Source organism: Cheilinus undulatus, linkage group 7 (genome assembly GCF_018320785.1).
Source record: "Cheilinus undulatus linkage group 7, ASM1832078v1, whole genome shotgun sequence".
Classification (NCBI taxonomy): Eukaryota; Metazoa; Chordata; class Actinopteri; order Labriformes; family Labridae; genus Cheilinus; species Cheilinus undulatus.
Window position 1 is genome coordinate 29,801,670 of NC_054871.1, and position 144,179 is coordinate 29,945,848.

Sequence of the window (144,179 nt, forward strand, 5' to 3'; positions counted from 1 at the left end):
AAGGAAGATGACTTTTCAGGAATCTGCAGGAACCCTGCTTTAACTTGTGTGGGCAAATCCATATAAAATACATGGTACAGTATGTAAACAAGATGACATTAAAATATTTACAATAAAAAAAAATCAAATCTTAGCAAGTGCATTTGTTCGATTTCTAGTCTAACATCTCTTTTCAAGAAATCTGCAATATATTAATTCTTTCATTGCTTGTAATATATTATCTGCTATTGCAACAAGCCAAATGTACTTGTTGAGTATCTTGCAAATTAGTAGTTTTATCTCTTTTTGAAGCACTCAACGAGTAAAATTTGCTTGCTGCATTGGCAGATATATGTTTTCTAATTATTACCAGCAACATGGGTCTCATTTCTTGCTTTTTATACATTGAGATAAGATGTTTATCTAGACTTTTCAGGCGAATGTGGCTTACTGCAAGTTTAATGAGATCATTTGACTGGAATAAGATAAACAGACACAACAGAGCTACACAAAGGAGAGCACCAGGTGTTTATGGTGATATAGAATAGATGTTTAATAAATCCAATGTGATGAGTGCAGTATGAGGGCAGTGGTTGGCTTTAAGTGTCCTCTCTCATTGATTTGTATGTTGTTTTGAATATAAGAATAATATGCATTAGCATTTTGCTTCCCATTGAAGCGCTTGCTATAATTAAAACAGGCATTTATTAAGCAGAAGAGTTTTACATTACATTGTATGGATAAGATCTTATTGTAAACAAACTTGAAACAACACAAAGAACACCACTCCCACAGGCTTACCGGAGGAGCTCACTATCAAACAATGTATTCTCCATTAACACAGATAGCTATTGTATGATAAGTCAAGTATCAGATGCAGCCAACAGTAAACAGTGCAGTTAATAATGATCCTGACTACAGTCTGTGCACATAATTTCATTGTTTATCTTTCACCAGCCTGACGCCTGTTTGTTATCCTGACGCAGTCTCCCTACCAGCCACGCCAAGCCCTCCTCTTTCTGGATTAAATTATGTATTCCAGCAGCCCTCGCCACACCAACAGCATGACAAAGTGCCTGGCACTTTGCTGTCTATTTGTTTCTCGCATGGATAGAGCAACCTCTTATAGGGTCATCAATATAATTCTCACTTATTCTTGTAAGTTTTCTGAAAGAGAAAATGGCAGGTTACTTTTAAAACAAATCCTGGCATGTCTGTATATTTCTCTACAGTTATTAAACGTTAAAAAAGGTTTTCATTGACTCACCCTGACGATATAAGAAGCCCCTGGTCCGGCAATCTTCTTGTCAGGATGAAGCCACCCTTGAGAGGGTTTGTGGATGAAGCTACCCTTCTGGCTGAAGTCCTCTCCCCCAAGCCACATGCCCTCCACCCTTGTCCTGCGGTTCATTCCAGACCTGGAGCTACTGGGTCCCCCTGGGCTCGCCATGGCCTCAGTGGCCCCAAATCCATGCCCTCCTGGATTGGCAGAGTTCGCTGCTGCGACTGCCCTCTGCCCCCGGATGGCCTGCAAGGAACAAGGGGTGACACACACAGGGTCACAGGAGTTAAGCACTGCCGCCAGGCTGGCCACAGGGCCACTGGCCGAGGTCACACCACTGGGCCTGTGTGATGATGAGGAAAGAGAACTCTGAGAAGGAGCTGCTGCTGCCTTCCCCGAGTCCTTGCTAGAGCTGGAGCTGGAGCTGGAGTTGGATGGGCTCCGACTGAGCAGCGAGTTGGAGAACTTCCACTGGGGCATCTTTGGGATGAGCATGCAGAAAGTAGTGGCGGCATCCTGCTCCCCATCCAGGCAGGGGGAGTCAGCCAGAGCTGCAGCCCCGGCAGAGGAGGAGGATCTGGTATTGGGATCCAAAGGAGGCAGAGGGAGATTGGGGGTGGAGGAAGGGACCACCGGCGTGGCAACAACTTTGCCACTCATGGCTAAGCTCTGCATCAGGTCGTCGGAGGAGGTTACAGACTCGTTGCGGAAGCGGTCATACTTTGGCTTAAGGAGCATGCCCGGAGGAGCCGTTAGAAGCAGGAGCTGAGAGGGGGGATGACTGCCAGAGGATGAGGAGGGGGAAAAGGGAAAAGGGGGGGAAGGGGAGGGAAGGGGGAGAGGTGTAATGGGAATAAAGGGGAGAAAACTAGAGAGGAAATCTTCCAGATGAAGTCCTATATCCTTGTCAAGTGAACGCTCCTCTCCTGCTCACACACACGCACACACACTGTCCCACACTCATGCCACGCTCCACTCTGTCTGAGCCGGCCTGCTTCCTTTTGCTGCATGAGGCTGGCTCGCTCATCTGCTCCCTCTCTCTCTCTCTCTCTCTCTCTCTCTCTCTTCTGGATGATGTCATTGGGTCTATTAGCCCTGCCCTGCCCAGCTGCTCTCATACTGTATTAGCTAAAACACATCTGCCTGAACCACCCTGACTCTGACACTCACACTTTCACATCAAGAACCAAGATATTTTTGAACCAAGAATATTCTGCAATTAATTTTGCTGAGTCAGCATGAATCAACACTGCTTTCATTCTATTAACATAAAATGCTAAGGCCCAAGAGACATCATATAAAATGCAACATAATAATTTCCTCTTGCTCTTTTATATTGCTAATATAAAGAAAGAAAATGACATCAAAAACTGAATGTTTCTCCACGATCAACCCTTACACAAAAAAGCTGTCAGTAATGGCATTTGACATGCGATACAACTATATATAATCCTCCCAAGTAATGAACTGATTTTAGGTACATGATCATGAAACCATTACAGACACACTGTGTAGTGCTGAGAGTATCACAAAATGTGTTTCTCCCCACAAATCATATGTATTCTTTTGTATTAATAAATTCGATATGTATATTTTTTTTATTTCTATGCCTTTAATAGGCATTAGGATTGCTATGAGGAGTTGAGAGCATGTATCACAGAATCTCTTCCAACACATAAAATAAACTAACCATGCAAAGCAGATGCATTTGCAAAACTCCATGTCTGTCATCAAGCTCCAATCTGCAATGATTGTGTCAGACCTGAAAACAGTTCAGATAATTGTCATTTGAGGGGACCAATGCAGAAACTACTGGTGGTGTTCAGTCGTACTGGGAGCCAACAGCAATGGTTGCCACCAGTGTAGCAACTACCTCTGATGTAGCTTTAGTACAGCTGCAGTTTAAGCAGAGCTGGACCACATTACATTATTGAAATAACGAGCAAAGAAACTACACTAAAAGCTTTTCATGACAGAAAGGTGTTTTCGCTCTTCTGCTGACCTGCCTCAGTATGAATTTGCGAGAGTTACGGGTGGGGTTTATTTGTACTGTAAGCCGATGTGGCTGCTGTTGTAGCAGTTAGCCCAGATGTAGCTGCAACTACAGTTTTATCAAAACTGTACCACATTTCTTATCAAAACAAGAGCAAAGAGCCACACTGAAAGTAGTTCTTGATGGAAAAGATGTTTTTTGCTCTTCCTTAGACCTGTTGCAGCAGGAGTTTGGGATTGTTACAGGTGGGGTTAAGTTGTACTATAAGCTGCTACCACAGCTGCAGAAGAGTGGCAGTTTAATCAGACTTTGACCAAATGTCTCTTTTAAAACAAGAGCAAAGAGCCACACTGACAGCTCCTCTTGGCAGAGAATATGTTTTTGCACGTCTCAATAGGCTTCAGCATAAATTTTAGCCACTGACAGGCTCCACCGTGCACAAGCTACAGCCCGTAGCTTAGATTAGTACTTAGATTAGTACTAGAGCTGCCCATATCTACTACCTCATTTTGTCCTGAATGTAACAGACAAAACATTCATCCAATCACAGAATTTTTTTTGAAAAGTCCTGCCCTTCCCAAACGCTTTGTATGGGAGCAGGTTTCCCAGATGAATGTGAAATCCATGCAGTGGGGATTTGAAACAGTCTATCTGAAGTGTCAGGTTAAGAATGAAATGGTGAAATTAGCTTTGACTCTGTCCCAGCTGCCAATTTTTAGCCATCTTTGTCACAGTGTGCAATAACTCACCATGATACAAACGATCATATATAGACAATCATAACTGTCAAAATTTATTACAATTAATAATAAACATTACCTAATGTTAGCATGCTTTCTCGTTCTGCATGTGAACATTGTACTCTATAAGGTGAAAGCATGTGGGTAAAATGTTTCTTTCACACCAACTTTGATTAACATACATGATATTAGCTACTGTCAGATTAACTGGTGCCTTTAGCAGTCAAAAAAAAGCTTTTTGGAATTATTTTCTGTTAAGGAGGGGCATGTTGAAAGCAAGGTAAAGTGTAAAGCAGTAGTTTTCAAATGTTTTGACCAATGTGCACACAATCAAGCCAAAATCTCAACATTCATATCAATGCAGAATAGCATCTTTGACACATGTTACATCTTACTTGGTGTATAGTTGTAGCAATAATGTATTGTTAAACAAATTCCCACAGCACACCGTTTAGGAACTACTGGTGTTAAGCATAAAAAACAGCAGAAATGTGTAGAGGAGTTAAAGAATGTATTCTTTTTTTTATTAAAGGCATCTCATATTGTTATTGCAATGTTTTAAAATGCAGTTGTGTATTTTTGTCATATTTAGTAGGCCTATTCTTTTATGTATTTTACCCATCATTGTTTTAAATCATTTTAAAAATTAACATCAGCTACTATCATGGTATAAAGAGTATTCTTCACTAACTGGAAGCTCAAAATTAATACTTTAATAATGCGCTTGACATTAAAACTTATTGCTACTGTTTTTCTTTTATTGGAATACTTTAAAAGCAGCGCTGATTTAAAAAGGAATGATAAACATCAGATAAGGCAAGTCTAACCAAAGCAATGTGACTTAGTGCATTTGAGTGATTGCATACTCGATTTGTCTTGGTAATACAAAAAAAAAACAAAACAAAACAAAACAAAACAAAAAACAAAACAAAACAAAACAAACAAACAAAAAAAAACAATGCACACAAATTCATTTGGGACTTCACCTCTTAAAAACATCCACCCAATCCCATCTGTCTGAATTCTCCTCCCAACTCCCCTCCCATCCATCTCCCCAGAGAGCAATCAGCCATTTCAGCACCATGCTTTTAGCTCCTCGCTCGCACCATAACCTCAGTCCAGTCCAACCCTTTCAGCTTAAAGAAAAAAATCATCTCCTCATGAAACACTAAGGCAATTTAAGGTATGCAGCATCAGAATTTTTACAGTCAAACAGAAGTATACTTTTTTGTTTTGTCACATATTTACACAAGCAGCACCAATGTGAATTCTTTAAATGAGAGCTGATATCTTTTGTCATGTCGGGGTTTTCTTCACTTTCTTCACAAAGGGGAGAAATTGAATCAAGATAACTAACATGAATTAAAAAAAAATACTCATTATATCTATAGAGATTATTACGCTTGACAAAATGAGGCAAAAACATTAACAAATGACCTAAAACCCATAGTGTTCAAAAACAAGCTTCTGCCAACACAAATTTAAGCAATGTTTAAATTGATTGGGAAATAGCGCAAAAGTCAGGGTCATCTGGCTAAAAGGAGGCTAATCAATTGACTATAACGCCACCTACACAGACAAGAGACTCATTCAGTTCCAGTTAAGAACTTAAATTCAGTCAAGAAAGTTAGTAATAATTGTTACATATCCAATAAAGAGAACAATTGAGCGCAAAAAAATATTCATTCAGCATACTGTTCAAAATATGCTTAACAAAGATATCTGCTGGAGCAGCATTTCTATGATAAAAGATATCTAGAAAGAAACCAGATGCAGGAAGCTTACCTCTATGTTAGGCCCTAGGGTAAAGAAAGGGATGAAGTAGGACCAAGTCTAGTGAACTTCCAATGACTGTTATCAAAGTAAAATGATATCTTCATCTGTCATGGTACAAAAGAGCTGTTGGCTTTTTCAGTAATCAGGTGACCTTACCACAACCACATTCACTGAAAAACCTGCACACGCAAACAAGCTATGAGAAAGAGCATGTCAAGACTGAAACTGGCATCCCACCTTCCTCCAAACAGCCAATCACATCTTGTTTGGGCCACAGAGTGAAAAAGTTACTGATAAACCAGACAGAATCAATGCATGTTGACAAATGTACAAGCAGCTGACTATTTTAGTATGCACTGTCCTTTTGTTGATTCAAAGCAAATATTCTGAAACAGCACACTGTTTGGAAGCATAACAAACCTAGACCTGTTATTAGTGTAAATTCAGTGCAAATACATTTTAATGAGAAAACACAATAGCAACCATTTGGATGGTGCTATATTTAATTTCCATTAATAACAGATTATTAGTCAGATGAATTCGATATTACTTTCTAGTTTGGTCACCTAACTTTTATTTTCTGTAAGTGAAAAGTTAAGATTAGCCTCCTGTCTTTTGTAGTTTGCATGTTCAAGTGGAACAAATCCTGCTGTGAATACACCACCACTCATTAGCAGCCATTACCCTGACAGCAGTGATAACAACTAAGAACAACACAGGTTGTTACAACGCAGAAACCTCTAACTGTGTCCTATTGTAAGGTTAACATGTATAGAGAAAGGTTATGTCAAGTGTGAATCATTGGCTAAAGAAAGTTATGTATCTGTTTAAGGCCTGCAGGGAAAAAAAATGAGTGATGCATTGATCCACATATGGAAAATAATTGGTAATTAGTAAAATACCCAGAAATAAAAAAATTGAAGTACTGTAAAAATATGTGAATAACAGTCGTAAAACAGATATTTATCAAATCATACGGTCTTTAGATACAACGTAATTTACTTTTTGGATTAGAACTGAAGTAGCAAGCAGCAACAGGGGGCATACAACAGCATGAAAGAGATTTAAGTTTATGTGACTATTGTTAATGTATTCTTGTCCATTTGGTTTGATAGCTACAGTTTAAACTTATAGTTGGCTTTAGGCTTTAAACTAAACACGGTTCCTACGTGTAGACAGACTTATTTAACATTAACATATATGTTTATGTTTGTATGCCATCTATTCTGTTTGTTTCGGCGTTTAATGCTAAGTTTCTTACAATGCCTTGGGTTCATAAGTAACTTTAAAAGATTCAAAGTGCATAATTATACTCTCTGTCAATATATCATCAAAAACTTACATGCTCCAGAATAATCGATATGGCCCTAGGTTTATATTCAAGTTGTTCACTTCTTACATACTACGTGGGTGCTGCAGCTGCAGAGAAGGATGAAGAGCATTTCTCGGTCAACAAAACGGATCCCGGCAACGGACCAGAAACTTTTCCAAATACATCAATTATCCGTCGTTTAAATACGTAGGCACACTTTAACCAAATCAAACCGTTAGAAATTTACCGAGTGTGTGTTTTAAAAGTGTACAGGGGAAAAATCAAACCCTCTGTTGAAAAGCAGTCTAGCCCGTTGAAAATGTATCTCAAATACGCCGAGTGCTTCATCTTTCAAAACATAGACAATCTAAGTAGACGGGAAGTCCCATAGACTGTAGACAGAAGTCCGCGTGCTGCTCCCTTGACCAATCCGATGAGAGCAAGGAACCGTTGATGTTTGAATTCGTTCCATGAAAACAGCGGCAGATGACAGCAGCAGCTTGTCGGGCTCGCCAAAATTGCCAATTATCGAGAAAGCCAGCAACTTTTCATTTCCTAAAAAGCTCTCTAGACTTCGGCGGTAACATTTATCAACAGTTGAAAATGTCTAAAAAACAAATTTTCTATTCTGACAAGTACAACGACGAGGAGTTCGAGTACAGGTATGAGTTTTCAAAGACGTTATTTTGAAGCCGAACGTTAACGTTGGTTAGCTTAACGTAACTCATATTAGCTTAAAAGGTCAACGCTAACATCGGCTGCCAGTTTCAGTGCGATTTTGTTTGTGCAACGTGAGTGAAAGACGATTAAGTTACTCAATATCATGTCAACATTATCTCTGGATTTCAAAACTAGCGCCAGCTAACAACTACCAGTCAAAACAACATAGCTAAAAGGCAAACTTCTCAGTGTTTTCTGTGGAAGTTATGTCTTAAATGTTTTGATTTTGATAGTGATGCATCATTGACCTTAACATAAGGCCAAACATTGTATTTTGAGTGTCATGGAGTTGCCTCTTTTTCAGTAAACATTAAATAGCGGCAGGGCTGTTTATTCGTATATGTTTCTGGGCCCTACTGAGTCAGTTGTAACGTCTGTTTTTACCTTCCTGTAGGCATGTCGTGCTTCCAAAGCAGCTGTCCAAATTGGTGCCCTCCTCCCACCTGATGACGGAGGAAGAGTGGAGGGGTCTTGGGGTGCAGCAGAGCCAGGGCTGGGTTCACTACATGATACACAAACCGGGTGAGCATCCAGGATCCAAATTTATCCTAAAATTGTCTCAACACAAAACTCATAATCCCAGTCGTGCCCATAAAGAGCTGCCAATCACTGAAATCATCATTCTCTTAATATCTATGGTGCGATTATCTGTCGCCTAACCTTGCAAAGCAGATGGATACGCCCATTTCCGTGTTTCTCACTGCTGAAACAAATCCATCTGGTGTGCCAGGTTATCTGTTGCCATTATATTTACAAGATATGGTTAGAATCTATACTTCTATCCTTTGCCAAATTTCATTGTAATATAAAGCAAAATTATGGTTTCAGCTGTCTTCATTATTGAAACCAAATGAATACTGCCACATTCATAGTAAATTCCCTTTGTTTTACTCTAATGCTACTGATATGTTTTAACTTACAGCAAGTTCTCCTTTGTTTTACTCTCCAGAGCCGCACATACTGCTTTTCAGAAGACCACTCCCTAAGGAGTAAAGGAGAACCATCTGTAAATCACCTGCTAGTGTTTTTGCTGATTTGGAAACTACATCTCTTCAACATACATTTTTATATGTGTTCTGAAGTATTGTTTAGAAAACATTGTTTTATTGTGTATATCTGTCTGTACTATCTTCCTCAATTTTTAGAGGTAAAGAGAGGCTTATGGCCTGATTTCACTGTGATTGGTAACCTTAAAGATCGTTTGAAGGTGAAAGTGAATCTGTCAGTTACACAATTTCATGCAATTTATTCTAAGTATTTTCTTTGATGCCATATTGTTATGATTGGCATATTTACCGATTGGCCATGCAGGCATATGGTTGTATTTTCTCAAGCCCATCAATTTTTAAAGGAAGTTTTCTGTGTTTTAAACATTTCCTGTTCTTTAAACCTGTCTGTAATATGTACTGTACATATTATTTGTAGATATTATGAATTTTGAATGTGAGTCGTGGTTGATTCAACCAGTTCTTTGTTACTGAAAGAAGAAATTAAAATGTACCATCTCATATTGATTGCTTTTGAATATTTTTTTCCACCAGATTACATGACTATGTTTGAGGATTGGAGGATGTTCACTCAGAGACATTGACCACTAGTGGAGTGATAAATTCAGAGTGTCTGATGCCCAGGGAGTATGCTGGTGCTCGAGCTTTGTGAACAATCACTTTCTCTGGACTGTAAGTCCCAGGACCTGGCTTCTTCACAGTATCTTTGGGTAAGTTGTGACGCCCCAGCATGGAAAACGCTGGCTGCCGGGTGAGATAAACATTTGGGTCCGTGCTGTTGTATCTGCAGGGCCCTGGTGTCTTGGCTAAATCCACAGATGGTCCCCCTGTGCTGTAATTAGCTGACATGGTGTAGCTTGCACTGGCTGGTTTGTTTGGGACCTGAGGGCCCATGAGTGGAGGGAGAGAGTACTTGTTAGGAGCTGGTACTGTGTCGATGCTCCTGTAGTGGGTACGGGCGCTCATAGTGTAGGATGGAGGTCTGCGTTGAAGGTTACATGGAGGGGCTTTCTCAGGACTGTACGCACCTGGACCTGGAGTCTGTAGGATCTCTTCTATGATGAACAGAAAACAGCAGAACATGACACAGAGCAAGTACCTCATTGTAATTGAGATTTTTCAGTTGTAACAGCTGACAGAGGGCGGGGAAGTAGTGTCAAAAACAAATGTGCACAATAACAAAGCTCTTACTATAACACTACTTTAAACTGATACATCCTGATGAAGAAAAACTCAGTAATTTCACCATTAAGAATGGGAACTTACTCTGAGCTTTCATTCTGCCCAACATTGAGTATGCAGGAGTGCCATCTCTTCCAAAACGAGTCAATTTTGCATCAACATGGTACTGAGGGCCAGGGCTGGAGTCAACATAATACACTGCAGGGAAATGATAAGTTTAGAATCATTAAATAAAACTTATCCTGTCAGTTGGCTGATTCTGAAATAAACTGGCTTGATGGATATAAGGTGGGAATTATTAGCTGTTGTCGCCCCCTTTTGGCTGTAACATGACAGTACATCACATAGGACACACATTTAGTGATCTAGTTTCTGTGGTATATTTGAGGAAACGGCATAACGGCAAAATGTAAAAAAATGTGCCCTTTTCTGCTGGTTTACACTAAATCAGGGGTTGTCAGACTTTTTGTGGCTAGGCACCGCTTACAGGGCAGAACTTTTTCCATGGAGCCCCACATAACCGTCATGTTGATCAAGTTAGCTGTCATTTGTACTCCTAGATGCTTTATTTAACCCCTTCAAACTTAATACAAGCTCTTGTCCAATTTAGTGTGGTTTTTGACTTTTTGCGATCCTTTGAGCAGCCAAGTAAGAAGCCCTCTGTGCTTTTCTGAAGTTGTGGTCAGGTTTACCATCCGTGTTTTCTGAAACTCTGCATGCTTTGATATCAGATGACGCTTGGCGGGCTTCATAGCTTGACATTAAAACACACAACACATTTTGGTCTTCCGTCGCTGTTCTCAGTAAAACCAAACTCCAGATAGCTGTCTTCATATTTTCTCAGTTTAGCTGGTTTGGGTCTAGCATCACTTGATGAAGTGGACGTGCTTAAATATTCATTCCTTGTTGCTAGCTGGACCTCCACACCAAATGCATCCTAAGCAAAATGACTGATGCGTGACGACTGATAGACTTACGTAATTTCTTACAATTATAACTGAGTTTGTATTGGTCCAAAGCTGACTGATGTGAGAGTGACTGGTTTAGTACGGTTGTTTTATGGTGCTGTGGTTAGGGCTGAACAATTTGGGAAAATAATATTGCGATTTGATATGTGATTATTCCTTAAGTTTCTCATGTGTTTTACCAACAAACACAAGCAAAAAATCATTCTATGTCATAACCAACACAATATTACATTTAGAAAAATAAAACTCTAATTGTGATGATTTTGACTCATATTGCAAAATGGATAGGAATTATTGTATTGAAGGGAATGATTTTTTTATGTCATGGTCATAGTTAATCAGAAAAATGTACAAACATGAAGAAAGTAGGATTGTTTTGTAGATTAATCTAAATAATGGGTTTTAAGTGTTTGCATGATACGTATAAAACCTATGCTGCAAAAAAAAAAGTTTTAAACTGGTATTTTGTCTTAAATTTCTGTGATTTGAAATTTGCAGCAGGCCATATTGCAATTTAATCTAATTTAAGATTTTTTTTTTCTTTTCACCCTTATTGGTTTTATATATCAATCAAAGTCAATAAATTCAGGCTTTTTAGACCAAAAAAATTCAAAGTCAGTGTCAAAGCAAAAACAATTCTCCAAAGTAATGCCAATTTAAAAAAGAAATATGTAAGGTAAGCCAAGTTACTGCATAAAAATGCACCCCTTTAAGTCAGTATTTAGTAGATGCACCTTTGGCTGCAATTATTGCATTGAGTCTGTGTGCAAAACTGCTCAAGCTCTAGCAACACACATTTTTGATTGGATTGATGTTTTGGTTAGACCCTGCCACTTCAAAACATTCACCTTGTTGTCTTTAAACCTGTATAGCTTTTTTTTGTATGCCTCTGGCCATTGTCTTGCTGGAGAATAAGGGTCAAACCATTTCTACCCCTTAGCCCTTCCCCCTTGGTTTTGCACGTTCATGTCAGGTGAAGGGGTATCCCAATTCTCTTTTGAATCAAGGGCTTGGGCTAAGGGCCAAGGGCCAAGGGCTACATAGCCCACTTGAAACCAACGGATGTAATGGGTTATAATTTCCCACCATGCACTGCATTCACTTGTCAAATGGCACAATAGCCTGTGAAGGAGGTGTATAAATGTAAATTTTCATCATTTATATATTATTATAGAAAATGAAACACTTGTTTTCTCATATATTCAATCTTTTGCTTCTGTATTTTTGGTATGTACATGTGTAAACCAGGGCTATTAACTGTATAGATATGTAGAGATGATCAACACAGAGATCCATACTATGAACGAGATGGCCAAAGCTTTGGTATCTCTGATGACGCACTGTTTATCGGTAATATGTGATGATGAACAGTAATCAAGCTGTGTCTCATTTGGTTTTCACCTGTACCCCTTACCACTCTGTTTCAAGGGGCAATGCGAAGGGGTAGACAAAGGGGAAGGGTAAAGGGGTAGAAATGGGACTGGCCCTTAATCTCCCAAGCAGCAGTGCTCTTACAGACTGAATTAGATTATCCTCCAGGATTTTCCTGTATTTTGCTGCATTCCTTTTGTTCTCTACCTTTACAAGCCTTCCAGGGCTGGCTGGTGAGAAGCGTTACCACAGCATGATGCTGCCACCACTATGCTTTTCACAGCGGGGATAGTGTGTTTGTGGTGATGTGCAGTGTTTGGTGTCCACCAAACATAGCGCCTTGTCTCATGGCCAGAAAGAACCATTTTGGTCTCATTAGATCTAAGAACTTTCTTCTGCTTGACCACAGAGTCACCCACACACCTTTTGGTAGACTCTAGTTTTAGATTTAATTTGATTTTTCTTCAACAGTGACTTTCTCTTGTATTTTTGTTTCCATCCCCTGGTATATACTTTTTAATAACCTTTTCTCTGAGTTGCTTGCAGTGTTCTTTTGTCTTCATGGTGTAATGGTAGCCAGGAATACTGATTAACCAGTGACTGGACCTTCCAGACAAAGGTGTCTTCATAGTACAATTACTTGAGACACATTCACTGCACTCAGGTGATCCCTATTTTACTAATTGTTAAACTACTAGCAACAATTGACTGGACCTGTGTTAAAGTAGGTCACTCACTTCATGTTTTAACAGTAACTGTGTAGCTTATAAAGTCTATAGAAAGAGATAAACAACTCACTGTTGTCACTCATCCTGCCATGAAAAGAATAAGCAGGGCTGGTTGGCTTAGTGAAGTCATGGCCAATAAATCCAATGGTGGAAGGAAGCCCATAGCGCCCAGGACCTGGGCCTAGAGAGCATAGAGAAAAGAGAAAGAACTGTACTAAACACATTCACATTACCTGCTGCTAGATATGATTCTTTTATACACCATAAATAACAATGTTGCTGGTATCAGCAGTACTTGTTCAGAAATCATGGCTTTTGTAAAAATGTGTTTTAACACTAGTATGTATTGTCCATTCATTTGTATACTGCTTCTGATTTTTATCCATCATGTTCACTGGCTAAAGCACACGGCCTACAACCTAAGGCAGCATTACATCAGCATACAAGTGTTCAGGTACATGTGAACACACAAAGCAAGAAAGAGCATATTTCACAGAAAACAGCGAGTCCTGGCAGGTCTGCACACTTAAAAGTCCTCTGCTCTACTCCAACTCAGGTTTTCCCTTTGAAATAAGGAAAACAACCAAGAGTAGACAGCTGGAACACAGCTTTTGATATTGATGCCTTAAGGTAGGGAAACGGGTTTATGCACATAAAAGTGATTTCAATAGATGAACCTACCTTTTTCCCTTCCTGCAATAGTGGGGTACTTTTTCTCCATTTGAGTTTTTGTAGAAGAGTTGGATCACAGCAAGTCTACAGAAATATTTTAACAGCATTTCAATCTTGACAAAAAAGCTGGAAACAAATAATGATAATCATTTCCTCATTTTTTTGCACCTATCTGCAGGTGATTCCCCTTTTCCACTAGGCAGGCCGCATGCTCAGTCCTCAGATGAGCATCAGAGGAGTTCCTCACTCCTTAATCCATGTCTTTCTCGATGGTGTTTTTTACCATATTATCCATCCTGGCTGAAGCATCACACCTGCCCTGGAGGACAGAGAAACCCAGAACCCTGGATGATCCAGAATCAATCCCTAATTTCCTCTGAAACAATTAGGTAACCTGAGACGTGTAATACACATCAAAGTGTCAGCAGCAGAGCAGGCTCTACAGGCTTTGTCCGAATGCTCCACCTGTGCGTGTGGGGGGCCTCAGACCGCTGAATAGCCCTTCCTGCATGGAGGTGGATGTAAAGGTGCACTCAGCTGGTACTCAGGAACAATGTCATCACTCCGAGTCACTCTCATGTAATGCTAGCTCCCTTGCAAACCATGAAACCAAGATCCCCCTCTGTCGCTCTCCTTTCTCTTTTTACTCTTTCTGCTCATCGCACTGTGGAGACGCTATATAAGTCACTCTTGAGCCATGCATGCAGTTGCCAGAGACTGCAGGGTCCCTCACACTGCTGGCGTATTGTCACTACAGTCAAAGTTTTTTCACTAAGACTGGAGAGGGAAATACTGCTGATTCTGCCCAAAGCTTCAGGACAGGATGTTTAGTAAAAATAAGCAACTTGGGTTTCATACACCTTTTTTCCCCCCAAAAACACAGATGCAAGGTTAGATGCAGGGCAGCATACCTATGTTGCAGGCCAGTTTAGGGGGGAAACATGCAATCTGTTCTTTGATATAAGGTCAAACTAATTATGCAGATTCAGCTGCAGTGTAACTGCCTTTCATCTCTTCTTATCCCATCAAATGAAAGTTAGAATTTAAAGGACTAATTTAAAGGCCTGGGCAGCCAGAGGCCATAGTAACTGAGAGGGTCAACAAGTGACGTGCAGAAAACAAACATTAAACTTTAACAGGCTCAAACCCTCTCCCTGCTGCTGCTTTTGGTAACACAAACACATCAGAACCCACAGATGAACTGTATGCAGAGTGTTTAAAACTCATACCCACATGCACATGCTTTTTGTCTCTAACACAGAAGCATGCCAAGGGTCAGAGAGTCAGCTATCAAAGAAGAGAGCCCTCTGAAGCAGCAGGGCTGTAATACAGCTCACTGCTGACAGGAAATTATCTCCAGACTTAACTAGCCTTTCAAAGGAAATGGAGCAACACAGCTTTGAAAAACAACGGCACTGCTGTTCCTCTGCTATTGAAGCTGATCCACGCACTGTGCAGCATCTGCTATGGTCTTACTGTTCTCAAAAGTATGTGGAAAAAGGAATTCCTCCCTGCAGATTTTTTAAAGTGTGATCGTTAAGCTAACAGAGGAGTAAGTTTAGTAGCAAAGTGTAGAAGACAACCTTTGAAATGGACTGAACAGACAAGCTCTGCTTGTTATGGCCCCTGTGAGTACTTTTCAACTAGTTTAGAAACTGACTGAAATGTATAATGATGACTCCCTCTGACTTTGAAAAGCAAAAAAAAAAAAAAAAAAAAGATCAGTAAAATGTGAATATTTCTTTTGTGTATTTTCTTAAAACTAAATTCAACCAGGTGGTAGGTTCCAGTCAAAGTAGTTGACATAAGCTTTGCTGGGAGAGGCTTCTTTTCACAACTTATATTCACATATTTTGACTGTTACAAGACAGAAGGCACTACCTTAAAGAAAGATACACTATATTGCCAAAAGTATTTGCTCACCTGCCTTGACTCGCATATGAACTTAAATGACATCCCATTCTTAATCCATAGGGTTTAATATGACATCAGTCCACCCTTTGCAGCTATAACAGCTTCAACTCTTCTGGGAAGGCTTTCCACAAGGTTTAGGAGTGTGTTTATCAGAATTTTTGACCATTCTTCTAGAAGCGCATTTGTGAGGTCACATGCTGATGTTGGACAAGAAGGCCTGGCTCTAAGTCTCTGCTCTAATTCCTCCCAAAGGTGTTCTATCAGGTTGAGGTCAGGACTCTGTGCAGGCCAGTCAAGTTCATCCACACCAAACTCTCTCATCCATGTCTTTATGGATCTTGCTTTGTGTACTGGTGCACAGTCATGTTGGAACAGGAAGGGGCCATCCCCAAACTGTTCCCGCAAAGTTGGGAGCATGGAATCGTCCAAAATCTCTTGGTATGCTGAAGCATTCAGAGTTCCTTTCACTGGAACTGAGGGGCCAAGCCCAGCACCTGGAAAAAAAAAACCCACACCATAATCCCCCCTCCACCAAACTTTACACTTGGCACAGTGCAGTCAGACAAGTACCATTTTCCTGGTAACTGCTAAACCCAGACTCGTCCATCAGAATGCCAGATGGAGAAGCGTGATTTGTCACTCCAGATAATGGCGTCTCCACTGCTCTACTACACCACTGTATCCAACGTTTTGCATTGCACTTGGTGATGTATGGCTTGGATGCAGCTGCTCAGCCATGGAAACCCATTCCATGAAACTCACTATGCACTGTTCTTGAGCTAATCTGAAGGCCACATAAAGTTTTGAGGTCTGTAGCAATTGATTTTGCAGAAAGTTGGTGACCTCTGCACACTATGCACCTCAGCATCCGCTGACCCCACTCCATCATTTTATGTGGCCTATCACTTTGTGGCTAAGTTGCTGTTGTTCCCAATCCCTTCCACTTTGTTATAATACCACTGACAGTTGACTGTGAAATATTTAGGAGTGTGGAAATTTCACAACTGGACTTGTTACACAGGTGGCATCCTATCACAGTACCACGCTGGAATTCACTGAGCTCCTGAGAGCGACCCATTCTTTCACAAATGTTTGTAGAAACAGTCTGCATGCCTAGGTGCTTGATTTTATACACCTGTGGACATGGTCGTGATTGTAACACCTTATTTCAATTATTTAGATGGGTGAGTGAATACTTTTGGCAATATAGTGTATGAGCAAAGACATGATTTTCCACTTTGTCCACAGGGGGCGCCAAATCAACACAAACCTAAAGTTCCTCACAGGAGCTTTAACCACATGACAACAAAACCATAACACAAAGGCAAAATTGGATTGTATACAAATTTTATTCTTGTTTGTCTTTAAAAAGCACAATATTTGAAAAGAATAGGGACTACATTTAATGAAATTTGGTCCATTTACATTAATTCAAAACTTCATTCTTGATTTTTCACTTGATTGCTTCAGGAATCAAAATTTAACAAAAAAAAAAAAAATAGCTTATGAACTGTACAATCAAATCTCAAGGTAGGTAAGGTGAAGGGTGACTTGAGAGTAGATGTTGTGGTCGTCTTGGTTGGGTACTTCCAGAAAAATAGTTGCATCCCAGTGAACCAGTGGTCCACAGACACTTGTCCTATAACTGTACGGTTTGTGTTTTTGTTGCATCTCAGTCGTCTTCTTTCCTTGTGTTTCCTTTCAGTCTCTGCTGTGCTGACTATTTAAGGCAAAAAAGCCCAAGAAAATCTTAAAAATGAAAAACATTTGAGCTTATGTTTCTGTAAAGCATATGGATAGCATATGTCTTTTACAACAGGATACCAGCAAAGGAATTTCATCAAACATTTCAATGATTGGGTTAAAGCTTGCTATTAAAGTAAAAAAAAAAAAAAACTTTGACAGCACATATATTTTGTTTGAACTCAAAGAACCACAAGGTTAAAGAGTAGACTGTATGAACGGGCAAAAAAAAAAAAAAAAAAAGATATGACCTCTAGCTACAAATAAATACCACAGATAGAAAATATAACAAAATATTTTGCTTAAAGTCAGGTGTAATTACAAACATAAATACTTGATTATTTCTTCTAGTGATTATTAAGGCAGTACAGTGAATAACAAAGACGCTATGGTGCCTAACAGTGACCAGGAGGCGGGAGGGAGAAAAGTCTGGAGGACACTAGCTGTGTAACAGTCATACATAGTAACATTCAACCACACACATACGTATAAATGCATCCACACTCTCAAACACTCTTTTTCTCCAGGTCCCAACATCTCTTCCTTTTAGGCAGGGAAAGTCCAAAGACTCTTCTCTCTTTCCATTCACTAGCATATTCACAAATAATGTACAAATTTGGAGGTGGGTATGGCTTCAGTTGTTTCTGAGGAGGACAAGAATACAGGAAACACCTTTAATTAAGACAATCTAGGATGCTTATCTCTCATGTATGATATGTAGAAGTGTCACACTGAAATAGAAGTAAGCAGCAAGGGCATCTCTATAAGTAATGGTTTGTTGTTGTTTTGACTGAGAACCCCCCTGGTGTCAGAATCTACATTCTGTTTTGGAATATTAGTAGATAGTAACTCATCACTCAAAGTCAATAGTTAAAACAGAATATTAAAGGGATACTTCAACATTTTGGCAAATTCGCCCATTGCCATAATTCCTATAGTCTTAGTAATAGGTTTGTTTCCTTTAGTTGTTGGTGCAAGCTGTTTTTAGATCTGGGGGGACCAATATATATACCAGCTGCACAGCTAACGCTATGGAAGAAGACGAAATTTTTTGCTTTCCCTCTTCAAACTCATGAAATACACAATCCAACAACTCCAAAACGCTCTCGTGGACAAGTAATGACCTGGACATTCACCACGCTATGAAATAATTACGTATAATTATGTAACATTACGACACATGAAGCAAATACTCAGAACTATTTCTTGAGTAAACCACTGGGCAGAGTGACACAGTGCAGCAGCCATGTCTGGAGTGTAGTTCTGGCTTTGCATTTAACTTTAGAACATCTCCGTCTCGTAATGTTCCATGGTTATTTCATAGCGTGGTGAATGTGCAGGTCACAACTTGTCCACGAGAGCGTTTTGGAGTTGTTGGATTGTGTATTTGATGAGTTTGACGAGGGAAAGCAAAAAATTCCATCTGCTTCCATAGCGTTAGCTGTGCAGCTGGTATATATTGGTCCCCCCAGATCTAAAAACATCTTGCACCGACAACTAAAGGAAACAAACCTATTACTAAGACTATTGGAATTATGGCAATGGGCAAATTTGCCAAAATGTTGAAGTATCTCTTTAAAGCTACCGGAGATATGTAAACCTAACAAGATTAAAACAAAGGAAAGTTAGTACCATCGCTCAGGGGTGTTCTTTGTGTCCAGTGTGGGTAGCTGAGTATCTGCTGGCAGGAGCACCTTCTGCCCTACATCCTCTCCACTGTCAGGAAGGTCAAACTGGTCCCCTCCATCTGCGTCAGCAAGGAAGGGCTCAGAGTCTGGGTCGTATTCATAGGAGTAGTAAGACACCTCTGCCATGGAACCCTGCTCTTCTTCACCTAGAGATATTGGAGCAGAAATTGAAGCAAAAACATAATTTTAGGTAAAGAGGAGGCAGGAGGAACGTTCATTTTCTGTCCATTTTTGGCTGTGCAGAAGATGTTTATCTTGTGTTGGATTTTGATCTCGGTAGCGTGCATGTTTTAGAGAAGGCAATCAGAAACAAAAGGCTACTTTTTTTTTTTTTTTACACAAAATTTAGCATCTTAACAGATATGTGTGCAGGATGTAAATTGATAAGGTGGTATTTAATATTAAAACCAAAAAACTAAAAACTTTCTTTCACTAACATCTTAACATCTACACATTGCTGTGAAAAAAACACTGATTTTAAATGTTTCAATTGATACAATCCCAACAGACAAGGCATGCATACACTTCTTCTAAACAAAAGACCTTTGTATTCAAATGTAAAAAGTATGATTTTAGTTGATATGCGCAACTTTGTGCACACCTATCTTAGGCAGCACACATCCCAGGTTAGGAACAAGAGATTCTTTTGTCACTTTTTTTTTACAAACTTTTCAATGTAAAGTAACTTGCCATTGAAGATGTAAAACACGGTCTAGTCTGTATGTACCTGAAATGGAAAAGGTGCAACAGAGGAAGGCATTAGAACTATGGAGAAATAATCCAATCTTTTAACCGATGGTTAAATTTTCTATTGCATGCCATTAAAAGGCATGCTTATTGACTGCTGTTAAAGTCCTCAGTTTCAAATGAACAGCTTTGTAACAGCCCTAACAGCAGTTTCTGGTAAGCAGTACTGAAAGTACACAAAGCTCTTGTTTGTTTACAAAAAGCTCCACAGTGATCCCTTAATGTCCTATAAATCTGAGGGTCTTTGGCAGTACCCCATTACAGACAGCAGGGGTCTCTCTCTGCTTAAAATGCTCTAATCCCACATACTGTTGCATGCTACTTCAAAGTCACTGTTTTTCAGTGAGTGTGGAGTTGAATTGAATACTTGTTTTACCAAGAGTGGGTAGTATGAGTCCACTACATACAGGCTGTGCTTCTTCAACCCTTGTGCCATCCTCAAATTTACCACCCTCTGGAGAAAAAACTGCTATTAAATCATCGTAAATCAATATTTTTTTCTACCTTTTTTTTTTCACAAATCTCTTAAACAACTTTGGACTTGTTAAAAACTACCAAACATGAAATTGGTTTAAGGATTTTAATAATTTAAATGCCAGTTTGATTATTTGAAATATTTCATTTTTTACTACAAAGAAGTGAATTTTTTTCCATAAAAGAGTGCCTCTGACCCTTTCTCTGACAGTAGAATGGACACTGTGCCAATGCTCACAGTGAGTGGACAGCGAGGAACGATCAGGGTCTGGTCTCCATCTCATGTGTCATCTCTACTCACTGTTAGGTAAGCAGCCAGGTGCATAAACACACTAAAAGTTGTTTTTTGTTTTGAGAACAACAAAGGCAGGAAGCCATGTTTTTACTCACACACCTCTTCAAAAACACATGAAACACATCCTTTAAAAGATGCCCTTTTATCATCGCTGAAATAATCAGTGAATGCTTACAGATTCACACACACTCTTTCTCACACACACACCTACACACGTGCGCATGCACGAACCCACCCCTTCTCACACACATACTCACACACTTAAAAACTCTCGGGCCCCTTGGAAGCGACACGGCTCCATAATGTAACTGGCAAAAAAGTTAGTGAAAGTCAGTGAGGGAATTTCTCCCTCGAAGATGTCCAGAGGGTATATCTGGCACCACATAAAAAATACTAATGCAATGAAAAAAATTCTGATGCTAATCTTTGGCCCATCTAAGACTCTTATCACCACCAAAGCCTATCTCTCTATTTATTATATGGATTTTTTTTGTGTTTGTTTTCATAATAACTAACTCAAATAATACAACTGGCAAAGGGTTAAAGGGTTAAAATCCTGAAAATTATTTATTGTTTGGTAGTTTTGAACAAGTCTGAAGTTGTTTAAGAAATGTATAAGAAAAAGCAGAAAAATATTGATGTATGATGATTTAATAGAAGTTTTTTATGTGTACATTTTTGCCTTGAAGGTGTTCACAGAGTGCAAAATGCATCAACAGAGTATAAATGACATGTAAGAGTAAAACACGATGGATTTCAAAAATTTAACTAGAAAGAAAAGTTCCTGTAAAAATTCATGCAACAAACTGAAACACAGCCAATGATCAGTAAGTCAAAAAAAAAGTTGAGAAAAATGTACAAAAATGTATAATTGGGCATAAGGTTTTAAGTGTATGTAACACAATGGGCTTGGGTACCCACACCACACTGGAAGCCTGGTGGTTATGTCTACGTGCCTCCTGTACTGAGGCTGTGCGACTCCAAGGATGTGGCCTGTGGCTCCTTTCCTACATGTCATTCCTCACCCTCTCTCCTCAGTTTCTGACTATCCACTGTCTAATCTGAATTAAGGTAAAAAAGCACAAAAAGTAATCTTCAAAAAACAATCACCCTCATTAAAAGACACAAAAATGCAGCACATTTTAAACTTAACCAGGGATGTTTAAAGTATATATGACTGAAGTGGATGCATACTAGTGGAGCTCTCATCAAAATCAAGCCTGTGAGTCTGTCTATGTTGATCTCTGGTAGAGTTCACTCATAAGACAAGTCTGCACAGGGAAGCTAATTCCAGAGCTTCAGCTTCCTCCACCGTTCCAGTGGAAACTGTCATTTCCTTGGCACAGCCCACCTTCACCTATTACACTCTGAGTGCACTCAGCGGGCATGTCGTCAACAATCTAATGGTTTACAATGACAGTGTTTTCACAGTACTTACTCAATCTAATCATCCCAGGGTTATCATGTTGTAGGTGAATGTGGTGTGTGTATATTTTCCTGTGTGAGCGTGCAATATTTGTAAGTGTGTGCATATAAAGCTTTATATGTGTGAACATAACAGCATTCCTGTGGTGTATGTGAAGTGTTAGCTTTTGTACTAAGGAGACCTTTGACTGAGAGCAGCTTTGTGAGCAGCAGCTTCTGGGAGCTGCAGGCTGGGAAAAAAGTCAGTGCAGGCTGTGCCACATCACACATACACACCTGTACACAACTCACACATCCACATAGGCAGACCATCATGTTACACATCCGTAAAAACACTTTTAATCCATGCACACATGTACAGTATGCACGCGCCTGCAGCTTCTGAACGACCACAGTGCCTTTTCATGTTGTTGTTGCCAAATGTGACACAACCACATCCTCCTCCACATGCAGCCAAACTTCCTGACAGGAATTCTCTGGCTGCCTCTCTCAAAGTGGTGGCTGATCCAAGCTCATGGCAGAGCAACAATCAAGCCCGCAGTGCGAAACCTATCCACCTATTTATCACACTGGTTGTAGACATGATGTGGTGCCTGGGGAATGTTCTGCCACACATCCCACCTACGTATCTCCTTTCCTTTCCTCTCCTCTCGTCCTCTCTCTCTTTCTGCCCTGTTTTTTCCCTCTCTTTCATCTTGTCCCCTGCTCATCCCTCTTTGAATCTCTTTCTACTCTTTCTTTTCTTTTCAGGCTCCACATCCCCCATGCACCCTTTCATCTCTTTGTCTCTCACTCTTTCTTCTTCCCGCCCTTGTGAACTCCAATTACAAACATTAGTGATGAAAACATGCATGCATGCAGTGTTGTAGTCGAGTCACCAAACCTCAAGCCTGAGTCGAGTACCGAGTCCCTAGTGTTCAAGTCCGAGTTGAGTCCAAGTCACCAAAGAAAAATCAGAGTCGAGTCCCCATTACCTGTGTTTGAGTCCTAGAAGAGTCCCAAGTTCCTAAAACCTAGGGCCAAATTAAATTAAATCATCAATTATTTTCAAGCCATTCCAGCTTTACAGGTGGACTACACTGATGTGTTTCATTAATGTAGGAATTTCTTCAGCTTTTTATTCTAAAGGGCTAGAGGAGCTGTTACACTCTTCATCTATAATATTAGTTATATTAACAGGATTATTTGTGTATTTAAGGTGGAAAAATGAGAAAACATGTGTTATTTAACTGAACTCATGCTTTAAATATATCTTATACCAAATATTCCTCCTTTAAAATGACAGGATTTATTCTGATTTCTCACTAAAATCTAAAATTCCAATTTTCTCCATGGGACATTTGAACACATAAAAATGTCTTAACTTCGTCCCCCCTTCGATACTCCAAAGTCTGAGTGGTCAGTAAACACTTCATAATTTTACCGTATGCCACCTTGTTTAGCTCACTAACGAGCGTTATCTCGCCGATGTTAACGCGGATTTCAACGTTGGGTTGATGTTTTTAACTAATGGGACTCACTACAAGAGTTTTTATCACTCTGTCAAAGACTTACGAGGATTGCTGTACAGCAGCTAATATGACCAGTCTGAGCAGCTGATGGAGATTTTCAGCGATTCAAAGGTAGGCTGGCTGCTTTTTAGTTTAATTTCTTGTAAAGATTACCGAGGGAATACAGAGAGGAGCCACAGGTTTAAGCTTCCTATCAACCCATCAGCTCCTCTCTCTGTCGCCCGGGCTCACCCGCTCCTCCTGCTCTCTCTCCTCTGGTTGTTTTCTCACACAGCACATTAGACACACGTGAACGCGCATGCAGGTGAACGCACGTGCCGGGCGCTGCGTGAACACTGATCAGTTATGAGGGGTTTTATAACACAGAAAACAACAAATATTACATAATACAATAGTCTTCAACACAAAAAGGCTCGAGTCCTCCGCTTCATCCTCGAGTCCTGACGCAATTAACTCGAGTCTGAGTCAAAGTCCGAGTCATCAGCGCTTGAGTCCGAGTCGCTTCACGAGTCCTCCAAATCAGGAGTCGAGTCTGTTTCATCTGTGTCATTAACTCCACCATTCCTCAGGACTTGCTGTTGAGTCTCAGCAATAGCGGTTTCCCTCTTTCGCTCTCTTCAGCTGTATGAGCCAAACCAAACCAAACCAAAAACAAACCAGTTTTCTTGTCATTTAAATAAAAAAGATGAAGTTTGCATAATAACATCAAGATATGTGACAACATAAAACTGGTAGATTTGTCAGTTATCTTCTCAAGAGAGCAACTTTTTAAATCTTTGATTGTTAAATGGAGGTTGGATTTCTTATTTCTGATGCATTTCAGGAAGTCTTTTATAAATGTGTGTTGGCTTCAGCAACACAGCATCAAGCAGTATTGTGGCAAAATTTAAAATGTTTGATTTATAATAGATTGGCAGCTGAATGTCATACTGATATTTGTATTATATAAATCATGAAATCACTGTTAGAATTAATACTGGTTGCAAGCTGGCATGCCATTAGAGCAGGTAATGGTTTGCTTTATTTTTGCTGTCCACATGGACAGTTTCTTCTGTATGCACCTAAACCTGCTGATGCATGATTTGTCAAAATGGCGTGATTGCAATGCAATACGGTACACTTTATTGTCCTTAGAGAAATTTGTCTCGGACTGCAAGTGCTGCACATGGTAAGATGCAAGATGATAGCATGTAACTCATAAATTAGAGCAAGAGTAACAATAATCCATTTGTAAATATATAATTGGATTAAAGATGCAACTCAATAACCCATATATTTACTCTGTTACATGTACTTGAGTAGTTTTTTTGAAAAATCCTACTTCTGAGAGTAGTTATTAAACAGAGTACTTTTTACTCCGTTACACTGGGCAATACACTGGTTGCTACTTTTTCTTGTCTATAATTTATTTTCATTAATTATTTTTTTACACTCAGCTGAGCTCTCACAGCAGCGTGAGGAAAAATACTCAGCACCACAGAGTAAACAGAGGAGTGACCTACCTAAAATGATGGAAATCCCAAGCTTCAAAAATAGCATGTCAAATCTAAGAAAGTGCGTTATGGTAAGTAAGCTAAACAAGATAATGACTGCACTGCTAGTTAGGTAAACGTTTAAGTTCAAATCTCTGTTTTAACTTGCAGACTGCAAAGACACAGTTGTGTCAGTGATAAATGATGTCACGTGTCCAACCACCTCTGCAACTCTGCCACGTTAACATGGTTATAATGTGGGGCTAGTGGGCTAAAGTTGTCTTTGGTTTTTAATAAGTTTCAGTTTGGCTTGCCAAATTTGTTGAGTGATATTCAGGATAAAAATTCATAAACTGGAGCTAAGAAGTAAAAGTTAATTTAAAAAGGGCAAAAAGTCAGAAATGAGACCAGTTCCTAAGGTTAATTTCATAAATAGGAGCCAAAAATCATAAACATATGATAAAATAAATATAATGTGATTACAAAGTAAGAACTGCAAGGCACAAATTCATGTATGAGAGATTAAAATCATCATGTAGAAATAAGATAACTATTATGAGAGAAAGTCATTATGTCATTATTTTGAATTTTTCATCCCATAATTGTGATTAACAAACATAACCTGACTGCTGCTTTATGTATTAAGCTAAGATTTTTATTTCTTTTACTTTTAGCAGTTATGCTATTTTATTTATGACAATGTGCAGGTTACATTACTACCCCTGAACAATATGCCATAATGCAATACGTTTTAATAAAATGCGCAAAAATAAAGTTACTCATGACGTTACTCACCACTTGAGGAGTCTTGTAATAAGGTACTGTTTTACTCTTACTCATGTACTTATTTCCATGAGTACTTTTACTTCTATTTGAGTAATTATTATTGTCATGTAACAGAACTTTTACGTAAGTATTGTAACTGTCCACCAATGGTCCCCACTGGGGCATCATAAACTGACATCACTCTCCTTTAGGGGTTTATTTGAATTTTGTTGAAAAAGATGGCTCTTAACAGATAAAACCACGTTTATACATTGCATCAACAGGCAGGCTGTAGCTCCTGCTGTCTTAAGCCAGCCACACACTACAGGATTTTAAGCCCGATTTGGGGCAAGATTCGCCTTCTCCAATGATCATGGGGGCGTATACCGACTGGAGCCTCAACGCAAAAGATTATTTGTCTAAGTAGTCTTCATGTGTAGTGTCAACACCATTAACTTACTGCTCCAAATCGCGTTGTAGCCTCCCAAACCCTGAATTGTAAATATCAAACATGTCTGATATTTACAATTCTAGGCCATAGTGCCGCTGACATAATACCCACAACAACCAATGAGAGCGAGCACACCGGGTAGCATCACCAGACGAGTCATACGTACTTTCACAGCTCACAACCATAAACACAGTGGTACCTTAATTCCAGCCTGGATTTCGTCCTGTGTCTTTCCCTTGTTTTATGATTGTTGCTGCACCTGTAATGCATGCCAGGACACTCAAGTCACGTGAAGTCACGTGATCATGCGAGATCGTAGGCAGGTCAACAGGTGTGTGGTCTCCAGTGATCTGACAATCTGGCTGAGTCGCCTAGTGTGTACGTTCAGAGGATTAAAGATGAAAAATCTTTGGAAATTGTCCTGGAGTCTGTGGTCTCCCACGGTTTTAAAATCGTTTCAGATTAGAAAATCGTCTAGTATGTGGCCGGCCTAAGGCCATAAACACACCGGTGATGTCAGACGCATGCGAAAACGATAGGCTCAACTATTTCCTATGAACAAACCCACACCGGCCTGGTATCAAGCTCCCGGTGAACTGTTGACCTGCTGCTGTGTTGGGGACAGCAACAGAGCTGCGTCAAATGGCGGTGTGTTTTGGGCTATAGAATGAGTGCTGGCTTGAAGTAAGGAGGAACACAATACTGGTCCCACAATTTATGACTTAACTAATTCCTAGTTTGGGTCCAAACCCTCTTCTTTTACACTTCTTCTTTCAAGAATAAAAAAATCATAGCCTTAACTACAAAAGCACTCAGAGAGTGCAGACCTCCCCCATTAGCCCTATCTCTCAATAGTACAGAATCCTTTAAAAAATTCCTGGATCCAGACGGTGATCCGGATCACCCCCAAAATCTAATCAGTACTTCCTTACGCCATTTCTGACATTTCCTGAAAATTTCATCAAAATCCATCCAGAACTTTTTGAGTTATGTTGCTAACAAACAAACAAACAAACTAACAAACCCTGCTGATCACATAACCTCCTTGGCGGAGATGTTCACCCAAATGGGGGTGTGGTCACTCTGCAGGGGGAAATTACTCTGGACTGTTCTTATTATTTCAATGCACATAGCACTGCAGGCATCACATTTGTTAACAGAGCTGTCGGTTATGGCATTTTATATGTTTTTGAAGCACCTAATAACCAATCCAGAAAAAATTTCTTGCAAAGGATGATTGAACACAGATCAATGTGATAATAACCACCACAACACAACCTAGTTTTATAAAAGTATTTTGAATTTTTTAGTTTGACCAATGTCCCATATGTTTATGGAGGAGGCGGAGTTTGTAATCTGTGCTGTAGCCAGTCATTACGCAGAGCTCTAAATCTTTGGGCTTCACTTTAGGCAAAGTGTTGTGCTGTCCGTTTTTCATACGGCCTATAGTATAGTTGAAAATAAACAATAAATAATGAGATGTTTAAGGCTGCTGACAGCAGGCAGATGGAGCAGAAGTTAAAGAGCAAGAGAGAGCTGTTGTGGAAAATGTGAGGTGAGCGTAAGGAGGAAATGGGTGTAGGGTTAGAGAAAGGGGCAGTACTTAAAGGTTACCTGTGTGTACAGGCACCGAAGGCTGCTCCGTCTCCTGTTGTGTTATTTGTTGCTTGTCTTCCACTGTGGTCTCCACTGGAAATAAAAACACACACTCATTAGATTATTCGCATTCATGTGGCTGCTTCAGCAGCTCTGAAAACTAGTAACAGAATCACCAGAGTTTCAGTGTTGCATAATCTAAATACTGCACAGAAGCATTATCCAGCCCACTGCGCAACACTTCTTGGCAAAATAATGATGTACACTTAGTCTCAACAGAGGCCTGCATCAAACCCGGTCCAGAAATAGCAGCCAGAGGGGCCGTGTGTGGAAACAAATTGCATCTTTTTCCCTTTTCAAAACAGAAAAATGGTGGCAGGAATCTCCCCCACACAAGCATACACAAACAAACAAGGTCGGGGAACTTGAAACAAAAATCGGATTCTTTTGATAATCTACAGCATGAACCACTTGGCACAAACTAAAGTCTTTTCCCACCAAAGTTTTGTCTATGCCTTTTCCCCAATCTGCTCCACAACATGAAGGTCTCCTTTGTTGTTGGGCTGTGCGTCGGAAAGGAATGTGACAAGGATTTCAAAGAGCTGGACAAAAGCACTCTGTCATTTGGAGAGAGCCCTGTAATACAGCAGAGAGCAAGAAGAGGGGAGGGGGAGGGTGGGCTGCAGCAGGTCACTCTTCTCAGAAAACTCATCCAGTAATCAGCTCAACACCTGAACAGCTGTTTCTGCAGCTTAGATCACGGCGCACACATGAGCACGGACACAAGCACATGTGCATTCATCACGCACATGGATAAATGACCAGTGGGAATGCATTGCAGATGATTATGCACTCAGATTGTTGTACATCAAAGACAACCGCATCCAATTAAAAACACAAATTCACAGGCTATCCTGAGAAAAAATAATAAAAAGACAATAACTTGTTTCTTATGAAGAGAGAAAATTTCTCAAATACATTTTCAATACCTGGGAGTTCTTAATAGTGATTTTCTACTAATATTCAGTTTCACTGATTTTATGATGGATGTAAGAAAGATAAGATAGACTGCAATGTGAAAACATATCCCTTCAAAATAAAGCATAAATGAAACAGCTAGGTGGTTTCCTGTTGCAAGTTGAAAGAAGCATATTCACGCCCCTTTTATGCCTCACCTCACCTTCAACTGGATATTTTTTTCATATCAAATATTAGTTTTTCTCTCCCAAACCAATCAGACTGCAGACCGTTCATCTCTCAGGGACACTCGCACGGACTGTTCATCTCAGAGGCTGTCTATTTCAGAATGGAAATACCTGCTAATGCATTCGACATTAAAACTAAATTAAACTTAAGGGTAAGGGTTAAGGTAATGGTTAGGATACCAAAAGTTAAAAAACGTGCTAAAACACGCCGTTGTCAGATTTTCCCCTGTATGATGTCATATAGGGAGTTAGCACTGCCCCAAGGTTCGGTTGGCCCTCCCTGCTTGGAGGAAAGTTCCGCCCTCTGAATCCTCCTCTCAGCTGCCAGCATATGACTACTCACTGGCCCACCAGCAGGTGTCATCTGGCTGCGAGACGTTTGTGTAAAAGAGGGATATCTTTTTTACAAAATATGTTAACTGTCAATATTTATAAAATGAAATATTCAAAATACATGACTTCACCCATTTATTATGAACTGTATGTAATTATAGCTAAGACAGCCTAATATAATGCCATAAATGAGTTAAATACTGCATGTTGAACTCTTTCTAGAACAGGGAGGAACATCATAAAAAAGGAGCAAAGTGAAATCCAACACAGCTGCAGCATAATCTCAGCTCAGCAATAATACTGTCCAAAAAAGAGGCAGATACAGTCTGTATGCTTTTCAAGACTGAAGAAGTTTAAGTTTTGTCTAATTTTGTTCCAAAAAGTTGCATGGATTTTATCAAAGATGAAGAACTTAACCACCATGCAGAGCTGCACTCTGCTTTCTCATCCTAATGGAGTCCAGTCTTGTCCACACCTCTGACCTGTTTCCTGCATGTCGGGCCTTAATGAATGTGAGAGGTTTTATTCTTTGTAGAATAAAACTTCCTCCTCTGAGTGGGCCAAAAAAAAACTGTTCTCAGGTTTACAAATACCTCCATGCGTAGTAACCCGTCTGCCACAAACGCAGACATCGTATCTCGCTTTGGTGAGTGGTTCAGTTAAATCTCCCTACTGACTGAACCCCTCCTTAATATGAAAGTGCAATGCCAAACTAACATCAACTGAATTTATTTAAATGCTACTGAATTTTATGTCACCAAGACATGAATTTTTGGTCTTGAGCTCTTACATTTAAACTTACATCGTTTACACATAACAGACACACAGACACATAACTCCAGCTCTCATCAAACAGTAAAAATTCCTCTCATAATGATAAAAAAAATTCTGAATATTAAATCTTAATTTGGACACAGGCTGACAAATGACACGAGAGGGTTGACTGTTAGATTGAGGAGCAGTGCTAAAAGGCATCCAAAATTACACCTAGAGATGCCCCAGTTCATGGCGCATGTAGGTGTGTCAGGGGGATTCTGATAGATAGATTCTGGTAGACATGCAGGAGAACAACTGTAAAGGCTCATACATGTGTTTAAAGTTAAGTTTTCAATCAGCAGGAAGAGTTTGGAGCTCTATGTGCACGTCAGTGAGAGACAGATCTCAGTAGGCTCCTCCTCTCTTTCTCTCTCTCTCTCTCTCTCTCTCTCTGGACTCTGAACTGACCCCAGGTCAGGTAAAATAATCTCAGGGTTAGCTCGGATATTGTGGACAACAGGTTGCTGTTTTACAGCCATAAACAGTCAAACTGAAAGTATATTTATAATAAATATTCTAGTCTTGAAAATGCATCATGATTACAATCCTAAATAAAACAATTGCCATATGATACAAGGACAGTATGATATTTTTGTCTGACTTGTTTAGAATTCTTGCAGGTAAATCCTCAGTCTAAAGTAGGTAATCAACATTTTTGTGTTTAAACATGCAGCACTCATTAAATGGTACCTGCATCTAATATTGGATGATTTATTTCTATTAATATTCCAGCAGCTTATATATCAGAGTTTGATTAATTAATATATTCAGGACTCTTTTATGTGCTCTCACATTCCTGTTTTTATTTTTAGGTATGTGTAATTGTGTAAGTTTGATATTTCTCTGTATATTTTTTGCCATAACTAAATGTATAAGACATGTTCTTCAGAATTTAAGTTAATGTCACAGTTAATAGTTTGACTGTATGTCATTCCTATATATACAGTGCTTAACAAATTTATTAGACCACCACCCAAAGTAAGGTTTATGCCACAGCTGCTCTAAATTAACAGCATTGGTAATTACCAAAATCATTTTTTATGTTTCTGCAATGGTTAATACACCAATATGTCGAAGCTTTTTAACCCAAATGATATTTTTAATGCTAAAATATAATAATTATTGTTATCCATGAATTTTCAAATTTACTGGTTTACAAAAAATCTGAAAAAATAGTAAAGCACATTATAATTTCTTGATTAAAATGTCAAATTATAGTTATTTACTTGCATTCTTCAACAGAAAAATCAGTTTTAGTGGTTGATTGATTAATTTATGCTTGATTAATTTCTGACTTCTCAGAGAAGCCCAGTGAACTGGCTCAATTTTGTAAATAGGTGAATTCAGTTTGAAATTCCTCATTCCTGTTCAAAATGGTAAAACGTTGAGGGCTCACTGAAAATGAAAGAGTCCGCATTAAAGCACTTAATGATGCTGGATGGTCTCTGAGACAAATATGACAGGTGGTCTAATAAATTTGTTAAGCACTGTATATATACAGTAAAGCCCGAAATTATTCATACCCCTGGCAAATTTTGACTTAAAGTGACTTTTATTTGACCAGCAAGTTTTTTTTTTTTGTTTGACTGGAAATGACATAGGCTTCTCCCAAAAGGTAATAAGACAGTGTACAAGAGGCATCAATGCGGAAATAAATAATTCTCAGCTTTTATTTACATTGGAACAAAAAGTGGCATGTCCAAAATGTCTCCACTGGTATTTTTGCCCATTTATCTTTTGCAATGAGCTCCAACTCTTTCAGGTTGGAGGGTCTCCTTGCCATCACCCTGATGCCTCTTGTACATTGTCTTATTATCTTTTGGGATATTTATATATATATATATATATATATATATATGTGTGTGTGTGTGTGTGTGAGTGTGTGTATATATAGTGAGGTGGTAGCTACATGCCTGGTTTAGTTAAAGGTCACACATTTTTAAATGTTTTAATATTTTAAACCCCCCTGACTACAACTCTCTTAGGAAATGCCTGGTAGCTACCAGGCATGTAGCTACCACCTCACTCCTCAGTAAAAGCTGACTGGTCATTCTCTGACCAGAAACAAGTATATCAGCTGAAAGCTTTGCAAGATGAACCCACCTGATGATAAACACAGATTATCTATGGATCTGTTTAATCCATTGGCTTTGCATGGCTGGCACTTTGATTTTTAAGTTTTTATTCTGCTGAAATATAATTTCTATTTTCATTGTTTTGCAGTGTAGTCAGATAGTAAGCTAGTTCGGTGATTACTTTACTGATCCAGGAAACCGCATCTCCCTTTAAATTTTGGCTGCTAATTTCTGATTTGTTGACTGTTTTGGTCAGCGATCAGGCTTTGTTGAACAAACTGGGTTGTGTGTAGACATTAGGAGGCCTAATCCCAGGTTATTGTAGCAGGGGGCTAACAGCAGCATGAGTGAGTGTTAGGGCTTGACTTGTAAAAGTAAGAGAGCTCTTACTTTGAGGGCACTGGGACAGAGGAACCTGCTTGATACGTGTCCCATTTCGACAGGCAAACACCTCCATCTGACACTGGTTCTGGTAAAGCTTCCCATCCGACCCACAAACCGGCTCTCCATCGTATCCGCAGTCCCTGTAGCAAGTGCAACGCTCAAACTGCTCCTCCTCCAGACAGCCAAACACATTGTTGCACTGATTTGCCTGCACAAAGCCTGTAAAGAAAGTGTTTTTAAGAGCCTGATTGAAGCTGAGCATCTGTGAATCATTAGGAACAAAGCATACATCTTACCTATCCACTGATTGGTTGAACTCTCCACCTCGTTGCAAGTGGGTCCATCGCAGAGCTCCCGTGCCAGTGGGCTACTCTCACTAACGTTGTAGAAGCGGGTGGCCTCGAAGGCTGCACAACAAGCACAGGCCCACACCAGCACGTTCACACATCCACACACACAAAACAATGATGACGCTCACCATAACTAGGTCATAAACTCCCCCATTTCCACTAAAAAGAAACCACTTCATAAATCACAGTCAGTTAGACGGTTTTCCTACTCTGTGTCTCTTTAAACACTGGTACTTAAAATATTCATCAGAGGCACACCTGGTTCATAGTAGTCATAGATCTTGACCGGAACAGGTGCTGTCTTGCCCACAATGTATTCCCTGACTGCTTGGAAGGCCACACAAGTCATACACTGGCTGGGGATCTAAAAAGGATTGAAAAACACAGTAAAATAAGTGAGAGAACATAAAAAACCCAAACATAAAAGGGAAATGTGCACATCTGCTTGATACTGACAAAAACTGAATGTAGACTAAACTCACCTCATCAAAGTAGAACAACACTTTCCTACCATTCAGCTCATATCTCTTCAGACCAACTCGCTTGTCCATCAGCAGCTGTTGATAAGACGTAAAAAACATTCTAGTTTTTCAAAAAAACACAAAACACAAAAAAACCCATGAAAATACATCCTTCTTTTGATAAAAGTATGTTGTCCAGTTCTGTTAGAACTGCTGTTATACCTGCACTGATGCTAAGCCCTACACTGGCTGCCATTGTTTACAGGCTTGCAGTTGCTTTCACAAAGCCATCCCTCTTTCTTCCCAATGATGTTGACTGGTCTGTTCATTTTCTGACCCAAAACAACCGTAACTGCTTTAACCTTTGCAAAATGGTTCCACCAGATGACCAACATGGAATCTGACCAAGCCATCAGCTTTGCATGGTTAGTATAAACATGACCGTTTCCAACATCTTTTACAATTACAAGATGCCATGCAGATGTACTCATTATATTATTAAGATATGGATTTTCAAGGCCCTTACTGGAAAGACTACTGCCTTAAATCTCCACATTGCTAAACTAGAATCTCAGAGGCTACATGACTTACTACACTGATTCGTTAACACTTAAAGTCCCTCAAGCTTGTGCAGAACTTGCTAAAATGGTGTTCTGACCTGATGGACAAATTGTAAATATTGAAGTTCTTCCCTCACTTGGAGAGTGAAGATCCTTTTGAAGATCCTTTATTCATAGTTACTAGCATCACATTGCTTTTACCAGTGATAATGAACAGAATAAGAACCAGTCCTAAGAGCCAGGATATGTTGAATTGCTAATCCTTGCCTGAGTTGTGTAGCATAAAGCCACCTGTAGTCTCAGTGAGTGTGAATCTCTAAACTGAATAGAAATCAATATTTGATGCCCATATTTGATGCCCCTTCTGGTAAAGTAAGCTGACTATCCAATGGTTACAGTATGCTGGTCTACATAATGCACTCTGTGGGCCACAACAACAAAGGCGAACCAAATGCACTTTACCATGACATGATGGCTATTTTTAAAATATACAGCAGCAACCATGGAAATAGCGAGTAGTTAAAATCAACAAGGGGTCCCAGCTTTCCACAGATACTGCCTGATCCATGATTCATACTAGTGGTGTTTTATGTACCTCGTACACACATGTATGGCTTGGTCTGGCATTCATGACCATATCTTATAAATGTGAGTTTATGAATGAGTAATGGGGAAGTTGTTTACTGCAGATTTGAGAGTGTGCATAGAGAGCCAGCAGAGTACATTTCTCCCATGGGGAGCTTTTTGATTCTGTCAAAGGTGGCAGCCTTTGGAGAGCAGGGGTTTATGAGGTGCTCAGCCTGAGCTGGCGCCACTGAGACACACACACACAGATGAACACACTAGACTACGTGTCCCTGTGTTTACAAATTGCATTGTCTAATAACTGAACACTGCCAATGAACTCCCCTAGCTCTGATATTATACGTACAGTGTGTCCCCAGCAGTTAAATAAAGCTCATTATATTGGGTGATAAGAGGCTGTGGCAACCCCCAGTCAGTCACCACACTAATCATTCATGACTTCAGCTTCCATGAAAGCATCTAGACATGACTGCAGAAGCCAAGCTTGCCACCATAAATTGAGGAATGCAAGTGGCAGTCGGGCAGGCAGCAGTAAAACTCCAAGGGAGGCCAGCGGGGGTGTAAACTGAGCTTGTTAGCCACCGCCACTCAGGTCAGCCTCAACTGACACACTCACAGTGTCTGTGTGTGTATGTGTTTAACATCTCCCTAGGTAGCCAGAGAGGTGGCTCTTTTCAAAGTGGAGGCCTGCAGACAGAGGCCAATAATTATCTAGTAATGAGGGACAGGCTTCTGATGGGTGGCTGGGGAGCTGACCTGGATCCCGCCCTTAAATTTTACATCACTTTCTCCGACTCAAAATAAGAAAGCCATTCTTTAAATCATCTGTCCATCCTTGACTGTTACTCCTTTCATCCAGTGTGCTGATTATTGACATATATCTATGTGTCCTTGTGTCCTTTATAAATGACACAACTGTGATTTAAGGTGCATCATGGGGTTGTTCAGACGTATGTGTTCTTATTGGCCCTAAGAGGTCAAACAGCCTCTGACCCTTAGACATTGTAACTCCACTGGGCCTGAGTTGGCTGGTCCTTCTCCTATCATACCTACAAGAACTCCATAAAAAGACCCTCCCCTTAATGACCATTCCTGTGACTAAGACACACACAAGATGCTCTCCCTGTTTCACATGTTTGAAATACACAGCAGTTAGACGTGGACTGCAATTCTTCACAAATGTGCTCTGTATACCTATTTCAACAAATTCTTAAACCCTTTAATCCCAACTAATGCCATGCATATCTAAAGTTTGTTTATGTTTGTTACTGTGAATTGCTCAGGGATGCACATTTGTGAGTGTCAATGTGCACATTTGATTTTGGTTTTTGCAAAAAAGTGATGCATCTGACAGAGAAATCCAATAAAATACCTTAACTTTTATTAAGTAGTGCCAGATGTGGACCCATCTGCCCCCTCTTCTACCTGCCTTTCAGTGTCAGAGCACATCAACTACATGTCATGGCTGGCTAGCCATCTGTAAGCCACTACAGTGTCACCAAAAATATGGATTGGATTCTATTAGTTTAGTTATGATAAGGGGGATGTACAACCGCTAAACCTTTAAAAGTGTTTGCATACGTACTAATGTGTTTGCTTACCCTCTCCAGACTTTCAATATCTGCCCTGAAACCAGAAATCATTGGAACTTCAATGACAGCCATATTGGACGAGCCTGAATGGAGCCATCTAGACAGCGAGTTGGAATAAGGATAATTAGGGCAATCACTATTTTCCAATGTCCTTTACATGCATACGAGTGTCATTTACCTGGCACAGACTTCTAAAGAGATGTGGAAATCCATCTTGTCCTGATAAGCTGCTGGGTCATCATCATCAATCGGTGCCCGACGCTTCCGGTTCAGCTCAGAACGATTGTCGGCACGGCTTCGGGAACGTGAGGAGGGATGACGGGGATTGGATGAAGAGGCAGAGGGAGGCTGCTGGTGTCGCTCCTGGAACGGTTCTTTCAGGTCCACCTTGAGCTGGAAAGCTGGCTTGGATACTGGGTCAGGTAAGTTGTAAGACACATCGATCTGGAAGCAACAAAGAGAAGTGGAAGTGCAGTGTTGACGATAAGAGTTTAAACAGAGACTTTAAAAACTCAAATTGAGAACTGAATGGATTAAAGAAAAGCTGAACCAGGCATTCATGGTGCTGGGACCCTGTTGACTTTGATTCCTGGCCTTTCCTGGGAATTATCAGAGCATGCACACGTTAGATTCATCAGACCGTCCATAACACCAAAAGTTACAGGACTTTTGTTTTATCCAGAGGATAAGTCTCCCCAAAGTCAGGATAAACTAAAGGCTTTTTCTTTGTTGTAAAATGAGGATTACGTCTATGCTTTAAGTAAAATGTCCCATGGACTGTTCGATAAATAACCATAAAATTTTGAACATCCATTAGGGCCATTTAATGGTTTTTATGTACCTTATTGGCCAGCATTTACATTTGAGCTGTGCAGAGATTTACTTATATTTTTGTAAATTTTCTATGCTTTGAATTGATTTGCCTTGTCTTTGGTATATTTAAAAGCATATCCCTTGGATGTTTAATAACTGGAAGATTTTATCATGGAAAAAATAATAATCCCTTTGTGCAAGGGGCTCATCCATCCTTTATCTATGATACTGACAGTGGCCAAGTCCTGTAACCTGTTTCTAACATCTATATGCTGCCACTACCCTGAATGGCTCTAAAATGACATATCTGTGTGCTGACTGTTCACTTTCTCACTGTAAAAATAAAATTATTAACCTACTTAAAGATGTTTCCATTGGTAACACGCGATTAAATTAATTTTAACTCAACAAGTTGCAACTCAAGTTACTTTCATGCAACTTATTAATTTGAGTTCAGTGAACTAAATTCAATCACTTGTTACCAACTTAAACATTTTTTAAAGTATTTCCACAGTTATCTTTTAAGAGTGTATGGCTCCAAGGTAGCCATTTAAAAAAATGCTACATTTAACTTAAAATTGTAACTTTTGAAGTCATGGACTGACAAAAATCTAGTCCAAATATCTCGGACTTCCAACCTTGAAAAGACTAGAAAGCTGTGGAAAACAGTCCCAGGCAGCCCTCAAAAGCATAAAGCACAAATCATTTTCACTGCCCACATGACATGCACTCAGAGGGCTACTATTTCAGCCTGGGGACATCTCACTGCTTTGATGCCCTTTTTAATTTTATAGAAGATTATGATTCCCAGACCTGTACACATTCTGAATAAATCATCCAGACTGGTTTGAGACCTTTGCACAGCTACTAAATAATAACCCTGAGGCACACAGGATATATACTCATCACATACAGTATGTCTACAACACACAGTCAGGCAGGTCTCTTTGATTGCCCCGCTCTTGTATTTCATTAGAGCCCAGGTGCTGCTGGCCCGAGGGCCTGTCAGAGAGGTGTGTTGATGCACAGAGAGGTGTGGATGGAGAGAAAGTAGAGAGGGTTAGAAGTGTGAAGAAAGAAATTGTGTATTTGTGTGCATGAAGAGCATGTTGAGGTGAGCGAGCTGGAAGATGTTCAAGCAGGGAACATAACATCCGCTAATGTAGCTGGCTCTGCCTCAGTCAAATTCATGATCTATCAGTGAAACACATCGTAAAACGACTCATTTTTTATGTTTTCATTTTTTCAGTTTTAAAGTAGACAAGTTTTTAAACATGGATGATAAGAACAGAGGAAAGAATATCACTGAAGAAAAAAGGACTCTTGCTGTTTATGAAAGAGGGTTTTGTTTGTCTGTAGCAAGGTAGGAAGTAAACACCATCCTGTCTGGGAGACTACAGGAATCAACACTTTCCAAAACAACCGGCTAAACTCTACCAGATTACTCCAATTTACTGAGAGGAATCTGGGCATCATGAGGTGACAAAAAAAGCTCTTCCCCACACTCTTGCTGTAAGCAGATGAAGTTAGTCGAACATAAAGGCTTCTTTTTAGGCATATCTAAGACTACAAATCTATCTTTCTGTTGGTGAATATTTTAGTGAATTATACAATACCTGCATGAGACAGCAGCCTTCTCCTTTAGCGCTGACAAAAAGGCCTGTGGGGATACTGGGGATCTGAGAAATACGAGAGAGAAACAGAAGAAAAAAGAGAAACAAAGAGAGCCAGAGGGGGCAGGGAGAGGTAAATGAGTCATTTATCAAGAGAATGAATGCTGTAGGCTGCTGCACTGCCACTAGTGCTTCCTTGGCTACCAACCAGCAGGCCTTAATTGCCCCCAATTAAGCTGACACCACTAATCACAGCAGAGGAACATGCCCAGAAGAGAAAACATCGTGCTCTCTCACCTGGCTGTCTGCAGGAGCACTTACGCTCACACAGCAGGGCTGACCTGATGCCACAGAGCTCTGGCCAAGGTCGTTCATGATCATACTGTCAAGTTTGTAACGTGTGGGCGACCAGGCCAATAAAACATAGTTATTAAATCAACAGATGAACAAGGTGCTTTTGGGAAATGCAGCCCAGTTAAGGCCGCTTTGGTTTGGCAGTGTGAAAAGGTCTTGGCTACTAAACAGCCGGACATAGAGACCCAGAGATTAATGTTTAATGCCAAAATGTGGTTCTGGTGCATATTGCTATCATAAATCACTGCACTAAAGAGGGAAAGGTTTATAAATTGCATTAAAAACCTGTGGTTTCTCTTACGTGAAATGCTCTCTTAAAAACTTGAAATTAAGGTTGTCACAGTACCAGAATCTATCTTTTTGGATTTATTTTTTAGGTCTTTTACACCTTTATTCATATAGGACAGTGAATAAAATGAGACACTGGAGGGGGATGGAGTTGCATGAATATGCACTGTAGTAGTGATACTACATGTGATATTAAAGGAGATAATATCCAGTCGGAAAATATGCCATTCACCAAAAAAAAATTGAGAATTGATACATATAATATTTATTGTGTTACCTAAAGATGTCTTACCACGAAAGATTTAACATTAACTCAAAGTCATTCTACTAAAACCTACTTTTTTTGGTGTGGCTACACTGATTCATGTTAAGAGCTGAGGTTTGTGTATCTACACAATGCAGCACTTGGCTAACCTGACACGCCAGATGGATTTGTTCCACACATCCATCTGGAAAACCTTCAATACTAAGCGTTTGGGAAAGGGCAGAGGATTTGAAAAAAAACTCAAAGTGTGACTGGATGAACGTTCTGTCTGTCACATCTTCACGGACCAATCAGAGCAACAAAACACGTGACGTAGCCACTATTGAGGTGCGCTTGCGCAGCTACCGAGGGATAATGCGAATCATGGCGACTAAAGACATGTCAGTACACGACTTTTGAAAACAACTCACTGCTGTTCTTTGTTCTTCTTTCAACGAAGAAATGTCGTCAAGTTCTGATAAAACTGGCACTTCAGCAGCATCCACGCTAAGCTCTTCCTCCATAATTGCACCGGCCTCTTGTTGCTGCTTGCATGCGTCACAACTCTGTCACGCTTGAGAGTACTGCCCCTCATTGCTGATTGGTCCTATCACTTTCTAACCGGGCCCAAATGGTTCAGACGGGAGCTTTGCAAGATGGATTCGCCAGTGAAAAATAAGGAAACGGGCGTATCCATCTGCTTTGCAAGGTTAGCACTTGGCTAATTCAGGTGGTGAATATTCATGTTACCCCAATAAAGATAGCAAACAAACTTTATCTGCGGGCAAGTCTAAAGCTACAGAAGATTATACAGGAATATTTACACTATGCAGAATTTTAATTTAATTATTGATGCAGGTAATAATGAAGACACAACCTGAAGGACCCCAGACAGCTAAGTGACATAAACATCAAAGCTGCACCTGAGGTGATGATGGTCTGTGCTGAGCATAAAATTGAAGTGGACTTTGAAGACTGGTAAGATCTACCTTTGCCAATTCTCAGATGAGGACTTGCACTGAATAATTGTCGATGGTAAGGCTCAAATTTTATTTGTAATGCCAAGTTTTTACCTGCTGTGCAACATTTACAGACTGCTAGCAGCTAGTCGTTGTGATGATTTGTTGCTGTTGTCTGTGGTGGATGTTATTTGGGGTTATAGCAGTAGGTAATGTGCTGACGGACAAACATATAGCTATTGTTAGGCTAAGTCCTGTTGTTGTTCATGTTTTAAATGCAAGGGCATATGGTGTGTTAGTGTTTTTTCTGTTTTATTACTGTTAAATGCTTTCAAAATCATATACTGTGCAGTTGTTCTTCATGGCTGAGGTTTTTGAGGAATGCTGGCCAAATTTTCAGAGGCCAAAAAGTTTAGCATCAACTTTGGTTGTCATTGCATTTGTTCAATTAAGGTAGGAGTTTGTTTAAATTTTTGATGGATACTTTCCTCTCCTTTGCATCTGTCCCATGAAATGTATAAAATTCAGCACTTTTTGATACTATTGATTGCTACATAACATAGATTTTTTAGATTAAAATCATGAAGATATCTAAATTTTTGGCAACTTTACTTGAAATCTTAAGTGGAATCAAAAAGATAATCTCGAAAAAGGTCTTGCAGCAGTGGAAATTTTATTACCTTGGCACTCTGAAGGAGTTTTTTATTATCCCTGTTAAGTTCGATTGTCTCCTGGAAGTCCAAGTTGGTGGAAGCAAGTGAGATGGTGAGGTTGACCCCCCCAACGTAAGACAGAATGGCGTACTCTGACAAAGCCTGGAGAGCTACACAGGTGTCCTGTAAAGGTGTTTAAGAAAAAAAAAATACATTACCTTAACGTGTCAGTATCTGACAGAAAGTGTGGCAGATTTAACTTCAGATTAACAGCAAAATGGAAACAGCACACGTTTGCTGGAGTTGCATAAAATTATGGACTAATGCTGTTAAATTGGGTTGCTCAAAAACAAAAGAAGCCAGAGAAACAGGTGTACCTGTGTGGATGAAAAGCCACCCAAGGCATTCCTCTGTTGAGAGAGCCATTTGACCACAGGAAGGGCAGAAGCAACATCTCCAAGTAAGGTGTAGGTCAGAAGGCCATAGGCTGTCATCTCCACCTCTGCTGACACCACTGGAAACAAGTGGGAATCAAATGAATGATTCTTATTTGCATTTTGTATTTTAGTTTGAGAAATGCAACAATATCAAATCTGCTCAGTTGGCCAAGAGAATGACATGAAGCAATTAACCTTCGTATAAATCAGCTGGGTAATATCAAATTAAATGCTGGTATACCTGATTGAGACAAGCCATCACTAAAGCCCATGAAAGTGTCCTCATCTGTCATAGTGCTGCCAGTCAGACTCCAGTGAGTGAGGCCATCTACAAAAACAAACAAAGTGAGACAGAGGCAGAGAGGGTGCAGGGGCTGCATCCTGCATTCCATGAGTCATTGTATCAGTATCCTAATTGGGTGAATCTCTTAGCAATTATGCAATCAAGGCCTGCACCTTCAGTGCACTAGGGAAAGAAACCATTGTGATAAAGAAAAACATTTCATGTTCCCCTACTTTCTATCAAATCTGCCAAAACTTGCAGAAAGTTTCAGTTGAGAGGAAGAGAAGGAAATGGTGAGAGGAAACTGACAGTGAGATAAGAAACAGAGGGGTAGGAGTGGACTGGACTGCTGCTAAAGGACAAAAGCGACTCCTTTCACCTCTGTCCTATAACTTGTGCCTGCTTGCCTCTTTAAACTACTCAAGTCAGGAGGCTTTTAACTGTCGGCCTGTAAAAGTGTTAAGCTGAGTACCTTGTGTGATAGCCATGTGGTTGAGACGGCGCAGGGCAAGTGGAGCATAAGGGCTTCGCAGCAGAGCCAAGGCATAAGCAGACAGAGCCGTGGTGTATGGGTCATCAGCTGAGTAGGTGTTGCTCTCCAGGAAGTCCTTGGCTTTGGCCACTGCAACCTTCTCTTCCTAGGAGGGGAAGAGGGGATGTATGAATGAATACGTGAAATTGATTTAACTCAACAGTTGTATACAGCACTGTATGATTTTATATGGGATTTTTGGTCATTTGCTGATGAAGGCTATTCTGCCTTCAAAGACAGTCAATATATATATGAAGTGACGCTAAGCAGATAAAACTGCAAAAACTGTAACTGTAGCCACAGTGTTGGGTCCATGGACAGCTAAAAAACATAAACTTAAGGTGATTTACCTTTTGAAAATTATTTTCTTATAAGTTTTGGACAATTTTCATAATTTTCAAAAAATTGGCAAAATTGCATTGATTAGCATCCTACAGGGCTGACCTCTATAGCTGGAACTGAACAGTAAAAACTGCAGTACCTCATATGACCACTTGAGAGTCATGTCAAAAGTACATCCATCCCAAAAATGCCCAACATTAAAATGTTGGACTTTAGTAGAACCAAACAAGTTTATAGCCTGTTTCAAATATTATATTTTTGGCAATACAGACAACAGATGCAGTAAAGACTACTTTAAAAGGATGAGCTTTTTATTCATAGGATAATTAATTTCATTTTGCCTTTAGAAGGGACTAATTTAAGTTATGTGCAACTTCAGCACAGTAAGTTAATTGGACTAATAATATGGACTGCTGAGCTTATTTTTATTAAAATTGGTTGTCAAGAATTTTACTATTGCATCTTCAGTCAGAGAGATTCTAAAATTATTACTGTATATGTTAAAATCTATTAGCAGGTATCAGTGTCTATTCTCACAATACTTAGCTTCATCAGTATACCTTGTGCACATATTTATATGTATCAGTAAATCAATACCACTCAGGAATATGTTAGGCTTTCCCCTTAGATGAGACAGAAAGCTAGAGTGATGGGGAAAATGCTTTACTACTTGGTGACCAACTAATGTTTGCCAGCTTATATAGTCTGATCAATACAAATCTGTAATCCCTGTAATAAAAAGCATGGTCAACATGCCCAAGGTTAACTTCAATTTCTCTGCTTCACTAACTCTGAATAGTTAGATCTTGCTAAGTGGTCATCCAAAGCTAAACTAAATTTGAAAAGTTTCTAAGATTGCATTCACATAAATGAGGCAGCGCTTGCAGAAAATGATCAGTCACAGACACGATCAAGTAGGCCATCACACTGTGATACTAAAAAAACAATGTGAAAAAGTTCAAGACAAAACACAGAATACAATGAACACAGCTGCAGCAGCAAAATGTAGAGGAACTGGCAGAAAAATAAAAGCCCCTGACTGTAATATCACTATCCATCATAAGTCTAACATGGATCTGATGGTAATATCCCCAGTTTATTTGATTAATCTGTGACAGATACATTCCTGCATATGACAGAAAAGGGCTGTTCATGCCTGATCCCGTGCAACCTGAAAGAGCTTGAGCAGTTTTTGAGGGAAAATTGAAATAAAATTGCAGTGTCCTGATGTGCAAGCCTGATTGAGACCCATCCACACAGACTTTGTGCCAGCCCGGGATTGCAGCCAAAGGTGCATCCACTAAATACTGACTTGAAGGGGTTGAATATTAATGCAGTCACTTATTTTGCATCACATATTTTTATGTAATTGACATTATTTTTAGAAATCTGTTTTCATTTTGACATTAAAGAGATTTTGTCCCAGTTTTATTGAAAAAGCAAAGTAATATTGACCATGATTGATTTGTCAAATCAATAAAAGGGTTAAACATTTGAAGGGGTGAATACTTTTTATAGACACTGTAAATAGCATAATATATTCCTTAAAATATAATCAAAAGAGGAAAATGTAGATGTTTCATTGGTTGGATGACACCTTTTTCTTTGATTGTGGGAGGGTCAAAATTGTGATTGTGGTTTAATTTCAATTAATTGAGCAGACTTAACCACCATCATCTTGTTCAACTGCTCCTCAGCTTTGTTGCAGTTATTGAATAAACACTCATTTTGACCATCAAAAGTTGAGCATTGACTTTCATCTCATGCAGATGTGACCTTCTCTCTCATCCATGAGATGATAGGCCTCCAGAGTCACTCACTGTAATTGCAGCGGTCATCTTTTAATTAAGTCAAATTGGAAAGGGGTTGAAGGTTGTGCTTTGATGTGAGGGAAACCTTTTCAGTTTTTATCAGTTGTAAAAGGACAGGCTGAGAGAAAAAAAAACTATGGGATAGATAGCAAGAGAGGGGAAAGGGGGGGGGGATTAATGGAGAGAAGCAAGAGAGAGGAAATGCTAAATAAAAAGTCAACCATGTGGACAAAGAGAGAGATCAAAGGCAAAAACAATCAGAGGTTTAGTGGCTGTCACATCGCCAGAGTAAGCAATGCATTATCAGGACAAACATACCAGATTTATGTCCTGACTTTTCCCTCTGTTATGTCTTTCACTGACTGAACAACAAATATAGTGCCAGTATTTGATTACTGAAGATACCATTTAGAGAGAGAAAAAGCAGTGAAGTAGAGCAACACTTAAAAAAAAACAGAAAGGAAACAGCAATCAATGCAACCAAGTGTCTTTTCCAGAACTTAATTGTCTTTACATGTAGGCCATCTTTTGATGTCATCCAAAACATGATTAGAAATTAGATGAGTGGCACTGAGGCGTAAAAAATATGAGTCGGCTTACTGCCAGCACATCCATCTTCACAGCTATCAGGAATGCAGAGATAGGTCCACACACGACCTGGACTTGATTTCACAGTTGACTAGGAGGATGGGCTCCATCAGTTATTGGTGTAAGTGGGACATGTAGCGCTCTACAGCTTTTGTTTTTGATTATGGTACATTTAGTTAAACATCAGGTGCTATCCAGAGTAACATTTTCAAGAGTGACCTGATCAAGTTAACAGTCATACTTAACCACAAAACACTAGGAAACACAACTTTAAAAATGCAAAATTGGTCTGTATAGCTTAGGTTTGTATTGGAGCTGCTCATGTCTGGTACTCGTCTTGACAAAGACTGGCCCATCATAAATGTGACAAATGGAATATTGTTCAAATCACCTTCTGGGATTTTTTTTAAAGTCCTATCCTTCCCAAACACTTCGTATGGGAGGTTTCCCAGATGAATGTGACATATATCCATGTAATAGATAAATGAAACAGTCTATCTGGCATGCAGGCTATGAGTTGTCTTTTTCAGTGTTTCAGTGTTAGCAAAGTGGTGTGTGATACACTAAATCAAGGGTCTATAACATGCATAAGAATGCACGCACAACATGTCGCAATAATAAATGACAAACAGCTTCAACAAGTGTTTTCTTGGCACACAGATTAAAGCACGGCTTGTTTCTCAATAGCCATCTGGAGTGATAAACTTGAAAGAATTTAACTGTTATAAGTTTGATTTTGATAAATCATGTGAAGTTGCTTTCAAACAATTAAAGTTATTTTAACTCAGAAAAACAGTCGCTTTTAGGTATAAGTTAAAAGGGAGCTTGTGTGTAAGAGTACTATCAGCATAAGTGTACGTTTGCTTTTATGTCCTCACCCAGCTCATTTTTAGAGAACAAGATGGGTCCCAGATTAGAGCCTTGGGGAACACCTTTGGACCTACTAATACCAAACATTCACCTTTTGTGCCATTTTAGAGGAATAGTTGTCTTCATGTTTTAAAACCAGTATTGTAAAAGTACGAAGTATTGCACAGTGGCATGCTGTCTTATTAAGCTGCTTACCTCTGTGGTTATCCCGGTCTCCAAGAGAGCTGCTACCACATAAGCTGTAAGTGAGATCTTCCCATGGATGCCTCCCTGTAAACAAAAGAAAAAGGCAGTCGTTTTTAGTTAATTTCATGTTGTTTGCATTGTGTCTGAAAATGCCCTCCATGAGATCAGATATCTCAGTGGAAAACACTGAGCCTTCATTTTTTTTCCCTTGTGTAAATATTTAGGATATTTATCTTCTTCAGGCATGATATTTTCCAGATCTTTTTAGGCTTGCTGAGTTGGTGGTCCCAATTATGTTAACACATGACACATGAACACACCGAAAACAAAGTTTAAAAGATGAAAGGATCATAGGAAAGTCATAAGAAGGATCATAGTAAGAGGAAATAAGAAATCACTTATGAGGGCCTCTCCTTAACAATACATAATTTAACTGGGATTTACATATCTCAACTTCACGCAGTGACAAGCATTTACCTGTAGATCTTTGTTTAGGATGCGCCCCATGGCAGGGAAGGAGCCATCATCTCGTTGATGTTTGATGAGCCAGGACTTTGCAGCACAAAGCTCCTCAGGGTCAATGTAGATGAAACCCCGAGACTGAGCAAAGGACTTTAGCACAAATGCTGTCAACCTGAAAGAAAGATAAAGGTTAATAACAGAAAAAGAAGATTCTTTACAACATGTGATTGTAAATCCATCAAAAATACTCAAGTAAAGAGAGCTTCAGAGCAATCAGAGAAGAGTTCAACAACTCTCTCTCTTTTAATCTGTCAACAGATATGGAAGGGTTGTGATGGAGAGAAATGCAGATGGAAGGAGGTTTTCATCAAATATAGAGGATGAGAAAACAGATATGAGGAAATGAAAAATGAAAGGAAGCAGAGCAGCTGAGTGTTGTGTGTTTCAATCAACGCCACAGCAATATATCAAAACCTCACGGAGGGCAATCGAGTATCTCTCTGCATCAGAGATTCCCCAGAAGCATCCTGTAACTTACACAAGCAGGGATCCCAGGGACGAATCTTGCTGGCCTGGGAGTGCAACTGAAAGTTTATGAGCAGTGGTTTTTGTTGGCCATGATGAAGAAGGGCCAGAGGAACCACAGAGAAAGGCCAAGGTTAGCCCTAGGGGATGCGGCTAAGCTAATAAACACACACTCATCCATAAACAACAGACCTCCCGGTAGTGATCGAAAGTTGCAGCTTTTGGCCAACAACCCCTCAGTGACGATGAGGAATTCCATTACAGCACCCCCAACAACATCTGACTTATAGGATGAGGCAAGCTGCTTATCATAAATGAAAGACACAGAGGATGAAAATAAGAAAGAAATAAACAGGTCCTGCTCTAGTTTCTAATATTCCAAGAAAGACACCAGGGGAGAGTAGGGGAAAAAGAAAACCTCACTCCCATACAGCAAAACATTAAATCTTCTCCTGCTAGAACATGGATGTTATTTCCCCTCTGAGACAAAACTAGGGATGTTGCTGCCGGCCTGCTGGAATTTTTTTAAGTTAAGTAATACTGGCCACTGGCTTTAAATGACAGGCCCCAGGGATACCAGTACTGGAAAGTGCAAATATGATTTAGTCTGAGGAAGGAAGGAAGTACTAGACAAGCTGACTTCCACCATTTGGCCCTCAGCATGAGTCAACTGCTCCACATCCCTCCTTCTGCTGTTTTCTGGCCTGCCACTTTGAAATCCCAACTCTGAGCTACCATTGCTGAGCTCAGTAAGGTACAGAACATCTGACGGGTACAAACAACAGATGGACAATTTTTTTCCCCTGCTCACCATGAATTCACCTGTTTTCTGTGCTGTTAGTTTTTCAGCAGGACTACAGAAAAACAACTGACCTGATATTAAAGAAATTTGGGTAAAAGGTCTAGCATGAGTCCAGGAAAAAAGATTAAAATTGTAGCTGATTCTGAATCTTGATTAAGCTTCTAAGATATAAAAAACACTTAGAATACTGAACATTGTTCAGTATTACCATAATGACATTGGGAGTGATATATTCCTGTTTTATACAGCACCTGTATTAGTTTAACAAAGACTAATTTAATACAAGTAATATAAACCTTTGCAATATGCTATGTGCAAATGTTAACAAAGCAATAACAATAAAATTACTATTAAGTGCGCAGCCTTTATAACAGCCAATCTTACCTATTCCACCTTTTTATTATTGGTTAATAGTTCAAAAGGGCAACAGCAACTGGGATAAGACAAAAATCAAAGGCCAAATTGCCTTCTTTGAACCATGCTAATTTCAGTCGATGCACCGGACATTTATACAAAAATACTTATAAGGATGTGTTTTATTTCTTTTTATTTTTCTTACAACTGTTGTTTAAAAATGTAAAACATTTCAATCTGGAAGTACTAACCCAATTCCAAAAAAAGGTGGATCACTGTTAAAATACAAATAAAATAGAATACAATGATTTGCAAATCTCATAAACCCTTTTTTTCATTCACAACAGAAGACAAACAACAAAGATGTTGAAACTGAGACACTTTACCATTTATTGAAAAAAATCTGCTCATTTTGGATTTGATGGCAGTAACACATCTCAAAAAAGTAGGGATGGGGCAACAAATGGCTGGAAGATAAGTGGTACTAATGAAAAACAGCTGAAAACAGTTAATTGGTAACAGGTCAGAAACATGACTGGGTATGAAAGGAGCAGTTTAGAGGGGAATAGTCTCAGAAGTAAAGATGGGCAGAGGTTCACCAATCTGGCTAAAACTCTGGATAAGATTGTGGAACAATTTCAGAAAAATGTTCCTCAATTTAAAATTGCAAAGACTTTTAATATCCCACCATCTACAGTGCATAATGTCGTCTAAAGATTCAGAGAATCTGGAGAAATCTTTGAGCGCAAGGGACAGGGCCAAGGGTCAAAATTAGATAGCCCTTAGCCCTTAGGCGGCACTGCATTAAAACAGGCGTGATTCTGGACTGTAAATCACTGCATGGCCTCAGGAACATTTCCAGAAATCATTGTCTGTCAACACAGTTTTAAGTGCCATCCACAATTGTAAGTTAAATCTGTATCATGCAAAGAAGAAGCCAAATGTGAACACAATCCAGAAACTGCACCATGTTCTCTGGGCCAAAGTTCATTTAAATGGACTGCAGCAAAATGGGAAAACTGTTCTGCAATCAGATTAATCAAAATTTGAAATTATTTTTGGAAAGCACAGGCGCCGTGTCTTGTAGACTAAAGAGAAGAGGGACCATCCACCTTGTTATCAGCATACAGTTCAAAAGCCTGCATCTCTGATGGTATGGAGTTGCATTAGTGCCTACGGCATGGGCAGCTTACACATCTGGAAAGACACTATCAATGTTGAAAAGTATGTAGAGGTTTTAGAGCAACATATTCTCCCATCCAGACAATGTCTCTTTTAGAGAAGACCCTGAATCTGGCAAAGAAGACCCAACACTGTTGAGCAGCTAGAATTCTGTATCAGACAAGAATGGGACAACATTCCTCTACCAAAACTCCAGCAACTGTTCTCCTATACTTCCAGGCATTTACAGACTGTTGTTAAAAGAAGAGGGGATGTTTTACAATCCTAAACATGGCCTTTTTCAAAAACATGTGGCTGAAATCAAAGTCAAAATGTCTCATAGTCAACATCTTATTTGTTATTTCTGTTCTATTGTGAATAAAATACAGGTTTATGTTTACAGCATTGTTTTATTTACATTTTACACAGTGCCCCAACTGGGTTTGTAAACTGTAAATGCAAGGCTCCTCTAGCCACATCCATAATTTTTCTGGTTTTGAAAATAGCTTCAGACTTTACAACAGTTTAATTTGCAGAGACAAATTTCATAGAAGACTGGGTGATGACTTTGTCACACTTGGGGCTCTTATAGTTCCCCTCTTGCTTTGCCTTAATTAAAGTTTTGTAACAGCACCACACATTAAAAGAGACAGAAGTTTGTGATTTGGGGTTTCTAAACCTACATGATAGATTAGGTGCTACCGCTACATCTGCAGTTTAACCGGTACATTAAATCAAAACCAGTCAGTACCTAATTTATGGCTGTGGCTAATCATTGCTCTAACCATCTGGTCATAAATCTAATCTGAAGGATTACTTTTGCAGACTGTTATAGGATGATTACCTTCCAAAAAGCCAAAAGGACTTATTATTTTGTAATTTGCAGACTATTATAGGCTTTACTTTGACAAATATGGCTCCATAGTTAAGCTACTGCAAACAAAAGCGAGAGACGTTGGTTTGACAGTTTGGCACTGAGCAGCTAAGAGCTATTAGGTTTATAAAGCAGCAGATATCAGTTCTTTTAATCTCTGGTATTCAGCCCCCCAACCATGCTAACGCTGTTAGATGAGTCTTTTGGCAGACCCAAATGCCATGCCAGCCTCAACATGTAGAGCTAAGGACTGAGACTGTCAGAGAGAATGAAAAAAACAACTGGCCCATTCTTTAAAATGTTTATAATAAGGAGGAAGCCCACTTTAACATGTCTGGTTAAAGAAGTTTTTGTTCATTCAAGCCATGACTACACCTTTTCTTTTTACTATTTAATTCAAGTAAATTTGATCAGAAGTTTTTCTTTAGAACATTTTAAAGTAGTCATACGAAAGACTGAAAGTAGAACTACTGTCTGGTGGTTTTATGCCTCCATGGTGTATACAACTGCCTGACAGTCAGAGTACAGTGGTAGCTCAAGCAGGCATAACTCCTCAGGAGCTACAGTATGGTACAGAGACAATGCAATTTTACAATATGTAAGGTCACAGCAACCTTTTGCCTCTAAAATCTGATCAGGTAACTCTTAGGTCCAAATGTAGGTTTGTGACATACTTGAAAAAAAATCCTTCAGTTTTGAAAAAAACTGAGCTTTGACTTTCAAAATCCTATAATCTCATCTTTTGGTCACAGTGGACATTTACACAAACTTTAAAGAAAGTCCCTCAAAGAATTTTCAAGATATTGTGTTCAAAAGCTGCAGATGAACATAAGGCCCAATGACAGTCATAAACATGATGCCCTTTGACCCTGACTTTTGAACTCAAAGACCAAGGTCCAGACAGATCTGGAGCAGTATTCAGTGAATGTTTGATTCAGGGTAGACATTCGAACAAAGTTTAAAGACAAACCCTCAAAATGTTCAGGAGCTATTGTGATAATTAGGGATAAATATGAGGCACACTGAACTCGACCTGTGACTTTTGAAATCTAATAAAGTCATACTCATGTCAGGGAGGATATGTGTACAAAGTTTGAAGAAAATACCTCAAACTATCTGCGAGATATTGTGTGAAATCAGTTTATCTGGGAGCCAGAGTGGGCATGTGTACAAAGTTTGAAGAACTTGAAGTGTTTTGAGACTGTATTCTTCAGCAAGAGATAAACATGAGGTCCAGAGACGTTCAATATCTAAGCAGTTTATACTTGGGTCACAGTGGACATTTGTGCAAAGTTTAAAAAAAAAAAAAAAGCCCCTCAAAGTGCTCTTGAGATATCCTATTTGGAAGAATGGCCCAGACTTATTGGCATACAGACAACACATAGAGGGCCACCCAAACATATAATGCTGCTGGCAGTGGCTGTGGAAAGCATTGAGGCGTAAAAGTAAAATGACCAACAGTGACATGCATAAAGCAAAGATACTGTCAAATTCTTGATGATTCAATTTTCATTTTTTCCTAAAAGAAGTAGGAAGAAGCAATAACCAATTAATTAACCAATTAAACCCCTCTCCTTTAGTCATTAATTAAAGACTATCCAGCTTCCTTATTTATGAACACCCATTCAGTAACTGTCTCTCTCTTTTAAGAACACAAAGCATCTACTAACAATTCTGTGGCATAAAACCTTAACCTTTAATGGGGCCAGGATACATATGCGTCATGTCACTTCAGTCGATCTCCTTCCTGCCCTTCCCCAACTCTCTGTTATACAGTAGGACCAGTATGTTCTGTTCTCAGCCAATCAGTGGAGATCAGTCAACATCACAGAAAGTGACATCACAGCATCTGACCAATGAGCAGTGGGCCAGAGCATCTCAAACTTCCTGTTTCCCCCAGAACTCACAAAATGCAATTTAACTTTTGGTCCCCAAGAAAATCACAACTAACAATGGTAAGTTGAGGAAACATGCACATTAAAGATGTCAACAGTAGCGCTAAATGTCTTGATGGTTTTGTTTGCATAGAATTGTCAGCAATTAATGCAATTTTAGTGTGAAATTTGGAGGAACCGTACTTGAACATCGGCCTGTTTAGGGGTTTAAAATAGTATCTATGCTAAAAAATATGGACATCTGATCTTGATTTTAGAAACAAAAGACTTATTTTGTTAAGGATAATAGTACTCTATTGTGTATTTAGATGTTTCCACAAATTAAAAACAAACAAACAAACAAACAAACAAAAAGATTAAAAGCGATTCAGTTGCAAATTTAAATTTTAGAAATAACAAGGAATAATTATTCAAATAGGAGTGATTTGTGGTCATTTTTATAGTCTTATTACGGGTTTTTTTTTTTAAATGATGTGGTTAATGTCAGTTATTAGATTTACTATGAGCCTTAGCTCTGCTCAAATTCCTTTAAGATTTGCATTTTTTGTTTAGTTTTTTCTAATAATTATGATAAAAAATAAATGGTATAAATAGTGAGATTTATGTTATTTTAGTCAGTTTTATTACAGCATGACAGTTTGAGTCCTTTGACATAAACAAGTTTATTACCTCCGCAAAGGAGGTTATGTGATCGGCTGGGTTTGTTAGTTTGTTAGTTAGTTTGTTAGCAACATAACTCAAAAAGTTCTGGATGGATTTTGATGAAATTTTCAGGAAATGGCAGAAATGGCATAAGGAAGAACTGATTAGATTTTGGGAGTGATCTGGATCACCGCCTGGATCCAGGAATTTTTTTAAAGGATTCTTTACTATTGGGAGATAGGACTAAACTGCCTTGGTGGAGGTCTGCACACTCTGAGTGCTTTTCTAGTTTTTATTGTGAGTCTCATCACTGCTAAAATTCACAAAGTTTGTCAGGATTTTGGATTATTATAGGTTTCAGCTTGGACTCATAAGATAAAACTGGTGGTACCACCGATACTTATACAAAATTCTGAGGCTTGTCATGCCTTTCCTCCAAAAGAAGTCAGAATCTAAAATCAACCTCACCAACACTGATGTCTCAGACCCTGGCAGGGGCCACTGCAGCCATCTCTGATAACTCTGAGGTTTGACCTGTCTCTGTTCCATGTCCTAAGTTTTATGGAAAAGCAGCAGATCAATGTATAAGCAAAAGTGAAAATATTTTATATTTAAGTATGTTTTAATGTGTAATTTCTGTAATAATTTGATTTGGTATGTGTTTATTTTTCTATTATTAACATGTTTATATTCATACACTCTACCATAAATGGGCAAGGAACCATACATGGTCGCTTTGACCTTGTTTGTCACAATAATATATAAACAATAAATATACAGAAAAGTAACAAAAGGGACAAAGTTGTGGGATGTCCATAAAAATAATTCTAGGGCTTAAATTTAGAATTTCAAAGTATTTCAATTAGCGCCTGATAAAGGGTTAATGCATTGTTTATAGACTTAAATGATGAAGAGAAACATTTTGAAATCCAAATGAATTCCTCAAATTAGGAAATAAAGTTGTGGCTGAAAGAAGGATGTGGTTTAGGCATGTAGCTGAAGGATCTAAACTTGGGGTCAGTGGTTTGGGAATCATTTTAGTCAATAAAACTCTTCATAAATTTGGCAAATAAGTATGCAAAAATATGCGAAAAACCCACAACCAGCAAAGGACACTTCAGTCTTCATCGCTGCTGGAAGATTAGGAAGTAGTGATTACACAACCCAAGATGAAAGGAACTGAGATGATAAAAACACCAAGAGCTCTCTAACTATGGTCCATAAAACAAAAGGCCTAGTTTGACTTTGTGAGGGAGTTTGATCACTTATGTTCCATGATTCTGAAATTGCAGCTATCAGGCTGACAGTAATGTATGAAAGATTTATGCATGCTGCTATGTCATTTCACTTAAATGAAAAAGTCATGACTTACAGTGACCTAATGAAATACAGTGTTAAATGAAATAAAATCCAAAATTTCTCTGGGTTTGATCTCTGTTAAAAGCTGTAGGTATAATATTGTGTCATTTTAGGTCATTTTATGTACGTATGTTTTTTTCCCCACCATCAGGTCAGTGAACTTTCAGCTCGCCCGGCACAGTGTTAATAATCTTGGCATCAGAAAAACCTGGCCCTACACAACAAACCATGACTGCCAGCCCTTGTCATTATGTTCAATCTATTTATTAGATCCCATCAATTTCCACTCAGATACATTTTTACAAGCTGGAATAAATTAACACTGAATTACCAGTGCTTTTAAGCAGGTAGTAAATGCACTGCTCTCCTCGTGAACTCTGGAACAAAAACCAAAGCTGGGCTTGGTTTGGATGCAAACATGTTGTTGATGGATTCATTAAGTGTCTGATTCAGACTTAGTGAAGGTTCACGCCAAAGCTGTGCCCACAACCCACACTTGTTGCCTTGGGCGCCAAGGAAAACTTCAAACACTCCTTGTTACATCATATCCTTGAAAAGCCATCACGGAGAGAGTCCAAGGTTTCCAAAGCTAGTTTAGTTTATAGTTAAGTTTAAAGTTACCAATTACACCAAGGTAATGAATCATTAACAGACATGCTCCACTACAGTGCTCTAGCTAGTATCAAAAACAGGTAGGAAGCCATTTGGGGAAACAGATCTAGACAACTTAGATCACTCTCTCCAATAGCAGGAGAAAGAGCTTCTCTGTGGGGCCAAAGCAGCATGGGTCCACTCAATGCCACAGATATGAACCCTGATTAACTGCAAATAAACTCTGATAGCTTCACCTACCTCCGGGATCCAATTATGCAGTTTGTTTGTGATTTTTTGCCGTTTATATAACCTACTGTTTCACAGTGTTAGCTCTATTAAATATCATAATACCCACCTCAGCTCATAAATCAGAGGTATGCACATTGTGCACAAGCCTCACAATGCAAGCAGTGGAGCTCCCCATAGAGAGCATTGATTTCAGTTTTATAAATATCAGGAGATGGTTCTGTCTGCCTGCTGGCCCCCGGAGAGTTTTAACATGAAATAAACACTCAACAGTGATTTCAACAGGAATAGATTAATTTGAGCGCAGCACGCCGAGATGCTGATAAAAACTTCATTGCTTTGGCCGGCAACCTGTGTCCCAGTTAAAGCTGAAAAATGCGGCTACACCTAAGCATAGTTTGGCTGGTATGAGTTGAGTAAACTAACAGATACACCCACAAAAGCTTACCACATGCTGCCAGAAGAATCCCTCTCTCCAAAGGCACTGTACGATCCATCCTGCCGTTTGTAGGTCAGTTGTCTCTGGTAGCCTGGATGGGAGCAAAGAAGAAATGTTCCTGAAAAAACAGAGCCTGTTGATTCTGAGGCACAACAACCTTAACATTTTCTCAGTACATTACTGCAGCTAGTTTGGTGTTAACAACTGCAATTACACTACAACTGTTAAAAAAAACACACTGTATGCAGTTGGGTAACTCTATCCATCAGTGATTCAAAAGAATGATAGCACATTGTTTTCTGGGAGAGGGATGTAAAACTTTCACAAAAAGTAAGGACATTTGTGTTTGGTAGATTTCTATTTTGTAACAATGCTTCTTGGCAATAAATTTTTCACTGTTGGGAAGCCATTTTATTCCCCTTTCAAACAGTGCTGCATTTGTAAGAAACATGGATTTGTGGGATGAGCAGCAGAGCTGAGTATGTGGCTTGCACCCTGAAACATTTATTTATCAGCTTATTCTGCCATTGACTCTTGTTTAGTGGACTGGATGATTGAAGTCTGAAGAAACAAGACACATTGGCAGTTTAACAATTACTCCATGTAACAAAAAGGAGCTTCAGTAGTGTGTGAGAGAACAACACACATTAACAACAGCCTGACACCTCCTCCTCATGTTGGTCACCAGCCTGGTCACACACTGCCGTCGGAATGGCATCCTATTCCTCAACCGGTATTCGTCACAATTCAGCCAACGTGGTTGTGTTGGTCACTCTGGCACTAACAGCACGCCCAAGCTGATCCCACAAGTTTCAATGGGATTGCGGTCAAGACTGCTGGCAGGCCATTCTCTCATCTCCACTCCCAAATTCAGGAGGTAGTCTCCCCCCCACTCTGGGGGGTTGAGCGTTGTCATCCTTGAGGATATAGTACAATCCCAGACTGTGAAGATATGGGATTGCCACTCGTTGCAGAATCTCATGACAAGCGTTGTTTTTCCAACGAGGGAGATGTTGCCCCACACCATCACACTGTCTCCTCCAAAAGATGTTACTCTATCGGTGCAGAAATCAGCATAGCATTCTCAGCATCTTCTCCACACTTTGATCCAACTGCTGTAGGCAGAATCTGGACTCATCACTGAACATAACGTTCCTTGGGTCCCAGTGCACATGTTGCCAAACACTAATGCAAACAGGCTTGACGGTGAAGATCAATGGTAGATTTGGTAGAAGACAGAAGATTATATAGATTTGGCATACTCAGCTCTGCTGCTCATCCCACAAATGCATGTTACTTATACATGTGGCACCATTTAAAAGGGAAATAAACAGGCTTTCTAACAGTAGGGATGCACGATATTGGATTTTTGCTGATATTCGATATGCCGATATTTACAGATTTATCTTAGCCGATACCCATACTGATACTGATATTTAAAAGTTTTCAGACAAGAAATTTTAGTCCTTTTGGACACACTTTAAGGTTTGAGGATGACCAAGGAAACAAACTTAAGTCCTTAAAAAATCCTTTAAAGTTTTAAGAATGAGGATGAATAAAGACAAAGACCTCAAGGGACAAAGATTTGTTGGTTCAGCCTAAAACTCCACTAATCTATTAGTATACTGTATATGGACAACATTTACAGTCAATACATGCTGAAATACACAGGCAAAATATCGGATGTAGATATCGGCAGAAAGTTTGATATCCGCTGATAACGATATTTGCCTTGCTAAGCTAACATCTGCCGATACCAATAATTGATAATATCGTGCATCGCTATCTAACAGTATAAGATTTATTGCCAAGAAGCATTGTTACAACAAAGAAATAATCTACCAAACACCAATTTTCTTACTTTTTGTTCTAAATTTATTCGCAGACATAGACTAGACTTGCCCTAAGCATGAGTAAATGGTTCTGGTGTTTTTGGAAGTGCACAGGGTTCCAAAGTTTGAGGGATTGCATCAATCTGCAGGTAAATGACAATAGCTGTGCTATGCAGGGCAAACTATGCCTAGGCATAACTTTTAAAATACCATCTGTGCATTTCTATTTAGAAGAACATGACAAATTTGTTGTTTGGATGACAGTGTAATGGCATAATGGTAATCATTTCAAGAATAGTCTGAAGGGTAATTTCACATGAGGCATGATTGTTTTGTACCCTGCCTAAACATGATTGCTCCCCTCTTCCCAGGTGGTTAGCTTTCACATAGACGCATGGTTCCATGCCTGAGTATACTTGCATATGTGTTCAATACAGTAGGTGGCAGTATGCACAGAGAAGCGGAAGGAAGAAGAGACAACCATGGCAACCACTTGAGCCAACATTTGTGTATGCTCCATCCAAACAATGGAGTCCATCCTGCAGGCTCCCATGGATGTTTTCATTATTTTTCAGAAGCCAACAATGACCTTCTTCTGGGCTCATCTACCGTGCAGTTTAGGGGATAAAATGGGCCTATACTGGGTGGATACAATGGTTTTTGAAGAGAAAGGAGATGGTTTTAATTGCCTTGCTGAGAGGTACCCAGTTCTCACTTCCTTAGCACTCCTGTGTACCATGCCAGAGTCCACATACAACCAGCCAAAGACCACCTCTACAAGCGCAGTATGCCTGATTATGGTACGCTTGTGCTCACAATGATAAAATGACCTGGACTTGGAGGTCAAGTGTACTCAGGCATGGGTTTGTCTGTAAAGTAAAACCACCATAATTTACAACAAACAAATGGTGCAGAAAGCTTTTTTTTTCCAAGTAGGGATCACACATTTCCTCTTCCTCAAGGTCAACCCAGAGGTCATCTCTGATGATGCATTTGAAAATAGGACAACTGGACTTCATCACCTGTCCACGGCTTGTGCACAACTTTCTAACATCCATCTGCAGGATGGCCTGTCCTTTGAATGGCTGGAAAAAGTCTCACAAGAGCTACTGAAAGAGTGGGAGTGTGTATAAATGTGGGGAAAGAGAGGAGGAGGAGAAAAGATTGGTCTGGTTAACTCTGAATAACAACATCCATGTTCCAATCTGTGATCCAAAGTATTAACTGCCAGCCAGACCAAGGCTCCTCTGAAATCCAGGGTTCCACAAACAAAATCAGCTATCCAAGGTAAACTTCACTCCAATAGTTTCCAGAAAAACTCAACAACAATGCACAACTTGCCAGCAGTTAGGAAACATTCCTTCCGTTCAACATTAAGTCACTTTGTGCATAGTCAGGCCTGAGGGGATTTGACTTGTTGAGATTCAGGGCACACTTTGAGAGCATAATTGACCCTTTTCTTCCCTCTGTTTAAACAGTTCCAGGCCACTTGGAGGTAAGTCTGTGAGCGTGAATTCAGCACATCTTTAGATACACATGTCATCAGTTATGGGGGTCAGATGTGTAGGTACTCAAGTGTCAAATACTGGATCACTGATTCAGGTTTTACCATGACAAGTGGTCAGATTGCATCAAATTACAGTTCTTAAAACTCCTGACAACCCACCTCTAGAAAATATCTTCATGTTTGAACATTTTACTGGACACATTTTAAATGATTCTAAAGAAAAATCAAAGAAGCAAACTACTATGAGGCTGATTATCAAAACTGAAAGTGATCAAGGGTAATCTTGAACCTATGAGAGTGACTTTACATTAAAAGTTGCTCTATGAGTGCAACATGGAAACATAAAAGGTGCTGAGTTTCAGTTTCCTTACCTTGCAGCAGGTAGTCTGTCGCTTCATTCTCCACCTCAGAGCTGAGCTGCCTGGTCTTCTGAAGGTATTTGAGAACAAAGACATTGGGGGCAAAGTGGATCATGTTCTGCTCCCCACATCCAAAAGGGAGTCGCAACAGCTTGTCCAGATTATTGAGAGTCGGTCCCATAACATCCCCTAATAAAGGCACACAGATAGATATGGATATTTCTACTCATTTCAAAATAGTCTTCTTTTGAATTACACTATATTGCCAGAAGTATTCACTCACCCATCCATATAATTGAAATCAGGTGTTCCAATCACTTTCATGGTCACAGGTATCTAAAACAAAGCACCTAGGCATGCAGACTGTTTCTACAAACATTTGTGAAAGAATGGGTCACTCTCAGGAGCTCAGTGAATTCCAGCGTGGTACTGTGGTAGGATGCCACCTGTGCAACAAGTCCAGTCCTGAAATTTCCTTGCTCCTAAATATTTCACAGTCAGCTGTCAGTGGTATTATATTAAAGTGGAGGCGATTGGGAATGACAGCAACTTAGCCATGAAGTGGTAGGCTACATTAAAAGACGGAGCGGGGTCAGCGGATGCTGAGGTGCATAGTGCGCAGAGGTCACTAACTTTCTGCAGAGTCAGTCACTACAGAACTCCAAACTTCATGTGGCCTTCAGATTAGCTCAAGAACAGTGCGTAGAGAGCTTCATGGAATGGGTCTCTATGGCCGAGCAGTTGCATCCAAGCCATACATCACCAAGTACATTGCAGAGTCGGATGCAGTGGTGTCAAGCACGCCGCCACTGGACTCTAGAGCAGTAGAAATGCATTCTCTGGAGTGACAAATCACACTTCTCCATCTGGCAATCTGATGGACGAGTCTGAGTTTTGCGGTTGCTAGGAGAACAGTACTTGTCTGACAGCATTGTGCCAAGTGTAAAGTTTGGTGGAGGGGAGATCATGGTGTGGGTTTTTTTTTCCAGGTGCTGGGCTGGGCCCCTCAGTTCCAGTGAAAGGAACTCTGAATGCTTCAGCATACCAAGAGATTTTGGATGGCCCCTTCCTGTTCCAACATGACTGTGCACCAGTGCACAAAGCAAGGTCCATAAAGACATGGATGAGAGAGTTTGGTGTGGATGAACTTGACCGGCCCGCACAGAGTCCTGACCTCAACCCGGCAGAACACCTTTGGGATGAATTCAGTGGAGACTGAGAGCCAGGCCTTCTCGTCCAACATCAGTGTGACCTCACAAATGCGCTTCTGGAAGAATAGTCAAAAATTCCCATAAACACACTCCTAAACCTTGTGGAAAGCCTTCCCAGAAGAAGGCTGAAGCTGTTATAGCTGCAAAGGGTGGACGTCATATTAAACCCTAAGGATTGAGAATGGGATGTCACTTAAGTTGATTTGCGAGTCAAGGCAGGTGAGCGAATACTTTTGGCAATATAATGTAGATTTTCCTTATTCAGTAATCTTTAAATGAACTATTAATTTAGGTTTCTATTTTAACTCAAATTAAGGTCAAGAATTTTAGATACAATCAAAAGTTAACAGAAATGCTGTGTAACTGAATGTTTTTTGCACAGCATATGAATGCATGCCAGCATAAATAAAAAAGTTTACCTATCATAAACACAGTGGCCCGCTCAGATCCAGGCACCATGTTGTGTGGGACCCCAAGAGTGAATGCCTCGTTGTGGTTCTCATCAGAGTCTTCCTTCCTCCAGATTTTAAACTCCCCAACTGAGCCCCAGCCAGTTGAGAATCCAATGTGACGCACCTGGAAGGCCAAATTAAATGATGTTTAAATGATCTATAAAGTTAAACTTCTTAAACCGAAGTATTTATGGCATAAAGAGTCAGACCTGTCCAGGGAACTGGCCAGCCCACTGGAGGATGATTGATTCATTGGATGGATGTACCCCATGGCCCACCTAAAGAGAAGAGTCATGGTTAGAGGACCATTTGTTTGTGTTCTTTCTCTTACTACTCCCTGAAATAATTTGTTATTACAGTTTAATTGCATAATCACAATGAACTTACGACAGTATAAAGGCTTTTAGTTACAGTTTGCTATAAAGATGTGATGCTGATGCTGTGGCTGTGGAGAAGTGTGGCAGCCAAAGGATCCATGCAAGTATAAGGACATGGATCACCGAGTGTCCCCACTGACAACAGCCTGTTAAGACTGACCTTATGGAAGGTATGCCAGTTAAAAGTCTTTCTGATTCACAGACGGTACAGTGAGCTGAGTTGTTACACACTTGACTTACTTTGAGGCATCCATGTAATATTTCTTAACTGTGCAACATTCAATCAGTTGTTAAATTCTCTCACACTAAATCACTACCATACTTTTGGGGGGAATTTCATATGTCAAAGGCATTGTATCATCTCTCTTGTCTATTTTCCATCTGTATGGTTCCTTTATCTCCTTACTTGTACCACGCCTCCCTTCCAGCTGATCCAGAAGCTGCGGAACTCATCCCAAGACAGGATGCCGGGAGTGGAGGCACTAACCAAAGGATCACCCATCTTTCCCACAGAGATCCAGGAGCGAGTGTTCTGCCTTCCCCCGAGTACGATCTCCAGCATCTCTGCACTGTCATGTGGGCTAGCAGAGAGGGCAAAGTGTGCATCGTTGTGGGTCTTCACTGCCACTTGGAACTGGTTCATCCTGGCTGGCTTTTTCACATACTGATACTCATACTTGTTGGGGGTGGAAATGTGGATTCTCTCTGAGAATGGGAATAGTTCAGGTTTAGTGACACTGACAGCTGAGACAGCAAGCTAGCAAAGAATAAAATATAAAAATATTCAGAACTCTAATGAGGGAGGGAATTTAAAAGGACAACTGTGATTCCTCATTGGGAGGGAATACTTCTATCCATACTGACCATTAGGACAGAAGAAGACACTGTAAGTGTACTCTCTGGGCAGACCTTCTGGCTAAAATGAGAGTGAGAAGGAGAGACAGACAGCCACCAGAAAAAAAAGAAATGGCTGGGTAAATTACAAAAAAAAATATTTGGGTAGATAACATCATCAGTGTTTACCCATATTGCTAAATACAATCTGTGCATAAGTCAATTAAATAATTCAATTATGTGAGAAAAAAAACCTATCAGCTCTCTTACTTCCACTTGGACGGTCCTGCGTACATAGTCCAGGCCGATTGGGGTCCTTCTTTCATCTACGTCATTGCCTGTTTTGCCAGGCTGGAGTCCATCTGAACAGCAGCTCAGTTCACTGTAGGCAAGTGCACGTGCTATAAGGGAAAAAAGGAGAGAGGAATTCATTTTGCTGCTAAAATTGTCAGAAATTGTCAAAACTGTCACTCCTTTTCTTGTCTAGAAATTACCTTTGCCAGTCCTCAGGCCTGAATCAAACACTGAGATCATGCAAAGGTGGCATATTGCTATCCAAATCCACAATAGGTTTAGATTTTATGCCTTTTATCTTTAAAAGACTATGTGATTTATTGGCAGGTTTGCATCAATATCTTTGGTGTTTGCAGCAGTTCATATTGTTCTTAATCGTTAAGATGGATTTCCTACAAACTGGGACTACTAGTTGACAATGTTTGTTAAATCTGGACACTTAGGTGAAACTTAATGAAATATGAACAAGTTGCCCTTTGTGTAAAAAAGGCCAGACCTGGAAATCCCATAGCTCGAGAGTCTTTTGTGGACATCATCATATGTTACACAGGACAAACATAGTCATTCGAGGACTCCCAGTTCTCTTGTGGAGCACGTTGTAAAAGTGGCCCTGTGCCAGTGGCGTCTCTTTGTATGTGTGTACTGAAAAGGAAAGGCAAGGGGCCAGAGGACTAGGAGTGGGGCCATGGGGGGCCCATTGACCGCCAGTGACCTGCAAACTCATCAACATGCCACTGAGTGTCACAGCACAGCTCTGCTTGCTCCCCCACTGCCGGCCTGCTTTGTTCTCACATGCGCTCTAGAGGAGCCTGTTTGTAACTCTGGATGAGTGACCAGATCACACACAGCTCTGCTTCTTGGCCAGCAGAGATCTCTCAAGTCAAAAGCTCGCCTTTTTTTGAAAGGCATCCTACTGAGGGAACTGGCATCCCTATGAAAGGCTGCTGTTTTAAGTTACATGCCAATTAAGATAACAGATAGCACATTTGCCATGAATTAGCATTATTCAAACTGTATTTTTCACCTGAGATCCTCAAAAAAGCTATTTCCCCCCTGATCTTGTAACAGGAACTGTGGGACAGTAAAATATTTGTTTTTATGCTGTTCTAGCATTATGTCATACCGATCAGTAAATATAAAGCTAAGCCATCAGTGTAAATGTATGGGTGGACAAATTTTAGTAATTATTATTAGAGATGACAAACGCCTTACACTTGCCAATGTGATAAGATATGACAGGATAAAAAGGGATGCATTACAATTGTATATGCTAGATACAATACTATACCACACCATAGCATACAAGAAGTTACAGTGTGATAGGATAGGATAGGATAGGACAGGATAAGATAAGACAGGATAAGCTAGGATAGGATAAGACAGGACAGGATAGGATAGGATAAGACAGGATAGGATAGGATAAGATAGGATAAGATAGGACAGGATAGGACAGGTTAGGATAGGATAGGATAGGATAGGATAGGATAGGATAGGAAACGATATGATACAATACGATACAATTATAATACGATACGATTATATTAACGTAATTCAATAGGGTACAATAGGAAACAATTAATTCAATGTACAGAAATTTAATGGGAGACAATCTAATCCAATTTATTGCAATGTGACTCCAGGCCAGACCATACCAAACTTGACTAAATAATATGATACAATTAAATATTACATATTAGATACATGATATGATATATTACGATGAGATATATGAGATATGACATGATATGATATGATACAGTACTATACAATATGATACAAAATTATATGATATGATACCATACCACAAGATACGATATGTACAATATGATATAATATGATATGGTACACGATATATGACAGGACACAATATGAGACATGGCATAACAGCACATGATATGATAGATACGTTAGTGTGTGGTACAATACCATACCTCACCAAACCAGAGCATAATCAAACAATGCTGTATTTAATGATACCTATCATTATGATACTATGGGATGAGATACTATGTGAAACTACACAATACAAAACTTTGTATTATGTTTCAAAATGGGACTTAATGAAAATAAATGAAATGATATATAATAATAATGCAGCCAGTGCAACATCTCTCATATTGAGCATGACCCATATTGCTCTAGATCCAAATGAAAAGCACATAAAAAAGATCAGAAACAGGTAAGAATGCTAGGACATGGCTTGTTATTTACTTGGTTTATTCTTGTTACCTGTGATGTTTGCGAACCCCAGTTCAGTAAAAGACAGCACAATGGATGTTGGTGTAGCCTCTCCAGGAGCGACACACTTCTTTCTGGTCAGGTGGTGTTTTCCAGGGTGACCAACAAACTTAATGCCTTTTGGAACGGAGACTTTAACATGAACCTGTGAGAGAAAAGATGGGAAGAGAGAAAAAAAGAGGAGAGGAAGAGACAAATCAAAGGCAATTGATCTCCTCTGACAAGCCACAATGACATCATTTCTCATGGCACGCCCCTCCCTCATATAGCGTGTTCTCCTCAAAGCTCTCAAAGCGATTGAGAATTTTTAAAATCACATTGTGAATTTTCCATGCTGTCTGACTCATGCTTCTCCAGCTCCCTGAAGGATTAAGTTCCACTCATCGTCCAATTTTCACAGAGGGCTCCATAATGCGGAGTGATCTTTTAACTGTTCTTCATCCACACGCCACAAGTCGTAAATAACTGAGCAGAAAATATAGGAATCACATGTTGCTGGGGTAGACATCAAAGGAAGGGCTACGCTGGTTTGCATGTTCACCTAACATGACATCAGGGCAACACACGCACAGGCCATTTAACAGGCTCATCTACAAACATCATGATGTCATCTGAGAGGAGCGCAGGATGGACCCAATTAAAGCCAAAACAGAGTTTAGAGGGCTTTTCAAAGTGAACACTCAAAAATACATCTGGGATCATCTCAAACCTGTGCTTCCTTTGGCCACCGCTTCTTATCCCTGAATCCCTTTCAGCTTGCCTACATGCAAGTATTTCATAACAAACCATGTCCCTTTTTATCACACTGTTAAGAAATGAGTAAGACAAAATCTTATAGGCAATCACAGCGGTTTGTATGTTGTAGTGAAGTGTAAAAGCACAAAATGTAGAGTTTTCATGTTTTCAAATGAATGATATCTTGTTCAGATTTGAATGATCTTTAAGATTAACATCATCTGAGGTGGTATACAACAGTTAAATTGACTTTTCTGTGAAGCAGAAAAGTCAGCTTGCATTATAACTTGAAAGAACTGAAATTGATCTTGCTTAACAAAACACTTTTTTGTTCTTTAAGTGACACTTGATCATTGTGAATGAGAGCTACCTCTCAATTATCTGAGTACAAACTAAGATTGATTGACTTTTTATAGTACTACCTTTCAGAATAGGGCTTGCACATCTGGGTACTGCAATTTTACTCCACTCTTCTTTGAAAAACTGCTCAAGCTCTGTCAAGTTGCACTGAGATCAGGTGTGAATAGCCTATTTCAAGTCCAGCCAAAAATTCTCTATTACTGTGGATTGAGGTCTAGTCTTTGACTCAGCCACTCCAGAACATTCACCTTCTTGTCTTTATCTGTTTCTGTGTAGCTTTTGCTGAATGCTTCATGTCACTGTCTTTCTGGGAAATACATCTGTCCCTAAACTGTACCTCTCTTGCATACTGAATTAGAATATCATCCATGATTTTTTTATATTTTGCCACATTCATTTTATCCTCTACCTTTACAAGCCTTCCAGGGCTGGCTGCAGAGAAGCATCCCCACAGAATGATGCTGACACCACTGTGCTTCAAAGTGGGGATGGTGTGTTTATGGGGATATGCAGTGTTTGCCAATTATAGTGTTTTGTCTGTTGGCCAAAAAGCACCGTTTTTAGTCTCACTGGACCAAAGAACTTTATTCCTCTTGACCATGGAGTCTCCCACATGCCTTTTGGCGAACTATGGTCAACATTTAATAGTTTTCTTCAACAGTGGCTTTCTCTTTGCCACTCTTCCATAAAGCTTTGACGAGGGGAAAAAGCCAGGAAACAGTTCTTGTATGCAGGAGCTTGAAAGTCCTTCAGAGTTGTCATAGGTGGCTTGTTGGTCTTTCTCGCCTGTCTCCTTCTTGCATGATCACTCAGTTTGTGAGGACAGCCTGATCTAAACAGATTTACATATGTGCCACATTCCTAACTGAACTAACTGAACTCTGGGGGATGTTCAGTGCCTTAGAAATTTTTCTGTATCTGTCTCCTGTCTTGTACTTTTCTCCAAGTTGCTTGATGTGTTCTTTTGTCTTCATGGTGTAATGTTAACCAGGAGTACTGATTAACCAGTGACTGTACCTTCCAGACACAGGTGTCTTTATACTTGTATCACATGAGACGCATTTACTGCACTCAGGTGATCCTAATTTCAGTAGCTGTGAGACTACTAGCACCAATTGGCTAGATCTCTTTTGAATTAGGTCAGTCACTTTAAAGGGGGTTAATATTTATGCAGTCACCTATTTCACCTTACATATTTTTGTTTAATTGACACCACTTTGTAGGAATCGGTTTCACTTTGACATTAAAGACATTTTTGTTTATTTTCATCAAAAAGCCTAATAATATTAACCATGGTTGATTTATGAAATTACTAAAAGGGTAGAACATCCAAGGGGGAGAGTACTTTTTATAGGCATTTTATAACACGGAAAAAATGAATGATAAATCTACCATTATATGGATTTAGCCCCATTTCTTAGGATGCACTTACTGTTAGATGTATGTATACCATTTCAAATATAATATAGTAAAATCACAACTCATTACTATAAATGTGACCAGATTTTTCTTTTGACCCAACATATTGAATGAGGCATATAAGTTGTTTGTCCTCTATATGATGTTTGTAAACATATGAAAAGAGAAAAGTGATAAATATTGTGGTCCTTTCACTAAAAGTTGCTTCATGTACATTGTCTGGATCTTATGGTCACACTTGTCATGATTTTACAACACATTTTAAACCTTGAGCTATTAAAAGCTCAATTGTCAGACAGAGTGAGAATCTGAACCATAGAAAGATTTGTCACAGGGACTGAAGTGCTGACACATTTTCAGTCGTCAATAGTCTTAGTCACCAAAGCTAGAATAAGGCTTTGGCATCTCAAAAGTCAGTTTCTGTTTGACAGTAGTTGAAAATATAACTATGTGATTGTTATTTCATTGTGGTATCCTTCTCTCCCAGCTAACTCATCAGACTCTGTCATATGAATACATATGTGCCACTGTTTTCCGTCTTTTTTCCTCATCGTCTTACCTCAGCACAGGTTGGCAGGTAGTTGTAGACAGTGAGAGGAACTTTGGTCTGCTCTCCTCTGATTAAGCTGTAGGGTAATGTGAAGTCAACAAAGAAGGGCTTAAAGGTACGGAGTTCTGTTCTCTTTGCTAAGCCCAGTCCCTTTTCTTCAGACAGGCCAACAGCGTCCGTCACCCAGGTGGTGATCGAATCCGGCACATCTAACCGTAGCTCAGCTTCCCCGGTGTCAGAGCTGTGAGTGACACATGTTGGCACACAACATTATTTGACTGGACAGCAAAATTAAAAGATTACTGCAATAATAATAATAATGATTTCAGTGCAATAAAAAGGCCCAGACTACAAGGAGAGGCTTTGATGAATCACTGTAGATTACTTTTATGCTAACACCTGTGTCAACAGCAGCACCTGCACTAATGAAACTACAGCAAACACTTTAAAAATGGATATGCAGGAGGGACAGTCAGGTGTTGACCTGATCTTTTTCTTTGATTTAAACAGACTGAGATCATTATTGGCAGCATATATTTAGCGTTGGTCTTGGCCAACTGACATAAGGCATAATAAACTTGGAGAGCTCCATGTACGCCCTTCCTTTTGATCAAAGTTGCCCAAAAAAATCCCTTTTTAATAGACTTTTAAAGGAAATCAGAGCTTTGAACATGACAGGAAATTAGGCAGAGCTGAAGTTCCATCCAAGGGAATCAAGCATATGGAAATCTATGGGCAGTTCATTTACACTGGCGTAAAATGAATGGATGGAGCTGTTGAGAAAGTGAAAGTTCATTCCAAGATCGCCCAAATTAAATGAGGCACACTCAAACCCAGAGGAGGGTGAGATTTGGGGAATGGAGAGCTGAATCCATCCTCTCAAATCCAGAGTATATCTACATTTTCTCTCTCCTCTCTTACACCTCTTCATCCTTATCTTTTAATTTTATTAATTCTCTGAATTCAGGATAGTGCATATTAATCACTGCTGAAGCTTTATGTGTCAGTGTAAATAAGCTGGAATTAACAAAATAGCTCAATTTCCTTCATAACTCTAAGACCTGTAGCTACAAAATAAAATATATGCATACATACATACATATATATACATATACATATATATGTACGTATGTATACATACACCTAAGCAAGAGCATTTGTGTAGTTTTTGTCATAAATATAATATCAAACTTATTTCAGCCACAATCTCCTGACAAATCCATGTAATGAAAAAGTCATAAAATACCAAAGAAGACTTCCACTACTTATAATGGGCAAAAAAAAATATCAATAACAAAAGATATGCTACTTTTAGAGTAAAACGACTATCTATATTAGCAAGTACATCTCATTTCAAGCAAATTAAATTAATTTTCCTTGCCCTGCTGGAAGATATTTCATCCTGTAACAAGCAATTCAGGCCTGCTTTAACATCATGGAATGAGGTATTTATCCTGACTTGTCCGTGATCGCTTAACTGGATAAAGTGACCATCATAAGACTAAAAACTTGTGTAGTCTGACCTCAGCTTTAACCCCAAATTGCTCTGACTACTGCGTCACAGTGTGGGAATGTGAAAGAACTTGACTAAATGGGATTAGCTAATACTGATAGATACTCTACACGGCAGCCTTCACCATCAGGGTGTGAATGGGTAAGTGTACCTGAGGTGTAAAAGTGCTTTCAGTAGTCAGATGATAAGAAACGTCCCACACACGCTCAGACTCAGATGAGTCAGATTATGTCACAAAACAAGAGTGTCTGTCAGGAATGACAGTCATGCCAAAATCGTGCCAAAATCTGTCTGAATTTGTGTCTTCTGAGCCAGCCTTAAGGGTACCTAACTTCCTGTTTGGACACAGACCAGCTCTCTGGTTTAACATGAAATTAACTACAGGAAAAGGAAGTTGTTATGGATTGGTAAGAAAATAAGTGACCAGTAAAAGGTAATTTTATTTATTTTTAAATTTTTGTAAGATTTGTTTTTGGGCCTTTCATGCCTTTATTGGATAGAGGAGGACAGTGGATAGACTTGGAAACAGGGATGAGAGTGGGGGAGAGACATGCAGCAAAGGGCCTCAGGCCAGATTCGAAATCCAGGCTGCCCACTTAACCACTCGACTACCGGCGCGCCCCAAAAGGTAAATTTTTGATAAAGTAAGGTGCAGATGACTTTTGACTGAGCTGTGGGGGAGTTTTTTTTAAAGTGAAATGAGACATTAAGGAGCAGTGGGGGATGTATTTTACACCATTATTGCTGCAGGGAGACACTGCAGTGGCTAAACCAAAGTGTGCTAAAAGGGACAATAAATAATGTGATTAATCTTGATTTAAAAAAAAAAATGGTGCTAATGATGGACCTTAGTTAATCTCAATTATTTTAAGAGCCCTGGATATCATGTAAAAGTACATGCCTGTTTGAAAGCCATGTTTGAGGGATTTTTGGACTAAGTTGCTGTTCCAGCACTAGTAAAAGTAAAAGCAGTAATACCTAAATATTTATTACTGGTTATTGTTGTGGTTACTGTTTTTTACTACTAAGCTACTTTTTTAATGATTAAGGACAACAGTGCCTTCAACCACTTTGTTTATATGTTATGTTTTAAATGTTTTCTGCATTTTTATGTTCAATTTTTTTGTGTTTGCCACTCAGAAAGAGCTGCTGAACTGCCTTTGGTTCATTTTCCTAGCTATGGCAACAAACATTTGTTCTATTATTTACTAAATTTTACTGTTGTTGATGTTAAATAACTTGTATGCAGCTATGTACCAGAACCAACTTATCCCATTCAAACATATGTATACTCCACTGATGCAGCAGTGGGAGTAATTTCGTGTTAAGTGTCTTGCTCAATGATAACTCCACATGTGACTGCAAGAGCTGGGGATTGATCCCCTGACCTCCCTGTTGGGAGATACCCATTTGTCCTTATTTCTCTTTATTTTCTTCTAATCTTGATTCACTTCTTTAAAAAAACAACTGTTTATCTGTCTTCTTTCTCTCGTCTCACTTTAATTTTCAAATATTGTAAAGGTTCTTAACCCTCCTTCCCTGTCTTCTTCCTCTCTTCTTTATTTTCATACCTACTAAATACCTCAGATTGTGATTAAATCTCATGTAATGATAGACAAACTGGTAGGCCTGATATTTCCAGCCTCAGGCATATAACATGCACATACAGAAATGTTCACAGAGAGAGAGAGAGAGAGAGAGAGACAGAGAGACAGAGAGAGGCACAGACAAGAAAAATATTTAGACAAAAATTAAAATACCTGACATTGAGGCAGTGCCACACCCAAGTCTCTGGGAAAAATGTACGCCTACGCTTCTCCACTCTGCAACCAAAACACAAGCTGACATCAATAAAAGGCCTCAGCTGCTCACAATAAAAACAACATCTTAATTGGAAAATGTATTATTCTGAATTCCACACTGACAATCTCAGAGTCACGTCATGTGTTTAATGTTTATCACCAGCATGAGAGGTATTTCGTGGCACTGAGAAATGTAGATCGAAAACATGGACAAACCAACAAAGCTAATTTCTTTTGTCATGTTTTTCTCTGCTTGTCCATTACTCATTTTGGAGACCTTGTCCAACCCAAGCATGACAAATACTGAAATGTGTATTACCAGAACATAATTCCTGGGAGCATTAGGTAATTACTACTCTCTCATGTGTTTGTTTTCTCATTGTTTTCAGAGGAGAACCTCCCTATGTGGCTGTGTGTGGTCTAGTTAATGTGAGTGTAATGGAAGAAGTGACAGGGAGATTTAAAAAGTAGCACCTCCACTTTGAATTCACTAAACTGTTAGAGCGAATATCTTGATACAAAATTATCAACTGTATGGGCTTGGTTGTAACATATAAAGTTGTGTTTCTAAGGATATCTGAGTTCAGTGTGGTTCTCTCTCTACCTGTGCTGTAGAAGGTGCTTTACCTGGCCATGGGGCGAGAGTGCATGGCGGCCACTAAGGTGGAGGAGTGCGGCTGAAAGGCAGGAACAGCCTCGTCTGTGTACATGCTTCCACTCTGGCGGTGGTTTAAACTCACCATATCGGTCATCACAACCAGCCCTGTTTCCTGAGTTAAACATACAGAGAAATAAAAAAAGACATACAAGATCACCATTTTTAATTCCCTTTGACATCACAGGCAGGTTTTTAACTTAGTGTGTTCTCACTGTGAAAGCAAAGCGCGCGTCCTTGGTGATGTCCCAGTGCCACGGGAACACAGAGGAGCGCCGGCGTCTCTTTGACGATAGTCCAGGCCACCAGAAGTGTCCGTCGTCTTTGGGGATACCAAAGGTGTCTGAAATATCAAATTCTGCCAGCTCTTTAAACACCTGCACAGAGGGAAGACATTTGTGGCTCCTTCAATCACTTGCACGTATTTCTGATGTGTCCCAAGTGTTTTTTATTCCTTTCTATAGTTTGAGCGATAGTTCCTGTAATACTGCAGGCTGTAAAGCAAATCACCCCTCTATGATAGTTAAGGAATTCTTGATACTTGATTCATGGAAGAACATAAAAAACAGAAGTAAAATACTTCTTTATATGTTATAAAGGTGGATTTAAAAATACTTTCTATAATATTTGCATTTCGAATTGCACTAATAATCTTGAATTTCCTTCAGGATTAATAAAGTATCTGTCTGCCTGTCTGTCTGCCTATCTATAACCTAATCACCTACATTCCTATACAGTTTCTCCTTCTGCACCTTTGTACATACTTGTGATATTTATATTGTAATTCATATTATATTTACTATCATATTTGTCTATAATAATCTATTTAAGTTTCTAGCCTCTTAATATTTTGTTCTTTTTTATGTTATCTGTTTAGCACCAAACACCAAGTCAAATTCCTTGTATGTGAAAATGTACTTGGCAATAAAATTCGATTCTGAGAATCATGACTTATTCTTTTTTTAATTAAGCAACGACACATGTACAGTTACAGTAAAGATAAACATACGAAGCTTGACTTTAAAAAGAAAGTTCACCACTTAAACAAAAGACCTCTATTCATGAGAAAATTATGGACATGATCATGAAGAAATATCTCTTTAAATTTGGGACCAACCTTGTCTGAACTTATCTGGAAGTCGGGCTTTAAGAGATACAGACTTTTATCCACAGTGGCGACGCACACACAGGAGCCTTTTTCTCCTTTAACATGAAGGGTGACAGGGTCTCCTGGCATCGACTCATTAGCTGACTGAGTAACAGACACCTTAAAAGAACAGACATGAATTAGTAAACAATTTCAAGCTAAGCACCCCTGAAGAGTAGCATGCATTAATACAAAGAGTCCTCAACTCTGCAGTAGTAAGCATTATTTTCAAACCAATCAATGATTAAAAAAGTGCATGTTCTGTTTCAAACAAGCACTTGCAAAAGAGCTTTTTGATTTTATGCCCAGAACTCACAATAGGTACTTTAAAAATAAACTATACCAGTAGATCTACCATTTTATTCAAGCTTTTGATTTAGATAATTTATTTTGCCTTATTAATTTTCTTTAGACTCCTCTAATAATCATTTTAAATCTTGTATCTATTTTGTGTCTGGACACAATTTACTGATTTTATTTTACTTAGTTGATTCCTCATATTTCACAGTTTCCAAACTAATTTGAATTAATTTAATTTATTCATTTTATCTTTTTATTATCAATACTTCATTTGATGGGGTTTGTATAAGTCTAACATGATGCTGTGATTATTATGACATAACACCTGTCATTTACATGAAGGAGACTTTATGAGCATTTATGAATAATGTCATTAAGTGTCACTGGTTCAATTATATCACACTCATAAAGCCTCCCTCATGTCAGTGACAGTGTCATGTCATGAATATGACAGTACTATGTTAGTCTTATGTATAACCTAACAAATTAAGAGTTACCTTTTTATTTTTGTTATTTTATTACCTTCTTTGGGTTGAGTTTTATCATTTTATTTATTACCTCCAAGTGCTGTTAAAATTTTCTGTCTGTTTCTATGTGAAGCATTTTGTGTAGCACGCTTTTATGTGTGAGCGGTCCTACAAAGTTTGACTAAAAAAAAAAAAAAAAAAGAAAGAAAGTTTTGCCTGTTTTTTTGTCTACCTTACTACTAGCTCCCATGATACTTGGCGTTACTTGATTCTGGGTGTGACTTCTGGTGCTTTCTGTCAAACTGGCATTTTCCGTGGGGATGGGGCACTTATCCTGATTATTAGAGCGATTCATAGACAGAAATATATAGCAAAATCATCTGTTACACCTCAAATGTGATCATGTTGTTATTCCTCTGCTCTCTACTATCAAGGAGACAGAGAAAAATATGAAGAAACTGCTTCAGATAACACACATAAGTATACAGTAAAGCTCTGTATTAGTAATTGCACAGTGACAAAGACAATTGGGTTTAGTTAACCCTTTAAAGACTGTATCACATTTGATACACAGTTTTGTGAGACCTCTGTCTAAACAATAATTTCCTTACAAATATCTTCTATACAATCTGATAAATTATTTTAAAAAATGCCTTCCAGTGGATTACCAATTGCCAGAAATGTCTAACGCATTAAACGTAACAAAAAAACCCAAAAGTGAAATTGTATGGCAATTTTGCTTTGTTCGGATTTCAGTAGAAGGTTAAATAAACATCTCAGTTCCAAAAAATGATAATTTTCTGGCTATTTTTTTAGGTTTCAGGCTCTAAATATTTGAAGGAGGTGGGACACGACCTTCTATACTTAAGCAGACGTAAGTCAACATTTCTCCATTAGCTTGTGGAAATTCTGAAATTCTTATTTTTTCGCAAACTAGCTTCCCTTGTAATGTGTGTTTATTAATATCCATGATTCAAGTGGTCACCTCTTTAGGTGAATAAATCCTGAATCCCGGAATTTATAAAAAAATCACATCTCTGATGCATTCAGAGTGTAAAAAGCACATATAAAACACTACTGCTGTTAAAGACACATATTTAACTTGTACAGGTCATTAGTACATCCAGGAAGAGAAAAACAGGTACAAGAACTTGAGCATTTTAGAAAAAATACTTATAAATTACTGTTTGTATTAGTAATAAGTAGGATGTTTGATTTTAAACAATTAAATAGGGTGAGTTCCTTTCAAAACAACTGACATAGGTGGTTAGCCGCCATATTTAGCCACTGGGAGAAAGATACATATATATATGTTTTTTTTTTTTGTTTTTTTTTTTTTATTTATTTATTTTTTGGTCCGTTATATCACCTGAAGTTCCAACCATAACCATACCTGCAGTGGAGCCCCTAGGAATAAGGTGGAATAAAACAATGTTCACATCTCATTTTTTTTTGTCTATCAAGTTAATCAAAACAATAACTAAATGTTTCAGCACTAGTTGGCGGTGTTGCCTAACGGCATTTGTGAGTCTGTATCTTAAACAATGAAAAGCTTTAGTCATATAGGTCTAAACACTCAGATGTGGCCAGGATCTTGAAGACAGAGTGGAAAACTACCAGCTTTTAAAAGAGGAGGGATGGCGAGAGTCAGCTGTAAACTTTCACACATCAGAGCTGTTTTTCAACAGCACGCAGTCACAAATTAGCCCCATTAATCAGTTCCGCTGCCCTCCTTTCACCACTCCATAACCTGTCATCCTCTCCTGTCACGACCCCACTCATCTGCCTGCAGCCTGCACAGCCTCTGTCTAATCATGCCCTCACAGCCCCCTCCTACACACAAACACACACACACACTGAAACACACATACAGAGTGTTGTAATGGCATACCAGGGAGCTGTAAATACTTCAGGGAGTTAACTCCACCTAATGCAGGCAGGAACTGGGGATCTCTCCCAGGCCAACACAGCTGTTTGTTTACAGATATTACACTGTGGACAGAGCTGGTGCGTGGATACTTGGGTTTGCATCCAAAATGTATACATATTGTGCCACATTTTAATTAATTATTACATAAAAAATTTACTTCTATAAAAACACATTTATATCCAGAATAAATGCTGTGGCAAAAATGCTTATCTCTGCAAAAGTTAAAGCTTAAAACAGGATCTTGTCTTTTCTTTTTTGCATATATGGTAAATAATCATGAAATAAATCAGAAAGTTATGATCACACACATCTATGTGCACTTCAATAATCTGCATGAGGAAGCAGTGAATAAAGCTGTGAAGAAGTTTGAAAATGCACAGAGAAGCTCTATGTTCCAAAACGACAAACCTGGTTCTCAAAGACAGGCTGGATAGGGACTTGCAGACTGTCTGTGACACCTTCACCGTTTTCCCTCACGTAGTACACCAGAAGGCGGCTAAGGGGGGCCATGCTGTGGCTAACAGGGAACTGTAGATATGACACACAGCTGTCCATCTCAGCCTGGGAGGAGGAGCCTGCAACACCTGGAAGAGTGATAGCAAAAAAAAAAGGATGAAATATTGTAGGCATTCTGATGATTGGGATATTTGAGATGATGGGGTTTGCCCATGTGTTTAAACTTCTAGTTAAAAAAGCATCAAACATCAAGTGCATCTTGCATCTATTAAAACAACAAAGGGGGGTTAAAAATAATAATTACCAGAGGAAGAAGGAGGGGACTGTGTGGCGTGAATTTTTTTGTCAAAAATGACTGTAGCCCTTTTTTCTCTGTGTGAGGCGGTCATGTTTGCAGGTTGTTGGCCTGACAGGATGATGTTCCCCCTGGATGTCACCTCATAGTGTAGGGTGAAGTTACAGGGACAGGTGGATTTGAGAGCAACTTCTGCATCCTGGCCGACCTACAGACACAAGGACAACATACCCAAAAGATTGAACAAATTAGCAACAGCACTGGTGCTCAGCATTACAGTCCAAAGTCAAAGAAATTAGCTGAGACATTTCTACTAAGGTACTTACCTTTAGAGGAGCACTAGGGCTTTGAATCTGGATGTGACACCTGCTGGGAGAGTACCAGCTGCTGATTGACAGGTAGCTGGGAAGGTACTGGTCTCCTACTGCCTTTCCATCAATGGATGTCACTTTGGTCTATTACAAACAAGAGGAAATAGAATTTTATGAGTATAATTAAATGAGCTAAAAGAAACATCTTACAGCTGTGAAAGTTTATCTTCAAGACTTTAACTTCCATCATGTTTTAGGGTTCTTGGCATTCAGGCAGTTTTTATTTTAGTTTGCTGATTCAGTGAAATTTTTAAATGACATATTAAACACATAACGCCTAATAATGTAAAACCCTGCATCTCTATAGTCTTATATGATTCAACTAACGAAAACACATAGTGTAAAGAAGACAAACTAAACCTTTACAGGGCACTTATTGAAAACTTGGAAATTCAAAATTTAAGAACCTAGAATTTATCGTGGACATCCCAGTACTATTTTGTCACTTAAGTATTTTTTCTCCATGATCATGGTGAAAATCAAGTTCAACGTAGTGACCAAATATGGTTCCTTGCTCATTTATGGTAAAAAATAAATAAATAAATAAATAAATAAAATCCATAAAGTGTAAGCATATCAAAATGTTAATAATGGAAGATAAACACATACAGAGTCTAATGAGTATTTATTTACACATCAAAAGTTATTTCAATTAAAATTTTCACTTTAAAAGACATGATGTGGTTGCCTTTAGATTCTGACCTCTTTTAAAGACAATACATGACTGGCTTCATAATACTGTATGAGTCAGGTGGTACCACCAGATGTATCTTATAATCCAACAGGAAACCTATAGTAATCACAAATACTGAATATCTAAGGGAATTTTAGCAGCAATGAGGCACACAATAAATTAAGGACTGATTTATATCATTAAAACTGAATAGATCTGTTATACTGTTAAACTGACTAGAATAATGTATTTCTCACTATTCATAGAACTTTTTTTCTTTAAAAGAAAAAAGAACATTTAAAAAAATCATAAATATTAATTTCATAAATTTATCTAAGCAGAAATACGACTCCCAGTAAAAACAAATACTGATATAATCCACATAAGTATAATAAACCTGTTATAAGGTTACAACATTGTCCAAAAAAATCAAAACTATTTTGATTATTATACCTTGAAAATTTCTTTTAACAAGAAAAATGTACCACTGGGTCACTTTCAGTTTTTACAAACCAGTGGTAACATCCAACTTCACCACTGAGTACAGTTATTCTACATAATAATAAGTTATTAATCAAGAATGCTGCTAAAGCGCCAGTTTTATCAGAACTTGACCACATTTCTTTGTTAAAAGAAGAACAAAGAACAGCAGTAAGTTGTTTTCTTATCAAAAATGACAAAAATCATGTACTGACATGTCTACAGTCGCCATGGTTCATGTTATATAGTTCTCTATGGAGTTTACTCCTTCGGTAGGGGCGCAGCTCGGCAGTGGCTACGTCATGTGTTTTGTTGCTCTGATCGGCCCGACAGGACATTCATCCATTTTTTATTTTCAAAGGCTCTGCCCTTTCCCAAACGCTGTCTATGAGTGGTTTCCCAGATGGATGTGTGAAACAAATCCATCTGGCATGCCAGGTTACCCTTAGAGGGGTTTCTATATGAATTGGTCACATGTGTTAATATAAACACCATTTTATACCCCAAAGAGGCATATGTTCAAATATGGTTCCTCCATTTTTCACTCTAAAATTTCAGCAATTGCTAGAAATCCTCTGCAGACAAAACCTATCATGACATTTAGCACTACGTTTCACCTTTATAATGTTTACATTTCATCATCTTATCATGTTTAGTTACGATGTAAGAGCCATTTGTTTGGGACCAAAAGAGATGTAAAACAGCATTTTTCCAGTTCTGGAGGAAACAGAAAGTTTGAGACGCTCCGGGCGACTGCTGATTGGTCAGATGGTGTGATATTACTTTCTATGATGTTGACTGGGAAAAATCTTTCTGGTTCTACTATATCACAGAGAGTCGGGGGCAGGCCACGAAGGAAAATGACCCTTAAAGGGTTAATGCCCCATAAAGAGTTAATTAAAGCAAACCCCACTCATACATATTCAATCAAATTATCATGTTGTTACAGTACTACCATAACAATCACTGACCTCTAACCACACATACTGGGCAGCAGTTGGGATGGAGGGGATCTCAAAGATAGCCTGGCCATCCTTTGAGATCAGTTCGCTGGTGTAGACGTTGTCTTTGGGGGTCAGCTCTGCCTTGACACGCACCTTGACCCCATCAGCAGCGCTCCCATCAGGATAGGTCACCTCGATCTACAGGAAGAAGGTAAACAAACAACAGGAGCTAAATTAATTTTGCGGAACAATACTGAAAATATATCACTAAAGCAAGTTTTTTTCTTTTTTTGCTTCAGTGAAACAGATAGTGCTGCAAGGTTTTGTGCATACAGTGTTACAGGTCTTACCTTTCCTTTGTAAGGAAGACCAGGCTTGAACTGTTTGCGTGTGTCCTTGGAGTACTTGATGTCGATAAGCTGTTTATGGACGGGCGTTGAATCATCAAACGTGGTCTGCTTGCTTCCATCCACGCTAGTCACTGATGCCCAAATGCTCACGGTGCCCCTGAAGTGATCAGCTACATCCAAGGGCATCATGTCCTTGACACACAGGCTGAAGTTTGCAGAGCCTTTGATCTGGGAAGAGCAGAGGAGTCATCTGTTACTGTGTGAGTGTGCACAACATAATTCTAGTGCCAGGGTTCCAAACACAATAATAATTAGGCTCCATGTTTGTGCCATAATAATAGTTTGGGGATTGGCACAAATTCAGCCTCAGCTGGAAAATACAACCAGAACTAACCTTTCAGACAACACAAGCAATAAATCTCATCGACGACAGCTTTGAAATACATCAACAGCGGCACAAACAGGCAATATGGGGATGTATGTTCATTAATCTGACCTCCATAGTTTTGATGACAGGATGGCCCATCTCATGACGGTAGTAGCCCACTCCATTCACCGTCATATTCACTGTCAACTTCCCTGACACTGGTTTCCCAAAGGTGTACCTGTGTGACATTGACGAGTTAGACCTCTATACCAACAAAGGCAGCCAAACTCAGTGACTTGAGGGGCAATTTTTTTAGTAATTTTTTTCTATTGAAGGGATAGCCCCTTGAGCTGAATCGTCTCATTTTCAGTTTAAAAGCTTCATGAGTATTATACACATAGCCATGAGCAGAAAAAGTTTATGAATGGTAAACTAAATTAAAGACCATCACACAAAAGAATCTAAGATGACTTACCTGGCCCTGACAGACGCCTGCTGGCACAAGTTCAGATCACTGATGTATCGTGGGGGATCAATCACCAACTCAAACTTGGGCATCACTACAAATATGAAAAAGGTTTTTATTGAAGTTTTTAAAGCATTTTTTCTATTATCTTGTGTGGAATTCATATTTCCAACTCTAAATGGGGCTTTTTAAGTCTTCATTTGTCTCATACCAAGAATGCATTAGACATGATACACTATAAGGACAAAAGTATTTGGTCACATCTGTTATTTACTGAATTCAGGAGTTTCAATCAGACCTGTTGCCACAGGTTATAAAATCCAGCACCTAGCAATGCAGTCTCCGTTTGCAAACATTTGTGATACAAAATGGGTAAGGTCTTCTCATCCAAAATCAGTGCCAGGCCTCATAAAAGCTCTACAAAATGAATGGACACAAATTCCCACAGAAACACTCCAAAATCTTGTGGAAAGCCTACCAAGAAGAGTGGAGGCTGTTATAGCTGCAAAAAAGGGAGTAGGCAACTCTATATTAAAGCACATGTAGTCCCTGCTCGTGTAGTGGTCAGGTGGCTGAATACTTTTGTCCACATAGTGTACATCTTATCATAACCACATGAAATAAAGACCAGGTTAAAAAAAACATTGGGGCAACGTAAAGATCCTAAATATACAAGCAAAATGAAAGTCTTAACTTTGATAAATAATGCTTCAGATCACCCTTGGTAGCACATGACCTCACCATATTTCTGCACTTCAAATGACTTGTTATAGGTGTGTCCCTGCACCTCAACAAAGATGAACCACTCTCCAAGCACAGGCTGATCAGACAAAGGGAAACTCATGTTGACAACCCCTGTAGGAAGAATAAACATGTTAAAAACTTGAACTCATGTTTCATTTATGTGTAATCATAAACCATACAAATAGAACCTCATATATATATCCCTATACAAGTGGGAACTTTACAATTTTGTATGAATAAAACTTAAAATTAAATCAAGATGCTAATTGATGGTGTAAATACATTCGGAAGGTGTGACTCACCACAGCAGATAGATTTTAGGCCTTTCCACTGGACCATCCTGGATCCTCTGGGATCCTGAGATATCACATTACAAGTTAACAATCTGCTTCACAGTGACATTTTTCATATCTATCTGCTGTTTTCTTTGTCATTCATTGCCACTTTACAGTTCTAACAATACTTGAACTGAACTTGAACCAGAGACCTGGCTCCTGTCAAAATACTTTTACAACTTTTTCCTCAGGTGATACATGTGCTGCACTGATGTGCTTGTCACTGGCTATAAGTCATGCATGAACTTCCCTCTGCTTTTGAAGAAGCAGCAGCAGCTTGTTGTTTGCTCTACAAACATCCAAAGATCTCATAAGAGACAATAAATGAACACGCACGGTAAGTGTTTGGCAGGGGCAAACAATGTGTGTGGGTTTGTGGGGCAGTGATAAACGCTAAACCAGGAGAAGACAAGAGAAGAGAAGAGGATCCTTTCATGTTGTTTATCCTTGCACTGTTCCAAAGAGCACCCTGTTATCTAGGTGAGCTGCCCTCACTTCTGCTCTGTAATCTCCTACCAGGCTGGGAACTAAAATTGCCACTGTTCCCTGGGTGGTCCTGCCGGCTTCCACTCACCAAAACATATGCCTCAATCTGGAAAAAAAGAGAAACAAAAAAAAAAAAAAAAAAGAAGAAGATTAAGGCAAGGAAAACATGTTTTGATATTAATGCAAACTTTCAAGCTTGGAGAGGATCCTGAGCCTCTTCCTAATGTGTCTCACCACTCCTTCCTTATGCAACAATCATCCATCTGTGAAAGTGAGTATTGCCCTTTACCAACAGCAGACGTTTATAGCTGCAAACATCAATAAACCGTCTGTCTGCACAGTTCCACAGTATATTTGGAGCCATTGCTGACATTCCTGGAGAAATGACTCAAGCTTAGCCCCTGTAAACAGTTAACTGTACATTTCTTTGCCCCCATAGCAGCCTAGTTTTCTCCTCTAAATTACAGCAATAACAGCATTTTAAGTATGTCCATGCTAATGTTGCTGCATCCCCAAAGTCATATCAGAAAGAGGCATTAGTTATGAATTACCTTGTCATTCACTGGCCTTAGATCTGGGGTCACTGTGTAGACGTTAATGAGCACTAAAGGAAGAAACAGAAACCCAGTGTTATGAATGAAACACAGCAGGTAAACAACTTTTTAAAGCTCTTGTGAGAAGTTTTTAACTGGTTATGAAACAAACTGAAATGGATATGAATGCCTCATTATGGGCCACAAGAGCAAATGAGATCATCAACACAAGGACTGGCAACGTCTTTAAAGTTATTTTTAAATGTCTGAAACAGCTGCTGTGGGGTAGATGTCAGATGAGGAAATTAGAGATAGGTCTGACTGCTGTAAGAAATCAGGGTGAGATTTTGGGTTAAGAAAGCACAACTTACATATGTAAAGGACAAAATCAACAAAGAGACAAGAGTTTTGTCCAGAGCCATGGTTATCAAATGGAGGGTTGAGACCCCAGAGCGGGTTGTGGACAGCGGTGGAAAAGGTGCACACCTTTCATATTCAAGTAAAAGTAAAGTTACTCTGGTTAAAATGTACTTAAAAGTATCGGTCTATACGTCAAGTACTCAAGTTAAGTAAAAATTATTTAATTCAAAGTTAACTTTAAGTTCTGAACAGCTACTGAGGAGTTGTCCAGTAAAATATGATTTTTCCTTAGCAGTAAGAACAACCAGAGAACAGATCTCCAACCAGGTTTTTCAGGTAAAGACACACCTCTATAAAACAGTAAAATACACAGCAAAAATGAGTGTTAGCTAAACTCATTTAGAGTTACATTTATCACTTCAAAAGTGTATACATAGTGAAACTGAAGTCTTAAATGTTTCACAATATGACTGAGCTGCAGTAACTCTTGAAAAGATGGGTTTCCTCTGGTAAGAGCAAAGCAGAGCCAACCTCAAAGCAAGGTAATGCATACTGATGAAGAATAGATGCATCCTTGAGGATGCATCTATTCCACAGGCAGGAACTATTCCTCAGTGGATAACTTCACTCATGCTCAAGGATGCATCTATTCCACAGGCAGGAACTATTCCTCAGTGGATAACTTCACTCATGCTACAAATGCGTCAACAATAATCCACCAGAAAGATGACCGAAAATCCCCCAGTGGGGATGACTGTACAACAGGCAACATCTAAACATATCTAAACACTCATCCAAAGGGCATGATGAGGAACTATGCCCACACATCCCCCCAGATGTGAGATGGCAGTGAGCAGAGCTTAGATCAACTGACTCTATACAGAGTTGAACAAACATTGGTAGATCAACACTGTCAAATAACTCCACACTCAAGACTATTTCAGTCAGAATGGAGATAAAATTTCACTTTGTGAGTTAAAAAAAAATCAACTCTGAAATATTTAACCCTGACATTTAAACACTCCAGTTTTACTGTTTTGGGATGTGATGTGGAATCGTTCTCTTGCCATGTGCTACTGTGTAGTCAACAGATGTGGGACTAGAAAAGCACTCCAAGAGCACAGACCTCTGCCATCAGCCCTATCTCCCAACAGTGAAGAATCCTTTAAAAATTTCCTAGATACATCCCCATGTGCCCCCCACCATGGCATTCGCCAATTACTCCCTCCCCGGTGGGGTGGAAACATGGTGAGGCAAAGCAAGGGCTTCGCTACGGGTGCCAACAGATGCACCCATGGTCTCACCGGACGACTGGAAGTCATGGCAGAGGGTGAATATTCCTCTATTCCTCCCAGCATTGTGAGAATTCTCGCTACAATTCGCTGTCTCTCTCTCTGTTATGCTCCGACTCGTCTCCTCGACTGGGTGTGCGTCTTTCAAACTCTATAAACTCCAAAACTTTGAATAGAAACACACCCAAAAACTGCTGCTGGGATTGAAGTAACTCATGTCCGCCATCTCCTGGTGTAAAGTGGGATCAGCACAGACCTCTGCCATTAGCCCTATATCCCAATAGTACAGAATCCTTCAAAAAAATTCCTGGATACAGACGGTGATCCGGATCACCCCCAAAATCTAATCGGTTCTTCCTTATGCCATTTCTGCCATTTCCTGAAAATTTCATCAAAATCCGTCCAGAACTTTTTGAGTTATGTAGCTAACAAACTAACTAACTAACAAACGAACAAACCCACCCGATCACATAACCTCTTTGGCGGAGGTAAAAAGTACAAGAATATTGTACAAGAACAATTAATCTAGTTTAAACTTACTTAAGAAGAAGCAAACATACGGATTTCAAAATGTACTCAAAAAAGTACAAGTACATAAAAAAAATCACTCAATTACAGTAATTTGTGTAGATGTTAATTGTTACTTTCCCCCTCTAGTTGTGTAGCCTTTTCAGTACGTCCAGGACATTTTATGCTGGCAGTTTAAGCAAAGTATGATGTAAATATGATGCAAAATACACAACTTGATGGGATCTCTTTTAGTAATGCCTTTTACTATCTCAGGTCTAAACTGTTTCATTCATTATATCTACATTTGAGCGGTTGGTTTTTTCACATCATGCTTGTGATTTGTCATCATAAAGGTGGGGTTGGGTCCTGAGGCTAGACCAGTTGAGAAACACTTGTCCAGAGTAGACGTCAAAAACCAACAAACTGAAAATTTGCTTTAAGATGCAGACATTCATTGACATGAAAGTCCTAACGAACATCATCAGTGATGTGAGATAATACTGGGAATTTATGCGAATATCATAATCCTGTAATCCAAGCTATTTCAACCATGCTTGTACGTCACCTTAAACATTTTCTTTCATGACAAGACCCTTAAAGTGGGCAATGACTTCATGTTTCTGTGCAGTGAATAAACTACCAGGTGCATAAAAAGGGAACCTTTATGTTTGGGTTTGTAGATGGGCTTGTCAGTCTGGATGAAGACAGCTGTGCCCTTGCTCTCCACTGTGACGGTGGTGTAGTTGTGGAAGATGTAGCCTCCCTCTGTGAGGTGACGATTCCCCCACACCTTCAGATGGGCCTGGCCTCTTAAACCAGAGGGAACCTGGTTGCAAATAAACAAACAAAACCAGATCAGTGTGGGCAAAATCAAGCACAGTGATACAAAGCTATACGGTAAATAAATAAACACTCTATGATGATGCTACTACAACCTTGATTCATAATTGTTTTAACAATTTTATGGAAGCAAATGTACAATATAAGAGGACAACTGCAGGAAAAAAGATGCCAAGCTATAACACAGCACACTACACATTACTGTATTTCATGAGAATGAGGGCGGAGGTTACAGGGAGGGGGAGAGAAAGACAGAGGGGAAGAATCGAGTTGTGTATACTAGATTGATCTATTCCAGCCTTCGGGGGCGGCGGACCATACATGCACGTCAACAGCTGTTGCATATTATATTGAGGCTGTTACCTTATTCCCAATGAATGAGCAGAGACAGATGTTGCATTACAAATAATGTTAGTGTTGATTTGCATGTTGCCTGAGGAATGCGCACACAGCGGACAAGAGGGCTCTCACTACTGTGCAGCTGTCACGGTTTAACAGTGCCATGCACTCTTAACATCTCTGGAAAGCAGCGTGCATGCACTTTAGTACACTGCTGTGTAAACAACAATCAGTTAGACTCACCTTTAGCTTGATGGTGCCTTTATCTAAAACAAAAACGATGACATGTGTTAATAAGGGGTATTTTAAGTTCTTATCACAGCTCTGTAGAATTTTTTTTTTTTTTTTAAACAATCCATTGGTTGTGAAAGAAACTAGACTGTGGCTAAGCTCTCCTTGAGATTTTTAACCCAAGAGGAATTCCAGCTGTGGCCTGTCTTTATGTCACAATGAGGTAGAGCTAGCACCATCCATTAATGGTACTGTCAAACAAATCACACACTGTATACACTAAGTGGCTGGTGGGATGGGCTGAACTGATGCCTCCAATCAAGATAATGTCCATGAAAGCCTGTATTCTTATGACCAGGCCATTGATCATAAGAAAACGGTGAAAAAATTTGTCTAGCAAGGTATGTCTGCTTGTGTAATCTCAACATCCTTTAATATATCACACTACAGGGGTGTCTAATAACCCAACTTGTTAGTGCAAGTTTTCCTCCCTTAAAGTGTTCTTTTGTGCCAGTGTAACCTTATATGAAGAATTTGTTCTCACCGAGCACTGAGCCATGGCTGTGGGCGACCGCCTGCCCCTTCACCGCCAGCTGCACCTGGACACGTGTTTCTGCTTTCGCATTAAAGATGGTTATGCTCACACTTTCCTCCACGCCTGCTCGGAACACAGAGGGGGCAGCAACCAGATAACCCCTGAGAGGTGAAAAAAGGTGGAGAGAGGAGGAAGGTTGGGGGGGGGTGACGTATGACACAAGAGAAAACAGACAAGGAAAAAGAGCAGAGATTGAGGCGGTAGCAAGAGATAAAGAGGAGAGAACAAAAGCATGACATAACCTCACTGCTCCGTTATCCCTGCAACGATACAAACCTCTGGATTAGAGAGAAATGAGAAAAATGTGTAATATGTGATAACATTGTTCAGTATTGCAATAAATGAACACAATTTCAAGAGTTTATGATACCTAAAATCCAAAGTTTCTGTGTCTGTCTTATTATCTTTATGTTTCACAAGTTTGGAAGGGTTTCTCCGAATCCAAAATAAATCCAAAAAGGATTTTTTTCACTACTTAATTCCCATGTGATTAATCTGAGCAAAGCCAAAGCTCACTTAGCCTTGATCAAACACAAGGCCATCACACTCAGGTCTCTGTACAATGGGTAAAGTGGGCATTAAATGTCTACATAAACTATTTTTTCTGACTTTTGCATGGTGTTTATTGAAAAAGCACAATGTCAAAGAAATGTAACTGTTTGCAAATTATGGTTTTGTATTTAGTGATGCATTAACCTTTCACCCTCACCTGTACATACATCCAAATGTATGCATACACAGCAAAAACACACATACAAGCAAGGACATTCCACTTGGATTTGTGCTGCAGGATCAGGTTTAATTGCAACAGTTACCAGGGACACGGTACCTGTTGGCCAATGAGCTTTCCATTCGAACACTCTCTTTGGGTGGTCTGGCACCTCTGACAGAGGGTTGGCATCTGTTTTGAAAAATAACGACTTAAGAATCTTCTCAGTCACTGTGGCATTTAATTGAGGAGAGCGGGGCCTGTCACTAAGGTCATAGAGCAAAAGTCATTCTTTGATGCTTATCAAAGGTCTGGGAAAAAAGACCAATTAAAGTTTTATTTGTATGAAAGAGTGCATCCACTGCTGCAGAGAGGCTTTATCTCAGGTAGCAAAGAAAGAATAATGGGTGCTGTTGTTCACATGAACCAGTGCAACCTCACTGGTAGAGCTTGGCCCAGCTTGTCTCAGCAGATGGCTGTTCATCAATGTGTGTTCACAGTCTCTGCATGGTATAAGGCAGTGATTCCTTGCTGCTGTTGCTGATTGTTGAGTTAACATCAGCTCACTTTAGATAGCATTACAAACAGTTCTTTATAAAAGTGTCATGGGATGGGTTTTGTTGCAATTTGGAGATATATACAGTATAGTGCCTATAAAAAGTATTTACCCCTTAGATGTTTTACCCTTTGATTGATTTCATAAGTCAATCATGATCTATATTTTTTGTTTTTGACAAAAAAATTTGAAAAAAAAAACCTTTTCACTGTCAAAGTGAAAACAGATTTCTACAATGTTAACTAGATAAAAATAAAATAATTGATTGCATAAATATTCAAACCTTTTATAGTGACTGACCTAATTCAACAGCAGTCCAGCCAATTGGTGCTAGTGGTCTCACAATTAATGAAATTAGGATCACCTGAGTGCAGTGAATGTGTCTCAAGCGATTGTAGCATAAAGACACCTGTGTCTGTAAGCTCCAGTCTCTGGTTAATCAGTATTCCTGGCTACCATTACACCATGAAGACAAAAGAACACTCCAAGCAACTCAGAGAAAAGGTTATTGAAAAGTTTAAGTCAGTGGATGGATACAAAAATTTCAAAGGCACTGAATATCCCCGAGTTCAGGTAAATCCATCATCAAGAAATTGAAAGAATTTGTGTAAATCTGCCGGAATCAGGCCGTCGTCACAAACTGAGTGACCATACAAGAAGGAGACCAGTGAGAAACTACCAAGCTAACTACTCTGAAGGGATTAAAAGCTTTAGCAGCTGAGATGGGAGAGACTCTACATACAAGAACTGTTGCCCAGGTTCTTCACCAGTCAAATCTTTATGGGAGAGTGGCAAAGAGAAAGCCACTGTTGAAGAAAACTTAAACTTAATCTTGACTGGAGTTCACCAAAAGGCATGTGGGAGACTCCATGGTCAAGTGAAAGGCAGCTCTATGGTCTGCTGTGCCAAAACGTTGCTTTTTGGCCATCAGATAAGATGCTATGTTTGGCAGACACCAAACACTGCACATCTCCACAAACACTCAGTGAAGCACAGTGGTGGCAGCATCATGCTGTGGGGATGCTTCTCAGCAGCCAGCCCTGGAACTTTGGAGAAACAGAACTTTTGGCTGGACTTGAAAAGGGCTGTTCACGTCTGATCCCTGTGCAACCTTGAGGAGTTTTGCAAATAATGGAGTAAAATTGCAGTGTTCAGATGTGCAAGTCTGATTCAGACCTATTCACACAGCCTTAATGCTGTGATTGCAGCCAAAGGGGCATCTATTAAATACTGACTTGAAGGAAGTAAATATTTATGCAGTCACTTACTTTACTTTACATGTTTTTATTCAATTGACATGACTTTGTAAAAACCTGGTTTCCCTTTGACATTAAAGATTTTTTTGTAGTTGTATTGACCATGATTTGATTTATGAAATAATAAGAGTGTGTTCGTTGATTTATAGTTTGTTGGCCTGTGCTACTTGAAGAAAACATTACACATATTAATCTACATGCCAGGATTGTTGAGATGCCAGATAAAATACATTTATGTGATACTAGCGAAAAACAAACAATATCAAAGCCTGCTTTGATGCCACCACAATAAAAATACACTCTCAAGGCACCCAATAATGAGTCTTGTTTGTGTTACCAAAAACTGCAGGCAGTACACGGCCTGAAATGCACAAACAGGTTGGTGAGATTTCAGTACCACAACTTTTTTTACCACAAAAATTCCCAATCTAGACATTGTTGTCTTTTAATACTGGACAGAGATGCACAGATACGTCGGTTTAACAACAGTATTGGCAAATATCAGCCCTGTGTCAAAACATCAGCCAAATTATGAGAATGACCAGATATCATCTACGATTATCTGTTGTCCAATCAATTCTGTTCTAATATGTGGTATATCTGAATCAAATAAGACATTTTTACAGGGCAGAAAGAGTGACCTGTTGGACAAACTCTGATCTGATATCAGTATCAAATGTGAGAATAAATGCTGGCCACCAGAGATGAGTGTAATTTAAAAACTAAAACAGGTGTTATGAGTTTAAAATGTGTTGCCAACCTCACTGTAAGAATGCTAAAATATATATGTGACTGTTCCAGTTCCAGCCCCAGTTGTATCGGCTCGTGTTTTTGAGGCATAAAAGCCTGCTCAACCCCTGAAAACTTAAGTGAAGATCACACAAATTAGAACTGAGCAAAGCCTTGAGCACAAACCCAATTGCATGCCTGAGAGAAGGATCAGGTGGTTGGCATTACAGCACTACAACGTTTCAGCCAGAGGCAACTGCAGTTCCTGAGAGAAAAAGTCATGAGAAAATCCTCTGGAAAATAAGGCTTGGGCAAAAGGAAGATAATACGAGGAAATTGACTTTGTGCGTTTGATCTAGAGTGAGTTTAACCAGCTCTTGGATGAGCACAGATCAGGTGGTGGAGACCATGCTTATTTCAGTCACATGGCTTGATGTATTCAAGTTCTCATTGTTTTAGCCAACTTTTGTCCTCAGCTAAGAGCTGGTCAGAGCCTGAGAAGGATTTGTGTTCTCTTTTGTCAGTTCTTTTTACTGCAGTCACATGGGTTTATGTTCTTAGTCTTTTGCTTTTACCCAAATTTCACCCTCAGATTAACTAGTTAACACTTGGCAAAAACCCACGCATCCTTTTGTTGATTCAGACTACATTTGTCAGAGATTCCTCCCTCCTTGTCTACCCGAAGGAACTGTTTACAACTCTTTTCTATGATCACAGGTCTCAGGTCAGGATTAAGCTCCCAAGCAGCTGACAGCAGCCTGACTGATGGCACCAAGGAGCCAAAAGTCAATTTAGCCTCTTTAGCCTCTGGGTGTGGAGGGATAAACACAACCAGCCTGCTGCCATACACACATACTAACCTCAAATATCTATCATTATCTTAATTGGCATGAGAAAACATTTCCAAAAGCTGCACATATCGAGCCCATGCCCTTTTACAGTGTAATCAGAGCGCATGCCACCAATCAAAACGTAATTTTAGTTACAGCTCCCAGGTCCAATGATCCATACCGCTTTAGATTATGAATGGGAGGGTTATGGTACAATGTTATCACATGAAAACATTATAAAGCGCAAAAGTACAATAAGGGGATCAATGCTCGTAGCAAATGTTTCTCCAAACGGCTTAATTTGTTGTTTATATTGAACAATTACTGATTTTTCTCACGTAATTTGTTTGAAACTGTGGGTGAGCAATGCTTCATATATTCCAATTATATAGGAGAGTAACGGAAATGCTCGTAGTGGGTTTAAAGCGCCACACTACCTTTCAGAGAAAACGCATGCAAACACAGGCTACTTACTGTCTTTCTTGTGCATAAGATCTGCTCACGTTGCATATGAACAAAGTCCATGAAAGACTCAAAGCTGTCAAAGACAATCGCAACATTTTGGCCTCAGTAGCCAAGGTAGAGCTGAAAATCGGCTCTCCTCTTTGGAGGAGGTTGGATCTTCCAAAAGTTAAATGAAACTGTAACAGTCTGCGTCCACAAGCCACTAACTCTATCTATCCATTGAGGTTGCTTGGTATGGTAGGTGTGCAGATCTTCGTCCGGAACCTAAGATCAACTTTTTATAATCATCCCACTTCGCCAAATCCACGTCCAAGGAAATCGTGTGTTTTTTCTCCCTCTTAGAGCCCAGAGCACACGGACAGTCCTCTCCCATGTGCCTTTACCCGCCCCGGTTCCGTTCTCTCATATTTCAGCATTACAAATTGTTAAGCGTCCTCCCACTTCAGCGAGCAGAAATGTCACAGAAAAAAGGCAATGTTTGACAAGCAAAATCCACGCAACTCTTCTCACTTCCTCGATTGTTCCTGTGGCTCTCTTTCAAGTGTGCAGATCTTTTTCCGCTTCTGTTGCAGCGGATCAGACGGCGATCGGCGTCAGGCTCTGCTTCAATCACGTCAATACCTCCTCTCACTTCTGTGCTGCGAGAGAGCATGACTAACCCTAGTGTGTAGCTGAAACCACCACAAATTACCTGCACAGCTCACTTACTATGGCTCAATTGATATCTCAAGACGTAAACACACAGTAAATGGTTGAGTTTGCATTGGATCCCACTGCGAGATCGTCGAGACAGAAAACAAAACATTCAAGAATAATAAAAAAAACGAATTCGAAAGAGTTTCTACTTACTAGGGGCTCATATTTAGTTCTTGCTGTAGTGCGTTGGCGCGTTCTGTTGTTATCTGCTGCCCCCGAGTGGTCTTTGTCCTTAAGCGCAACACTAACAGTTAATATAAAGCAACTTTTCGTGAATTAAAAGTTACCTCTGATGTACTTCGTTGATCATTATTGCCTGTCACGAAGGAGATATTCTGAGATACCATAACACGATATTGCATTACGATTTAACAGCTAAAAACAGATCTGAATTAGTACTGATTTGCCTTTATGTCACATTAAAGCAAATAAGACTGACCTTTTGTAATGCTTAGAACTGCTGTCATGGAGTAGGTGTCAGGTATAGCGATTACTGGAGCACTTTCAAACAATTAGTGTTTTCCTCGGGGTGATACATTTGACTGAAAAAAGGAAATCTTGTGATTTTTCATGCGCAGTAATAAGTAAGGACCAAACCATCCACAGGAAAGTCCATTAATTGAGACATCAATTTTACAGTAGCTTAAAAAATATATATATTTTTAAAATAATGAGATAATATTACATTCTTCATATGTTTAAGTAATTTAGAGCAGTCGTCCACAAGTGGTGGGTTGGGACCAAAAAGTAGGTTGCACAGATCTTTCAGGTGGGTTTCAAGTGAATGTCTAGGGAAAAACATGGTGGCAAAAAAGTGTGGTGGTCTGAAGCCTTAGGAGGACATACATCTATACTTCTTATTTTTCTTAGTTTATCTGTGATAACAAGTACATTTCAGTCATTTTCTGGAGGATTTAAAGAGGTAGTGAAGACTTTAACATTTTTTCATTTGTACACTGAGGTATCTGACTGAACTATGATAAAACACATCAGTGTTGGTGTTATAGCTGAAATTTGCACCAAACTGATAAAAATCTGGATTTTACAGCTTTTAATTAGCTCAGACATCTGCCTTGGAAAATCTTTTCTGAAAAGGTGGGACTTATGTGACATAGAAACCTACCATCGGTAGGTTTATGTCAAACTATACAAAAGGTAAAATGTTACCACCTCTAACTGACTTTCCCATTCAGAGACCACTCCCATCCTCTCCTGCACCTGCACCACTTCAGCTCTGAGAGCTCAGGTGCACAACAGGGTGTTCCTGTTGCTCACTTACACTTTAACTTATCCATCTCCCTTTCTTAGGATAAAAAAAAACGACTTTTCCCAAGATGCCAAGTAATCCCTCAAGAAACTACCAACATTTTTATACTAAGGAAAAAATGCATGCAAGCCCTTCTGTAACTCTGCACTTTTTGAACATGCTTGTTTGTTTTCATCTGAGGTCGACAACACTACATTTTCATTACATTTATTTGAGCAGTTGGGTCGCATTTTCACATAGAAGGTGGTGGTGGGTCCTGTTGCCTGACCAGTTGAGAACAACTGATTTAGAGAACCAAGAATGTGATAATCAAGAAGCACATCCAGAACTCAGGGGGGAACTTTATTTGACCAGCTTCTCTAATATAGAATATGGCAGATACTTGCCTCTGTGCTTACGTTTTACATTAAAAATTAAAAGTATTTAATTGGTAAAACATATTGGCACTGGACATCCTTCAGGGAGGCCCCACAATTCAAGCCTAACAAGCTGCACTCTTGAAGGTTAATCTGCAAACGGGACCTCCCTTTGGAGCAACAGGGGTAAACACAACACCCCCATCTTGATATAAATAAACATTTCTGTATTAAAGTTTAATTCCAAGCATCAAGAGCAACCATGAATGATCCTCCCAATGTTGAGGTCCGCCTGTTTCTCAGCTACTGTGCCGTGAAACAGTTTACAGTTTAGCTTTCCTTGTTCAGGCTCAGTGAAAGCAGCTTTAGAGAAAACGACTTGGTTGTCCTGGTTGACTTCCACTCCATACGTCTGACAGAGCTGGACAGTGAGGGAAGAGTCTAAAGACAAGAGCTTAGCCACACTGTCGAGGGGAAAGCGGCAGTTGCGGCTGTTGTGTCCATGACTGTAAATAAGAAGTAGGTCTCTACGACACGTCATGAGATGATTGTGTAAAGCACAGCTCTGCAGGAAGTTTAGTTTCTGAGACAGGCGCAGCAAGCGTACAGGGTTCCGCTCCAAGAAGGCCCTGTTGATGGAAAGAGCAAGTGTGATGGCAGGAGAGCTGCGCAGCCTCTCTGGGAGCTCCATGATGTGTTGTGTGGCATGAGCTGAACCTGCAGAGGAAGAAGAAACTACATGATTGTGTTTCAATGGCTGCTTGTCACACTGACCAGTAAAGAGCATCTCTCATCTACTAGGAGCACAAATAGCTAAATGAAAGGTCTGACTGAAGCTCTTCTGTCTTTGAGTATGATGTTTACAAAATGTCTTCATCTACCAGTTGGTGCAAAACACTTTGCTGATAATAATAAATTTTGTTTTGATCACATTTCCCGCCAGAGCAATTTATCATTTAAGCACTCAGTGTAACTGTTCAGAGCAGCTATACAGCCCATAAAGTAGCGCTGCTCAGTAAATAACCTCAAGAGGAAAGGCATTTCTTTCCTTTTTCCCTTAAAGATAGACAGAAAAAAGGACCAATGGACAATAATATTGACATCCTTTTAAAAGTAGTTTAACACCTTTTGCTGGAGTTTTATTGTCTATATCTTTACAATGTTTAAGTAATGAAAAAATAACTCCTTCTAGTATCACTTTCAGAGTTGCCCTTGACTAAATATAAATGGAATCCATTTAGAAAAAAAAATCCCACAATTACTGTGATCATTATCAAACGCTAAATCAATTTAGCAAGAGACAGCTGGCAGTTTCAGTAGGGCTGCTGCTAGCTTGACATAGATTTGGGCAACTTCCTCATGTGGCCTTCAGAGAGAGAGAGAGAGCCATCAAACACAGGCAGAAGTAGCAGTTTTTTCTAGGTATTTCAACAGTCAAACACTTTGTATATATTTTCTAGGATGCCTAGACTTACATGCGAATAAATAAAAGCAGTATCTCAAGTATTAACCCACCCAAGTTGTAGAGTAGACAGAGGGCCTGGAACTCCTCCTGGTTGGGATGCGGCCCTGGTCCGGTTTTGTAGCAATCCAAAAGCCAGTTCAGATTCTCCTGAAGGTGGTTGTCATTAATGCGTGGGTCATAAAGCCGCAACGGCTCACCACAGAGCCGGTAAGATGAGTAGATAAGGAAACGCACTGTCCGCTCTAAGATGGCAATGCACTTCACCCCAGACACCCTCTGGATGATCATGTCCTGCTTTACGCCCCGCAGGCGGTCAAAAACAAAACTATACACCTAGAAAACAGGTGACATATTAATTATATAGTGTGCAGCACCCTAACCATTCTGCAACTCAAAGTTTCTTCACTTTTATGGAAATAAACACAAAATTATTGCTTTTGTACATGAATGTGTTCTTTAGCAGTAAAGGCACACTTTTTTTTACCCAAAGGCCTACATTTCATTCATCATGGTTGTTAATAGTTTTCTCAAGATTGTCACAAAGACAGCTCAACATTCTAATGTCATCTTTGGTTAATTGAGTTTGACAAACTTTAAGCTCCAGTTAGAGATATCAAGTTTCTTTTTTAAAGCTGCTTGAAGCTGTATGGGCTTATACATATAGGCGGGCATTCAGCACATCATTTAACACTTGTTTGGCAGAGAGACAAATGATTGCCACTGGTCTAATTCTATCAGATTAAAATACTGATGATTATGTAACTAAGAGCATCTACTGCTCTAGACCAGGTTTTGAGATTAGCTTCAGTTACCACGGTGATCTAGCCAGCTTAAGGGGAGTCAGCTTTGCAACATGGAAAGGTTTAGGCCAAATTGAGCAGGCGTACTATTTAACTCTAACTTTCTGGTAAACCCCCTTAATTTCTAAACATTTTTGTTTTTCCAAGAAACAACCAAGATCATGTTTTGCTGACGTGTTACCTATTTGGTAAAGATAAAACAAAACACAAGTAACTGTCTTTAAGATTTAGGTGAAGAGGATTTTGAGTTTCTTGATCTATTCTTTAATTTTTTTCTTTATATGTGATGACTGAGAGACTTTGGAGAGATTTTTGAATATCACTTACCTCAGTCCAAGGATGCTGATCTGGGGATGCGGCAACATCGTCTATAAGAAAACATACAGTTTTCAGCAAAACATCAGGTGGACGGAGCTCAGTGGGGTTTGTTGAGTCTTTTCCTGCTGCTGGTCTGGAGTACTCTTTGACAGCACGTAAAGGGTCTCCTTTGGGCCGTCGATCCTTTTCTGTCCCTGCCAACATCTCAAAACGATGAAGGCGGTTCTGCACCTCGCGATTCTGCAGCTCGCGAGTGGAACACATGGCCTGGCATGTCCCCCTGGGCACCGTTTCTTTTTCCTGCTGCCATCGACTCTCATCCTCCTCCACTTTTCTCATATAAGTTTTGTCTTGTTCTCGCCATTGCCCCTCTTTCCTCTGTCTCCATTCTCCTCCTGATGGTGCATTTCTCCTCTGAGAGTGAGAACTGATGGAAGAAAGGAGGTTGTAACTTTAAAATGAAGAACGATGAGACCCAAATACAACAAAAAGTAGCAAATGTATATTTCTTGTGTGGTGGACCTCATCACACCAGACTGTAGAAATGGAAAACTACTTTCTTTCACACCTATTTCTTCTAGTAACACTAGGCCTGTTTTGGTTTCCTATACTTTTAGGTTTTGTGTGATAATAGCTATTCCCACACATTCTTGTCTTTTGTCAGAACTGAGACTTTTTTATGTGTAACTCGTGTACAGCAACCTATTTAAGTGTTTACTATTATTATTATTTACTTTGTATTTAATAAGGACAATGCATTTTAGCATCATTACATTACAGAGCATGAAGCTAATGTGCTGCAGAGAGTTTACAGTTATTGCTTATACAACTCATTCCTAGTTGGGCCTTTGAGTAAAGAGTAAATAAAAAGAACATTCAGCATCAGAAAACAGCACAGTGCTTTACGGTATTAAGATACAATAAATACATAAACCACATTGAAAATAGTACAATTCTATGAACCAGAACAAATACAAAGTTTACAATCACAGCAGTCTGCAGAGGAGTACAACTATGTTTTGCTTTCAGCCAGCTCCTCATTTTTGTTGCCTTTCGATTAATTACGTTGATTTAAGGTTGAAGTTAATGACACATGACGGTAGCTTCTTTTTAATTCATATCCCTGAACAAACTTGAATCTGAAATAGCACCCATTCTTTGTATAGCTTTGTCTATCTGCGTCGTGCTGATAACCAGGATATACTTGTTCCGAAGTAATACAACATGGACCTCCAAAACATCTTCAGCTCTTTGTAGCGGGTTACATTTCCTTACAAGGGGACAGCTTTGAGAGATGATGAGTAGTAACCACTTACAGGCTTCGAGTCTGCTAGCTAGTACAGTTAGCTAGCTAACAAAAGGAAAGGGGACTCTGAAAGAGCGTTTATTTCCTCCATAAATACGAAACACACGTTGACATAATCTTAAAAAGAGGCCTGGCTCGGCCTTGTGTGATAGCTTCCGCATTTTTCTTAGTATTCGTAATTAAAACAAGCACACTCACATGCGACGAGGCACCCTCCTGCGGTTCATTTTATCTATACAAAAGCACCGGTCGTCACTTTCCGGCGTCATCCAATAGAAATGCTTTATTCATGTTTTGACATGACATCACTTCCGGGGAGCGAATAACCCCAACCACGTTGAAGAGTAGTCTTGCTGAATAAACTCTAACTGTGGCTGTGGAAAAAAAGTCACAAAACTGTCACCGTGCTTCTTATCAGATCATTTGAGAGTCCCGTTTGAATGTTTACCGTCATCAGCTGTTTATAAATATTACATACAGAGCATTCAGTAAGTATTCAGCATCACCTACACCTTTTTTCAGTTATTTTGCAGCCTGATAATACAGGCGAAAAATGTCATTTTTATTTCTATTAATCTACCCTCAGTACCCAATCGTGACAAGTGAAAACAGAATTTTATTTTAATTAACAGATCTTTTTGTGTGCAAATTTATGAAAAAACCTGAAAGATTCCTCTGACCCTTTGCAAAAACACTTGAATTTTAGCTCAGGTGCCTCCCCTTTCTCTGGATCTTTTTTTTTAGATGTTTCTACACATTGAGTGGAGTCCATCTGTACTAAATTAAATTGTCTGAACATGATTCAGAAAGGCACACACCTCTCTTTTGAAGGCCTCACAGCTGACAATGCATATCAGAGCAAAAAACCAGGCTCATGGAGGTCATAGGAACTGCTTGCAGAGCTCAGAAAACACATTGTTGCAAGGCACAGATCTGGGGAAGGCTACAACAAACTTCTGCAGCACTGAAGGTTCCCAAGAGCTCAGTGACCTCCATAATTTTCAAATGGAAGAAGTTTGGCACAACCAGGACTCTTCCAAGAACTGGATGGCTGGCTGAACTGGGGAGAAGGGCCTAAGTAAGGGAGGTGACAAAGAACCTGATGGTCATTCTGACTGAGCTCCAGAGATCCTGTGTGATGATGGGACATAGTTCCAAATTGACAACCATCATTGCAGCTAGCAGTATGAATTTATGGCAGAGTGGCAAGATGAAGTCTCTCCTCAGTGTACTGAGTGTCAATTAATGAAAAGCAACATTTTTCTTTAATGTAGCATTAGAATGCAACAAAACAAAACTGAAAAAAATGAAGGGGCATGAATGCACTGTAAATGCACACCTTCCCTTCCATGTAACTGATTCATACATGATTCTGTTTTAAATACAAATTATTACTTTGAAATTATATTTTTATTGTTTGTTCTACAAAGAAATCAGACAATGGACTATACAAAAAAATACCCACAAAATCTGTAGCGTAAATATAAACAAGAGAAATAATGGTGTTAAGAGACATCCACAGGAATGTACTATGCATGTTATGCTTCGTGATATCCTTCACTGGTTTGAGCAGTAGAGCTCCTTTGTCTTTGCAGCACCAAGCTGTACTTCCTCTGAAGCTAGCTGGACCTGGATTGTATGGCGGCAGACCAATGATGACATCTCAAGCAATTCCGAACATGTACTGGGGAAAAAAAAAAAAACTTTGTTTATTATTTACTCATTCACAGTATAAATATACCTCTGGTGCTGTAACAGAGCTTGCCAGGGTTCAGTTCTGCTAAGAATGAAGCAAAATATGTTCCATTTTTCAGCTCTTTATTAGAAAACTTTGTCAGGTAATTATGAAGACAGTCAAAAACACAGTGAAATCCTCTGGGATGAAACAAGAATAGAATGAAATAAAAAGCTGATGAAAAGCAGACCATGTGGTCAATAGATTCTGTATGTGCTCACCCTGACAGCTGCTGACTGATGTCCTTTGATGTCATTTTTATGTCCCTCAGGCACTCCAGAGAAGTGCTGTTATCCTTATGATCTCCATCTGTGCACTCTACCAGCAACTTCTCACTTTCCTTTAGGCAGGCTTCAGCTTTCTCTAAAATAGACGGAAACACATGGATAAGATTATTAGAAAAGTAGAAAAAGCTCCTGCAAAATACATGCATATTTGTCTGTTTTAAGCTGGGCACACACAGATTACACCACTATCTAGCACACCGTTATCCACTAAAGTAGAAGTAATACAGCTACTTTTGCATTGGAGGTTGCTGTATTTATTGTGTCTATGCTCCTCTACCTGGCAGTAAATAAAAAGTTTTTGTCTTGTGTTGGCAGGGCAGTCTGATAAGTACATTTACAAGTCATACTGGTGAAGCAGTTTTTAGTTCTTAAAAGGTTTAATTAATGACATTAGACTTTTAGCAGAAAAAAATTAAACAACCTAGAAATTCCTTTCTGTCGCCATCAATGTAAAAATTCTTGACAGGCAGCTCATGCCGGGTTGTGTCAACAGCTCGGGCAAACGTGTTGTAGTCATTTGTGAACTGCTGTGCAGCTTCTGCTACAGGAGTCAGTGCAGCAATCTAAAAAATGACAATAGCAATAGGATAAGAATCTGATCAAGACTATTTTACATATGAAAACAAGGTGAAAATATTTTTCAATATTTCTGAGCATCATTTTAGAAACCTCTCCATCATCCTTTGTAACAAATTTTGAAATCCCTCCTATTAAGCTTGTTTAACATGCAACAAAAATTCACATTACAGTCCATATTTTTAAAAGATTACTACTTAGAAAGTGGCCTCTTAACCTGCAAATCCAGCAGCTCATTTATAAGCCTCTCCTTCTCCAGCAGGAGGTACTGGCACTTCTTTTCCTGGACCTCCTTATGCAGGGCCTCAACTTCCTCCATCTCCTGCAGGAGTTTTGCCTCTGCCTCCACCTTGAGCTTTGCGGTATTGCTCTCCATCTTGAGTCAGACATCAAACAAATAAGTTGATCTTTACCAACATGAGACCCTCATGAGATGGTGACACTTTTAAAGCATGGCGGACAAGTCACTACACACTAGATGGTGTTTTGTAATAAAGTACATACAATAAAATCAGTTTTCTGCATAGCACGTGGACTTAGATGTTAGATAACTCACCTTAGCTGTGAGGTAGGCAAGTAGGAAAGTTTGCATCTCAATGAGTCTCTTGTCATTCTCTGGATTTTTTTCCGGTTCAACACCTTCAATAACGGTTTTCTCTGAAGAGATAAGTTCAAGAAAAAAAAGGGTTACAGAAAAATTCAATTTGTAAATGATGTAAAGTTCATGGGGTTATTAAGTTCATTTACCTTTTATAACTGACATATCAAAATCTGGTCGAACACAAGGCCCTTCTGCGAATGTGGACTGAAGAACACTTTTCCCAAGCAATGATGGCTCAGATTCACGTGACATAATTGCTGTAAGAAATATAAGCGTGTACATAGTTTTAGATATTTTTTTACACAAAAAAGAGCTCATGAGCAATTAATTATCATTAACTCAATAAGCCTTCTGGTTTGAAAATAAAATACCCTCTTTACAGCAGAGACATATTTTTAAAAATTGTGTATGGACACATCAAAGGCACCTGAACTACAACTGATTTTCACATCATTAATATCAGAACTGTAATCAGTTATAAACAACAGTATGACTACGTTTTTTAAATTCACCATTATAGGAAGAACCTACTTGTTGCTAGAGCCTGTGGGGCCACTGAGCGTCTTGGTGAAGTGCCCACCCTTGGTTTGACACCACCAGGTTTAGGTGAAGCAGGTCTCGGTGGCACAGCAATGGACTCATTTGTCAGCGAATTGCTCTGTTAATAGTGACAGTGAAACATGATATACAAATGTTTAACTACAAAAGTTTGAAGACAAAATACAGAAATCCTGCAGCTGGAGGCAACTGGGCAAGGATGCTTAATTGATAATCCCAAAATAACACAGTATACCATCATATAGCGCCACATTATTTAATAATCTAATACATTTTCCATCTAATCTAATACATTTTAATACATTAGATACAATACATCTAATACATTTTCCATCCATCATCACACCACATTTTCTAAGCCACAAGGCAGTTAGGGTTAGAGCAAGGTAGTAGGGTAGGTGTTTAGTCTAGAGCCCTGAAGGGGGGTTAGGTTTAGGCATAAGTCACTAAGCAGTTAGAGTTAGGGCAAGGTAGTTGGGTAGGGCATATCTTGGAGCCCACACTAAGTCCTATGGTTAGGGTTATTACATAATGTGGCGTTATTACATAATGTGGCTTTACACACCAGCAAAGATAATACTTGAAATGTATGAAACATGAGAAGAGGAAAAAAATGTTATCATTGTTACATTACCTTTGAAAGAGATGTCTTCTCAGCAGCCTGCATATATCGAGACTTGACAATTGTCCCACTTGCTACAAATTGAATGATGCAGGAGAGATAATCGTGTAAAACATTTGCTGTTAAAAAGTACATTGAGGTAAAATAAGTGTAAATCTTATACCTACCTTTCAAACATGTACTGTTTGCTTCATTTTGAATGTTAACCATTATTGTTGTCTAGGTCAATTTTAGTATTGTGTATTGCTGTCTTTGTATATTTATTTTTATTTCTATTAACAAGTTTAGCATGAAAAAAATCAACCTATCATTGAATCAATAAATCAATGAAATTAGGAAAAATGGAGAAGTCTGATTTAACCCAGGCTCATTACAAATCTGCATATCCCATTTCACACATTGCTAACAAAGAAGTATTAAACCTGAAAAACCAGCTTAGTTCAAAAGATGCCCATAAGGACTAAAAGGTCATTTGCGATTTTATGATCCCACTTTTAAGATCACAGCCCAAAGAAATGCCTTTTATAAGTACCATAAGTAGCAGGGATGGAATGTAACCAAGTATGTCTACTCAAATTACTGTAGTTGAGTAGCTTTTTGTGTACTTGTACTTTTTTCAGTAAGTTTTAAAATCACTACTTTTACTTGTACTTCAGCATATTTTGGGAGAAGTATTGTTCTTTTTTTAGATTTTAGCATCAAGTACAAGGTTAATAAAAGAAACACCAAAAGCCAAAACAAGGGCATCCATGCTTTCTAACAACAATAATAAAATAACCTGTAGTTTGACTTTTACAACAAGTGACATTTCACTAGCATATAGCGACAGGATTATCCCACATTTCATCCTAAAACAGCTGTTGCATTTTCCTTAATTCATTTATTGATTTATTTGATTATTTGATTGGGACAGTGCACATTAATCAACATATCTGCAATACACATCAATGTAAATATGCTGGAATTAGCACAATCGATCAACTTCATCTGTTGTCCTAAGGCAGGTAATAACAAAAGAAACCCAACATACATACATACATTTAAATGGTTTCTAAAATGTAGTGTACTTTACTTCCCCCAAGATATACTGAAGTTAAAATAGGGAATTTAAAAGTATACATAAAAGTACAAGTGTGCCAAAAAGCTACAAAATTAATGTAATTTAAGTAATTGTAATTAGTTAATTCCCACCGCTGGTTATTGTACATTAAGGAAAGATCATATTTCACAGTGAGAGCCCCTTGGGTATCAAAAGTAGCAACTCACTACTTGAGTAAACTTTAAATGAACTACTTTCTACTTTTACTTGAGTAGATTTAAAGACTGATACTTTAACTTCTAGTTATGCACAATTCAACCAAATGAAACCTACCTCTACTTGTGTAAAAAATGTCTGTTACTTTTTCCACCTTTGATAAATAGTGAGACAACGACTTTTTTTAAAGCAGATTTAGTTTAAGAAGATTTAGTGTGTTTGTGGAGTGGGCTGTCGACATTAGTGAATTCTTTTGGGTCATCTTTGGAAAAATCCATTAAAACGCTGGGACAACGCTGATAGTAAATCTAGAGAGATGCTACAGAAATACCTACACTCAGAACTTTTCACTCAGTCCGTAGACTCAGTTACAGATACTTACATTTAACATGTTTCTTTGCGTTCCCACTGTTGTTGGCTTTAGTAGCAGAATTCCCCGTTTTTGAACTGTAAATAAGGAAATATTCGGTCAGGTTCAAGATGGAGGACGTGAAAGCGCTGTTCAATGTTAGCTTAGCAACTGTTACCATATTTTTACAGTTTATCATGGTAACAAAATATCAATGCTTGCTTTACTTTTATCACACTGACTAGACACACGTATAAACTCATATATTTAAGTTAGAAACGGCAAAACTAGAAATATGTCATGTCATACGAAATACAAGCGCGAGAGCCTAGCTTGCTCTTTCTGAACTTCATTTTATTTTTTTTTCGAATATCAAACCGCCCATACATCTGTAGAAAAATCTAAAGTCATAAGTCGCAAGAAAGGATGCAAAATTTACCTTTTTGGATCAATGGGAGCATTTTTGTTACTGCTTGGAGCTGATGTTGTTCTTCTCGACGCCATAATGTTTTGAAGAAGACCGCCGTACGACCGTTTTGTCATCCGGTAGAAACATGAAGTAATACTTTGGTTCCGCTGAGATGGAAAGACAGGCAAATCAGGCAAAGATCAGTTGTTAACTGAAAATTGGAGGCCCATTAACCAAGTTAAACCATGTTATACTCCTCTAGTTTGTTGGTATAAATGTCAAAAGTAAAAATAAATGTTATGGAAAACAATAAGTTACTCATTGTGCTGTTTAGTTGGTAGATAAGCCTTCAGTGGCCCTTACCTCTGATTGGCTAGTTTGGACCAATTGTGTGCAGGCTCACTGTAGAGCCTTTATGGTTGTGATTAATATTTAAAGCAATGACCAAACATAAACTTTAACTGGGCATCACACATTAGTAGGTCAAACCTCAAGATACCTAGCCTATATTTGGAGATCGGTGCCGTACGTGTTCAATTAATAAATGAGCAGTGTCCGCTTGCTCTGCCTGTCACTGTCCTGCGCACTGACACATGTACTTTCTGCAAAGAAATTCTCGTATTAAGTTTTTCTAGCAAATTAAGTCGTTGTTGTGCAACCTGTCTAGTCAAACCTCTACTTCTGCCTTTGTTTAGTTTGTTAATTTGTGATAAAACTCCGTAAAGTTTCCGTGCTGGTTCTGATAGATATTGAACTTACTCGTGCAGATCAGCTGTTTAAAAAGTCATGCAGTGTAGGGGGGTCTCTTATCAGAGTCTGCTCACTTTAGTCTCACTTTAGCCAGGGACGGCTCTGATTGTGTGTCTGCTGCACCCGAAAAGTTAAGAGTCTACTATCTTCACACAAATACATGTACACATTACATTAAACATCCCAGCCTACATTATGTCATTTTCTGGGTTATTCACAGACAGCTTGATAGTTTTGTGTTATTCAGACGTTTCAACAGCGTAACTTTGAAAAATATTTGCAAGAAAACCACTTAATTTTTTCAGGTTTGTTGTAAGTTGCTTGCAACTTAGTTGCTCCGATTATTGTCTTTTCCTTTCTTTCTCCTCTCTGCCCCTCTCAACGTGTTTTCTTTTTCCGTCGAGACTCGCACACTTCGTCTTTCTATAGGAGCTTAGTGACACCTAGCGGACATTTCCGCAAACTGCATAATGAAGAACAGTGGTAACACTGAAACAGTTAAATTTTTGGAGGTTACAATTTTATTGTTCCTTATTTCTTCTGCAAGCTGTGTATTATCACAGAAAAGCGCCTTTCAGCATCTCATCTGATGTTTCTTTTGCATAAACATGAATGCAATCCGCTTGAAATATTGAAAGGGGACTATTAATAGGTCGACACAAAATTAATTGTGGTAAAAAGATTTCTTCAAAGAAAAAGGGTCTTCGGGATTATAAAGGAATTTGTATATAGCAAAACTAAGCACATTATTGTTAAAAGACCAGAATATAGCCTATTATCACAACATTTGGAGGAGACCGAGGAAGACTGTTGAAAGCAAATCATAAAGCCAGGCTGACAGGTATTTAAGTTTAAAATTCAATTCATTGTAGTATTTTTGTAGCCTATATGAATGCCATTTTTTGTGATATTTAATACTTTTATTTATATGTTTCTATACTTATTAGTGTCATCTTCAGAATTCAGTAAAATAAATATATGGTTTGACAAAAATAGGGTATCACTAAATCTAAACAAAACAAAAATCATATTATTTGGAAATTAAAACACACAATCAAATACAGGTAGAAATAGATGGTGCAAACATTGAAAGAGTAGCCTAAATGAAAATAAATTCCAGGGGGTAATTATAGATGACAAAATTTGCTGGAAACCTCATTAAACACGTCAAATCCAAACTGTCTCGCAGCATTTCAGTCCTGGCTAAAGCAAAGCATGTCCTGGATCAAAAATCACTTTGAATTCTGTATAATTCACTGATTCTTCTTTATTTAGAATACTGTACAGAGGCATGGAGAAATACATACAAAACTGCACTTCAGTCACTTTTCATACTGCAAAAAAGAGCAATCAGAATCATTCATAATGTTATTTATGGGGCACACACCAATGAGTTGTTTTTTTAAATCCAAAACTCTAAAAATGTTTGACTTGGTGAAGCATAAAACGTCTCAAGTATTAAAAAAAAGCAAGGAATTATCTGCTACCAAAAAATATTCAGAAAATGTTTCATGAAAGAGAGGGAGGTTATAATTTAAGAGAGAAATCAAATCTAAAGGTTTGCAGTGTTCGCACAACAAAGAAAAGTTTCTGTATCACCATTTGTGGAGTAAAACTGTGGAACAGACTGAGTACTGAAATTAAAAACATTTCGAGCATAATTCTGTTTAAAAGCAGACGTAAAGAAATGATTCTCCAGAGGTACAGTACTTAACAAATTTATTAGACCACCCTAACCCTAACCAAATTAAGGTTTATGCCACAGCTGCCCTAAATTAACAGCATTGGTAAGTACCAAAATCATTTTTTATGTTTCTGCAATGTTAATACACCAATATGTAGAAGCTCTTTAACCCAAATGATATTTTTAATGCTAAAATATAATTATTATTGTTAGCCATGAATTTTCAAATTTACTGATTTACAACAAAAAAAAAAGAAAAAAACAGTAAAGCACATTAATATTTCTTGATTAATATGTCAAATTATAGTTATTTACTTGCATTCCTGAACAGAAAAATTAGTTTTAGTGGTTGAATGTTGTGCTTGATTAATTTCTGACTACTCAGAGAAGCCCAGTGAGCCGGCTCAAATTTGGGTGAATTCAGTTTGAAATTCCTCATTCCTGTTCAAAATGGTAAAACATGGAGAGCTCACTGAAATTGAAAGAGTCCACATTAAAGCACTTCATGATGCTGGATGGTCTCTGAGACAAATATGACAGGTGGTCTAATAAATTTGTTAAGCACTGTACGTTGATAAATAATTACCACAAAGTGCTTGCTTGCCATTTGGATAAAAATGTTGCGGGACATGGTACATATTTTGGTAAAGGAGGTATGTTGAATGTAAAAAATACTTATTGTATGTTTTCTGTATGAGTAATCTATTGTTTATTTACTTTAGAGGTTTCAAAATTGTTGTTAAATTTGAGACAGAATTATGATTTCAGTTAGGAAGTATAGTAAAATTTAAAGGGGTAGGATCAGATAAGTTTATACTTCTTCCTACTACTTTTCACTCATGTAAACTCAGAGGCTTAAGAACTTGCAGATGCAAGTTACTGTTTTGTTTTCATTTCTTGATGTTACCTTATTCTTATTTTTTTTAACTGTTTTTAAGTTGTTATTTACATGGTTGAAATAAAGACATCAATCAATCAATCAATCAATCAATCAATCAATCTTTTTTGTACAGTCATGGGCGAAAGTATTTGCACCCCTGGAATTTTTCCAGAAAATACACCATTTCAAATGTTTTTGATATACATGTGTTTATTGCCTTTATGTGCATTGGAACAACAAAAAAAATTTTGAAGAAAAAAGACAAAATTGACTCAATTTTACACAAAACTCAAAAAAATGGGCTGGACAAAAGTATTGGCACCCTCAACTTAATATTTGATTGTACATCCTTGGAAAAAAATAACTGAAACCAATCACTTCCTGTAACCATCAACAAGCTTCTTACACCTCTCAACTGGAATTTTGGACCACTTTTCTTTTGCAAACTGCTCCAGATTTCTCAGATTTGAAGGGTGCTTCTGGCAACAGCAGTTTCAAGCTCTCTCTAGGTGTTCAATGGGATTTAGATCTGGACTCATTGCTGGCCACTTCAGAACTCTCCAGCGCTTTGTCTCCAACCATTTCTTGGTGCTTCTTGAGGTATGTTTCAGGTCATTGTCCTGCTGGAACACCCATGACCTCTGACGCAAACCTAGCTTTCTGACACTAGGCCCTACATTGCGGCCAAAAATTTTTTTGATAGTCTCCAGATTTCATGATTCCTTGCACACAGTCAAGGCACCCAGTGCCAGAGGCAGCAAAGTAGCCCCAAAACATCCTTGAACCTCCACCATGTTTGACTGTAGGTACTGTGTTCTTTTCTTTGTGGGCCTCATTCCATTTTCTGTAAACAGTAGAATGACGTGCTATTCCAAAAAGCTCTACCTTAGTCTCATCTGTCCACAAAATGTTCTCCCAGAAGGATTGAGGCTTACTCAGGTACATTTTTGCAAACTCCAGTCTGGCTTTTTTAGGTCTCTTTGTCAGCAGTGGGGTTCTCTGATTTCTCTGATTCTCTCTGATTTGCTGATTGTCCTGACTTGATTGTTCAATAAAGATAATGAATTAAAAAAAAAAGATACTTTCGGTTCCCTGGATTCTATATTGATGCAAGACTGCTGACACAAACTTTTGTGGTGAGTAGTTTTCGTAGTGTTATAAAAGACTGACTTAATTTGACAGTAAAGTTTTGATAATAAACTTGCTGTATTGATGCTGTAAACACTTTAAAGATGAACTGTTTATTAATTAACTACAGCTAATCTTGTCCTCCAATTGTAGTTATATTACAAAGGTCCATTGATGACCATTTTTGTATGAATTGGTGTTAAATCTGCAAGTAATACAACTCTATTACAGTGCTCTATTTATAAAAGCAAAGTTTTCAAATTACATTGAAAAATATTGTGAATTTGTTTTCTTTTTAGTGTTTTTATTCACATATTGGAAAAGTGTGTGGCAGGGCAGTGTTGAATTTAAGATGATATCTCAAGCTGTTAAAAATCTCATTAGTTTAAAATATGAGAGGGAGATGGCTACAAAAAAATAATTATTTTCTTGTTCATAGCTCTGATTATTATTATTATTATTAGATTTACTAATTCAAAGGCTGCAACACCTGCTTTTCACTCATTTCAAGTCAAAAGCTACAGTACCTTAAGTGACCACCAGATGGATGTAAGGGTCTACATTCAATGGTAATGAACAAGCACTTTCACAGACAGTACTTTGTTCCATTAAAGCTGTTCACACATTTTATAGGCCTTCCCCATATGTGATTTATTAATATCAGTGCACGTTTGTTCGATCAGTAGCATTGGGGCCAAATTCCTGGTGAACATTTGCCACCTTTTGGTGCTGTAAATAATGTTTATTCATTTTGGTTTGAAAGTTCCCCCAGTTGCCTCAGTCCCTTCTCAGTTTGTAAAGGTCATGGCTAAGCTAAGAAATCTGACATCAGTCAAATTGCTATTGAAATAGACATGAGAGAGTGGGGACGTTGGCATGCGAGAAAGAGACCGCTGGCCAGACTCGAACCCGGGCTACTCACAAGGTCATCTGTTCCCCTTAACATAATCAAAAACAGTTACATTCAAAGGCAGAAAAGTTTGATATTTGCTGAGTGGAGTAACCATCCCCAGTAATGAATATGTGATAAATGGAATCCAGAGGGTTAACAGTAGAGGCAGAGGAGTTTCTTAAAATGACATCACCACTATCTTAAACAGATAGAAAGACAGCCAGAAAAGGGGGGTTTAAATTTCAATGAGGCTACATTTTACCAAAGCAACAATAAACAAGATGCTTATTTTTGTTGCATTGGTAAGACTGACTGTTAAGGTAAAAACTAAAATATAGTAATCATGGTTTAGCTTCTTGTCTAACCTGAGAAATCAATAAGCAATCCCAACAGAGACAAAGAAGCACATGTCTTAATCTTTTTTTATTTGCTGTCTTGAGTCAATGAGGATCACAACCACCCATATCCATTAACCTGCATAGCCTACGTACAACCTCATTCCATGTGTATGGTGTTCTGCTCAGGAAGTTCTTTTACCTGCAGTTTAGGCACTGTTTTGTGTGCATGAGTCTTAAAGAACATAATGGGTGATGATCCCACCTGTCTGAGCCAGACTTTGCTACTGGAGGGACAATGGGGAGAGAGCGGGTGTGAGACTAGAAGGTAAACACTAGTCTGCAGCTTTGGTCCTCAGCCACTTCTATAGACATGGAGGATTAACAACTGGGAGTGAGAGAGAATGAATAAATCAATAGGAGGACATGAAAACTTAACTATTTTTAAACATAAAAATAAAGGCATCTACAGTGCCTTAAACAAGTATTCACCCCCTTGGATGTTGTACACTTTTATCAATTTTATGAATCAAATATGTTTGATGTTTTACAAAAAAAAAAAAAGGTAGAAAAAAACTCTTAAATATCAAAGTGAAAGTGTTTAATACAAAGTAATGTCAATCAAATAAAATATGAAAGGTAAAATAAGTGATTATGCAAATATTCACCCTATTTAAAGTTACTAACCTAATTCAAGAGAGGAGTATGAAGTTACCTGTTTCTTGGAGGTCCAGTCTATGGTTAATCAGAATTCCTGGCAACTATTCAATTATGAAGACAAAATAACACTCCAAGCAACTCAGAGAAAAGGTTATTGAAAGACTCTGCATACAACAATTGTTGCCCAGGTTCTGCACTAGTCAAAGCTTTATGGGAGAGTGGCAAAGAGAAAGACAGTGTTGAAGAAAACTACTTGAGATACTTAATCTTGACTAGAGTCTGCCAAAAGGGCATGTGGGAAACTAGAGGTCAAGAAGAAGAAAGTTCTTTGGTCTGACGAGACCAAAAATGGTGCTTTTTGGCCATCAAACAAGACCCTGGCAGACACCAACCATGCACATCACCACAAACACACCAACACCACTGCAAAGCACAGTGGTGGCAGCATCATGCTGTGGGGATGCTTATCGGCAACCATTCATTGAAGGCTTGTAAAAGCAGAAGGTAAAATGAATGCAGCTGAAGACAGAAAATCCTGGAGGACAATCTTATGCAGTCTGCAGGAGATCTAGGGCTAGGCAGTTTTATTTTCCAGCAAGACAATGACCCAAATCATACAGTGAAAGCTACAGAGAAATGGTTTAAAGACAACAAGGTGAATGTCCTGGTGTGGCAGAGTCAAAGCCTAGACCTCAATCTAATAGAGAATTTGTGGCTGGACTTGGAGAGAGGTGTTCTTACCCTATCCCCATGCAACCTGACAGAACTTGAGCAGTTTTGCAAAGAAGAATGGAGTAAAATTACAGGATCCAGATGGGCAAGCCTAATTAACAACTATCCACACAGACTCAGTGCTGCAATTGCAGACAGAGGTGCATCTATGAAATACTGACTTGAAGGGGTGAATATTTATGCAGGCACTTATTTTACATTACATATTTTATTTCATTTTTTTTACATGAATTGTAGAAAGCTTTTTTAACTTTAAAACTGATTAGATTTTTTTTCAGAGAAGTCTGTTATATTGACCATGATTGATTTATAAAATCAATAAAATGCTAAGACAAAAATCCAAAAGGGGTAAATCCTTTTTATGGATATTTGTTTCAAGTTCCATATCGGTTTTTATCTGCATTGGCTTTTTAAAAAATGTTTTACATTATATATTTCTGTATCTTAAAATCATACAAGTGCACATGCTGGAAAACATCCAGCTAGTTTTATTCTGACCTTTTTGTTTTAATGAATTTACTAGAAAAAAAGGAGAATATTTTGGCACTCAAACAAATCTCTCACAAATACATGCCTGTATTTGTATGTGTGTGTGCTGAGTATGTGATGTGTGTGCGTCCTATTATCAGTCCCAGTAAAGGCCGGGTCTTATCATTGCTCTCCTCTCTGTGTAATAAAGCCTTGAAGCTGGCTGCTGCCTGTCCACATACTGGCTGTCCATCTCTCAGCACCAAGCAATGCCTTCACAACAAGTGAAGTTGATGATGGTGATATGAGCAGTATGGACTCTTTTGGTTTGAATCAGTGACACTTCTGATGAAATAACATAAACGTTTTATTGTGAAGGCACTTTTATTTTTCTCCAGAGTAAAGGAGAAAATCAAGTCTACTGAAGAGGAACAGAGGTGAAATTCTGAGAAGTGCACGATGAAAGACAGCAGGATAAAGACACATGGAGTCACTGAATGAGAGTCCTTGTCTCCCCTTCTTGCTTCTCTCTCTGCTCCGAAACTCTGACGTCTGACAGAGGATTTCGTCCATGCTACTGTGACCTCACTGATACTCTGCTGTGCCACTTTAAGACATTTCAGGCCAATAGAAATGCGGGATGATGTCCTGAATGAAGCGAAAGACAACTTGTTGTCAGCTCTTCTAACACATGTGTGCACACGTGATTAAACACACAGACAACCCACTGCAGCCCACACACCAGTCCTTCTTCCCTTTGCGGTAAGCTGTTACTCATCACAGCCCAGTCGGCCAGTCTGGTCCACATAGCCTTTCAGGAATGGCTCAAATACACAATGCCTCATACAGTAAAGACAACAGGCTAAACTGGCAGATTTTAGTTATCAGAACCAAATCACACTTGTCTTTATCTGATAGTGGCATTGTAGGAAGTATTTACACTGATTTGTAATCTTTTGTAGGCTGACAATTTAGAGAATAAGACAACTTTTTATAGAGATGTTAATTTTACAACACTCTTTTCCTGATTAAGACTGTTTTCTTTCCTATGTCTGACATATGTTTATCTTAAGACCAGCTACCTGAGCTCTCCAGGGCAAGGTGTATGATTTCCTCTGTTTATTCTTGCCTTAATGACCCTTGTTACAGAGAGGACCTAAACAGTAAAGCAGCAGCTCCTTAAGCTTGTCTCTGTTAGCCCTGGCTTGTATGACTTGTTTACTTCTAAACGTAACACTATCTGGGCATTTTTTCAGGTCCTTTTGTGTCAGATTAATCACATTAGTCCGACTGTAATGATAGTGAGTGCACACTATGTGGACATATTCAACCGTTGGACTGTCGGGCCACCTGGCCATTACACCAGCAGGGACTGCAATGACATTTTTTTCAAATACAAGTACTCAAATATGAAGTTGCCCCCCCCCCTTTAAGCCCCATTGTGACAACCACTGTTCTTCTTGGAAGGCTTTCCACAAGATTTTAACGTGTTTCTGTGGGAATTTGTGCCCATTCAGTGTGTAGAGCATTTATGAGGACTGGCACTGATATTGAACAAGAAGGCCTGGCTCACAGTCTCTGTTCCAGTTCATCCACAGGTGCTCAATGGGGTTGAGGTTAGGGCTTTATGTGGGCAAGTCAATCATCGAACCATGTCCTTGCTTTGTGCACTGGGGCACAGTCATGTTGGAATGGAAAAGAACCCTCCCCAAACTGTTGCCACAAAGTGGGAAGCATAGCATTGTCCAGAATGTCTTGGTATGCTGAAGCATTAAGACTGGCCTTCACTGGAGATAAGGGGTCTAGCCCATACCCCCAAAACAGCCCATACCATTATCCCTCCACCACCAAATTCACAGCTGGCACAATACAGTCCGGCAGGTAACAGGTAGATAATGGGAAAATATCAATGTTTAACAATATTTCAACTAATTTCTTATTTTCCTGGGGTAAAAAAGCTGTTTTACACCATAAAGAGATCTCCTTAGATTTTGATGATGTATCCATACGCCATTAAAATCTCAAGAATCATCAAGAATGTACAATTTATCATGGGAAAATGCTGGGAAAACTGTATGTTTTGTCCTGTCTCTTATTTTCAGGCAAAACTTTTGTTCCATCTAAGATGTGAACTTGAACATTATTCATTTAACGAATACAAGTAGTTGAAAAATTCCAGATATGGGTCACGATTTTTTTTTTCAAAGAGATTATTGTAGATCCCAATGCTACAGCAGCTAAAAACTGCTTTAATTAAACAGTTATAAAATCATCATGGAGGCATCAGAAAAGGAATTAAATTGCCTATCAAAATGCCAAAAAAAAATCAACAGTATTCAGAGGTAGAGAGTAACTTATTATAGGTACTCAAATTACTGTAATTGAGAAGTTTTTTGGGCAGTCTCACTTTTTTGAGTGCACTCTAAAATCAGCACTTACTGTACTTTTACTTGAGTACAATACTTTTGTTCTTTTTCACCTCTGTTGACTACACAGTAGAACATAACATGAGAAAGACTCCACGTCACATCCCAAAACAGCAAAAACTGTTGCGCTGATATCAAAGGGTTAAATATTTCAGAGTTGATTTTACCTCTCAAAGTGTATTTTCAAGTCATTCTGAGTGAAATGATTTTCAGTGTTAAAGTTGTTTGACAGTGATGATCCACCAATGTTAGTTCAACTCTTTAAAGAGTATATTAATCTAAGCTCTGCCCAGTGCGATTTTAAATCTGGGGAATGTGTTGGCAGAGTCCCCAATCATTCCCTTGGGCAGTGTTTAGACGAGTTTTATATGTGTTAAGTTGCGTTTGGATGTTTCCTGTTATACAGTCATCCCTGCTGGAGGTCTTTTGGTCGTGTTTCTAGTGGATTGTTGTTATTTTTGATGTGAGACACATTTGTACCATGCATGAAGTTATCCATCCAGTTAGGGTTGCTGCCCTTTAGGTGTTCCTAATGCACATCACTAGCGTCAGGCCAAAACCTCATCTCTCCAGATTCACTACTTTTCAGGGATTGAAAAAACGGTCATATTTAGCATCTTTGTCGACACTTTTAAAAAAACCCAATGACAGATGTAAAAGGTGACCAATAGCACTGATTTATGAAAAGATCAAAATAATAAAAAATGGGGATACAAGGTTTTGGCCCGACAGCAGTGATATTGTTCATCTGTATTCATTTCCGTGTTATTAGGTTGACTGTTTGCTTTGTTCTTGCCAGATGAGACCTACTTTTCGACAAAATTTTAAGAGTGTTTGCATATAGTAAAATGTTTGTAAATGTAAACACTTTTAACTTTTAACACTTTTAAAATGCTAAATTAAACTCCATATATACGTTTAGTGAACAGTGGCAATTATTGTGTTTTTGAATGTATTATAGGGATGTGCCTTTACCTGAACAACCTGGTTTGCGATCTATTCTCTTGTTTTTCTTGCCGATAAAGAAAGATCATATTTTACTGCAAAACTCCTCAGTAGCTACTCAGTACTTCAAGCAAACTTTGAATGAAATACTTTTTACTTTTACTTTGGTAGATTTATAGAGCAGTTCTTTTACTGTTACTCAAGTAAAATTTAACCAGAGTAATTTTTCCACCTCTGACAGTACGGATCTCTAATTTTGAGACCTTTCCCAACTTTTGGCAGTTGAAATGTGAATAACCATGTACTGTCCTGACCTGTACTGCACTGACCACTTGTTGGAAACACAAACACACCATAACTGTCTCATTGCTATAGCTGTCCTGACTGCATCAAAGGCTTCATATAATTAAAACAAATGAGTGACATTTAGGGGAACTTAAGTGTGTCTATTTCTAATGGCAATTTATTCTATGTTGTCAAATTCTGTGGCTTTAGTTCAGAGGTCACATGTAGAGGTATTTAAGACTGAGAGACTTGTCTGTCACTGTAACCTGGCTGGCATCAGCAGCATGGTCTCAAAGTGACACCACAGACTCCATCAAAGGACAAGAAGCCACTTCCTTCATGTGTCCCTCACCTCCTAACTGTGTAATTACTGTGCTTATCTTCTCAGGATGTAAATCAGCTTGGTGTTCATTCTTGTGGATGAACCTTGCAGCATCTGTGGCTGCAGGACTGGAGGCAGGGGGATTTCCTTTGGGTGTCTTGGGGGCAAAAAAGCATTATTTCAACAAGAAATTTTAAGAAAGACAATCCTCTCTTACTTCATTACGGGTCAAATGTTTGTGTCCTTTGTGAATCTAGATCAACACAGGAGATTTTCTATAACTAGCAGGGTTAGTTTTATAGCTAAATGCAAATGAAACTGTTAAAAATAAGGCAGAAAAATTATGGTTACATGAAGTTTGAAACTCTTGAATGATTTTATGTCTGTGTTAGGCATCCATGTGAACGTTTTGCAAAAAAGAAACAAGCACTACAGCAAGCATGCATGAGTGTGTGAGTGTGTGTTTGAATGTGTGTGTGTGTGAGAACCATGTGCGGTTCTTTAGCAGAGCAATGTAGCGTGCAGTGCAGAAGTGAGCAGAGGCGGCCCAGGCCAGGACAGCCCCAGCACACTGGTAATCCCTGCGTTTTCAGGAGCCCTGGCCCGTACTTGATGAGCTTGAGCAAGAAAAAGGTTGCACTCTCTGGTGTGTTTCTCTCTCACTCTCTGTCTCCCTCTCTTTCCTTTTCTGTCTCTCACTCTTTTATTCTCTCTCTTTTTCTCATGCACCCCCACACCTCCCCATCCCCTGGAGCCACTTTGCGACTGAATGAATCCTTAGTGTTTACTCAGCAACTCTTCATGTCCCTGTGGAACCTTTAGACACACAGTGATTATAATTATAGATATAACTATAAATCCAAAGATAGATGTCATATGCTATAAAATACAATATTTCTATAAAAAATTTCTTTGAAAGGCTACAAAGTCTTAAACAATACAGCTGCATCAAATATTGCTCCTTTTAACATCAAGTTTGATGCTATTTGTAAGTGAACCAAACTTACTGTGGAAAGAAGGGATGCACAATATTATCATAGTCAGCTGCAAATATGGCTTGACCCCAAAAAATTCTAACAAAAGGTTTCTCAGTGGTTACAGTAGTATCAGATGTATTTGAAAACATACTAAAATTTTACCAAAGTTTGACTCCCAAAAAGGCCCCATTTTCAAAATGGGAGCTGTCATGTCCTTAAAATGACCATTTCTCCTTTGTATTCCTCCTAGACCAGGAATACTGGTGCCTGATACATGTTTTGGCCATGTAATATTCTAATTAGCATATTTGCAAGACAGATAAGTGATTACAAGTAGAATTATATATCAAAGCAATTGGTTACAAGCATATTTATGCAAAAAATCAGTACAATTTTCACCTTTCACCTTTCTCATATCGTTTTGCCAAGTGTCAGTGGTTTCTGTGGTTCATAAGCATTCTTTGATTCCAATAAAGAATAAATTCATTAGAACTGTGTGGTACTGTAAAATTAGTCAAAACAGGGCTGCCATGTGAAGGCTTAGTACCCCTAACCCCTTTTATTTTTTTTTTTTTGTTTTTTATAATGCTTTTTTTCTTTTGTTTTTTTATATTTGTTTAATACATTTCTAATTTATACATATCGTTTTCTATTTTCTTCAGTTGTTTCCTCTTATTCTGGTTTATTTTTCATACTTTTTTGTGCTGTGATCCTCACTAGATTTACTATTAGTCTTCACACTCTTCCTCCCATAGAGGTTGATTATAGTGATTCTCACAATTCCTAACTTGACATGGTCCACAAGCAGGCATGCATTGTAGTCTATATGCCCTGCAACTGCACCATTGTGTTTGGCAGGCAGTTGTGCAATTACAGTGGATCATCTGCAGGAGGCTTTCTGGGGTAGCAGTCATAATTGGCAGGAACCGGTTGTCCACCAGTTTCCATCCCCAATCCACTGTGTTCATGTCACCTTCCTTTCCAATCCATGCCATTATCTGGAAGTAAACTCTTTGGCAGTGGTATTTGGTTTAAGTAGTCAAGGATGAATTTTGTTTGAGCAAAATGGTATACACTGTGCTGCCAACAACAGTTCAATGAGGCAAGCAATTTTAAATGTCAGTATTCTCTTCCACCATATTCTGAATTGTTGAAAATTGTGAATTTAGTTTTGTTGGGTTTAGTATAATGCCACCTTTATACTTAAAAACATCTATAGAGGATGCATCGTATACACTATATTGCCAAAAATATTCACTCACCCATCCAAATAATTGAAATCAGGTGTTCCAATCACTTCCATGGCCACAGGTGTATAAAATCAAGCACCTAGGCATGCAGACTGTTTCTACAATCATTTGTGAAAGAATGAGTCACTCTCAGGAGCTCAGTGAATTCCAGCGTGGTACTGTGATAGGATGCCACATGTGCAACAAGTCCAGTCGTGAAATTTCTTCGCTCCTAAATATTCCACAGTCAACTGTCAGTGGTATCGTAACAAAGTGGAAGTGATTGGGAACGACAGCAACTCAGCCACAAAGTGGTAGGCCACGTAAAATGATGGCGCAGGGTCTGCAGATGCTGAGGCACATAGTGCGCATTGGTCACCAACCTTCTGCAGAGTCAATTGCTATAGACCTCCAAACTCCAGAACAGTGCATAGAGAGCTTCATGGAATGGGTTTCCATGGCCGAGCAGCTGCATCCAAGCCATACATCAACAAGTGCAATGCAAAGCATCGGATGCAGTGGTGTAAAGCACACCGTCACTTGACTCTAGAGCGGTGGAGACGCGTTCTCTGGAGTGACAAATCACGCTTCTCCATCTGGCAATCTGATGGATGAGTCTGGGTTTGGCAGTTGCCAGGAGAACACTACTTGTCTGACTGCATTGTGCCAAGTGTAAAGTTTGGTGGAGGGGGATTATGGTGTGGGGTTGTTTTTCAGGAGCTGGGCTTGGCCCCTTAGTTCCAGTGAAAGGAACTCTGAATGCTTCAGCATACCAAGAGATTTTGGACAGTTTGGGGATGGCCCCTTCCTGTTCCAACATGACTGTGCACCAGTGCACAAAGCAAGGTCCATAAAGACATGGATGAGAGAGTTTGGTGTGGATGAACTTGACTGGCCTGCACAGAGTCCTGACCTCAACCCGATAGAACACCTTTGGGAGGAATTAGAGCAGAGACTGAGAGCCAGGCCTTCTCGTCACATCAGTGTGTGACCTCACAAATGCGCTTCTAGAAGAATGGTCAAAAATTCCCATAAACACACTCCTAAACCTTGTGGAAAGCCTTCCCAGAAGAGTTGAAGCTGTTATAGCTGCAAAGGGTGGACCTATGTCATATTAAACCCTATGGATTAAGAATGGGATGTCACTTAAGTTCATAGGCGAGTCAAGGCAGGTGAGCGAATACTTTTGGCAATATAGTGTATATATCACCTTATTCTATATATACTATAGATATTATATATCTATTATATCTGTTATATATATCTATTATATACAGATATATATATTCTCTATATATGAGGTGGAGAGATGCACAATGAAGAAGGTGGAGGCCATTCTGAGGAACATGGATCATCCACGTCATATCTCCTTAAATGAATAAAGAAACAGCGGTGGTGGACAGCTCCTATCCCTGCGCTGCAGGACAGAAAGATTTAGAAAATCTTTCATTCCATCAGCAATTTGACTTTATAATTCTACCATAAACAGATGAGAGAGACTCCAGACAATTGAATTTCCCTGCAGGGATAAATAAAGTTATTGTATTGTATTATTCATATTGAAATGAGTGACCATTTTAGGGGGTTCACACACAGGCCTCTGTTCGGGCCAATTCAGAGTTGTTTAAGATCAAAAGTTATACAACTCCAATTTAAGTTGCTTTTGGGTGCAATAACTTTTACATTGAAGGTCAAGTCTGTGTTTTAGCAAAAAAAAGGGTATGTGTCCAAAAACACGTACTGAGTAGGAGTTACATGACATGGCTAAATCGTTTACATCTCTGGTTCACCCCAAACAAAGATAAAACCTTACAGTAATCTCACAAAATCATATATTCCATAAGTATGTAATCATGTCAGTGAAATTTAGACAAGTCCAATGAATTCATAGACCCCGAAAACATGGGGTTCGACACCAAGTTTGGCTAGGTCAAATAATGAAGGAGTTAGGATATTTTAAGGGCTCCCACATCAAGCATTTTTAAGGGCTTCCTGCCCATCTTGGACACATTCTTGAAAATTATACCTTTCTAGTGGTCAAACTTTGGTAAACTTTTAGTATGTTATTAAGGACACCTAATACTACAAAAAAGAAAAAAAAAAAAAAAACAGCTGAGAAGCCTTTTGTTAGAATTTTTTTTAGGGTTAGGTGTTTTTTTTCATATATGCAGCCACCTATCAGTATGGCATCAGAATTAACAGATATCAGCCAAAAGTTAGTTATTAGTATCAACAGATATGACATTTTATAATGACATTTACAGCCAATATATATATATGCCATACATATCTAAACTTTATTTACTAGATGGACAAAAGTATTTGGCCAAACCTGTTAATTACTGAGGTCAGGTGTTTCAATCAGACCACATTTGAGGTACCAAGAGCTCAGTGACTTCAAGTGTGCTACTGTGATGGATGCCACCTTTGCAATAATACAGTTTGTGAAATTTCATCCTGCTGGCTTTTCCAACTTTAAGTGATATTAGTAGAGAGCGGAAGTGTTTAGGAACAACAGCAACTCAGCCCAGACGCAGACAACCATTTATAACCCAGAGAGCAGGGCCAATGACTGCTGAGGCACATGGTATGTAAAAATCGCCAATCTGCTGATTCCATAGCTGAAGAGTTCTAAACTTCCACTGGCATTAATATAAGAACAAAAATGGTACAGTGGAAGCTTCATGGAATGGGTTTCCATTGCCTAGCAGCTACATGCAAGCCTCACATCACCAAGTCCAATGCCAAGTGTTGGATAGAGTGGTGTAAAGCACACCAACACTGGACTGTGGAGCATAGGAAACGTGGTGTGGAGTGATTAGTTATGCTTCTCTATTTGGCGGTCAGATGTAAGCTACTGTACTGCATTGTGCCAACTGTGAATTGGTGGTGGAGGGATAATGGTAAAGGGCTGTTTTTCAGGGTTTGGGCTAGGCCCCTTATCTCCAGTGAAGGCCAATCTTAATGCTTCAGCATAACAAGACATTGTGGACAATGCTATGCTTCCAATTTTGTGGCAACAGTTTGGGAAAGGCCCTTTTCTATTCCAATATGACTAAGCCCCAGTGCACAAAGCAAGGAAAGACACGGTTTGATGAGTTCAGAGTGGAAGAACTTGTCTGGCCCGCACAGAGCCCTGACTTCAACCACATTGTGTATCTTTGAAACAGAGATTTTCAAAAATGCTTTCTCATCAGTGCCAGACCTTATAAATGCTCTACAGAATGAATGGGCACAAATTCCCACAAAAACACTCAAATACCATGTGAAAAGCCTTCCAAGAAGAGTGGGGGCTGTTATAGCTGCAAAAGAGGATCAACTCTATATCAAAGTACATATATTTGAGTGCAATGTTACTACAATCCATGTTGGTGTAATGGTTAGGTGGTCGAATACTTCCATCTACTTCCTTGCCCCTCTCAGCTCCACCTGACTTCTACTCTCTTTGCATAAGAGACATTTAGAGTTCTTTACAATAAAAAGACATATCAGATCTTTGCAATCCTATTTTCAATTTGGCCATACATTGTGGTATCAGAATTGTTCTTATTTTTTTTTAAGCTCAAGAGCATTTTTCAATGTTTAGCACCTTAAGCCATATCATATATATCTATTCTGTAAGAATCCCTGGATTTAAAAGGAGCAAAAGTGTACCGTCTGCACATGAGTGATGTGGGACAACATGGTTCTGGATAATATGGCTGATATTTAATTGGAAAACAAAAGAGCACCAAGAACCAACCCTTGAGGAACACCACAGCTGAGCCAATAAATGATGAATGAGTGTATGCTGTGTCTACTGAGATGGTTGTAATGGGCAGGCATGGCTGCACAGATTCCTTCTACACTGAGTTTGGTTTTGAGACATTGCAGGAAAATGGTAGTACCATTTGATAAAAACAACTTGTTGAATCCCACAGAATGAGTGTGGTGGGTTGTTTCAAAGGGATTCCTCTATGAAAAAAAAACACTTCGTGCAGAATATTCATGCATATTTTCTGAGTACTGTGTTAAAAATGTATTTATGTAATATGTTTTTACATGTCTTGAGGTTTGAATTTGTTACAAACATGGTGATAATCTGAAGTTGATGTTTGGTTTTTACTCTATGTGCTATGTGTTGGTATGGATGTCCTCTTTTCAAAAGATTTAAAAACTTAAACTCCCCACAGTCCTAGAAAAGTGTGCAGGGAGCATAGAGGTGCAGAGAGGTACAGGGAGGCTCTGCTGCGCTGGTTTAGGAGAAGAGGGGATTAGCAAGAGGCCGCAGGCCCTGAGGCAGAGGGCCCGTTTCCTGGCCTGAGCCCCTGTTTGTCCTGCCTGACCTGACAGCTCTGGGGGCAGATCCTGCTTGGATACGGCCCCGCTCCCACGCCTGTCTGAAGCTGTTAGCCACTGGCTGTGAGTAGCTAGCTAGGCTTAGTGATGTCTGAGCTGCGGCTGGGCTGGGAGGGGCTCATCTATCTGCAGGGGGATGAGGGGGGCATGCCAGCTACCCTGTGTTGGTGGGGTCAGAGTGACGGGGAAATAGTGTGTGGTTATGATTAACGACACGGTCATCCATCCTATCTTTTTTTAATCTGGCCTGCCCTTTCGCTCCGTCTCTTTGGTTTCCCTAAATCCGTCCTTCTGCATTTGTGACATATTTGGAGTTTTGTTAGAGTTAGTTCTAGCAAATTATGCAATAAAGAGACACATGTTCCCAAATTCCATTAAGATGCCGGAATTTCTCTTTAGTTTAAATGCACTCTCTATAGACCTAGTAAAAAAAAGGTAATATTTTACTAATTATTAGTTTATATCATTTCATGTTCCAGATAGTCTTGAAAAAAAAACAAGTTTCTAAATATATGTTATTTAGATTTTTAAATGATCTTCTAGAAATTTTAAGAAACTGTAGTTTTTGTAATACTACACCAGGAATATCCTGGAAACCTTTTATTCTTATCAGGTATGGCTATCAATGACATATTTAGAATTGACCAAAACGAAAACATTTAGAGTTGCCCCCACTCTGGAAGATGACCATGTCTGCAAGGTCAGAAATACTCTAACTACATTCAATGACATTACTGAGATTTAGCGTTTTTTTGGTACTTATACTTTCTGAGTACATTTTGAAAGCGGTACTTTTACTTAAATAAGTTTTAACCAGAGTGACTGTTCTTTTACTCTCGTACAATATGCACTTCTGCTGACCACACAGCAGCACATAGAGAGAGAATGATTCCACATAAAATCCCAAAACAGCTGTAAGTCACAGTAAAAATGTGCTGATATCTCAGGGTTAAGCATTTTGGAGTTGATTTGTTTAAGCTTAATTTTAAATCCAATCACAGTGAAATTATCCCTGATGGGGTTCATTTGCACCATGTGTTAAGTTATCTACTGAGTCAGTGACTGTGACTTTAGGTGCTCCTAAAGGATGCCTAGTGTGTATTCTGCAACAGCATGTATTGCCTTGTTAGGAGATTCACCCTGTTTTTTGTCAGAGGAGATCCAACTTGCCACAGATTTTCAAGAGTTACTGCTGCTCTGTCGTAAAGTAAAATATTTAAGACTGTAGAGTGGAGCAATGAAGACCTTTTTAAAGTATCAGATTTAACTGATTTGGGTTTAATTAACACTGTCAGTTTTGCTGTGTCTTTTACTTGATTATAGAGGTGTAACTTCACCTGCACAACCTGGTTGGAAATCTATTCTCTTGTTGTTCTTGCCAGTAAGGAAAGACAATTATTTTACTGTACAACTCCTCAGTAGCTACTCAGTACTTAAATTAAACTGTAAATTAAATACTTTTCATTTTTACTTGCCAGATAGAGATATAAAATTAAAACATTTGGAATCTGAGACCTTTATTTTTAACTGGTAATAACTGCCCTTGCCCTAAAGTTTGTTAATATCTTTAAAACGATTAATAAATCAAATCAAAATTATTACATTCTATGCTTCAAACTTGTCCCTCATCCACTGAGCTGTGGCGAGCGTTTCCGCATTCACATTATGACCTGGGTCTTCTTTGATTGTTGTTTTTGTCATCTAAAACACAACTGCAGATTTTTTTTTCACCCCATCTGCCTTACAGTATTTGTTTTAGTAAACTGCATTGCATTTCATGTGTCACATGTCTTTAAAACAGAAAGATGATCAAAAACACAATGGCATTGCTTCAGGCCTTAAAGGTTAGAGTACATAAATGTTACATCAGGTCTAAATGGGTTAAGGAAAGACAGAAGTGTTAAAAAAAAAGTTTGCAATTTTGGCAAAAAAGCAGCACTAAAGAATTTTTTCATTAACGGCACACAAAACATTGCAGAGGATTGCTGATTGCAGACTAACCAGTGCTATCATTTGTTAACATCAGCGGTTTTCATTTATGGTTTGATTTATCACTGAGATTATTTTGGCACGTTTCATTTTGTTCTTGATGAGTTCTACTTAATTGTCACTCTTCTCTCCATGTGTCTTCAGGTGATAAATGTCCATCCATTGTATGCATATACATATTATGCGTTTTATTATGTGCTCCTAGTTTTACAGAGGTTTAAATTGTCCTGGCTTCATACAACAAATCTACTGCTGTTGACTGCATCTGTTTGTTTTCATTTATGTAACTCAGTAAGCTGTGAACTGACTTGATCTAAACCTGAATCTCAGTCACTGCCCTGCTGGAAACAGCCAATGCATTCACAACAGTTTATGTAACAACATCTACTCTCCCCATGTTGTTGTGAGGTAATAACAGCAGTGAACCCTTTGTAATTACTCCCAGTCCTTTATCTCCATAATCAATTAGAAGCATTGTCATTCTCTTGTGTTCAAAAAGTTTTGCCTGCATAGTGATTGTGTGCAGAAGTGTGTTTTGACTTAAAAATCCATAAGATAACACCTCGCCTCTCCAGCCAGGGCTCTGTTTGGTGATCACTCACCAAAAATGAGAATGAAATGAAGGGATATTTACTTTTCTTCCACCAAAAGCTTTCATAGCTCAATTGCTTGTTTTCAGTAGCTTGTTTTTATCTTTCAATTGGTGGGATTGGCTGTTGGGTTTGGAGTAGCTCTGGAGCAGCTCTGTGAGTGTTGTTTCTGCCCTGGATATACACAGAGCTGGCAGTGAAAGCAGTAAGGGAACACAGAGAGAGAAATGGAGGGGTCATCGGTAAATCTCTGACAGCGGCTTATCTAATAATGTTCAAGTTTGGCCTTTTACTCATGACCAGACCTGCCCACAGAATAGACTGGGCCCTTGAAAACCCCAGAGAATGTTGTTGATGAATGTTTATTGATGATGTCAGTGTATGTGTGTTGAATCAATAGCATTTGTGCTAGCATCCTGGCTAACAATTCCTTTATTTTGGAGCTGAATAATATGTCAGTCTATTATTGGGTTCTGATGTTCCAATTCATCATTCATGCTCATCTGCCACTTTTTTGCCAATTTAACACATTTTTGCTGTTTTTTCTTCCACTTTTATCCAAGTTTGGCCACTTAGTTTTCAACCTCTAACCCATTTTGCTGCCTTCTGCCATTACTAGCCACTTTTTTGCCACTTTAACCCATTTTTGTTGCTTTTTTTCCCTTTTGACCCATTTTGTTGCTTTTTGCCATTATAAGCCATGTTTTTGCCACTTTTAATCAATTTTTGCATCTTTTTGCCCATTTGTGGCGATACTTTTTGTCATTTTAACCCATTGCTGATCGTTTATACCCTCATTTACCACTTCTGTATGCCACTGTAACCCTTTTTTTCTGCCTTTTGCTCCTTATTTACCACTTCTTACCCATTTTGCTGATTTTGGCCTTATTTGCCACTCTACTTCTCAACCATTTTTTGCAACTGTTACTGTCATTTATACCTAATTTTGATGCTTTACACCCATTCTTGCCTCTCTTTTTAATTTTTGACCCTTTTTTTTTTTGCTACTTCTTGCACTCTTTTGCTATTTTTTGGCTACTTCTAACCCATTGTTGCCAATTCTTTTTGTTACTTTAAAACAATTTTGGGCTGCTTTTTGTCTTTACTTGCCACTTTTTAGCTAATTTCTACTATAAACCCATTTTTGCCACTTCCTTTTTCAATGTAAAACCATTTTTGCTGTTTTTGCCCTTATTTACCAGTTCATTTTGTCACATTAAACAATATTTGCTGCCTTTCACCTATTTTTGCCACTTTTAACCCATGGTTGCTGCTTCTTGCACCCATTTATGCAACTTGTTTTTGCTACTTCTTACCCTATTTTGCCACATTTTGTCTTTTTTTCACAAACATTGTATTCCTTTCCATTAAAGTTGTCTTCTTTATTTTCTGGCATTCTGATATTTGTGCACATCATGGCGTTGCTTTCTGAAGTCTAACATTTCTTTTCTAATCATGTTAATCAGTGTATGCATCCAAAATGTTAACATTAGCCTACCTATTAAAATGTTATTCTATTATAAGAAAAGGGGTTTACATTTTGTAGAAGACTATTTCACTACGGCACAAATCAATAAAATCCATTTTAACGTTTTGTTGCTTTGATAAGAGTATTTAATTTTCAGGTCAAAAGTAAGTTATGGTTTTCACAGATTAACTTTATAATGAACCATGATTTGGCTGACTTACATGGGACCCCAGTTTGGCTGGGCCCTAGAGCTGTCCCTTCATAGGTGGCATTAGTCAATACTAAAGCAGGCATAACTAGTAATAAATGTGGGTTATATGAGCGTCATTTTCAAATGGATATTGGGGTCTCATGGTTCTTTGGACTGGATCATGGTTCAATAGAGGGTATCATGGTTCTGTAGTGGGGATCATGGTTCTTCAGTGGGTATTCTGTAGTGGGTATCATGGTTCTGCATTGATCATGGTTCTGAATGAGGTATTCTGTACTGTGGATCATGGTTCTGTAGTGGGCATTCTGTAATGTGGATCATGGTTTTGCAGTGGATATTCTGTAGTGTGGATCATTGGTCTGTAGTGGGTATTCTGCACTGTGGATCATGGTTCTGTAGTGTTGATCATGGTTCTGTAGTGTTGATCATGGTTCTGTAGTGTTGATCATGGTTCTGTAGTGTTGATCATGGTTCTGTGGTGTTGATCATGGTTCTGTAGTGTTGATCATGGTTCTGTGGTGTTGATCATGGTTCTGTGGTATTGATCATGGTTCTGTAGTGTTGATCATGGTTCTGTAGTGTTGATCATGGTTCTGTAGTGTTGATCATGGTTCTGTGGTATTGATCATGGTTCTGTAGTGTTGATCATGGTTCTGTAGTGTTGATCATGGTTCTGTGGTATTGATCATGGTTCTGTAGTGTTGATCATGGTTCTGTGGTATTGATCATGGTTCTGTAGTGTTGATCATGGTTCTGTCGTGTGGATCATGGTTCTGTGGTGTTGATCATGGTTCTGTAGTGTTGATCATGGTTCTGTGGTATTGATCATGGTTCTGTAGTGTTGATCATGGTTCTGTGGTGTTGATCATGGTTCTGTGGTATTGATCATGGTTCTGTAGTGTTGATCATGGTTCTGTGGTATTGATCATGGTTCTGTAGTGTTGATCATGGTTCTGTAGTGTTGATCATGGTTCTGTAGTGTTGATCATGGTTCTGTGGTATTGATCATGGTTCTGTAGTGTTGATCATGGTTCTGTAGTATTGATCATGGTTCTGTGGTATTGATCATGGTTCTGTAGTGTTGATCATGGTTCTGTAGTGTTGATCATGGTTCTGTCATGTGGATCATGGTTCTGTGGTATTGATCATGGTTCTGTCGTGTGGATCATGGTTCTGTAGTGTGGATCATGGTTCTGTGGTATTGATCATGGTTCTGTAGTGTTGATCATGGTTCTGTAGTGCGGATTATGGTTCTGTGGTGTTGATCATGGTTCTGTGGTATTGATCATGGTTCTGTAGTGTTGATCATGGTTCTGTAGTGTTGATCATGGTTCTGTGGTATTGATCATGGTTCTGTAGTGTTGATCATGGTTCTGTGGTATTGATCATGGTTCTGTCGTGTGGATCATGGTTCTGTAGTGTTGATCATGGTTCTGTAGTGTTGATCATGGTTCTGTAGTGTTGATCATGGTTCTGTAGTGTGGATCATGGTTCTGTGGTGTTGATCATGGTTCTGTGGTATTGATCATGGTTCTGTAGTGTTGATCATGGTTCTGTAGTGTTGATCATGGTTCTGTAGTGTTGATCATGGTTCTGTAGTGTTGATCATGGTTCTGTGGTGTTGATCATGGTTCTGTCGTGTGGATCATGGTTCTGTAGTGTGGATCATGGTTCTGTAGTGTTGATCATGGTTCTGTGGTATTGATCATGGTTCTGTAGTGTTGATCATGGTTCTGTAGTGTGGATCATGGTTCTGTGGTGTGGATCATGGTTCTGTGGTGTTGATCATGGTTCTGTAGTGTTGATCATGGTTCTGTGGTATTGATCATGGTTCTGTGGTATTGATCATGGTTCTGTGGTGTTGATCATGGTTCTGTAGTGTTGATCATGGTTCTGTCGTGTGGATCATGGTTCTGTAGTGTGGATCATGGTTCTGTGGTATTGATCATGGTTCTGTGGTGTTGATCATGGTTCTGTGGTATTGATCATGGTTCTGTAGTGTTGATCATGGTTCTGTAGTGTTGATCATGGTTCTGTAGTGTTGATCATGGTTCTGTAGTGTTGATCATGGTTCTGTGGTGTTGATCATGGTTCTGTGGTATTGATCATGGTTCTGTAGTGTGGATCATGGTTCTGTCGTGTGGATCATGGTTCTGTGGTATTGATCATGGTTCTGTCGTGTGGATCATGGTTCTGTAGTGTGGATCATGGTTCTGTAGTGTTGATCATGGTTCTGTAGTGTGGATCATGGTTCTGTAGTGTGGATCATGGTTCTGTGGTATTGATCATGGTTCTGTGGTGTTGATCATGGTTCTGTGGTGTTGATCATGGTTCTGTGGTGTTGATCATGGTTCTGTGGTGTTGATCATGGTTCTGTAGTGTTGATCATGGTTCTGTAGTGTGCATCATGGTTCTGTAGTGTGGATCGTGGTTCTGTGGTATTGATCGTGGTTCTGTGGTGTGGATCGTGGTTCTGTGGTGTGGATCGTGGTTCTGTGGTGTTGATCGTGGTTCTGTGGTGTGGATCGTGGTTCTGTAGTGTGGATCGTGGTTTTGTAGTGTGGATCAAGGTTTTGTAGTGTGGATCATGGTTCTGTAGTGTGGATCATGGTTCTGTAGTGTTGATCATGGTTCTGTAGTGTGGATCATGGTTTTGTAGTTGGTATTCTATAGTGTGTTGATCATTGCTCCGTGGTATAATAAAATATCCTTTCAGGTTTTGTCCCACTGCCCCTTCGCCAATGACGTCACTGCTGCCCTGCCTTATAAAGCTGTCAACGCCTTCCTCTCACCTGGACTGACACACACGACCAAAACACCAGAGCAGGACACACAGGGGCTGCTATTGTCCAGAGAAGGCATCCGTCACTGCTCAAACTCGTCTCTTGAGGGCATTTTCCCCAAATGAATGTTTTATTTTTCAAAAGAAGATAAACAACGTTTCTTTTATGAATCTAGCAAGTTATTCTTACTTCTCTGGCATGTGCAACATGACCGCAGAGACACAGCACTCGCCCGCAGAGGCCAGTCCTGTCGTCATGTCTCCTAATGTGAGCCTGGACTCTCCGCTGCCTCCGCCGCCTCTCATGCTGCAGGCCCGGTCTAAGGACAACATCCTGATCAAGTCTGAGCCCCGGGGGAGCAGTCCTAATGCCGAGGATGGAGCCGCTCTGGGGCAGACCGAGGAACACCTGCCCACCGGGGGGAGCCGGCGGAGGAAGAGGCCCGTGCAGAGGGGTAAACCTCCCTACAGCTACATCGCCCTCATCGCCATGGCCATCGCCAACTCCCCTGAGAGGAAACTCACCTTGGGTGGGATTTACAAGTTCATCATGGAGCGTTTTCCTTTCTACAGGGAGAACTCAAAGAAGTGGCAAAACTCCATCCGCCACAACCTCACCCTCAATGATTGCTTTGTGAAGATCCCGCGTGAGCCCGGTAGACCCGGGAAAGGGAACTACTGGACGTTAGACCCGGCGGCTGAGGACATGTTTGATAACGGGAGCTTCCTGAGGAGGAGGAAGAGGTTCAAGCGCACAGATGTGAGCACCTACCCTGGATACATGCAGAGCTCCAGCGCCTTCACGCCGACCCCCATGGGGAGGCCTACATACCCCAACACACTGTACGCGGGGATAGGCTCCGGGTACGGGTCCCAGCTGACTGCCACTTCCCCGCATCCCGCCATGCTCCATCACTACCAGACATCCGGACAGGCCCAGCCGCGCATGTTCAGCATCGACAACATCATCAGCCAACAAACGGTGGTGCAAGGCGGAGACATAAACTCTCAAGCCCTGGGGCTCCACGGTGGAGCTGACCTCGGAACCATGACCTCCAGCTGCTCCGTCACAGGCACCGACCCCTCCGCGTGCTTCCAGACCCAGACTGTCAATCCCACAGCGAACATGTTGGGCAGAAACCCCGGGAACCTTTCGTCAAACTTAGGAGGAGCGTACCCATACTCCTCTCCGGCTTCCCCTCCGACTTTACCCGCCATGACCCAGTCCGGGTTCTCTCCCGGGAGCTCGCAGGTGTACTGCACCGGGAACAGGCTGCCTCTGCCGGCCTTGCGCCCGGGCTCGTGCGCCGATCACACGGAGCAGCTGCTGGGTCTCTCCGGGCCCATGAACTCCTACAACAACAGTTACATGAGACAGGCCAACTTTGCGTCTGGGTTAGAGCGCTACATGTGAGACTTTATGAGCCTGTAAAATCATGATTGATTAGAGGATACCTAATATTCCCACAAAGGGAATATTCCCTCCAAGAGTAGGTCTGATATTGTCAAGACAGTCCTTTTTTCTCATACTTTGGCCCAATGTAATATCATTAAAAACACATTTAAAAGACTATTCCTGAATTCCAGTAGGGTAATAAAACTGGTGAGTAAGGCCTATTTAACATCAGATAGACACCCTATAATTCAAAAGTGCCGAGCCTTTAAAACATTCCTTCTTTTTTTTTTTTTTTTTTTTGAAAGCCATTTAGATCCGCGTGACACATTCCATTCCTGTTTCTCATTTCGTTATTTTTCCGTGTGTTAGTTTGTTTTCAAATTTACATGTATTTGGTCTATTATGTGAGTATCTTCATGTAAATAGTTAGTTGATGTACTTAAACTCTATTAAAGTAAAGGCATGTTGACGACAGAAAAATAAATTCATTTTGCAGTAAAATAACTTTGGTCTTTATTTTTTTTAATCTATCAGAGAAAATCATTGTCTTTGGATGTAAAACAGCACTCAAAGCTTCATACACATAGGAATGCATTAGAAGTTTCAGCTACAGCTCTTTAATTTCAGACACTGAAAAAAACAGTTACATTCTGTGATAAATAAAATTAGGGACGGTTTTATGACAGCCTTTTTATGAAACAAACTAGAGCATTTCATGTTTATTCAGGCCACTCTCTTTCTGGTGAAGGACCTCATGGAAATGTTTCATCTTTGTTAGGGTAAACTTGAAATCAATATTTTAAGACACAATGTGCATTTATGTAAAATATACTACATATCCCTTAGAAACAAGGATGACCTAAAATCTGTGTTTTTAAAAAAATATTTTAACTCTTACCTGGTGTTGAGACCATTTTTTTTGTGGGTCATTTTAACCCATTTTCATTATTTTGACTGTGTTAATGCTCACTACATTTTTTAAGTCAAGTTTTTTCCAATAGAATATTTAATTTCTAATATGAGAGCCCGTAACAGGTAAAGGTACAGTTTTGTACACACTCAGAGTGTTGAAACACATTAAAACAACATTTTTTTTTTTTTACTCGCCAGCCGTCACAGTGAGACTCAAAATATGCATTTTATGAAGTTCTAGAGTCACGGCTTCACATTTGCAGTTTTCCCTGTTTGTCACTAAATACCAGCTATTTTTTTGAATTCTTCATGAGGGGAAATCACATGCTTTTCCTTGGTTTCAGATAGTGTTACTGTTTCAACAATTTATTAAAATCTTACAATTAAAAAAATGTAATTCTTGCAAAAAAAGATTTTTTGGTGCAAAGTATTTTATTGCCATTTGTGTATGGCATCCATTTGACAAATAAGAAATATCTTGAAATTAAACATCTGAATAAACAATAATTTGCACAAATCAAAGTTGTTGCTCATCTTTTACATATTTAAGTTGTGATAATTCCCTTCTAGGAAATTTAATGTGCATGCAGTAATTAAAAAAAAAATTACATTACAAACTTCAGTATTTTTTTTGCACTTAAGCTGGCATTAAAAGGGTTAAATACCTAAATATGATCAATTTTAAATGATCGTTTCTTTACTGTGTGGTGTCCACTTTAGGTCACAAGGACCCTGAGTGTAACAATTTCATGATATTTTTAAGAAAAGAAAGGACAAGACAAGACTACAACTAATTATTATAATAATAAACCTTACAAATCAAATTTGTTGCTCATTATTGACTTATTCCAGACTGTGATAATCCCTTTCAAGGAAATCCAATTTGCATGTGGTAAGAGAAGATATTTCATTTTTGTGGGGTTTTTAATAAAAAAAAAAAATCAGGTGATTTTGCACTTTAACAGGCACTGAAAGGGTTAAATTACTGAAAAATAATCAATATATCCATAATCAGGTTGGATCTTGATTGAAAATTTAATTGAAATGAAGTTCAGAAAGATATGAATGTGCAGTGTATTATTTTGATGTTATTAATGTTTGCTGCCATCTTTGGTCATGAACATCCTGAGTTCAATCATTTCTTTAAACCATCTGAGGGCTAAAACATAACGGATAAAGATTTTAAAAGAATGAAAAATCGCCACAAACCACAGTAAAGGATGATAAATAAAACCCTAATGGAGCTGGTCACCGCAGTCACAGCACAAATAAAGCATGGGTAAAAGTAAATGTTCACATTTTACCACAGCCAGTGTAAAATCTGCACCAAATGTCCTCCAAAGAAAATGATAAGAGATTTCCCTTTAAATGCACATTCCCTTTTATAGTTTGAATTCTCTTTTACATTTCAGCATCTGAACAAAAGTAATCTCTGACAGGGTCGACCTGATGGATTAACAGACAACATTCTTTTTCCGCACAATAAATCCCTCTCTGTTGATGTGCGTTCCCTCTTATTCAGAGTGTGTTCATTCACTTCACTTGTACTCTTCCCATGGGATCACTGAATGAAGCTCTTTACTATTACATGTATTATATTTTGGTTTACTTTACTTTGGTTTACCTTCAGAATTTTAAACAGAATGAGTGATTCACTGATCTTTTCGGAGCGCTTTAACTGTCTTTGAGTATCAATAATCTGCTGATTGTTGAGCTGTCATCATGATCAATAATCTTGTGTTTGAAATTTGTATCTGATATTCCCTGCTAGTTTAAAAAAAATACAAACTACTTAACATGAATTGATTATCAGCAAGTTAACATTAAAAGTAGATCAAAATATGGCTGACAATTTAAAACTGTGAGCAGCTTATCATTATTGTGGAATTTTTATCTCTGGCAAACATTTAAAAATGTAGAAAGCTTCACCGTTAGCCCTGGCGACTGCAGCTGTTTGCTTTTGTAACTACTCTGGGACAATTTTCATCATGGATGGATAATTCAGCAGCAGTGCCAGAGAATTCCTGCTGGTGTTCATGAAATCATGTGGTCCAAAAGACACAACTCACAACAGCAATTCAACAGACAAGCAGAGAAATCAAGGAAGTAAAATCTCTGTTTCTGGTGTGTTTTCAAATATTCACAGTTATAAAGGTGGGTTTAATTTAGGCAAAAAAGTAGAAATGACACAACAGTTGCTGACCAAAGCTAGAGGATTACTTGTGCCAGTATCAGTACTCAACAGTCTGATTTACTGAATCTGCTTCCACAGCAGTCAAAATACTGATGGATCAGAGAGGCAGGAGCATGTTTGGGTCAAATTGTTGAGTGTGTCTGGCAGCGGCAACGGCTCCTTTTACCTCTAGGAGAAATGGTACTTTAACCCAGGGCTGCCCACAGAATAGACTGGGCCCCTGAGAAACTCAGAGTGGGCCTACCCAGATGTGATTTATTGATACAGAAAAGCATGTGTGCTGGATCAGTAGCATTGGTGCTACCACCCTGGCTAACAGTTACTTCATTTTGGAGCCAAAAGTGTTTCAAGCTATTACTGGGTTCTGATGTTCAAATTCATTATTCATGCAACATTTGAGCCTCTTTTCATCACTCCTATTTTGCCACGTTTGTTTCCACATTAAAACAATTTTTGACACTTTCAGCATATTTTTGCTACTTTAAACTCCTCCCATCACTTTAGCTACACGTGTGTTCCCTTTAAACTATTATTTTAAACTTTTTAACTGCTTTTCACCATTTTACCACCCATTTTTGCCACTTAGAGGCAATTTTTGGCCCTCTTAACCCATTTTTGCCACTTTTTAACCGCCGTTCACCATTTCTAGTGCACATTCATCATGGAGCATTTTGCTTTCTAGATGGGAAAACTCAAAGAAGTGGCAAACCTCCATCTGCCACAACCTCACCCTCAATGATTGCTTTGTGAAGATCCTAAGCTGACACTTTTTTCCTTTCTCAACCCATATTTACTGCTTTATCCCTTTTTGGATCTTTTAACCTATTGTTTTTAATGAATTTTTGCCTCTCTTACCTCTTTTCACCTCTTATATACAACAGATTTTGAATCTTATAACTCAATTTTGCCACTTTTAATTGCTTTCCACCCATATTTACCCCTTTTGGTCAGTTTTTTTTACACTTTTTGCCTCTATTCTGCAATTATTTAATAAATTTTCCCTTAAGTTCTTTCACTTCCCTGTATTTTATTCACAAGCATCCAGACGTTTGTGCATAAAACTATAAAGTCAGAGATTTATTTTCCAATGGTTTAGTTCAACATGCCCATCCACATCGTTAACATTACAAATAAAAAGGTTGTAAAATGGGTTTAAAATTTTGAAAATACTATATTGTGCTACAGCATTTATTATTAAAAGACATTTTTGTTGGTTTGATAAGAGCCGTTATTATTTAGGTTAAATGTAATATGGTAATCACAGCTTAACCTTACAATGGATCTTTTATATATGAGTAAACTGACTCAGAGAGAGACCTGCTCAGAACCACACATATCTCTTTGGAATCCCAACAAGTGAGTTTTTTAGTAGTTGTCTAGACGACACCAGTTTGGTGATTTTATACTTTGTTATTGTATTTTACTCACCTGTCAGCAGAAGTCCTGCTGTTTTTTTTGACTCTTAATAGTCTTATTCCATGTTTTGTTTTGTTTTTTAACACAAAACATCAAATCAGATTCCTTGCATATGTTATACTTGGCAAAAACTCAATTCAGATCCTGATCTACAGAACTTGGAGAGGTTAAATGTTTTCCACCACTAGATGGCAGCAAAAGCAAACTGTTGACCCTGTTTGATTTGAGGGTTTGTTGTGATGAAGATTCATTACAGTAATTCTGCTCAACAGGCAGCAGATTAAGTATGCTTTAAGTAATTTCTGTATTTAAATTGTATCAAAAATATGAATATTCAAAATGTATTTAACCCTTGCATAGTGGTCACTACAGTGGACAGCTATTCAAAAGCTGTTTTCTTCTATATGCATGAGTCTTGATGTCAAAGTGCTCAAGAGTACCTTGATGCAGACAAGATGGCTGACATACATCCAATCTATACCGGAAGTCTCAACCGGAAGTCCGTACGTCTAAAGTCAGGCTTAAGCATTAAAACCCAAGTGGTTAGGTTCAGGGAAAGGCAGTGGGGAAGGTGATATATTTGAGATCCAGCACCAAGGGTTAGGCTTAGGCATGAAAAAGACTGACCAACACTGGCAGCTGGGTCCAACACGAAGAAGAAACTTCCACTTGGGACTTCCGGCATGGATTGGATGTATAGCGACGCCCATGTCAGCTATCTTGACTGCAGTAGGGTCCCTCTCCAAGGCTGCGCATCAGCCGCTTCAATGGACACCAGTGTGTCATCCTATACACTGCCACTGTCTGGCCAGCCCTTATGAGTGCAACAAAAAATTCCTAAAACCAAGATGGCCGACAGAATGCCAGAAGTGCAGAGCAGTGAAGGAATAGGCGTCCATTCCTTCTATTCTGAGAGAAACTTGCAGGTAAAAAACAAAATATGGGGACATCATGAAACACCTAAGGAGCAATATGTTTGTTGAAGTTTCCAAGTATTGATTTTGTGTTGGGAGGAAACTGTGATTGATCATCTGTCCACTAAATTGGACATCATGCATTGCTGGCCATATTTTAACTCCAATCCACACTATTACTGCGACTTTGTTGTTTTTGAAAATACTTCATCTGTAGAAACATCTTTGGCTGTGAATCAATTAATTTGTTATTAGAATGTAAATTTGGTTTTTTTTAGAATGTACCAATATTTTGTGCAAATTAGTTCCATCATGAGAGTAACGATTCATGTCTTTATGTTCTGTAGAGGTCAGATGCAGAGCGTGATAGAAAGGCCTACAGGATAGTTGAGCACATACCCTCTGAGTCAAGTGAGGATGATGAGTTTTAACAAGTCAGATGACAGATTTTGACTTACTTTTCTCATTTATCAAAATGGATCTATCTGATGTCTTTTGAAAGGTGAAGACTTTTATATAAACCCTCTTATTCCTGACAAGCAAATTCTGGAAATTTCTAGGTATACCATCAGGTATATCAAGAAGACAGCAGAAGCTCAGGTGATCAGCATCAGCTAATCAGGCCATACATGACTAAAGCACATGAATAAAGTCTCCTGTCATATACAGTGTTTCTCAACCATTTCACCATGTCATTTTCCAGCTGCATGCTGCTTCAGCCTGGACTTGGACATGACCTTGTAATGACAAGTCAGGTCTATTGTCATAAATGACCTTGCGATGAAACCATTTTGTAAGAAATGTTGACTGAAAAAATATACTGTTCAACAGGGTGAGGTAGGAAAGGCTAAAGAGTCAAGAGGAAGGAGCTGAATGAGGGATGGAGGGAGGGATTGGAGGAGGAGGGTTCAACGTTCAACGTTTTTGCGTTGCATCTAACAGTACTAGAATAAGTTCAAATATGTGAACACATTAGTTAAACATGAAAACATGAAGCATTTCACAGTGTTCACATTATGACTCATTTTATTCATTGTTTTGTTAAAAACATATTTCATTAGTTGAAAGCTCAAACGCATGTTGTCCACCCGAGTGGACATGTCAAAAGCTCCTTGAAAAATATATGTTTAAAAAAATGAAGTTTGGTTCTTTTTTTCATGCCTGAAGAGTAATAAAAACACTTAGGAAAAAATCCTGACTGAGGTTGTCATAATTCATGCAAGAAAGGGTTAAGATTGTTAAAGATTTCTGATGGGATGACCTGAAAACTGGGCTATTATCATAAAAACTGCCAAAATGTGTGCAGCCAAGCTTGGTGTGTTGTGTGGTTTTATATCAAATAATTTATCTAAAAATCAATCAAAAGCCAAAAATTTAAAGCATACATTAATATGTACAGCTTTTAAAGTGAGTTGTAGTTTCCCAGGTCTTCATCATTGCATACATGTTGGACCACTGTGTGTCGTCTTAAATTAAGTGTTGTATCATTCTGAAAGTCACTCAAAAAGAAACAAGGATATCAGGACGGTTTGCTCATGTCCACACATCAGATATTGGAGCATACTGAGACCGATGATGGTAAAACTAAACAAAACACAATACTTTCAAGTTAATAGTGGAAGAAAACATCCTCAAACTTCAAATTCACTCCATTCAAGTTTGAAACTCAGCCCCTTTAACTAGCCTGTTGTTTATGCCGTTTCAGGAAAAGTAAAAAAATGTTGTAAAATGACATAAAAATTTGAAACTACAAGATAAAAAGTCTAAGTTATGACTTTTATCTCATAATTCCATTTTTTAAACTTATAATTTGACTTTATAAAAACCTCTTTTGACTTTTTTTGTGTCTCATAATTCTTTTGGCCTTTCTCATAATTACAGTTTAGGATTTTGTTTGCTTAAGAATTTGCTCACTTTCATGTTTCCTTTTTAAAGTGGCGGAAATTGGCTTCAATATTATCAATATGCATCAGCTTTTTACTATGAACTGCTCTGATATCGTTCCACCTTACAACAGCAGGGGGCGCCTTAACACCATAAACTGCAGAAATAAGAAGCCCTCTCCCATTCAGAGACAAAAAGAAACCACAAAAAAGCTGGGAAATGGAAGATCTAGAATATCAAACGGCAAATTTTAATTAAAGGTTCATTTATCTTTAAAAAAATATCCAAAGCGTGATTTTAAAAAAGGGAACGTGATGTATTTTCAGCAGTAATAAGCCTATGTGCAGGATGGATGCTTCAAGTGAAGAGATTTAGATTTTTAAAAGTGTCTTTAAATGTCACTGCTTTACTTTGGGGATTTTTGTGAAATTATTTCTACACTATTTTATTTATGTAGCCTATAGTTTCATTAAATATCTGCGCTAACTGCGGACTTTATTTCAACGAATATAAATCTGACACTGAAAGCAGACTTCATTTAAGGATGAACGAGTGACGGAGTTTTGATTTGTGACAAACCCAATCACTACAGAGAACAATATCGGAACAATTTAAGGGATGCATGAATGCACAGAATAAACCATCTCCCCCCAAGTGGACAACAGCGCCAGGCCACAGTGGAAACTGAGAAAAGGAAAATGTGAAATAATTTCAGAGCAAAAGCTGCTGATGCGCCATTGGTGCGTCAGGCAGCTCTGTGCGCCTGTTTGTCACGTTAAAGGATCAGAGAGGGACAGGGTCAGAGAGGTGGACGGCACAGATGACCTTCAGCAGGACATTTAACAAGAACATGCACTATATTTAACGGCTTTTCTCATCAGTATACGGGGAAGAGCCAGCAAATACACGTGCACGCGGTGGAAATAAAAAAGCGACATTTCACGATCAATAAATAAATACATCAAATAAATATATAAACAAATGAACTTTCAAAATGTAGACCGTGGCTGCTGCTGGGCTCAGAGGTTCTATCGTAAATAGGTCACGATAAACTGCAGTTTCAGTGTGTCTGAAGCTCAGTGAAATCAAGTTCCACCTGCACGCGCACCAATAATAGTCACCTACTCTTCATTCACCCCAGACTCAGGCCAAGTGGAGCAGGTTGCAGCTGATCGCATCCCTCTTTCATTTTAACTGGAGGGGAACTGCGCAGAAGATGCAGATGGAAAGTTCTGGAGAGAGACAAACACTGAGGTGAGGCGTGATCAGAGAGTTGGGCTGCTGGCCAAAAACACAAACGAGAGGAAATTCAATCCGGATAAATCCGCAAACTGATGACAGAACAAATCTGGAAAACAGTTTCTTTCTCAGAACTGATGTCATTTTTCTGATACAACAGGTCGGAAACAATTCATTCAAATGAAATTATTTCCAAATGAAATAAGAGACAATACACCCAAATGAGAACAGATCTGGTTTGATTCACTTTTTTATTTTTGGTCTTTAATCTGGATTATGAGAGCGAACTATGTTTTTTCATTTCTGATTTAACGACTGGTTGCGTCGTTTTAATCAAATGGAACAAATAATAATAATAATAATAATAATAATAATAATAATAATAATCTTTTCCGTTTTGATTAGTTAAGTTTATTTCTAAAGGGCTAAATAAAGACATTCATACACATTTTGTTTACACCTTTAAGACAGTTTTCCCATCATAAATCCTGTCAAATAGGCTATAAAAGAAAAAAGTTGCATCTATTTTAAAACGATCACATATGTGTGCAGAATACATAAATCTCGCTCCAAACGGGGTTTGTAATATTTTGCGAAAGTCTGTGTCTCTGAGTCACGAATAATTGATCACATAAAAAGATAAAAGACGATCTTGCATTGCTGGGTTAAAAAGAAACCTAAATGCTTAATTTTGATTTTACCATCTATTTGCTCTAAATAAGTTTTACAAGATAAAAGACATCTTGTCTTTTCCAGATGCCACTTTAAGAAAAACCCAAGTTCATTAATACGCATTGCAACAACAGAGAGTCTTTATTTTGGTGCTCCTTGTTCACATTATTTTCCATATTTTGACAACAGATGCGTAAATTAATTTTCGCGGAGTAATTTCCCCCAGTTCCTGGTAACAGTGACTCAAAGATCACGTGACCAGCCTGCTCCTATAAATACCTTTTGAAGCTAAGTGGGATAGTGTCAGAGTCTGGCTGGATACCTCCCCAACCCTGTGCGTAAAAGACATTTTGGACACTTGGATACCCAAACGCTGCTTTTTAAGTACACTGCACAGCAAAAAAGTGTTCACACGCGGAAACAATGACATTTTAAGACAATTCAAGCCCAGTTTGGTTTAAATGATTCATCTTTGACTTTCTTTTGACGCGTGAAAACCAGAAGTTTTCTGCTCGGTGAGGACTCTGCACGGACCAGCGTCAGATGACCAGGACTCTCCAGATCCACAGGTCAAGGAGTTCTTCTTTCTCTTTCATTGATTTTAGCCATGTGTGCTTTCAGTAGTTGGAGCTAAAAGTGCAGAACAAGTCTTAGTGTGGTTGTGAGGGGGTGAGGGAGAGTGTGCGCGCGCTCCCGGACCAGAAGAGGAGAAAATCTGGGAGAGAGGAGGAAGAGCAGCGGCGTGTCCAAGGATGACTTTAGGCACGGATATGTCCGACAGCTCTGCATTGTCCGAGGACGTGGACATCGACGTGGTTGGGGGTGATATTTCCGTGGGGAAGGACGGGAAGTACATTCACCACGAGTTTAACTTGGACAATGACTCGGACGATAATTACTCCCAGAACGCGGCCGAGAGGGTTTCCTCCCCCGGGCTCAGCAGCTCCGATTGCCCGTCAGACCAGATGAGCTCCAGCGCAGAGGTGGGCTCCGTGATCGGCGAGAAACCCCGGAAAAGCGCCCTCGTGAAGCCCCCGTACTCTTACATCGCTCTGATCACCATGGCCATCCTGCAGAGCCCCAAGAAGCGCCTGACTCTGAGCGAGATCTGCGAGTTCATCAGCAACAGATTCCCTTACTACCGGGAGAAATTCCCCGCGTGGCAGAACTCCATCCGTCACAATCTTTCCCTGAATGACTGCTTCGTGAAAATCCCACGAGAGCCAGGCAACCCCGGAAAGGGCAACTACTGGACCCTTGACCCGGACTCCGCGGACATGTTCGACAACGGGAGCTTCTTGCGCAGGAGGAAGCGCTTCAAGAGGCACCAAGCGAATGAAATCCTCAGGGACTCCGGTGGCTTTCTGCCCGGCTTTGGATACGGTCCTTATGGATACAACTACGGACTCCAGCTGCAGAACTTCCACGCAGCCCACAACCCGTATCACCCACACCACACAGGTGGTTCTTTCCCCTTCCCTAACGCGCCCTGCACCTTGCCCTCATCCGCCTCTATATTTCCTGCTCCACATCCTCTCCCTGCCCTTTTAGGAGCTGATCTCAGAAAACCCTTCTACCCACAACTAAGCCCGTCTTTACCCCCTCTCAAAGCGGACTCCAGCACCCCGAGCCGGCCTTCTTTCTCCATTGACAATATCATCGGCGCTGCGGCCAACTCCTCCACCTCTTCCTACGGCGCGCAGCCGAGCAGCCAGGCGCAGATCCTGGCCATGTTGACCCCGGCTCTGGCCTCAGCTTCCAACCATTTGAACCTTTCACAGGACAGCATATTAACCCCACAGGGTCAGACTTTTACCAGCAAAACCCCCAACCTGAACACCTGCCCTTTTTAGAAACAATGGCGCTTAAATTGTTTAATTAAAACGCCACTTGTGGCGTCATCCTGTGTGAAGGTAGGCTGGGCATTCTTGGTGAAATAACGAGTTTTTGCTCTCAAATTTCCCTCGAGGAGAAAAAGGTTTATTTATGTTTGTAAATATGTAAAATATTCAGAGACAAAAGCGAAAGAGAGGATCTTTGGCCTGCAGTCTGGCGTGGTGTGGCCTTTACGCGTCAGCGTGAGAGAAAAAAAAGATCCTGAAAGTGTCAGTCAATTTGAAGAATATCTATAATTAAGATTTTTATTATGATTTCTATTGTTTTTATTTTGTGCATCGTGAGAAACTGGCACTGTTGATGTTGACATAGTCTGACAGAGAGGGCAAACTCAGGTTTTTACTTTTAGAAAGCACATGGAGACAAATGAGGGGGGAGTTTCTGACAACAACAAAAAATCCCACTAACCCCCCTCTGTTTGTCTCCTCTTCACGGTGAACTTGTGACAAAAGTATCATTTCATGTTGTCGTTGGACACCTTAGGCTTTGTGGGGGTTTTTGGGTATAAAAGAGCGCATTACCTCTCAACCTTTTTAATTGTTGTTCGTTTCTATTTCACGACTGAATCTGTGAAACATAAAGTCTGTCATGTGTTGCCAGTAGAGGAAGACACTTAAATGTTCAGAGGTCATTTTTTGGTTGTAATGACAAGAATAATAAATGTTTGTGAATTTGAAAAAATATTTAGTATTTATTTTGTGGCATTTAATTTTTTTTTTCATTAGAAAAAGAGTGGAAAAATAGAGAGAGTGGAGTAAATTTCAAGATTCAAATGTGCTTTTTGCAAAACTTGCAAATTATTTTGAAGGAGCTTATTCCTAATGAAAGAGGCCCTGGACGATCAGTTCATTTTCCTCCACATATTAACATGTTTGTGTGTTAATGAGTTATGCCTTCAGATGCAGAGGAAACAACCATGTAAACAAAAAAGAGAGGTATTGAGGCATATCCTCTTAGGGCTTCCATACCTGCTCCTGCAGGATTTCATTTGAAAGACTTTTTTACGATTCCAGCCTTAAAATAGAGCTTTTTCTCAGCGTTTATGGTCAAATTCTAATATTTATTTTGCTTTAAAATAAATTCAGCCTCTCTGGCCAATTAAAATTAAAATTTCTGAAGAAAACAGTCATTCAGGAACGCAGCTAGTTGCGCTTCTTTTAAGGTATATACATGCGTAAATTCGGTACAAATATTTTAAACACGACCTGACGCACATAACAGTTGTGAATATCACGCAACAGTGCGCAACTAACCCTCTTGTGTGGCTCCATCCCTCTTGTAAAGGACCAGTTTTCTAAAGGGCCTCTAAATGAATGGGGGGGACGTGAGCAGGCCTCCGCGCTCTGTAATTGAAAGTGAACAAGGATATCCCCACGCTCTTTTGGGGTTTTCGTTGCTAATTTGTAGCAGCATTTTTCATCAGGGCTCCTAATCCACCATAATGCGGCTTTCTGGCGCGTTTGTTGATGTTGTCAGTGCGGACCCCCGGCCCTGGGGAGTGAATGTGCGCTCAGCGAGCGGTCCCCCTCCTGTGAGACCCGCCACACACATTTGGAGCCTGAAAAGCAATCTTCTCTAAAGGCCCTCGCTTTGCTCCGCTTTCATGTCGTCTGTGTTGTCCCGGTCTAACTTGTAAAGAAGAAGCAGTGGGACTCGTCCTGGCTACAGAAAACAGGCCCATTGGTCTTTTTCAGAGTTGTTGGAGCACATGTTTCTAGACAGAAGGAGGGCTGTGAAGCCTCCTTTATTTACCAGATCTGTGTGCAAACGGTTCAATTAGTTTGTGGCTGTTTTGACAGATGATTATTAAGGATGAAGGGTGGGAGGGCTGACTCCTCTGTTTTCCCTCGGCACAGCTCAGTGGAAGTCTTTGAAACAAAAACCAACACATGCCCACTCTCTTTATCCACGCACAGCCTATTTTCTTTCTTTCTTCTTTCTTTCTCTCTTTGCGTGGCAAATTGGCCAATTGATAAATATCGCGCAGAGATTTGGGGGCTCGTTCTGATTCCATCCTCTCCCTCCTGTATTCTCGATGTTAATTGATATCCTTCTTATGTAATTTGCAGAGTAAATGAGGTGGAAAAAACATTAGCAGACCCTGAAAGTTTTTCTGCGCGCGCTCGCTCTGACAGGGAGTCATTACGCACCGCATCAGTCCATTAAAAATCCACATGAAGCGTTTGCAGAGGTGGTTAAAAAAGCCATTGAAATAACGGCAGGAACGAAAAGTAAGCCAATAAAAATCAACAGACACAGGGAAGGACGCACGCGCGCGCACATCTGGAGAGGTTCAGCCAAAAGGCATGGGTTTGAAAATGGACGATTTGAAGCTGAACCCATTTTTGATGGATTTTTTAGCTCAAATGCATCCTAACACTCTCCATCTCTGCTGCAGATTACAGACTCTGGACCAGAATAGACCTGCAACTGCTCTTCCTCAAACCACTGCAGAACACTGAGGCGCATCTTTAAACACTCTAATTTTTCCCATCACTCCCTATGGGATATGATCACCGCTGTGCGTTAATTCTCCAGTGACACTCTGGTTTCCACGCATGTTGTCACTTCCAGACCACCCACATCCTCAGCACCAGAGAGGGTGTCTTTATTTAGGGACCCGCGACGACATGCGTCATTTTTTTGTGACGTTTTCTCAATCGACAGCAAAGTGAGTGATAGGTGGAGTGACAGCTTAATGACTCATCGGTCCCAGAAACACGTTCGTACATTTCAAAGCTTTCCCATCCCTTTTAAGCGCTTCCATATGCTCTTCTTGGGGTTAAGTGTGCGTAAACCCAAATTCTGCTCAGCTATGATGTATTTATAGACTTAAATGTCAACATCTCTTGTTTTCTCCCTCCATGTTTTCTATTAATAAGGATTGTGCTGTGAATGGTGAATCAAAGACGGAATCATTTCTGATTATGACAAACAAAACAGACTTTTATCTGACAAAATCTTGTGATCATTTGAGAAGGAGGCGCGTGAAAGTTTGAATAAAATCGTTTAATAAAATCTGTCAATACTGACACGGTCACGGATCGATGTGTATTGATAGGCTCTGTCTTGAAGGACACGAGGACAGAAGCTGAACTGACACGTGTGTAGGTGTGTGTGTGTGCATGTGTGTGTGCACGGGGAATAGTGATGTCAGGTTACTGTCTTCAAGGTGACGCTCCTTAAATAATGTTATTTAACGGTAATATAATATAATATAATACAATATAATATAATATAATATAATATAATATAATATAATATAATATAAAT

The 144,179-nt window shown here is 39.2% G+C and overlaps 8 protein-coding genes across 13 annotated transcripts in view; 3 read left to right on the top strand and 5 right to left on the bottom strand.

Moving 5' to 3' along the window:
* The window catches only part of shc2 (SHC (Src homology 2 domain containing) transforming protein 2), a 30,329-nt gene extending 23,167 nt beyond the window's left edge, over positions 1-7,162 (bottom strand). For 2 of the 5 annotated variants that reach the window (XM_041792288.1, XM_041792287.1), the window contains exon 1: positions 1,247-3,809. In XM_041792288.1, the coding sequence (XP_041648222.1) occupies positions 1,247-1,999 (753 nt within the window). In that variant the 5' untranslated portion in view covers positions 2,000-3,809. Of the gene's footprint in view, positions 1-1,246; positions 3,810-5,779; positions 6,178-7,112 lie in introns of those variants that run through there. The other 3 variants (XM_041792286.1, XM_041792290.1, XM_041792289.1) reach the window with 3 other exon arrangements.
* A 366-nt stretch (positions 7,163-7,528) lies between these two features.
* On the top strand, positions 7,529-9,310 carry cks2 (CDC28 protein kinase regulatory subunit 2). The gene is made up of 3 exons (XM_041791756.1): positions 7,529-7,744; positions 8,197-8,324; positions 8,752-9,310. The coding sequence occupies exons 1-3, from the start codon at positions 7,569-7,571 to the stop codon at positions 8,793-8,795; spliced, it is 348 nt and encodes a 115-aa protein (XP_041647690.1). The 5' UTR covers positions 7,529-7,568; the 3' UTR covers positions 8,796-9,310.
* Positions 9,311-9,376: 66 nt separating this feature from the next.
* odf3l2b (outer dense fiber of sperm tails 3-like 2b) lies at positions 9,377-13,779 on the bottom strand. The gene is made up of 4 exons (XM_041792249.1): positions 13,740-13,779; positions 13,129-13,239; positions 10,076-10,189; positions 9,377-9,864 (listed from the first exon to the last, which is right to left on the bottom strand). The coding sequence occupies exons 1-4, from the start codon at positions 13,777-13,779 to the stop codon at positions 9,377-9,379; spliced, it is 753 nt and encodes a 250-aa protein (XP_041648183.1).
* A 3,195-nt stretch (positions 13,780-16,974) lies between these two features.
* Positions 16,975-91,277, bottom strand: cpamd8 (C3 and PZP like alpha-2-macroglobulin domain containing 8). Its single transcript, XM_041792162.1, has 44 exons — positions 90,702-91,277; positions 86,097-86,248; positions 85,565-85,587; positions 84,803-84,968; positions 81,999-82,051; positions 81,536-81,553; positions 80,929-80,983; positions 80,624-80,737; positions 79,892-79,976; positions 79,546-79,654; positions 79,050-79,277; positions 78,727-78,897; positions 76,558-76,686; positions 76,241-76,439; positions 75,889-76,064; positions 72,754-72,903; positions 71,852-72,013; positions 71,609-71,751; positions 70,940-71,002; positions 67,676-67,907; positions 64,594-64,747; positions 62,341-62,471; positions 62,101-62,152; positions 61,643-61,941; positions 61,069-61,137; positions 60,827-60,983; positions 59,209-59,385; positions 55,508-55,589; positions 46,623-46,779; positions 46,155-46,229; positions 42,289-42,454; positions 41,775-41,861; positions 41,474-41,610; positions 41,124-41,279; positions 38,602-38,664; positions 36,351-36,616; positions 36,182-36,269; positions 33,457-33,531; positions 33,233-33,338; positions 32,921-33,031; positions 32,631-32,843; positions 27,830-27,904; positions 19,020-19,221; positions 16,975-18,031 (listed from the first exon to the last, which is right to left on the bottom strand). Coding segments are annotated over exons 1-44 (5,613 nt in total). The 5' UTR covers positions 90,788-91,277; the 3' UTR covers positions 16,975-18,030.
* A 1,628-nt stretch (positions 91,278-92,905) lies between these two features.
* On the bottom strand, positions 92,906-97,156 carry sac3d1 (SAC3 domain containing 1). 2 transcript variants are annotated; one of them, XM_041790761.1, is made up of 4 exons: positions 97,099-97,156; positions 95,604-96,021; positions 94,527-94,809; positions 92,906-93,728 (listed from the first exon to the last, which is right to left on the bottom strand). In XM_041790761.1, the coding sequence occupies exons 1-4, from the start codon at positions 97,125-97,127 to the stop codon at positions 93,262-93,264; spliced, it is 1,197 nt and encodes a 398-aa protein (XP_041646695.1). In that variant the 5' UTR covers positions 97,128-97,156; the 3' UTR covers positions 92,906-93,261. The 2 variants fall into 2 exon arrangements, with proteins under 2 accessions (XP_041646695.1, XP_041646696.1); XM_041790762.1 differs by lacking the exon at positions 97,099-97,156 and adding an exon at positions 96,911-97,032 and having other exon boundaries at positions 92,907-93,728.
* Positions 97,157-98,291: 1,135 nt separating this feature from the next.
* On the bottom strand, positions 98,292-103,461 carry haus8 (HAUS augmin like complex subunit 8). Its single transcript, XM_041791811.1, has 10 exons — positions 103,323-103,461; positions 102,917-102,981; positions 101,292-101,353; positions 100,631-100,757; positions 100,246-100,356; positions 100,055-100,155; positions 99,716-99,874; positions 99,344-99,485; positions 98,857-98,998; positions 98,292-98,584 (listed from the first exon to the last, which is right to left on the bottom strand). The coding sequence occupies exons 1-10, from the start codon at positions 103,424-103,426 to the stop codon at positions 98,458-98,460; spliced, it is 1,140 nt and encodes a 379-aa protein (XP_041647745.1). The 5' UTR covers positions 103,427-103,461; the 3' UTR covers positions 98,292-98,457.
* A 25,088-nt stretch (positions 103,462-128,549) lies between these two features.
* foxe3 (forkhead box E3) lies at positions 128,550-129,797 on the top strand. Its single transcript, XM_041792097.1, has one exon. It carries the CDS (start codon positions 128,550-128,552, stop codon positions 129,795-129,797), a length of 1,248 nt encoding a protein of 415 aa, XP_041648031.1.
* Positions 129,798-139,337: 9,540 nt separating this feature from the next.
* On the top strand, positions 139,338-141,524 carry foxd2 (forkhead box D2). The gene has a single exon (XM_041791712.1). The coding sequence runs from the start codon at positions 139,763-139,765 to the stop codon at positions 140,861-140,863; it is 1,101 nt and encodes a 366-aa protein (XP_041647646.1). The 5' UTR covers positions 139,338-139,762; the 3' UTR covers positions 140,864-141,524.
* Positions 141,525-144,179: the final 2,655 nt, after the last annotated feature.

Coding starts and splice junctions, on each gene's coding strand:
- cks2 (XM_041791756.1), top strand. CDS start 7,569: ATGACAGCAGCAGCTTGTCGGGCTCGCCAAAATTGCCAATTATCGAGA. Junction 7,745..8,196: donor GACGAGGAGTTCGAGTACAG/GTATGAGTTTTC, acceptor ACCTTCCTGTAG/GCATGTCGTGCTTCCAAAGC. Junction 8,325..8,751: donor CTACATGATACACAAACCGG/GTGAGCATCCAG, acceptor TTTACTCTCCAG/AGCCGCACATACTGCTTTTC.
- odf3l2b (XM_041792249.1), bottom strand. CDS start 13,779: ATGGAGAAAAAGTACCCCACTATTGCAGGAAGGGAAAAAG. Junction 13,240..13,739: donor TATTGCAGGAAGGGAAAAAG/GTAGGTTCATCT, acceptor TATGCTCTCTAG/GCCCAGGTCCTGGGCGCTAT. Junction 10,190..13,128: donor TGGCAGGATGAGTGACAACA/GTGAGTTGTTTA, acceptor ATTTCCCTGCAG/TGTATTATGTTGACTCCAGC.
- cpamd8 (XM_041792162.1), bottom strand. CDS start 90,787: ATGTTGCGATTGTCTTTGACAGCTTTGAGTCTTTCATGGACTTTGTTC. Junction 72,904..75,888: donor AGCCTGTCTTTGAGAACCAG/GTTTGTCGTTTT, acceptor TGTTCTTTTAAG/GTGTCTGTTACTCAGTCAGC. Junction 67,908..70,939: donor TGGCACTGCCTCAATGTCAG/GTATTTTAATTT, acceptor TGTCACTCACAG/CTCTGACACCGGGGAAGCTG.
- sac3d1 (XM_041790761.1), bottom strand. CDS start 97,127: ATGAACCGCAGGAGGGTGCCTCGTCGCAT. Junction 96,022..97,098: donor AGGAGGGTGCCTCGTCGCAT/GTGAGTGTGCTT, acceptor TTCTTCCATCAG/TTCTCACTCTCAGAGGAGAA. Junction 93,729..94,526: donor CTGTCTACTCTACAACTTGG/GTGGGTTAATAC, acceptor CTTCCTCTGCAG/GTTCAGCTCATGCCACACAA.
- haus8 (XM_041791811.1), bottom strand. CDS start 103,426: ATGACAAAACGGTCGTACGGCGGTCTTCTTCAAAACATTATGGCGTCG. Junction 101,354..102,916: donor CGCAAAGAAACATGTTAAAT/GTAAGTATCTGT, acceptor TTCAATTTGTAG/CAAGTGGGACAATTGTCAAG. Junction 100,357..100,630: donor CCCACAGGCTCTAGCAACAA/GTAGGTTCTTCC, acceptor TATTTCTTACAG/CAATTATGTCACGTGAATCT.
- foxe3 (XM_041792097.1), top strand. CDS start 128,550: ATGAATCTAGCAAGTTATTCTTACTTCTCTGGCATGTGCAACATGACC.
- foxd2 (XM_041791712.1), top strand. CDS start 139,763: ATGACTTTAGGCACGGATATGTCCGACAGCTCTGCATTGTCCGAGGAC.